Genomic DNA, 121,600 nt, shown 5'->3' with positions numbered 1-121,600 from the left:
ATTATATATCAACAGGTGCAAATCCTTTATTATGTTAATTGGGGGGAACGCGTAAGAAAAGGTTGGTAGCTTAATAAGAGTTTCACATATTTGCCAAAAAAGAAAAAAAATCTCCATTAAAATTTAATGGCTTTTGAAAGAAATGGAGTGAAGTTCCTTAACACTTTTTTTCAACACCTTTATTCCTTCTCTTTTCTTTCAGGTTCATTCAGTATTATATATTTGAAGTGCTTGTAAACAAATTGTTTCTCAGTTCTGCAACATACCTAGTCGTACCACAAATACTGTCCCAAAGTTTTAAGTACATTACAACAAAATGGTTAAAGGTATTTTAATATCTAATGACATGAGTTACATGAATGCATTATGAACCAAAATCACAAATAATTATTCAAAATGGCCATCATTAGCATGCACACAGTCCAGTAGTCGAAAAGCTTTAGGTCCGGACTTGAAGTGCAAATGAAGTCGGAACATTTGCCTCCAGCCACTGCTGGATTGTCCGTGCCTTGTGTGCTGGGGCTTCCTGCTGAAAGTTCCGGTTCTGTTTATGGAAGAGGACGTTGGTGAGATTCTTGACTAGTCTCATAGTATACTTTTACGTTGTGACCCTCCTATTCACAGAAATGGAGCTCGGTTATGCCCTTGTCGATCGCTCCCCTTCCCTCACACCATGACTGAAGCAGGATCAGACCCCTCTTCATTATTTTCACCAGTTTCTCTAGAGGATGTGGCATATATCTTGTCATTTTGGGTATTGAGAGTCTCCTCAACACTGAAGATCTTTCCATCAGTGAAAAGGATTCGACAGTGCCCATTTGCTGTGTAACGCTTAAGGAAGCGCTTTGCTTTTAGTAGTCTCTGGGGCCTCGGTTTGTTTGTCAGATTTCCTCTGCGTGGAATCTCAGGTCACTGCTTAACATGAGACATAGACATTTTTAAATATCTAGCTCATGTGCCAGAACTGACTGTTTCCTAACTGGATTTCGCCAGACACTCGCCGCTACTATTTTCACGAGTTCCCTTGTTCGTACTGTGCGTGGTCTTCCTTGCCGCGAGCGATCATTCAAAGTTCCAGTCGCAGCAGTACGGGATAGTGCACTAAACGATTTTTTACTAATTTGCAGCTCCTGGAATGTTTTTAGATCTTCCTGGTAATTTGCCTCCCTTGTGCAACGCTATTCCGGCCAGACGATTTTAATACTGGCCCCCATTTCATCTTAAACATTTGCAATTGACACGTTTACACTTCTTCAGCTCATCCGGCAATGAGTCATGCTTCACAATACTGCTCTTGTCACTCGCTTGTACGAGTAAAAGTACGGCCACTCTCCAAAGTTAGGACAGTATTTTTTTGGTAAGACTAGGTAGTTATGGTATGAAGAATTCTTCTCAAAATTTCGTCCTGAGAAAGAGAAAGCTCAGATAATTTAAGTTGTAACGATTTCGTTTATTTCCATTCAATTATAAACAATACTAGAGAGTTATTAGTAATTTTACAGGGTGGGTTACAGAAAAGTAAGCAAAGACTGAAACACACATGGTAACTTACTTGTCGTGAAGATTTTCCGAAAGTGGTCCCAGTTCAATTCAGTGCAGTTTTAAGTATGTTGTAGCATGCTGATTAATATTGTCTGTAGTCCTTCCACAGTGATGTGGAAAATTTTCATGTTAAGCCCGTTCAGGTTACGCTGTTTATTGACTTACTGGTTTACACTTTTCCCTTTAAATCTGCCTAAAGATAAAATAATAGATATCAGATGACCTTGCGCACTGATGCAAGGGCTCGAAAACAAGAATTTACGGCTTCTGTGTGTGGGATTTTTTTAACATTTAGATTTTTTCCATTATAACACGAAAAGACAGTTATTGATGTGAAGAAAGAAAATAGGTTACTCGATAGGAAAGAACGAAAGCAAGTCAGTGAACACAATTTTCTTAAAATGAATTCTTTGTAGATGTGTTAATGTACAACGACAGAAGTGTTTTAATACGCTTAGTAATAACTGATCAGAAAGTTTACAAACCCTACACTGAAAACGTGTATGTATTATTTCATGCAACTAATACAGCCAACAGGTAGTATATATACCTAGTTATATCATAAATACTGTCACAAAGTTTGGAATGGCGCTGTATTCATCCGGAGTGGCACAGTGCTGCCATCTGTGTATAAAACGGAAGATGCATATAGTGTGTGTTCGACTGTTCATGACGTTGTACTGAGTTCTGATGGAGTGTGGCGATTACGAAAATCGTGTAGCAGTAATTGCACAAGGTCAGGAAGACAGCAGGTGAGGTTTTCAACTTCCTGAAACCCTTACAAATCAGCAAGAAATTCGTGTACGTGTATCGCGCGATAGACCGAGATTGGAACGGCAGCTGACCGCGCAAGGAGTGACAGACCACGAATGGTACGAACCCCGCAGGTCCAGAGAACAATCGCAGCAAGAATTCGAAGAAATCCTGTTCGAACACAAAGTGTGATGGCTGCTGAGATGAACATCAGCAGAAATTCCATGTCTCGTTTGCTCAGGAGTGACCTACATCTACGGGCGTATAAGAGGCGGAGTAGTCACTTTCTGACCCAAACATTAATGTCGCAGAGGGTCCTTAAATCAAAGAGACTGTTGCGACGTTACCCCAACAATCTGCACAGAAAGATTCTGTTCACTGACGAAAAGATGTTCACAATTGAGCAGGCCAACAACGTCCAAAATGACCGTGCGTATGCCACGTCATCTACTGCAGCTGCTGAGGCAGCTCCAAGGATTCAGAGGGCACATCATTCTGACTCAGTGATGGTTTGGTGGGGAGTGAGCTACTCAGGCACAACCCAGCTGCATTTTTGCGAAAAAGGTGTTAAAACATCTGCCAAGGTGTACCAGGACACAGTGCTAACACCTATAGTGAAACCACTGTCTGCTACCATGTTCCCTGGAGAAAGGTGGACCTTCCAGCAGATTCCGCTCCAGGCCACAAAGCGAAAACAACCCAGGAGTGACTGGTACGGAAAGTCCCCGACTTCATTTGTACCGCCGATTGGCCTTCTAGCAGCCCGGGCCTTAACCCGTTGGACTACAAACTTTGGGCAGTCCTTCAGGCAAAGGTCTGCCATAAACGGCATCCATCTGTCGACAGTCTGTAACAATCCTTGATCCGAGCAGTGGACAATTTTCGCATGGACGTGGTGCGTAATGCCATTGACCAGTGGCCGGACAGACTTCGTGCCTGCATCAAGGCCAAGGGGGGACATTTCGAAAAATGATTCGTGCATCAGATGTACAACATATCAATGTAAAACGTGACCAAAATAAATTGCCTTGGTGTTTAATACTCTCTGTGTTATTCACATTCAAACTTGTGACAGTATTTATGATATAACTAGGTATTAAGTTATTTTTGGACATAGTTTCCATATCAGATGAGGTACTTATCGCATCGTGAAATGAGTTTAAATGTTCTCTCCTAGTAAAAATTCTGTCCTTGAGTGTTCAGCCACGTCGTCACGAAGTGTTTTACCATTTTGTATGAAGCGAAGCGACGGCCTCCTAGGTGCTCCTTCAGGTGAAAGTTGCTTGGAGCGAGGTCCGGGCTGTAGGAACGGTGGTCGATGATCTCCCAACTGTGTTTGAATCTGTTGATGCCGTGCTGGGTCAGGCCACTGTGCTCCTCACTGAGATTTCCTCTACCATCCACAAACTTTCGACACCATTCTGCGTGATGTTGACGAGACAATACAATCTCCGTGAGCCTTTACCAGCTGCCGATGAATTTCAGTCGAGGTTACATGTTTCGCTCACAGAAATCGAGTAACTGAACGGACTTCTTCGTGAGACCAGTTTACCAAATGAGTCGTCATTTGTGTTTACCTACAACTAGCACCGCAGGTGGCGAGTGGCTGAAACTGCGCAGTTGCTAACTTCATTATTAAAACTATAACAGACGAAACTCCAGAAATATTGGCCGTGTATCCTGTTTTGGATTCTTCCTCGTACAAATCCATGTACCTAGTTTATTGAGATGTTTAAAATTCGAGGGGGGAGAGGGAGTTGAAAAAGCAGTACCCAGGTTTCATTTTTCAAATATATGACCACGATAGAACATTAAACAAAGAAGTGGTTCTGTGAATAATGAAGTTTTACTACCATTAAACTAATAATCATACCCAAAACTGGCGTTAATATCTTTATTTTCTAAAATGAACGTGTTAGGTTCTGATAGAATCTGAAACTCGCAATAGTGAACGGAGAACAAAATGTAATCGAAATTTTGTTCCAAACAAATTTATTTTAATCTGTTTCTTAGTTCTTTGTCAGCTTAACTTTCGGCAATCCATAAAGCACACATCGACTTCAGGAATACAAAGGCGTTATTTGAATAAGGAAGTTACAAAAAGCGAAAATACTCATTCTCGAAAAGAAAGGCTTTTAAGGGGTCGGGAGGGAAACTTCATGCCAAAAGTGCATCTTCCCCCACATGTCCGTTTTGACCATAACCACTTCCTCATTCTTTTCGAAATTACGAGAAACCCGTGCCAGTAACTCGTATGGGATGTTGACCATCTTGTTGGAAAAAGCCGTTGTCGTAAACTGTTGCGCACATATGCTTGGATATTCACAGTAGATTCAAAGAAATTTGGACCCACTATTCGTGTTTTGTCACCGAACGTTAAATTTCTGGTTGTGTAATAGAGTCAGATGAGAATTTTCACATATAACGTATTCTGAGCATTCGGATAACCCGAGAGGAAGATCCAAGTTTCCATCGTCATAAGTGTATAGGAGTGAGGTTTAACAGTCTGATAACCATATCCAACAACAGATAATAGGATATTCATTTACCTTTGCCGACCTTTTTCAACTGCTGAATATACGTGATTTGATGCGAACTCAGTTGGAGATATTCCAATACTCTGCATGTCGTTCATGATATACCTATTTATTGTGATAAGTATTCGAGTTTATTTTCCTGTGGGTAGCTTCTATCTGCTTCTAAATGTTAGTTAACGCGTACGAACTGTTGAAAGTCTCAAAGTTGGTAACTATTAGTTTCATGTCATTTCCGCTCCGCCTCTGAATATAGCGCTAACTACGTTACGGTGGTTTGGCTGTACTTCCAGCGAATCCCGCTTTCGTTTTCTTAATCCATTTCTTGGTATACACCATTCGATGTAACATGAAGAACACTATCTGATGTGAAATGTTGCTTCTCAGCGTGTGAAACAGTTTATGGGAAAACCTTATGATAAGCAACCTATATAAAAATGGCAAAGCAATCTTATTCGTTGGCTACTCTGTAGTGAAAAGCGAAATATTTACTAAGCTTTTAAACTTTTGATCAATTTATGAAACGATTTTTAATTAGAGCTGGGGAACTGGTTCGTATGTAACTTTGAAATAAGTTCTTGCGAATATTAACTTGGCATAAACTGACCTGTATTGTACGAGTGTAAGTCCATAAGTATCTGCAATCAATTATTATTATTTGCCACAAGAGTACAATGTTTTCATTGATATCATTTTTCAACATAGTTACCCTGCTCTTTAATGCACCTGGACCACCGTTGCACAAGCTTTTCGATACCTTCTGCAAAAAAAAAAAAAAGTTTCTGCTTGCGCAGGAAGCCACGAAGTCACCGCTTCCTTAACCTCCTGATCAGAGCTGAATCGATGCCCTATGAGAACATCTTTAAGTGGACCAAACAGATGGTAGTCGACTGAGTGAGATCGGGACTATGCAAGATGCTCCCAACACCTCGAGTTTGAGCGGTGTGGACGCGCATTGTCATGCAACACAAGAACGCCTTCTAACAATCGACCTCTGCATTTATTACGCATTGAAGGGCTTCAGTTTGCTTACCAGCATATCACTGTACCTTTTACGCGTTCGACCGCCTTTGAACTGTTCAATCTCCTGGTAAACATTTCGCTATGCCAACACTTTGTCCCCGTATTGTGCTGAGGGTCTATGAGTTTCCACTCCGGGTGCACCTTCAGCATAAAAAAAAAAAAACGGATGACAGAACGCTGCTGCTGTTTTCTGCACACAGTGTGCAACCATCTTTACTTCGCAACAGTGTAAAGTGGACTGGTGTGATAACGCTGCAGCTCAGCACATGCGAAGCCAACAGTGACACCTAGCGTCTGGTGAACATAATGTCGTAGAGCCAAGCTGAAAAGAAGTAGAAAAATATTAGTTACTTATTGACCTACCCTCGTAATACCTGATCTGTGAAAGTTTGACAAATAATGAGACTGATTTATTGTAGAGAGGGAAAAAAAAAAGCAACAAGTGATTGTATCCCAACGGAAAATGTAATCGTCTATAAACTGGCAACATTGATCGTTGTACGCTAAGCATGACGAAATATAACGTCATTGAATCAGTGGTCAATCTTCAGCGGCGTGCGAACATTCAATTATGTTTGAAATTGGGCAGAAGTGCGGCTGACCGTGGAATTAGGATAGCAGTGACAGAGCACTGCCCCAACATATAGAAGTTTGGTGTATCTCAAAAGGCTCAGTTTCCAACTATCCAGATGAACTTTGCATTGGAAGCGCCCCATCCAGAAATTCATAAACCGCCAGAAACCTGAAACACCTTGCATGGGGCAAGTAGTAAGTGTGCACCCTCAATAGGAAATGACTTTACTTCGATAAGACCAACAACTCGATCCATTTTCTATCACAAACAGTCCACAAGAGCCATTCTGATTGCTGCAATGTAAGGACAAGTTTACCAATGGATTGTGATGCCGGCGCGATATTACAGTCGAGGAACGCTGCCACTCGTCGAAGTGCCGTCCAATACCAGTCAACAAATGTTACTTCCAGGCCATGGACCATCAGTATGACACACACACATCGCCACCTGTAGTTTCACGAGACCACAAATGTTTGAAATCACATAGACAATGCCTCCAACCATACCGCTGCAGGCGCTCTACACAAGAAAGCTAGAGCAGATGGGAATTCAAGTGATCACGTTTTCGTCCACTCCTGTGAAAATCCCCGTGTCCTTCATGGTCTACGGAAGATCGCCAAAGCGGTGTGGCGAGACATTCCCCATCCCATTCTACACAGAAGTTAGCTGCAGTATAAACTACGCTGTCAGATAATTTGGAATCGTGGCCATCAAATCGAACGCAGGGGCTCAGAGGTAGAGCGTTCATCTCCGGTGCTTGGAGTCCCTGGTTCGATCCCAGCTCGTGCCGTGTAGACTTTATGGTGGGCAAACACCGTGCTCGTGGGTTTTTCTCGTTTCCTACCACTTTCTTCATTTCACTCATCACCGTCTCCTTTAGCCTAACTGGATAACCGTGGAACGTAAAACTTAAAGATTTCAATCGAACGCAATCGGTATGAAGGAAACTAATATACTAGCCAGGTAAGTGGTTCAGGGTCATATGCGGAGTCGTTCTGGCGCGTGATTAGTACCATACTAAAGAGTTCGGCTAACATATTCTCTTCAATACTCATGCCTTTAGTGTGACGCTCACGACTGCATAAGGCGGTCAAAGACTACTATATTGTGGATAACTTTATGCATACAGATGGTATGGGTGATTTAAAAGTAGTTTGGAATCGGTCGGACAACCTTGGTTCTTCATTCCGTATTGGTGTTCGCACAGTTTGCGGATCGTAACGCAGAAAAGAAGTGAGCAAATATGTTTACATATTATCGGAAAGTAAAAATTAGATTTTTGCATTGCAAACTGCTACGGAGTGAGTCCCTTGGTTGTCCAATTTTATTGCATAAAAAAGATGCATCGAATAGATGAAAGAATGTGTTTTAGAAGATCGTTGTGTGATGTTTATCAGATGAGTTCCGTTTAAGCCAAGAAGGATTCACCACATAATATCGTGATCGTGTACAGTGTGCAAGGAACATCCTTGAAATTTCTCATAGGACTATAGACATTTCATGAATTCCGTTGTTGGGAAGAACGAAACTGTTTTCGCTATGTTCCAACAAGAAGCTACAAACTAGTAATTAGAAGTCATCAGCATCACTAAAAGGAAAGGAAAAGATCGTTTGTTAAAATCGAATGTGAAGACAAATGTTATTCTGTATTTACAATAGTAAATAGTAAACGATGAATTCTTCACCAGGAATTTCTTCCTAAGGAACAGATCTTCAGTGTAAAAATTTTGTGTTTTGGAATGTCTATGGGAAATGATCTGGCATCAGGAAGTTAGTTTGTACTTTATAAGAATGCGCCCGTTCACCAAACACCATTTGCACTATAATTTTTGACTCGGAAGTCTGTGCTCAAGCAATCTCCCAATTCTCCAGCCCTCCTTCTCAGTAATGGACATGTTACTACTAACATATTAGAAACCGCAATACTGGTCGATAATTATTTTGTACTATCGAATATTCACAACTACAGTTAACTCGTGAAAAGTATCAACTTTTAAAGTGAGTACAGGAAAAGAATTGCTATAATATATGCCTAAAGCAGTGTGGAAATTGAAGCACTTCGAGATAGGGGGAAGTTAGTGTGTACCTAAAATATACTAGTACTAAGAGAGTACACTTGCAGCAGTGGCGTATAGGCCTACTGGTTTGATGGCTTGGACTACCACTAATCTTTATAACACCTGTACCTGTTATTATTATTATTATTATTATTATTATTATTATTATTATTATTATTATTATTATTATTATTATTATTATTATTATTATTATTATTATTATTATTATTATTATTATTGGACTTCAGTTTCCACGTTATTATACAAACTTCAAAATAAGAAAAAAAAACTTACACCATCCTTTTATCAAGTAGACAAATATAATTTTCTCTTTACTAGCAAGACATATTATCTTATTAGTATTACGGAAAAACGACCTACATTTCTATCTTTATTTGTTGCATGAAGTATCACTACATTTCGCGTTGGGTAGGTGGTAACCCTGCTCACCAGAGCAAATGAAAGCTGCCCTAGTACTAATGGAAGCTGAAATATGCGATTAGAAAAGACGGAACCTCAGTCTGTAAGAGCTCCGCAAACTACTGTAAAACAAATTTTTAGTTGCGCTGACGCAAATCGATACAGAATGAGACTCATAATCTTCAAAACAATTCCCAGAGACCGTCATTACTCGTATAATTTCCATTTAAGGCGGATTTTCATGCCCGCGTTAGAACGGAAGCATCACATGTAGCGTATTCACCGTAAATTATTTTCGTTTTCATACATCCGTGCGTGTATTGCGCCAAATTACTACTCCCTAGCTAATGCGCATGCGTAAAATAGAAAGTTTGCGACTTCCGCCATGTTAGTCAGTGAATACAATAGTGTACGCGCGCTACTTCCGTCAGAATTGAACAAATTTCTACTCTGACGCGAGTGTAGCGCGCCATCTCCGATGCGTGATTTCATTGGCTGTTTAGCACAATCGCTCGCAACTCACGGAGGTAAAGGACACATGAAAATCCGCCTTTACTCTTCACTCACGCCCAAGAAACCGATTTCTCTAGAGGCAACTGCTTTTACCTGGCGGCCCGTTCATACGCTGTGGGCGGAGGTGGAGGGAAAGGGAATGCTCTGATACGATTCTTACTGTAGTAGCTTGAGAATGGTTTCTGCTGCGTTGTCATATTGAAGACCTCTTACCCAGACAGCATGTTTGCTTGCCGCAAGCTTGCCTGCCGCTTTTATTTGATTTTATTTCGCTTTGGCTTATACACAAAAGCTTATTTCTGCTTAGCGCAAGCCGTAGTGCGGGCAACCCACGCTTCGCTTGCGAGACGATTTTCTTTAGATTGAAGTAAAAAGCCAGCGCGCGTTCGATTTTCAGTTGTTCTCAAAATCCACGTGACGCTGACCTCCTTACTTTCGGCGATAAGGTAGTGTTTGCGTTGTTAGTGTCTTGTTAGCATTCAGCTTGAATAAAGGACAAACTTAATTATTTTTTTTAATTGTTCCGTCTAGTACTCTAGTACTCTAGTCCCACGTACCTATAATATGGCTCTTTATTTCCTCATATTTCGGTAACTATGAGGCATAACGAATTGTAGTATTTACGTATAAAGCATAAATGTGAACATAGATGGCAGCAGATTTGAGCCTACTTATTTCGCGAAAGACTACAGAACTGTTGCAGATATTTTAATATAAACTTCAAGTTTAACTTACAGTTTACTATAAACTTTATCTGAACGCTGTGTTTAAAGTATAAACATTTTTCTGCGTTTTTATATAAAAAGGTAGAAATTTCAAGTACTCGCCACTAATATAACAACATGTTAGATATTTGTAAGAAGCAACGGCGCGTTGCGTGTCTTTCTAAAACCTCGCAAAGATCCAACTGCTGTGTCATCTTACAGACCCATTAGCCTTACTAACGTGTTTAGCAAGACCCTAGAACGTCTTCTGGTAAAACGGCTACATCACTATCTACAAATCACGAACAAACTACCAACTATTCAAGCTGGTTTCCGTCCGCTCTATAGCACTGCTGATCAATTACTCAAACTTTCTACACTACTTGTAAACCACTTTAATAAGCGTTTACCATCTGTTTTGATCTCCTTTGATATTGAAAGAGCGTTTGATACTGTTTGGCATGAGGGGTTAATTTACAAACTCAAACGTCTGCTTCCTCACAGCTATGTCCGATTAATAGCCAATTTTCTACATCAGCGCCAGGCTTTCGTTCAGATCAACAGTGCAAAGTCACGCATCTTTCAACTCCGCGCCGGTGTGCCCCAAGGATCTGTTTTATCTCCTCTATTATATATTCTTTATGTAGCCGACATGCCTCAACCTCAGCCCCCACTATATGCCTTGCAATTTGCTGATGATACCGCTTATGTCGCATTGGGATCTTCAGTGGATCGCATTAATCAACTCCTACAACCAGCTTTGGACAAACTAGTTACATGGTGCCTGAAATGGAAGCTAAAGCTGAATTCCACTAAGACTCAAATGACTCTCTTTGGGCTCAAACGCAATAAATACTGTAACAGTCGCAATCCGGAACGTCTACATTTAACCCTTTTTGACTCTCCAATCCCACTTCAAAACAGTCTCAAATATCTGGGAGTAATATTTGACAAACATCTTACTTGGAAGCCTCATCTAAAACAATTGGAAGCTAATATCCGGCGCCGTTTGAACCTTTTACGAAACCTTAAAGGCACCACGTGGGGTCTTAATACAAAACTTCTACTGCTAACATATAAAGTCTTCGTACGCCCAGCTCTCACGTATGGACATCTTGCCTGGTTATCAGCAGCGCCAACTTACTATGAACGTCTGAAAGTTCTCGAAAGACATGCCTTACGTCTGGCCTACTCTCTCGCTTTCGATACTCCCACTGCTGAAATATATCGTCGTGCGCAATTTCCAACTATTTTGCCACACCTCTACCATCTACGCCAACGCTACATAGCGACACGAATCCAATTGGCACATCCCATTGTCCATGAGCTGTTAGACCAAGTTCCTGCTGTACCACGCTATGCCTACCCACCACTGGATCATCTGTTAGCAATATACGAATACACCGAAGCCATAGATCAGTATAATCCTGACCGCCGTATCTACCAACGAAATCCACATATATATTGCTCATAACCTCTGCACATGTACCCAAGAAACGTTTTTACACAATAGCCACCTCTTACAGATCCTCGTCAACTTGATTTGCTATTAGTTCCTTACTTCAATCCACATTATTCTATAGCCTGAAATCATTCTCCATGTCATCTACTTCAAAAAGTTCAAAATATCTCTGGCCACAGAGAAGGTGTTGCCTTCTACGGCCCGCCCATCCATTGGATGGGAATGAAACTCTTGTTAAAAAAAAAAAAAAAGCGTTGCATGTCACAACTAAACCGTAACAATTATGCTTATTTTGATGTTTTGCAGAAGCGGATGGAAGACTTGGGTGTTTTCATGGTTGTGTATATGCTCCAATAATTGGGGAGGTGAGGGGACAATACATTGTAGCATAGATTTAGTCAGACGGTTAAATTATACTGATTTCATACTGTTTTATCTAAATTCGCTTAGTGCAAGATTCCATATAACTTCTTTGGATTGTGTTTCGCTTGCCCCAAGCCTTGCCCAGATGTAACTAACTAGCTTGCCACAAGCTTAAAGCAAGCTAATTGGCTTGCATAGTATAGCTTGCGGCAAGCTAATTTACCTTGCAAAAGCAAGTTTGTGGCAACTTGCAGCAAGTTTAAATTGCTGTCTGGGTAAGTTCATGAGGCAGGTTGCGTGCGAAGAGCTATGCAAAATACTGTAAAACACAAAATTGTCGTTGTGTTAACGCAAATCGCTGCGGAACGAGAGACTGAAACACACCTCAATCTGTTCACTGTTCAGGAGATGTTGCTTTTCAGCGTTTCGCATAAACTCGCTTAAAACTTCTCGGAGTAAATTCTATTTCGACACAGATTCCTTACTAGTAAGTTGGAAAACTGATGTGTTTTATTTGTATATAAATTTAATTTTTGTAATAACACATGGGGGGCATTACTAAGTTCCCCCCTAGAAAGCACAAAGGGAACGAGACTCTGGGGAAGTATTCATAGGTGCCTGAGAATTCTCCTCTTTTCCCTCTTCAATTACCACACTGGTCTAAAGTATATTGTGTAAGATTTGTATTTGACACATAGGCTGCTGTGTATGGTTTCTGTTGGGATTTTCCAGTTTCCTTCCCATTTCTTCATTCCACGATTTTTCTTATCAGTGTAGCCACGAAGGAGCTAGAGCGGTTGGTGCACGCCCAGGCCCGTAGCCAGCCCATTAATGTAGGGGGGCCGGTAGAAGTTAGGAGGGCCGACCCAACCATATTATAGTTCATCACCATATTATAGTTCATTTGCCTAGGGATGCATTCGAGTCGAGATTTAAGCCTGTCTCGACTCGTCTCGAGAAAATGTTGTCTCGACTCGAAAATATGTTTCTGTCTCGACTCGACAGTCTCGGTCTCGACTCGACTCGAATTCGAGTCGAGACGTCTCGAAATTCGAGTCGAGACAAAATGTACGAGTTAAAATATACGCACACATCAGCCAGACCATCATGACTACCTACCTAATGGTCAGTATGTCGACTTTTGGCATGGATAAAAACGGCGACACGTCTTGGCATACACGCAATGATCCTTGATAGGTCGCTGGAGAGAGCTGGCACCACATGTGCTCACTCAGGTCACCTAATTCCCGTAAATTCCGGGAAGAGGGGCGATGTGTTCTGACGTCACGTTCAATCACATCCCACAAGGGACATCACTCAAATGTCCGGCTCCAATTTCAATGAAACTTTTTTTGCTGATAGAAGGCATGTATGCATCATTACTTGTGATGACAAATTTTTGCCATGGTGCATGTTTTCTATTTTTTTTAAATAACTTTTAAGAGTTGTGATGTGGTTATTAGAGATTACCACAGAAGTCCCTTACTACCCTTTGTAAACGGAGCGTTAATGAAGAAAAGTGAAGAAAAACCATGTGGATACATATAAGTCCTGGGGGGAAGTCGTATGGTAGATATGACCTTGATGGCAGCCATCTTGAAATCCGCCATTTTGAATTAAGGTCAAGTTTTCAAAATGGGAATAGGGTAATATGATACATAATTTTGGGCTAGAATTTAATTAGAAAAATAATGGTGAAATTAGTTTTAAGATACACCCATTTGGGGGAAAGTTACCGGCATATTAATTGTTTTTACTTACTGTGTGCGTAAGACCCTTCTTACTTTCGTCTCAAGACCTGTAAATCGATCGCAACGGCAGAACCCGGTTTCGCACTAGTGTTTAGAAATCTTTAAACTCACTTGAGGCAATATTTGTGGATTATTGTATTGTATTTTGCCTTTAATTAAATTTGAACCCACTTCATGATCTTGTGTAAAGTATCACTAAAAGAGAATTTCTGTTTTTATGGAGAACGTAAGCATAGCAATTATAAAAGGTGAGTAAGGTGCGTATGTATTTATAAGAAAGTTTATTTTACGAGTCTTTTGTGGTTCCGCCAACCTATTCTTTAGTTGTTTTTTTTTTTTTTCAAAATACTCATATCTCATAAATAAAAGAGCTATTATAAAATCTCTTACCACTATTCTTTAATACTTATAAAATTTTATTTATTGTAAAAGCACTGGCGAGATATTTCTTATCGCCCACTAAAATTATGGTGGAGCTCCTTCGTGGCTAACGGTTAGCATACTTGCCTTTGGCGTGGGAAACCTGGGCTTGATTCCCGGTGGGAGTTCATGAGGTTCGGATTCCACGTTAATCAGTAGGTCCACGTCTCACATAGCCTCGCTGCTGAACGGGACGTTAAAATCAGAATCAATTCAACTCAAAATTAGGGTTTTGACTTTATTATGATGTCATTAGTTTAAACGCCCAACTGCCCAGTAATTATAAACATTGACTACATTATAAAATTGTAATTTGTGACGACTAAAATATCAGAAATTAAAGATTATTCTTTCGGTTTTGGAACATTTTGAAAAACGTGAAAAACTGGTACTGCACCGATACAACACACCTTTTGGATTTGTCATTGTGTAAAGTGATACAAACTAAAGAAGAATTACAACTTTATGAAATTGTATTAGGACTTATTATTTAGAAATAAACACCAAATAAGTGTAATAGTTCATATCCGTATCAAATACCAAGTTTATGATGAATCAACTACACAAAGTAGGATCCAAAAACGCTCATTGCAATTTGTTCCATCCTTCAGTCGAACCAGGAACTGAAACATAAAGAGTGACATTTTCTTTTTAAAGATACTTTGTCCAGCTAAGTATTGTGAAGGTTTATGTCAGTAGAAGGAATTGCATTCCATTATACAAGCTTTATGTACACATTACTAAATATCGAACACCCTTGTCCATATGATTAGCGTACGCGTCTTTGGTGCGGGAGACCTAGGTTCGATTTCCGATGGGAACTCCTGTGGTTCTGAACCCACGTTAATTTGTAAGTTCACGTCTCATATAGCCTTGATGCTGAAAGGGACACTAAACTCTAATCTAATACTAAATACAAATATTTAAAGAAAAATGATGACGCACCAAGATGACGTGAATTTGGCTATCAAATCCATTTTGTGTTTTCAGTTATTTTCTAGTAGTATTTTTTCTAGGCATCCTTTCAAAAGACAGTGATGCAAATTTCGTAACTGCGAATTCCTGTTAGAAGCCATGAAATTATCCGATTAGATGCAAAATTTCCCGTCCACTAAAATAGATACCGTAAATTTACAATATCTAACAATAAATAATTTTGAAAGATATCGCTTTCGAGGGAAAAAATGAAGAGAAATCTTTGAGTTTTACGTCCCACGGTTATGCCGGTTAGGCTAAAGGAGAGAGGTGATGATGAGAAATTAGTGAAATCGTGGAATGAAGAAAGTGGGAGGAACGGAAGAACCCCGAGGAAACCCACGCACACGGTGTTTGTCCACCACAAAGTTCACTTGGTACGAGCTGGGATCGAACCAGGGTCCCCAAGCACCAGAGGTGAACGATCTACCACTGAGCCACCGCGGCCCCGCTTTAGAGGGGCCATGACGTATAGTTGAACTCATTCTCGTAGTATGAAAGGCATTATTTATAATTGTGCATGATAGGATCACAAACAAAATTTAAAAATATTATGTGCACTTTCTTTTAACAAACATTATATTGTCTTTTATGGTGTGGAAGGGAATGTTATGTTCGAAAAAAAAAGTCCTTAACACGATTCTTGTTGCTACACACTGCATGTTTCTAGCCACAGAAAAGATGCAGCGATAGGTAGGCTATTTTTCAATTGCTTTACATTAGCTTGATGTTTCAAGTCTTTTGTGTGTTTCTGAAGTTCACTTTTACCACAAAAGAGCTCAATATTAGCATGTCTTACATAGCTTTGGTTCGATTCTCAACACGGACTGCAACTACCCGTTAAATTGTGCATCCGAAAGGCACTCTTTGTTAAACCTCGCTTATCACCGCTCATCTTAATAATATATATAACTTCACCTCGAAGCAAATGTTGCATTTCTCTCTTTCATCCTAACACAAAACAAAACTAACCACAGCTGTGACACGAAGGAGCTATTTCAAAAAGAAACAAGCTGTGCTTCATAGAGATGTGTATCAAATGATAGAAGTATAAAGTATTGTTTTCTTTCCTGTTTATTGATATCAGTTGGTGTTCTTAATGAGTTTACTCATTAGTTTAGAAAGAGTATATATGGAATTTGGACATATGTTGTACGTATTCTCCTGAGAAATTGATGAGACCAGAAAAATTATAAGGACAGATGGAATAGGTTTAAGCGCATCTACGTGACTTTATCAAATATTTATTCTCCATAATGGTACCATGCGGAAAACTTGGCATAGGCCTACTTTTATCTTTGCCTCCCTCTGTTAGCCGGATGGTTTTGATATTTCTTCTGATCATTAAAACAACAATGGTACCTGTGTGCGTGCAGAAATGCAAAAGCACAAGGTAACTTCCTATTTGTTTTGGAAACAACAAACCCATTTCACGTGTGAGAGAGAAATTGAGCACAGCGAGATCGGGTGTTTACTCACGGTCAGTTCGCAGCAGGAGTCCATGGTAAAAATTTGGCTATCTCGAAAACACTCGCAAAACCTTACAAATACAAAAGACTGCGCTTCAAAGAAAGTTTAAACACAGATGTTTCAATTTTCTTTTAGCATCTTTCTTCAGCAAAAGAGTCGGTTCATTGTATTCGAAAAAGAGAAGGGAGAAAGGGTGAATTTATATTTTATGTGGGAGGTAACGTTGTAAGTAGTATAAACAATACATACCGCTTCCGACTCTGTACGCATACACTAGCCGCGGAGTTCACACACACACAGAGAATCAGAGTCCTCACACACCAAGGGTGAGAGCTGTGCCACTGAGTCACAGCGGCCACGGGGCTAGGTCGAGTCCACTTTACGTTCATAGTTTCTTAGTACATAAATGTTACGATTATGAAATAGATTTTCCTTAATGAGCTGCATAAAAACAAAAACTTTCGAAATGCATTAAACAATTAGCTCGATTTGAGTGTGAACTTAAAGTTATATCAGAGTGTAAATACGGATACGCACCAAAGCTCGAAAACTTAATACTCTATTTCTCCTATATAGTCAGCATGTATCAAGCAATCATTCAGCTTTCATTTGAGAGGATGGAAATCGAAGGCCCCTGAACAACTATGTTACTAATGTGCGGAATGTATTTATCTTACAGTGAACTGCTTTGATGCCAAGTGGCCTAACTCCAAAATTGAAATTTTCCAGGAGTGAAAGTTGAAGTTCAATATCTCATGAACAATCCATATTTCTTTTATGTTGGGAACCAAAACCATAACTACTGTATGTAGTTCATTGTTTTATAACTTAGTGTTTACAAAAATCCTTTTAAAAAATACCTATTTATAGAAGTGGATGGTACTTATCTGTACTAGTTCTTGGCATCCAAGCAGTCCATTTATTGTAATACTAGCTTAATATACCCATTCTTCGCATGGGGGCTGTATTTGGAAGTCAACACCTGTGGAAGTATCACCATTCATTTCAGTGACCGCGAAACCTAAGAATTTGACACTAGTATCAATCAATATGGGCTATTTATACATGTCTCGGTATTCCTCACCCGCTGACACCCGGCCCGCATACAGTAGTAGCTGAATTTGCAAGTCATCGCTGATGGAAGTGTCACCATTGATCTCAGCGACCGTGAAAACTATGGATTTGACACTAATGTCGATCAATTTGGATTACTTTTACTACATGTCTCGCTAAACGCCCCTCTGAGACCCCCTGGTTCCAATTTTGACAAAAACGCTTCGCCTTAGACTGGGACCTGGACCAAGGTATCCGTGACCAAAATTTGGTAACTCTCGGTCAACTTGTCTGGTCCCCAGGTCGGTCCCAGTAAACGTCCCCCCGAGACCCCCCCTGGTTCGAAATTTTTAAAAAAAACGCTTCGTCTTGATCTGGGGCCTGGACTAAGGTACCCGTGACCAAATTTTGGGAACTCTCAGTCCACTCGTCTGGTCCCCAGGTCGCACAGACAGACAGACAAACACGCAAACAAACTCTTTATTTTATTTATATTAGATAAGATATACTATGTAAAATAGTCTCGTATCATAATATGTGATGTACAACAAATGCTACATTATATATTATCCGTAGCTCGTGATATGCTGCAACATATTAAAGCCTGAGAATAGTTGGGCAAGCGAATAATCCAGGAGTTACGTAACCCTATTGCGTTCATGGGAACGAAAACACAATAATTATAACTATGCTAAATTACTATAGACTACCAACTGCTCATTCAGAGAATTTATGAAGTTCACTCTATCGCAATAGTTTTATACAAACTAGATTTAGGCTACGGATAATAGTTTTATACAAACTAGATAATCAATTATTATTATTATTATCATTATATTTACAGTACAACCAAATACAACGACATTAACTATTAGCTCTAATTAACTGAATTGAGCTGAAAATTAAATCTTGATCTTTAAAGATTAACTATTAATTTTATGCGTTCTGTACCTTTCTAAAGGAATAAAAGCTGGAATTGGTTTCAAGGCTGTTTCTGAGTGAATACTTTCTTCAAAATAATATTAAAAATTATAGAAAGATTCTCGAGACATTCGATTCGAGTCGAGATTTTTAAGAGCCGTCTCGACTCGAAAATTCGAGTCGAGAAATACGTTTGTCTCGACTCGTCTCGAATTTTACAAAGTGTGTGTCGACTCGAATTCGAGTCGAGTCGAGTCGAGATTCGAGACATGTCTCGACTCGAGCGCATCCCTACATTTGCCTACCATGAAAATTTAGGGGGGCCCGGCCCCTAGCTCCTCCGTGGATACTGGCCTGTGCACTGTTTTTTTTTTTTTTTTTTTTTTTACCCCCTCTAAAAGAGAACGTTGGAGATAATTCTCAAATTGACTGAAAATCAGAAACGAAATTCTTTCAACTTTCAAATTAATCAATTTAGTCCATTTTATTCACTTTTGCGTAAAATGATACGTTTTTGCTAGATGCACAAAATATCTCTGCGCAAAATCTTTACCCTAGTAGCAAAATCGGTTTTTCCAACTTTGGAAAAATGATGGCGATGCGACATACCAACGGTAGCCCAACCTCAGGTTTGACCGATTTGGCAACCATTTCCCACCCAAACCATTTCCAAACTTAGCAAATTTGAAGGCTTTGGGGCAAAAATCCATCAAGTCCAAAAGGTGAAAATGTAAAGGAGATAGCTTTACAAGGGTTTCCTGTCATCCAATTTTCTTCAAACTTGGCACATATATACTAGACCGAAAATAAATCGACATGTATTTTTTTTGTTGTTTGTTTGTTTGTTTCTTTCGGAAAACAGGTTAAGTGGGCAAAGAGCCCCTTTTCAGAAAAAGGACACCCTTGATTAAAAGGGTCACATTAAAGAAACGAAACTCTGCTGATGCAAAGATGACTTCAAAGTAGGAAGTACGTGTTTTGTTGTTTCTCCGAGAAAAGGGTTGCAGGGGGCAATGGCCACCTTTAAATTCATAAATTTGCCGAGATTAGTGCAGGCGTCCAGAAAGTGCAACCCCAGATCATTTTCTCGGAAACCGTTTGGTAGATGACAAATCGGCGACCACGGATCCCATTATGTTTGTGGGCACACGTTTTGAAATAATACTTTTGGCCCCAGGGTCCTAGATGGGATCCAACGCAAAATTTGCAGTGACAAGAGGGATAAAGTAGCCCAACATTTGAGAGTTGTTAAATAAGGAAAATAATGTACATGTGTTTGTATTTTGAGGGAAAAAAATGTTGGGCAGAAGTTCAAAAGTGACCCTTTGCCCTCCTAACCTATTTTCCGAAAGAAACAACAACAACAACAAAAAAATGCGTGTCGGATTATTTTAGTTCTAGATATGAGCCAAGTTTGAATAAAATCGGATGACGAGAAATTCTTCTGAAGTTATCTCCTTTACACTTTTACTTTTGGGGGTTTACGGGTTTTGCCTCAAAGTCTTCAACTCCCTGTCGTTCCACAACGTGTTTCCGTGGTGGGTGGGATAGGGTGATTATGCACTCGGTTGGGCACGTTTGACTTTTTATATAGTATTTCTTGGGCTATTCCGATTATTTTATAGAGTTAAGGGGCCTTATGCAGAGTCGTTTTGAAGTTTGATTAATGACCTACTACGAGTTTGACTAACGGATGGTTATCAAAAGTGTATTCAGAGTCTCTGATTAGGATGTAGTAGTTGACGAAGTTAATCACATGTGGTTAATTAATCTACAGCAGAGGGTACTCTTTTAGCCACAGTTTAGCCTGTGCAACACATTTCGGATTTCATGTATTTTCATGTTTACAGACTACGCATGCGCACACCTTCTTATCTGTAGTTGCCACATTTATTTTTCTCACCCGATGCATTGAGGATATATTAGTTAATCATACCCAAATCAACTTTTTAGTTGTATTCAAAGTAGACTGTGAATACCAAAAAGTACAAATTCCTTAGTATAGAGCTAGTATCCAACTAACTAGTCCGTGACTAACCCTTCATTAACGAATTCTCTCTGAATACCGTTTAAGGTCTTTAAACATTCGATTAATTTTCAGTTGTACTTCGAACTTGCAGGAAAAGAGAGGAAACAGCAGTATATGGGACACGAGTATTTTCTGACACGAACCCTTGCTCAGTTGGTGAGGTGGAATGCTTCCAACTTTTTTTTAACTACTTATTACTAGGTTTTTACTTAATTTTACTTGTTTTATCCGTTTTCCCAGTAACTTAGAACACGAGGACACGAACACAGAAATATCGAGGACAGTTAAAATTCCAAAGGATCTCCCACCGAGAATCGAAACCGGAACCCCTTACACCATAGGCGCACATACTAGGCACTAGAACAACGGGGAGGGCAACTTGGCCACAATTACACATTTTACAAGTGTTGGATATTTGACAGTTGTTGTGCATTGTAAATCTTCTTTTTTAAGAAAACTCACTGTGCACTATGTATAGGAAAATGATTCAACACACACAACACGATCACTTCTTTCGTTTTCGTAATTGGAACACAACAAGATGGCGGTGAAGAACTGTGCATGAGCAGTGATGCACTCTACCACCATCAACTATGATAGCGACCATTAGCCAACGATAAAACAAAGTGGCCGAGTGGTGGGAAAATTGCTTTTCGTAGAGCGGTTCCCTGACCTTTAGCCAATGCTAAGGTAATGTATTTCTTGGTTGGGAAAAGTCAATTCTAGTATCGTTGCGTGAAGGTAGGGAGAATAGTTGGTTGGCCAACCATATATTTAAACAACGTTGGATCAACGTAAGTTTTTCTGCTACAGGTTCCCAGCGACCACCACCCACCGTTTTGATCAAATCCCACTCAATTCATAACGGTAGACCAACCAATGTTACTACTAGGGTACGGTCATTCCACGATAGTGTTGCACGACCATTTCTGAAAATTGTGATAATTTACACACACATTCGTATATGTTTCGTAAACACAATGGGATGAGTAGGAGATTAGAAATATCGGATTCCATTCCGTATGCTTACGACGGTCATATTTCCGATATGGCTTGTGGCATACTATGAGAAAACCAGGATGCATACGAAATACAATATCTGAGAAATAAAAAGGCGTACAGATATGAGACAAACGCCAGTGCAAATGTTATAAAGTGACCTTTAATGCAGTGCTAACAACTTTTATCACTCTAAAATGTCTCAAATATTGCCACGAAATCATAAGTGATAGGGACTTTCTATTTGTCTCCACAAAAACGGATTGTTGCCAGTATTTTCACTCTCGTGTTGGGGAAGTGCGAAAATTCTGCAACTTATGCTAAATGACCTTCAGTTTAAAATGTACTTACGATAAGAAAAAAAACGGAGTTTTAAAGTTCGCAGCTATACAAACTGTATTATAACATTGAAAATTTATATACAAAATAATATCAAGATACAGGGCAATGGCATGTATTTCTTTCAGCTATAACGCACAATATGTGAAAGTGGAACTAAATATGACTAGAACAATAAAATATCATAGTACAGTTCGCGGAATAGAAAATGTTACAAAATGTTTATGTCCAACTTACTAACAAACTCTTGCGCCGTGTGCTTATGCATTCAGAAACACATGTCTTGATCGACTACTTGCTTCTGGTATTCAATCCAACTCACCCCATTCCTCCACCTCTCCTTGTCTAAACAGTGTGTGACATAATATACTCTTTGCATTCAGACGGAAAAAACAGGAACCAGGTTTATAAGGCTTATAGCTCTAAAACCATGTCTTTCATTCGTTTGTTCTGAAATGGTGTGTATTTGAGATTAAGATTTATTTGAAAACGCCATGACAAGGATTAACCCCTGTGTACTACCAAGAACTTTGTTACACAGGAATTACCATGGGTCTTCTAGAACCTCATCTAAATTTTGTTCTTTACGCAGAACCATCAAACAGACAATTGAAATTTTTGGTAGGCATCTTTAGCATACACTCGAGATAGAATGCAAGAAAAGACTGGATTATAATCTCACTTGTTTAAAAAATATATCATGATAAACACCTCTGGGGTCCCAAAGGACCCCATGGTAGTACACAAGGGCTATATATCAAGGAAAATACTCAGTCTTAAAGACAGTTGGAAGAGGAAACAAACAAACAAACAAACAGATAGATAGATAGATAGATAGATAGATAGATAGATAGATAGATAGATAGATAGATAGATAGATAGATAGATAGATAGATAGATAGATAGATAGATAGATAGATAGATGTAAGTTAAGATCAATCGAAGAGCTGATTATTCAATCACTAATGACGAATCTTGTCTTGAGGAAATACATGACAGTGACAATGTGGAGGCACGATGTGACAGTTTTGCATTGAATATCTGGAAATGAAAAAAATCTGAAATGAAATCTTTGAGTTTTACGTCCCACGGTTATGCCGGTTAGGCTAAAGGAGACGGTGATGATGAGTAATGAATGAAATGGTGGAATGAAGAAAGTGGGAGGAAACGGGAGAACCCCGAGAAAACCCACGCACACGGTGTTTGTCCACCACAAAGTTCACTTGGCGGGGGCTGGGATCGAACCCGGGACCCCAAGCACCAGAGGTGAACGCTCTACCACTGAGCCACCGCGGCCCCTGAATATCTGGAAATGAAAATAAAAAATTAGAAGAGAATATTCATTATCTTCATGGGAAAAAAATCTTTTGCAGCCTTATATTTCTCAACATGGCACTAGTATAACTTCTCAGCAGACTTGTATTTTATCATTCAACGAGTTCACATTTATTAATATCTTTCTTTTACGAAGCTCGTAATAGCTCTGGAATTTGAAAAAAAAAAAAAAAAGAGAGAGAGAATGAATTTTAGGAATGATCCAAAAATGCATAAAAAGATTGTGATCTTGGCTAATAATTAGTTTTTGGATCAGGGGCCACAAAATTTTTGAACGACCCCTAAATCGAGTTTTTTTTTTTTTTTTTTTTTTTTTTTAATTAACGGAATAAGCACATCATACTGAGTTAAGTGATAGTTTGGGTTTGGCTACACTCAAGGGTAAAAGTGGATCTGAAAAGTTAGGGGAACACATAACGTTAAGCCGTCTCCCGTGCCTATCTTTGCCCATTGTAATTTTTTGGAAGCGGAGGTACGCCACAGATATTTTCTGGAAGTGGTGGGACGATGTCCCCCCGTGTTTCGCCTCACTTTTACCCCTGGCTACACTATATGTATTTTCCAGATATAAGGCGTACAAAAACATTTTTATTGAAATATATTGGATCTTTTGATGCATTTTTGGATCAGGGGCCACACAAATTTTTGAACGGACCCTAAATCGAGTTTTTTTTTTTCTTTTTACGGAATAAGCACATCATACTGACTTAACCCTTAGCTGGGCAACCGGGGCCTCCTAGGCCCAGTAGCTTCATTTTTTTTTTCTTTTTTGAATTTATCAATACCATATATATTTCAATGAAATAAAATTGTGAATTCTTCTATCCTTAGTCGAAGTTAAAATCATGAACATATCGAATTGGTAAAGCTAATGGATTTTAAAAAAAAAAGTTGAAAATCTTTTCCTGGCGTAACCTGGTAACTGGGTCTAGGAGGCCCCGTATAACTTTAGTTCAATTCCTATGAAATATTAGATCAAATGGTCATATAATTATATATTGAACCATAGGCGGAGTTTGCCATAGCATATTGGGGGGGGGGGCATCCAAGGGGTCTAGGTAAAGGGTATTTAATGATTTCAACGGCTTTACTGTCATGCTAATAGTTGGTATGATATGTAAAAGGTGTAGTGGAAAAGGGTAAAATAAATAAAGAATTGCATTAATTTTAAATCTTTAATAGTTAAAAAAAAGTATTAAACGAGTATTAAGTTAAAAGCATTAAGTTAAGGATTCAACTTCTTTATTAGTTAAAACGTATTAAACGATAAACAAAAACATTAAGTCATGACATTGAAAATGATAGGTCTAACTATTGCATTGAGAACTTCGAGAAAAACACATTTTTAATTATTGAGTAAATGATCAATACTTTGAAAGTTTAGACCTATTTTTACATAAGGGTTATCTTTCTTTTTTCCTTTTTGAGCTGTAGATATCAACCAAACTCTATATATCCAAGTTTCTTACAACATCTGATTCTGAGTATAGGACCATTAAGTTGTTCATCCTTTCTTGGCCCATAGTGCACCGCAACCAGTTGTGAATCCGCCTCATTGCTGAAAAGGATCTCTCACAGGTGGCACTATTTGATGGCAAAACGAGAGCAATCTTCAAAAGAGTGCCAAAACTTGTGTATGTCTCTGAGCCGGTCGTTAATACAACTTCCATTAATTTTGCAACAATTTCTTTTAGCGGGTTTCTGTGCAGATCTATACCAGAACTTTCCATAACTCTTCTTAAAACTACCATTTCTGCCTTTAGTATATTTCTATCAACTTCAGGTATAGAAAACATTTTGATGAATGGTTCTGCTCCAGCTTCATCTACTCGGATAAACCGTTCGCTGGCATCAGCTATTTCCAAAGCTTCGCCGCTGAACCTTCTTTTAAACTCTTCTGTTAAAATGTCTAGCAAAGGGTAATAAAAGTCATTTTTGTACTTATTTTTGACAAATTCATCCCTTTTCTGCAAATTAGTGGTTTCAGGATACATATCATCTCTATCTCTCTGGCCTACTGAACTACAAATTACAAAATCATCTAGGGTTTTCGATATCACTCGAGGTCGTTTAGGCTTGGAGCTATTATCTGTAGCTAGATCACTCTCATCTTTGTTTTGAAAAATCCTTAGGTCAAACTCGTTATCAAAAGCCTTTATGTCTAGCCATTTCTTGTCCCATGAGACTTGGTTTCGATTGTTAGTTAGCTCTTCGATCACATCCCTAGCAACATTTGAATTTTGTGCCATTGATGAGTCAAGCTTTTTGTAGAGCTTGGCTCAGTACATTCATTAATGGCAAGCACTGAGAAAACACTGACAAACATACAATAAAATCCAGTGAGGTTACAGACGAAAGCAGACCCTTTGCTTCAGGGTTTTTGGGATTCCTTATGTCAGAAGCTGTAGCTGTGAGTGCAGCGATAACTGCGGAGTAGTTTCTTTTTACAGATAAAACTGAATTGGCTCTGCAAGGCCATCGAGTATCGCTTAGTTTGTGAATTTCATGAGGTCCCGGGCTGGTAATGTTTAGCTCTCTCTGAACTATATGAAACTCTGCGTGTGTGTCAGGATAGCTGAAGTATTGGTACAGACATTGCATAATGTTAAAGAAATTGCAGCTTAAATCGTTATCCTTGCAAGCTGCAACTAGAACTAGGTTTACTTTGTGGGCCAAGCAGTGGACATAGATTGCGTAGGGGTTTTGTTTTTTGACGATAGCTTGTAAACCATTGTTTATTCCAGACATTACACTCGCTCCATCATATGCCTGGCCAACCATCAACGCACTTAATTCAATATCTCCTAATTTTTTTTAAATATAACATCAGCTAATGAAATAGCAGACCTTGAAAGTGACACATCGTCAATAGCTATTACTCTTTCTTTGATCTCTTGTCCTACTAAATACCTGACGCAAATTCAAAGCTGCTGAGTTCTATGGGATTTTGCTTCATCTACCATTAGTGCAAAAAATCCAGAGCTATTTATTTCGTCTACAATCACTCTTAAAACTTCTGTTTTTATGGTGCACAACAACTCGTTTTGGATATCAGGGCTAGTCATGTTAAAATACTTATTGTATTTTTCTTTGAAATTTTCATCGTACTTAGAAAAAAAGTCACATAATTCCAAGAAATTTCCTTTGTTGCCTGACATATCAGACTCATCATGACCCCTTAGAGATAAACCCTGTTTTAACAGATATAGCAATATATCTATTAACTTTTTCATATAGTCTCTGTTTTCTAGTACTAGTTCTTTGTGGTTGTCGGACAATAATGTTTGCACGGACTGACATGGTTTTCTGTATTCAACCCATTTTGTCATAGAAAAAGAATGTGCTATACTAATGGCATGGTTATCTAATTTCTCACCAGCCTTTTTCCAATTTTTCATACCCTTTTCAACAAATAACTCTTCTCTGTTGCTTGAGGGAAATTGCCTACAGGCAAAGCAATAAACTGCATCGTTTTTAATGCTGTATTCTATCCATTCATGGTTTTTGTAGTACAAAACAGAAAAGTTGCGCTTTCTACTACCTGGAAAGTCTGTCAAAGGAAAATGCTGCAAGATTGGACGAGCTGGTCCGCTACAAAGATCACCTAGGTCATTTGCTGAAATTCCAAGCGAAGGCGCAAGTTCAGTCTTTCTTCCTTCATTACGAGATGGCAGCGTTTGCAGGTTAGGAGTCTGTTTACAAGCATCACTTTGCACTGCTGGAGTGTTATCCATAGTTGAAATACTATTATTTGCAATAGGTTTTTGTTCTCCTTGTTTAAAAAACGAACGAATGTCAGGCTTAGGTTTTTTGCTCATTCTTTATACACACATAACACACCACACTGTCTAAAACTCACGAGATCACGGCTTACACTGAACTATTGAACTGACAAAAATGGTGTGGGGTTGGCGGCGCGGGATATACTCAGTCTCTGTTTGACAGTCAGTGTTGCCAACGGTAATGTTGCATTTCCCTGCAGCGACCAAAAAAAAAAAATATATCCCTATACATTGGGTAGCCTCAAAGATGTGTTTAATCCATTTATGATAATGAACGAATTATATTTTTCAGTAATAATCGTGAAAAATGGTTAGGAAGCAATGCAAATAAAGAAGATGTTATTACTTTTTAACGTAACAGGTATAAATTGATCAGTTGATTAAATAATGATATTAAGCACCTAAAAAGGTTTAAATTGTTTTAGCTTAGATTTTTTTGGGGGGCCTGGCCCCTCCAGGCCCCCATAACTCCGCCCATGAACACGTGGCTATTGTAACTTTTAGTCGGAACAGTATGTGACAATAGACTTTGAATTTTACGTCTTCTGCAGTTAAAATATATACTGGGCCTGACAGGCCCCGGTTGCCCGTCTACGTTACAAAAATGTCTGGACCGGATTTGCTATTCTGCTTGGCTTACAAAAGGGTTACACAAAGTTTTGCTGCTTGACAAAAATATACTATAACTTATTCTAGATTAGTCGGAACAGCATGTGACTATAGACATTGAACTTTGAGTGTTCTGCACTTAATAAAATATGTACTGGGCCTGACAGGCCCCGGTTGCCCGTCTACGTTACAAAAATGTCTTGCCCGGAGAAAGGTTAAGTGATAGTTTGGGTTTGGCTACACTATATGTGGTTCCAGATGTAAGACCTACAAGAAGATTTTTGCCTGTATCGGATCTTTTGATCCAAAAACTACAAAGTCAATAATCGTGAAAGAAACTACAGATCAAAAAACCCCAAGATATCACAGAATACATTTAAAGAAACAATTGGATCTGTAAAAAGTTTTTTCACCAGAGTGGTTGATGGTTAACAGAATTCAAAGTTCAATCAAATACTATTTTAAAATTGCATTATGACTTTTTCTTTTTTGATACTGAACTATTTTGGAAATGGGAATAAAGATCGAAATATGAATATACTTAAATCAAATTATAAAGTTATTTTAATCATTGCATACATTGTTTTGGTACGGGTATAACATCAATGTTCAACATTGGTTGAAACACCTTTTACGCATTACAATATTTTTCAGAATTTATTTAAAAACAGGGAACTACAGTATATCCAAAATTTACTAATTAAATCAAATTATATTGAGAGGATAAAGTTATACCATAGGTAAAAAGCACTTTTCGAGATTTCATAAATTTCTCGAACAATATGTATGAAAATTACATTAACATCTTGTGGGCAAACAATTATTCTGCAATATATAAATGAACCCTTAACACTGGCAGTAGAAGAAAAAGAATCAATACATAACAAGTTCTGACTTTCTGAATTTACAATCTGTTTCATGCTTCAATTTTTAAATAATAAAACATTCCAGTCGTTTATTAACTGTTGAATTGCAACGTAAATATTTTATATTTTGTGTGGGTTGACATTGTTGTTGTTTTGTCTCCACGCAACATGTAACAATTGACTTCATTCCAATTTATTTTTAAAAAATGAAAAGGCATTTTGATAGTTGGTAAACAAATGATTACATTTCGACACAAATGCATACTATCTAGAAACAGAGTTGGATCAGTTGCTTTTCTTTTATACTTTTTACAGAAGATGAGTAATTATGGGACCAGTGAGTTGTGATACGAATATACCAGAAAGTGCTTTTTATAATGTAGCCTTTTACTCGGATCCTATTTGGATGTCTAATGGCGCTGACAATTTTCAGCAGGCGAATCAATGGTTATGGGTTAGACATAACCGTCTAAAGAAACTTTATAATGAAATCCCTATTTCTGATTCACTGGCTGCCTTCGCTAAGCAAGAAAAGAAAGGACCTCGAACTGTCCGTAGTGTGATACCGTTTAGTCATTTGGCCAAATACGATGACTATGAATATGACGAGGAACGAGAAAGCTTGTATACGCCTCTAGACGATGTCATACATAGCAATGGAGCTTCGTCTGGTTCAACAAGTCAAAATACCGAAACAGAGGATCTCACAGAAATTTGGATGTCTGCCGCTGTTGAACGAGAATTCAAACGTCTAACTTCTTGGGATTTTATTCCGTAAGTAACCTCCCTGCGCCCTTTATGTTCGACCACATTATTTGTAAATGCCACCTATTCTGTGTGAGAAATCCGAGCTGAATTCGCAATGGATGTTGCATGTGGTTTGGATTTACGTTAACCTGTAGATCAGTGGTTCTCAAACTTGTTGTTACCGCGACCCACATTAAATATTAAAAGTACTTTGTGGCCCACCTACTTTTATTCAAATACACATTGTCATTCTACGTAATGGTGGTATCTCAATTTTGTAAATCATACTTCTAATTTTTCCATATAAAGGTAACACAGAGCTCACACTATTCTCAACGCAATGCCCTACCCCGTGACAGATTTTGACTCACCCATTCTCTTTCCATCCTAACCCAGTATCTTTACTGACTGTACAACAGGGCAGGGCTCTGAATAACCACTTACTCTTCACCTCATTAACAAACGCTTTCAATTTTCACTTCCTGAATGGCATTTACTTTAGAACATAAGTTTCTGCATCAAAATAAAATTTTCACAATTAAAAGGAAAAACTTCTCGGGACCTACCAAAGAAATGGCCCGCGACCCACACTTTAAGAAACACTGCTGTAGATCATCTCACGTAACTGTTCGCTGCAGATAAATGCAAAATATTTACTTAAAAAAAAAGTAATTTTTAAAATTGTATGAATGTATTATCTTGAAGTAATATTTTTGATTAGTGGCGTAACTAGTGGACCCGCAATGCGGGTAGGCCCAGAGCAAAATGGGGTCCATTTAAGTTTCGAAGATAACTTTATGTTAAGATGTTAAAATTATATGATATTTAAAAATGTGAGGTTGCGGTTCTTTTGCCTGTGACGTCAGCAACGCCTGAGCGATTATTCAGTAAACTGAAACCGAATAAAACATAATCCTACACTGAGCAGCCAATACATTTTGATTACCCGCTACTTTTTGAACGAAATCACTGAGCTGACGTTAGAGCCATGGGCCACTGCCGAACTTTTAGCCAGTCGGGGATATAGTATACAACAGTTCCTCATCATTTCCTGAGAACTCACGAAGTTCAGTCATTTACGGATTATTCATTCAGGATCTAGGAACTTGAAAATGGGGTAACAAAGCGACTTTCATTTACTTATCGACTAATACCAGTTGGTGATAGACCCCACTCGACTAGTCAGTGCAATGCTTGTGCGTTGAAGGAAGAATGAGGAAAAGCATGGGCTGAGAATGGTATTTCGACAAAAAAAAAAAAAAAAAAAAAACGTGACTTATCAGTTGTTTGCGATCTCCTGTACTCAGTGCAGGGCCGTACTGGCCAGGCGGGAAACCGGGAAATTTCCCGGTGGGCCCTGGACGGTGAATTTTTTACTGGGCCCTCTGTCTCGTATTTTTAGTAGAAGTATATGTACAAAAAGGCAAACGTCACGCACTCCTCGCATACGGGAGTAACGGGACGGAGAATAACATGTCGAGTACCGGCAATATAGTAAGCTAATCCCAGCCCATGATGTTGGGAGTACAACCTTTCACATGTTTTGTAATTCAACCCTTGAAAGGTTCCTGATTTCCCACTCTGTTCTATAATTTTGCTAATATTCAAGTATTCAGGTAAATTGAAATCTCAAATGATCTCATAACTTGAAACGAAATAATATAATTTACATTTTACAGCACCGTTGTTTTCTATACAGGGTCGGATTAAGACCATTGGGGACCCTGGAGCGCACCGTTGTTTTCCGTATAAAAAATATACACGGCCGGATTAAGATCAATAGGGGCCCTGGAGCGGAACAATACAAAAGGGAACCCTATCAAAAACTTTTATAATGGGCTCCCTCTCAACGTTCAAAAGGGTCCATGAATTATATAGGAGTGACTCACGTCGTCGACAGCGTCACAAACTGTCGTATCTCAGTTTTCTAAACTTTTCAGGAGAGCGATTTTTAGGTTTTCACACAACTTTGAACAGCCATAACTCAAAATCTATTTTACCGAAAGGAGAGAAAATTTACCAAGTTATAACTTAAATTATAAGAATCAGTGTAGAAAGTTTTTATGGAATTTGCCTGTAAAAGCTTGTAGAAAATTTGGCGGGAAAAAGATACGACAGTTTGTGACTATGGTAATCCTCTCTTGTATGAAAGATACGACACATATTTTTTTATACTGACAGTGAGAACTACATTAATAGATGAACAATCGGAATATATTGCACTTTTATTGAAAAACTTCGTGTTTATTACAAAAAAATAAAAAAATAACAAATGCTTCCTGAGATTCTTGAGGGTAAAACGAAATTCCTGAGAACACACAATATTAAGAGCATACTAACCATAACATAAAATAATGCTATCAAGTTGTCATTGCCAGAATATAAAATCTTGCAAAGTAATTTGCAAATTGCATGCTTTGATATTGCACTGAGAAGGATGGCTAATGTAAGTTTCTGTAAAATTGAACATGTTCAGGGTTTCGAATGATTGGAGTTGGGCCCGGACACAATAATAACGAGTCCTCGTAGGCGTGGGAGACCCTGGTTCGATTCCCGGCGGGAGCTCATGTGGTTCGGATTCCACATTAGTGAGTAGGTCCATGTCTCATATAGCCTCGCTGCTGAAAGGGAGGATAAAAATAAATAAATCAATTAATCAAAACGAGTCCTCGTACTTCTCTGGAACGATAATTTTTGACAAGTCTGCAAAGTAGGAACTTCTATCTGGTGGATTCAATCTGCGTTCTTTTCAGGGAAATAGTTATGTAAGTGTCCTCAAAATGACTTGTCTTAAACTGAATGCAATTTGGATAGTCTTTGTTCACTTTCACTTCGCGCATTTCCGTCCAATTGATTGGATCTCCATTTTCGTCACGTCTAACTGACAGAATACAAAGACATTGAGACAGAGATCTAGTCTCGTACATCGCTTCTGTCAGCACAATGAATGGTATATGGGTTGTTTTTCCTTGCCAGTTTAACAATCGGTTCAAGTTGCGAGGGTACAAAATTACTGCCACAGTGCTTAATAGATGTGCTTATAGCACTGTGGACTGAATCTTCCTTATTTTGTCCATGCCTAGATTCAAAGAATCGGAGAGAAATTTCTCTGATGTTCTTACGTGTTTGCACCATCATAGCAACCAACCTGAACTCCTACTAGGTTCATCCTGTATTTCTCTTAACTCATTCGTTACGGATTTTAACGCGCCTCCCTATAAAGAATTCTAATATTCCATGTTCCAAATCTCATGTCCATTTTCTTTTGCTGATGTCGTGCCAAGTTATCAGTCTTGGTCCGAGGCTTCTGTGATTGTTTTTGAAAAAGTGTCTTTTTTTTCTATTACAGGATGAGTTTGTTAGGCTCACCCAAACCCCCAAGCTGGAGGGCCACTCCTTGTCTGCCCGCGACTGCTTATTCAGTATCTTCGCAGTTAACCTCTACATGTAAAGGCCTTCAACCTGGTGCCGCGGTGGCTCAGTGGTAGAGTGTTCACCTCTGGTTCATGGGGTCGCGAGTTCCAACCCTGTTCCCGCCAAGTGAACATTGTGGTGGACAAACAGCGTATGCGTGGGTTTCCTCGGGGTTCTCCCGTTTCCTCCCACTTTCTTCAGTCCATCATTTCATTTATTTCTCATAATCATCGTCTCCTTTAGCCTAACCGGCATAATCGTGGGACGTAAAACTCAAAAATGTCGTGTCATGTCGATCCGCAACCTGAGGACGCCCCATGTCGTGTAAATATAAATGTATACAGCCCCGCATTGATCAAGTATAACATTCTAGCTTATAAGTTTATTTGCTTCGGCTGTTCCGAGCTTAAGATAGAAGTATAAATACATTAGGAACAAATGATAAAGAAACTAAGTCTACCTGATGGATAACAATAAGAAATGATATAAAAAGCAATGAGTTTATCAGTACGGAACTGTATACCTACTTCTGGGCCACTTTGTAAATATAAACAAATTGCTTTGAATATAGGCGTATCTGTCCAGTTGCGAAAGATCTCAAGTAACTCAAGATACGACTGATTGTGAAAATGGTTTATACGCTTCATCTTAAGATACGACACAGTGACGTCATCACCACCGTCAAAACAACGCGCATTACAGATGTGTCGTTTTGGGAAATTGTAGAAGTCAGTGTATGCAACTACATAGTAAAATATCTCAATTTTCGATTTTTTTTTTTAGATACGACACTTTGTGACGCTGTCGACGACGTGTGTGTGTGTGTGTTTTTTTTTTAATTTTATGGTGAAAATGTTTTCAAATTTTCAGTAATTTTTAAAAATTTTGGGCCCCCTTGGTCACGGACTTCTGGAGCAAAAAACGAAAACTCAACTCGATTTTTCTTAAAAAAGAAAAAAAGAGGAAAATATTTACATCTTTAGAGGAAAATCACAGAAGCAATCACTATGCTGCAAGCAAGTAGTTCTTTAAACTATGTATTTTAAAACATGTGTTAAGGGCTTCATAAGGGGCCTTGTGTTGATGCAAATTTAAGCCAGCTCTCTTTCCGTTCCGCCTAAAATGCTTAAAGGAAGTAAATAAAATTCATTCTTCATATCTTATTGTAAAATGATCTACCTACGTATGGGTTTTCCTAAGAACTAGTGCGGTTCAGTGTAAAATAAGTCCTTTGTGGGTCCATGGCCTTGGGTTGTGCGAAATAAGTACAATATACTATACATTTGCTTTGAGTTATGCATACTGCCAGTATCAGAATTTTGTGGGTTCTTTTTTGTAACACTTTTATCCCATGAGTGAATTTTATAGACTGCTATTTGTTCCTCACATGTGATTCTATCTCCAACCAAAAGGGGATTTTAATGCGGATTTATAACCACACGGATCGAATAGTGTGACCAAGAAAACATCTAACATTAAGACTTTTGACAGTGATAAAAATGATTAAAAAGTAGTGTTTAATGTATTTCATTTAACGTTATGTGAATCAGGGGCGGATCCAGAAGAGGAAATTTTCTTATTTTTTATATATAAATAAAACCCATCCCAAAGTTTGGAGCCCTTATTAGTAGCAGTATGACAATCCACCGCCCCCCCCCCCCAGAAGTCGATCCTGGATTCGCCCCTGTGAATGTATGGTGTAAGTCAAATATTAGTGTAATATCTACACTGAAAACAAATGAGTTAGATTATAGATGTGTACAAACAGCTGGTTTAAAATAAATTACAGCTGCTGTAATAGGATCTATAAACATGTTTAAAAAATAGTTGAAAAATTACATTTTGATGTCACTGATGATATAGGATTTTGTTTTTGGGTAATCAGTTATTTTACTATTTTGAGTCATTGTAGACAGCAGTTTAATGGAGATATCTCTTGCAAGGTTTGTGTTCACAGCAATTCCAGCTTACTTATGTGAAAGTTGTGTGATAGCAGAGGGAAAGACATATCCTCTGCAAGGATTCATACTAAGTGCACGCTTTTAAGTTGTGTTGCTTCTGGGGACTATAGAAGAATATCAGAATCTCATTCGTTTCATCATCTTTACAAAGTCAGGAATCTACTGTTAATACAGGACAATGGGAAAGTGTAGTATTTTTATAAATGATAAATTACTTCTAAGGCTTCATATAAGTGTTTGTATATGCACCAGGGGCGCCTATGAGGGGTTTATGGTACAGGTTCGCCATTGTTATTTTAGGGGGAGGTGTGAAGTAATGAAGTTTGTCCAGATGATTGTACAGTTGCAAGAAAAGAGAGGAGCGTTGGGCATTACGTCAGACCAGTCAGTGTCAGTGGAGAAATTACTGCCTTAAAAAAAAAAAAAAAGTTTTAAATCTGCATTTTAAGACTTTTCAGCATACTTGGTTCGAGTGACGCTCCCGGACTCCCTTTTATTGTCGGGGAGTGGGGCAGCACGTACAGTGTGAGGAGTCCCTAGAAAGTACCTTCCTGGTGAGCCTGTCGGTTGCAATACAGCCCTGGCTCAGTGTCTTTCAAGGCTGGGAAAAGGATGGTGAAATCATCACAAAACCAAATCACAAAAATTTTGGGGAGGCCCACATCTAATTAACAATATCGGGCGTCGTAGACTTTCGAGGTTGGTACAGCAGGATAGGGCAAAATGTGTGGAACAATTAATAGCAGACTTTAACAGATTGTAGCAATAGACTAAGCATGAATGTGTCTGAGCATGTATTTTCCGTACGCTGTCAGATATGGGCTTCCGCACCTGTTATCCTATACGTATACTATATTAACCGTACAGCATAATCGATGACGACTGGAATGGGTACGTGCTAACCGTCATTGGATCGCAGATTGCATGGACCGATGAATCACGATACTGCCTTCATCACATCGATGGCTCGGTCCTAATCCGAGAATAGCTACTCGAGACATGTACAGCAGAGTGACGACAGGCTGGTGGTAGCTCACTTATGATTTGAGAAACCTTCATATGGTCACTAATGGACCCAGTAATGAGTGCGGAGGGCAGCATAACGGTTCCTAGCCATCGACAGGACACTGATGATCATGATCACGTACACTCAGTCATGTCGGCCATATTTCCAGCTGGGAATTAAATCTTTTCAGCAAGACAACGCCCCTTCTAAGAAGGTTGTGCAGTAGTTCGAGGATCATTGTGATGAATTTCAATTGCCTCATTGGCCCCCAAACTCAATTGAACACCCTTGACATGTTATTCAATGCAAGATACGAGCTCAACTACACCCCTCTGAGGAATTTTTCAGTAATTAAGTGATTTGTATATGCAATATAGGGGACCATGCCTCCAGCCACCTACCGAGGTCTCATTGTTTCCATGCCAAACTGCATTATTCGTGTCCTACAAGTCAAAGGTAGATAAACTAAATATTTAGTAGGTAGTCATAGTGCTCTGGCTGATCTGTGTACATTCCTAACATAATGCAGGGGTGCCCACAGGGGGGGGGCTATGACGCAAACTGCGTCATTGAAACATTTGGGGGGGTTAAAAATCTATATAAATATGCTTGAGGGTGTGTAAAAATTAATCGAAAAGATTTTTTTTCATGGAAGAACATCTACGGATAGACAATTGAGGGGGGGTGCGTCATGGACATGAGGGGGGTTGGGCACCACTGCATAATGTCACAAATAATTGAACTTTTTCTCAATCTTGAGCATTGAAAGCCAAGAAAATTGTCAAGTTGATATTGACAAAGTTGTCAACAAATTCCTGTTTCAAACGGTTTATCGGTTTGGAAAGTTGTTTAGCAGCATCGAGAAGTTCTGGTGAGTTTCCGTATATTAGTTGTTAACATTTTATGTGTTAATTTTTTTTAAGGAAGAAGATGTTTCTCTTAAGAAACATTTTTTTTTTTTTAGTTGCATGCAATTTCTTCAAATAACAATAGTAACAAAACCACACACACACACACACACACAAATAAAAGTTCTGTGCAGTGGACCCCAGAACATGAATTCGAAGTATTTTGGTACACTGAATCCAAATTTCGAAACCCCAGTACGATTTACAGTGTCAATTTTGTTTTATGCGCGAGTAACGTATGTGCTGTCTTACATACATTCCTGTCTCCAAAATTCGCATCAAAATACGCTGAAGTTTTTTTTCGCCCATAAAAGGAATTGACACGGTCAATCGTCTTGGGGTTTCGAAATTTGGATTCTGTATACCAAAACACATCAAATCAGGTCCACTGCATAGAACTTTTTGTGTATGGCTGTCTTATGTGTATTCTCCCTATGCAAAATCACTAAAGATTTTCGCCCATAAAAAAAACTGACTATCGATTTCGATATTTGGATTCTGTGTACCAAAATACTTCGAATCCATACCCTGGGGTTCAGTGCACATAATTTTTATTTATTTATTATTTATTTTATTTATTTATTTATTTATTTATTTTTGAGTGTGGCTGTGTAATTATCATTACATTATTTATAATTCTTTCCATGATATGATTAAGTGGGACTGACTAGACGAAACATTCAAGGTCAATAATATATTCTCCATAAATTATACGTGCTTTATGAACGAGGAAAGAGGATACTCTTTTGACATTTTTTGCGGTGAGGCCCATGCATTCTTAGTTATGCTGCTTTGATAAAATTGATTATTCATTAAAAGCTAAAAGATTAACAAATATATACTCCACATTTTTTCCATCAGTCATAAATAGGACCCGTCTTTGCTAACGGAATATCCGGGACCTTCCATTTCCTATTTGGGACTCCGTTGCACCGCCACTGAACGATTCGGAATAATGCATTTTTGGATAGAGCAGATTACAACACTAAGACAATAACATACCGCCTCAGCTCAATGGTTAATAGTTTTGGATATATTTCCCCGAAAAGTTCATTTTTCCACGTTTGTGGATAGTCCTAGCTCTGAAACTATCCACTTCTGACCACAGATCCATATGAACATTTTTTCCTCTTATTTTGATGTGAGGAATTACCTGTTTCAGTTTGTGGGTCTAGTTCATTAATACTCTGTATATAGACATGAGGAGACAAAACAGTCTTTGCCTCTGCATCAGAATTATTCGGGGCAACTGCGCCCAGTATTCCCCGCTTCTTACTTCCCTATACTATTAAGAGATCGAAAAGATTAAGAATATTGCATATAATTATATGTTGAAATCTTATGTAGGGTTAATATAGAGCATTTGGGAAGTATTGTTTTAACATAACTATACAATTTTTGATTATACAATGCTTTTATTACACTGCAGTTCAGAGCCGTACTGGCCAGGCGGGAAACCGGGAAATTTCCCGGTGGGCCCTGGACAGTGAGTTTTTTAGTGGGCCCTCCGGCTTGTATCGTAAGTAGCGGTATATGCAGTGTTGCCAATTTGAGGGAAAAGTCGCTAAATCTAGGGGATTCGACTTCCAGGATAGCGACAAAAAATAATGTTTCCGATTAGCGACTTTTTTGGTGATTTTTCAATGACAATTTGGCGACTTACTTACAAATCTAGAGACTTTTGTGCTGTAAATAATTTGTCTGATAACCAAGTACTATTAGTTCGAATCAGTTCAGATACATGTTTGTTTTCCTCTCGATTATTTGAATCAGCGCAAGTTTGACGAGCTAAAAAAGTACATAGCATTTATCTCCATATTCTCGCTTTGATTGCTGTTATATCCTGTGCTCCTACAGGGGCCAACTCCAACCTTTAATGTCCTTTAGTTTGCAGAGCTTCTATTTAGAGGCATAAATAATATATTACCAATAGCAAGCCGGTAGAAGTGAAGTACGATTCTTTGTAGACCTTTACTTTTATTCATTGTTGTAAACTCATTTTTGTTTTCTTTGAAGTGAATTGATCATGAAGTAGAAATATATATACACATGTATATATTTCTGAGATTCTTGGATTTACGTTTTTGTAGCGTAAATAGTACTATGGATTGAATTGATCACGTATCTTACACACACACACACACATACTTATTATATATATATATATATATATATATATATATATATATGGGGGTTGTGTGTGTGTGTGTGTGAGGGAGAGAGAGAGACGAAATTCCACGAATGATTTTTTTTAGCGACTTTTCACCCAAAATTGGAGTCATTTCATGTGCTATTTAGCGACTTTTTCTATCAACTTGTTGGCAACACTGGGTATATGAACAAAAAGGCACACGTCACGCACTCCTTGCATACGGGAGTGAGGGAACGAAGGACGATAACATGTCGAGTACCGGAAATACAGTCAGCTAATCCCAGACCAACGTAGCCAACCCATGATGTTGCGGAAACAACCTTTCACATTCTTCGTAATTCAACCCTTGAAAGGTTCCTGATTTCCCACTCTGCTTTATACTTTTGCTATTGAAATCTCAAATGATGCCATAACTTGAAATTAAATAACATTTTACAACACCGTTGTTTTCCGTATAGGAAATATACAGGGCCGGATTAAGACCATTGGGGTCCCTGAAGCGGGAAATACAAACAGGCTCCACCAAAATTTTATGATGGGCCCTCTCTCAACATGTTTAAAAGGGCCCATAAATTATATAGGAGTGACTCATGTCTTTTTTTTTTTTAACTTTTATAGTGAAAATGTTTCCAGTAATTTTTAAAATTTTGGGGGCCCCCTTAATCACTGTCAATCAGAGCCGTAGCTAGAGGTTTTGGCGCCCGGGACAAGGTAAAATTCGGCGCTCCCCTCCCCTACACTCACCTCACCAAGCTTCAAGCCACATAGTTTCCAAATGCATTGAAATTTCATTTCTTATCGATGAATCGTTGTAAATAGTTGTAGATTTCCAAAACTGTTCTTCAAGTTGATTTGTATACAACCAAAAGTAGTTTTGTAAAGTTTAACGAAACTAATATAAGCCTCTTTTTAAAAAAAAAAAAAAAAAAACAAAAAAAAAACTAATCGCTTTTGGCTGTTGCAATGGTCTGTCCAATTAGATTTTCTACATGCTATAATTTGTGTTCCGTGCCATTTAACAAAACTTCATTTTGTGCTTAGTTGGCAACACTGCATTACATATGATGTTATTGGGCATGTCTGTGGGTACAATGTTTGCTTACTATAAGTGTTGTGTAAATACCATTTTGATTACTTCAATTATTTTGAAGTTCTTTCTGTGTCAGTGTATCTTTTGCATTGCTATCTTCACATAATTCTAGATCCTTCTTTCCTCTGTATCTCCTATGTTTTTGGGTGTCGGCCCATAAAACTTTGGATTTCTCACTTTTCTTCACTCCTCTATCGATTGCACATTGTTTGATTGGGCAATGCTACTATCAATATAAGATGTTCCCTTGTCAGTTCGACAAAAGTGCTAAATATGTTCAGAAATGCATTTCATAGAGTGCAACCGTAATTCTGTGCAAAAAAAAAAAAAAAAATAAAAAATAAAAAATAAAAAAAAAATTCCTTCTTCCATTAAGACAGTCTTTTGTTTTTTAATCAAGATGAATTGATTAAAAAAAAACAAGTCAACCTAAATATTTATGATGTTCAAAACTAATTTGAAACATTACAAACGCTTATACACTTTGATCATTTTATGAATACAAAATGGGAAATTAAGATATTTTTGAAATTGCTCTTTAGAGGCAGAATTTTGGAAAACACTGAAGCACGTTGTCACTTCTTTAAATATGCAGTTAATATAGCGAGTATAAGATCCAGAGATATTTAAAATTTACAGATTAAAAATTTACAACAGTAGAAAACCTAATTTTTTAGTTAAGGAAACATTATTGTTGGAGTCTGCAATGTTTTACTATTATAGAAATTGCCTCTTCCTACCATTATGCGATGAATCTTCAAAAGCACTGAATAACATAATAAGTTATTTTTAATGGTATGTCTATTTGCCGAGTTTAATGTTTCTAACGTCGGGGATTCGTGAGATACACTATTTTTAGCTAACATAATTGAAATCCCCTAACTACCGCTTAGGAGAGTTGTTCTCAACCGATATGTCGCGACACACTGGTGTGTCACTCAGTTCCTTAAGGTGCGTTGCGAAATTTTAGAATTTAAAAAATCATGAAGAATTTGATAAGAATTAGTTAAAACCGAGACAGACTGTACCAGTCAACACCTCCAGCGGTAGCAATAATACTCAGTGCTATATGGAGTCAGCACCATCATAGGTATTCTGCCATAATTGGCAGGTCACTTGCTGCAACTGAGAAGCTTCAATGTTCCATGTTCTTTCGCTAACCTTTTTCTTTTCGTGTACGATTTCTCTATTTTGATATCGTCCATTAATTATAGTCTCCTTCGTCCCCCCCCTCTCTGTTTCTCCCATCATACCCTCTAAAACGTCCATCATGATATAGTTCCTTCTTATCCAATGTCTCAACCAGTTTCTCTTCCTCTTCTTAATAATATCTAAAATTGTTCTTTTTCCCGATCATTTCCAACACCCTCTCATTCGTTTTCTGCTCGACTCCAGAGCTCCTCCGTGGCTAAACGGTTAGCGTACGCGCCTTTGGCGTGGGAGACCCGGGTTCGATTCCCGGCGGGAGCTCATGTGGTTCGGAGTCCACGTTAATCAGTAGGTCCACGTCTCATATAGCCTCGCTGCTGAACGGGACGTTAAACTCAACTCAACTCAACTCTGCTCGACTCCAGCTAACTCTCTCCATTATTCTCCACACCCACATTTCGAAAACCTCCAATCTTTTTCATCATTTTTCCGCAATGTTCATGTTTCTGACCCATACAGTACAATACTCCACAAGAAGCATTTTATGAGTCTTTTTCTCAACTCTTTATTCAAGGTCTCACAAAATATTATTTTCTTTCTCCTAAAGATGGGATATAAATAACTACTCGCCCGGGGCGAGTGGTTCATTGGTGCGGGCGAATATGTAATATCATATCGAAGATAAGTAAATGATTTCTATTCTGGGATGTTGGCTAGTATCTTTTTCCTTGGGCTAGTAAAATTTTGTTGCTTACTTGCATCCCTGTCCTAACGGCTTCTTTCGCCATTCCTATCCTTGCTTTTATTTCATATTCACATTTTATATCATTACTAATAATACTACCCAGGTACATAGAGTCATTATAAAAACTAATTGGTTTCACTATTAATAATAATAATAATAATAATAATAATAATAATAATAATAATAATAATAATAATAATAATAATAATAATAATAATAATAATAATAATAATAATAATAATCCTGGACGTTTGAACGTTCAGTAAAGTGTGTCGCCAGTCAAAAAAGGTTGAGAACCACTGCCTTAGGATATTTACAGTAGATCATCGATAATCGGAGCAAATGTGAACCTAAGTGTCCTCGGGTAATCATAACTCGGATAATAGAGATTTTCTGCAAAATAAAGGGCAATACTGTACCACTATGTGAAAAAAAGAAACTGTAAATTATGTTTTATTAAAAATACCTCTATTTTCTGTATGTATTCAAAAAGTTTGAAAGTTTCAACAGAAGGAAAAGTTTTGTCACTTTTCTATTCAATATTTTTGTTGAATAATAGCGCAAAACAATTGAATTAGAAGTAAAAATAAAAACAACTTAAAGTAAGGGCTTTCTTCCACTGTCAATACTGTTACAAGGAAATGCGTACTCCTGAACGCTGTCCCTAGAAACTTCATTCTGAGGAGCAAACTTATCGTGAGTTTAGATCCACATATGAATCATTTTCTGTATTCTGTCATGAAATTATTATAAATTTAGCTGCAGCAGTCTAATTTGTATTTAAACATTGTTTTTACATATGTATGAAACAAAGATAACCAAGTAAAATTAGTCTTTAACTTTTAAAAAAAAGTTTCGAAGAAGCTGGATTTCTGTAGAGACCTTCATTTTAATGTCTTCAATATATTCTGAGAAGTGCCCTTAATGTCAGCCTTTGTTGTTTGTGGGGGAAGAATAAGGAATTCCTGGGTTTTTTCTTTTTCTTTCAATTATCTCGGAAGTTATCAATTTTTCGAAGAAAATTGTTGTGAAAAAATGTATCTTATAAAATTACACATAAAGGTCCTTATCAGTAACTACTGGCTGGATCTGAACCAAATTCGGTGGATACGCAGCCCATCTTCTAACGAATAAAGATCACTATATTTGGTGACCGGGCTCGGCCAGGAATATGTTCGGCTGCAGAAGCTGTGTCGCTGAGCTTTGCACACCGGAATCCTTCTGAATTTGGTTCCTCGATGTGTTCCTCTTGTTATGTATAGTTCATATGTATAGTAAGTTTTGACAGAGCCAAATACAATAAACTAGTTTTGGGCTCTATTTATGAATGAAATATGGATGGAATTCTGGAAACCATCTTGATTATTACAAAATCCAATAAAGCCCTCAATTCTAGATGGAATATTATAAAAGAATGTATTAAGCAAAACAAAATAAATAAATAAAAAATAAAGACAATGTTAAACTGATATAGTGACAGATAATTGTCTGTAAACCTTTGGTTTTTGTTGCAAGGAAAGTGAACACACCCTTGAAACTTTGATTAAGAAAGCTACTCAAACTCAGCTGAAAGAGTGCATTATTAGCAATTTGGAATTCGCTCTACTCGCTTTGCACTGGGATAATATCCTACAAAAAGTGGACAAAACGAACCAAATGCTCCAAAAGAAAGAATTAGACCTGCTCGGTGCGACAAAAGAAATCTAATCTTACAAAGAAAAGATAGAAATTTTTCAGAAATACGAACGCTCAGCCATGAAAACTCTGTGAACTTCAAATTGTCGACTATAATAGAAACAGAAAGCAAACAGTGTTTGCTGATTAGGAAAGAGGAGATGAATTAGAAATGAACCCGAGAACTAAATTTTGAACTGGAGGTTTTTCCTCTTAAGCTACTATCTATTATCTTGTAGTACAACTCAAGAAAGCAAGACATCTCTGTGCCTCCCTTAACAAGAAATTGGAGATATTTAGAAACATCCACAAAAAAAAAAAAAAAAAAAAAAAAAAAAAAAAAAAAAAAACTACCACAGTACATAAATTTAAACAAAAAACTTGCCAAGTTGTATCAAGAAGATGTTGATGAACAGACCCTGCTATATGAATATTTGCATTTCCAAAATTCATGAAACTGAAAAAAATAATAATAAATAAGTAGTTTTTGTGAGTTATATATGTATATTTCCATCTTGTACCTGAAGAAGCTAAATACCTCTAAAATAAATGAAATACTGAAGCTTCTTGAATGCTGTTTAACATACAACGTTTTCTCTTTTAGAAGAAATCATATATAACCAAATAGAAAACTTAGCCATGGGCAATCCTTTATATCCAAACTTGACCAACATGTTTCCTCATACTTTTAAAAGTGAGATTCTTAACGAACAAGAACTAGGTGCTGTGCAATACTATAAATATGTCGACGACGTACTTTCTCTGTACAAAACAAAACAAAACAAACAACCAAACAGCCAACCAAACAAAAAAGCAATAGGATTTTTTAATAGGCAAACTAAAATATATCCACCCTGTGTCTACGTGAACAACAAAATACACAAATTAAGCTTGCTGTTCTCACATTTATAGTGTGCTTCACCATTGTTTGACGTGTAACTGACAGCTAAGACAAAGTGTTCATCACACTGCTCTACTCTAGAGAGGCCTTCCTTTTAATTTTTCCGATGGTTTTTATTGTATTTCTTTCTGTTTATATCACCAGGAACAAGGCTTTAGGGGAGAGTCGAAAGCTAGAAAGTACAAAGTATTTACAGGAGTCAGAATTTCTTTTAAGTAAAATGATTGTTAAAATTTCTGAAAGGGTTGGCATATTGTCTGTTATTTACTTTAGTTTGAAAAATCTGATATCTATGAAATAAAATGCAGTTGCCGAGAGAGTTATATAGACAAAACGAAAAGAAATCTAGAAGTCTGAATAAAGGAGCATATTAGAGCTACAAAAGCGGAAAATCCGGGGTTAAGTTTATCGAAACATTAAAAAAAAAAAAAACGCAACACAGGTTAGAACAATAAAAAAATATTTGGAGCTAGAAATGAAGTAGAGAGACTGGTTTTTGAAAATTTATTTATTCATTTAAAAAGAACCGAAATTATTTAGACAAGAGATGATTGAGTGATGAATGGAAGGCGATATTTACATTTTTTTACAGCATTGGTATGACAATAAAAATAATAACGAATTGGCGACCTTCCAATAAGGATCAAGAAAGGCGCACAAATTGACTCCGTCATATTTTAGTTTGCATCCTCTTCATCCGTTGAACGCTGACGTACTTGACAGTGTATTTCCATACCGCACAGATCTTCCCGTTCCAATTTTATTCCTTGATGTTTCTATTCCTTTTTCTTCCTGTTTTTAACCTCCGTGACCAAGACTTCAGGGGAGAGTCGAAAGTTTGGAAGTTTAAATAAAATTCAGGAATTACAGTAATCTGTAAGTAGAAAGATACTTTAATTTGATTGCAATTACATCACACAGAGAGTGATAATCTATTCTAATAGGTTTTTTTTCCTGTAACTAATAATTTTTATTCTTAACAATTTTAGTCTTTATAATCTGAGTCTTTTACGAATCTCACATTGTCATGTGTTTCTCTTTATTCATCCTTTAAAACTGCACAACAAGGAATTAGTTTCAAAATTTTAAATAAATAAATAAATAAATAAAAATAAAATAAAAAAGTAGAGAAATGTTTTCTTCCGTTAAAATAAAATACAAAGAAAACACTTACAAGAAGTTGTAACCATAACCTGTATAAATATGTAAATGTTATGGACAATGGTCCGGTAAGGAAGATATCATTTTCTTTTATGGTCAGACCTGTACATTTATGTTGTTAGCCTTTGTGGCCAGGCAGATTTCTAGACAGTTAAGATATAATACACAAGAACGCCATTGTGAATGGATGTATGTTCAATTTGAAAGGAGGAAATATTGTAAAAAATATAAGGTAAATGTTGAAATGTCTTCGGAAAATATATAAGTTTAAATTTATTTTATTTTGTGTGTTACCATTGAACGTTCATAGAATGGATTACATCTTAAGTAGTTCAATAATCATATTCTGACGAACTTAGGGCAAATATGTAACTAACTGTCCAAACTTAGTTCAAGTTAAAACAAATGTTACAAAGTAGATATAATAAATGAAACATGTAAAAGATGTGTATGCAAGATTGTTGTATTAATATGAAACCTTTATTTACATTAAATTATTTTAAATTTTTGAAGCTTCCTACTTTACAATCTGATAAACGCTACGTAAGACATTATTTATTGGATTAAAAGTTAAAAATGATTGGTGAATCACTTTAAAGATGCCAATTTTATTGTATTATATAAATCATATTTTCATATATAGTTGAGAATTGATGTTCTAAATACCACAAAAGTGATATAATATAAGCATAGAATAATTAATTAGAAATACACACAATCACAGAATTGGACTGAAAAAAATGCGTGTGCAGTGCGATCAAATCGGTTGGTGTGGAAAGGAACTAAGTCCATAAAATACGTAAACGTTTCAGAAAAAACGTATGGGCCCCGATGTGAGTTATTCGAAAATTTGTTATTAATTTTAGAAAGTAGATCAATACACGAGCGAGAACAATAATAATACCGGTACTGCTTTAAAACGTCTTATTACTCCCTGAAAAACGTTTAAGTAACAATTTCAAATCAGTAAAAGTTAGAAATAATGTCATTATCAAATATATTCATTAAAAAATAAAATAACCCACCGTTTTTTTCTTATTTCACTTGTTAATAGTAGGGTGTTTTGACTCCTTTGCAAGATAAGTTTGATAGGAAATAAAAATATACCCCTCTGTTTGCTATAATCCCACCTACAGAATATATATAAAGTTCTGAAAGAAGAATAGATACTAAAATATTTTGAACACAACTGTATAGCCACTCATTTTATGATTCATCCTCAAGAGTTGGCCAGTTCACAAGTGTTTCTTTCTTTTTCTTTCTTTCGTTCTTTCTTTTCTTTTTCTTTTTCGTTCTTTCTTTCATTCTTTCGTTCTTTCTTTCATTCTTTCGTTCTTTCTGTTTTCGTTCTTTCTTTCTTTTTCTTTTTTTATTTACTTATTATTAAATGAGGCATTTGCTAATTTTACGTATTTTTTGTAATATTCCTCAAATACGTATAAATTTAGTTTCGACGGTGAATTCAAGGGTACGATGATACAATAACTCGAAGCCTCACAACAATGTTGATTCAATATATTTTTTTATTAAAAGAATAGAAAATTGGGGAGGAAATATGAGACAATGAATAGAATATCTATAGGAAAGAAAGACATAATTCAGTTTTCGACTGACTCACTTTGTAATACCAGTTTCTCCAGCAATTTCTCCATAATCCCTACACGTAAAGTATAACTACTCAGATTATAAGAAGGTGGAAACTAGTGAAGCGAAACATGAAACGTAGTTTTGTCAGAAATTGCTAGAGAATATAAACGGTGAATTGTTAAGCATTTTATCAACACTTGCCAATTAGAAGAAAGAAACGGAAAAATGATTTTTAAACGTTACTTTAAATTATTGGATCAGGACGGACGCAGTTGTCATTTTATATTTGTCGGTTTGGTCACATGTTCCGTTTATTTTCACTAAATTTATCTTATTTTTAGTACTCATTGTCGTGAACTAAAAAATATAATAAGTACAATAAAAATACAGCAGACACATTTATTATTATTATTATTATTATTATTATTATTATTATTATTATTATTATTATTATTATTATTATTATTATTATTATTATTATTATTATTATTATTATTATTATCGCAATACTATGTAAGGCAATACGAAATACAAGGTACTGTAATACAGAAAGTTGACACAATAAAGGATTTAGGTGTAACATTTGACAGGTCACTAAGCTTTGGTGCTCATATACAAAATGTATGTAATGAAGCAAGAAAAATAATTGGTTACCTGTTTAATCAATGGCCTGCTTTCTGTCAATCAAATACATATGTACTCTTATATAAATTACTGGTAAGGTCGAAACTAGAATATGCATCAGTGACTTGGAACAGCCTAACAAAAACTCTCGTAAACAAACTCGATATGGTGCAAAAGTGTTTTATTAGAATACTTTGTTTTAAGTTAGGACTTGACTATTATTCTAGCACGTATGAACATTGGATAACGTATTTTAATTTGGAATGACTGGCTGACAGAAGAAAATTGATTGAATCTGTATTTGTAGGAAAGTTACTTCACAACCAATATACCTCAGACTATATTTTTAAAAATGTTGATTTTAAAGTTCCAACATATGGTACAAGGGCAAAAATTTTATTGCAACCGCATAATAGAAAACATATTTTAATCTGTAGGATTTTAGAAAGCTATAATGAATGCATATCTTAAAATATGACTATTTTAGAATTTTAAATATAACTTAGTAGTTTTTATTTTTATTTTATTTTATTTTTTACTTTTAATTTTTGACACTTCTTTGTTTTTTTTTTTTAATTGACGTACACTACACTGTCAATGTTTTTATTATTAATAATTTATGTTATAGATGTAATCATAATTTTATCACTAGTACTTATATTCATTGCTAAAATAATGTAGAATAAGACAAAGTGCTGTATTTTTGCTGTATTTTAGCTGTTCTCAGCACGTAAAATAAAGTTTATTATTATTATTATTATTATTATTATTATTATTATTATTATTATTATTATTATTATTATTATTATTATTGAATTTTTGCAAATTTTGGTTCAATGTATGCTTCTGGTACAAGATTATACAAAAATTCAATTCTCGAACAGTAGCGAACACCTGTTTCATTTAGTTACTTATCACAATTTTGATATGAAAACTAGTCTTGTCTTTCTCATAAACAAGTTCCTTATCATTGAAGGTGGAAACCAAGTTTTCGTTTTAGGTTTTTAACAGGTGTAGAAACAAAATCAAGAAATAAAGGTAAAAGAGCTAGTTGCACTGGAATTGCAAACTGATATATTGAGATAGAAGCTCGATACTGAATTCTATAAAAAGGATTATCATCTTTCCTCAGCAGGGTGTTTGTTTTATCTTTCACTAACATAATAGATTATTATTTAAAGAAAAAGAACAGACACAGCGAGATTGTATTTGTACTGTTAAGGCCTTTTCTGAGTGCGAGTGCACTTTCCCTCCGCTTCGTTGTTCATGATGGGGTAGCATACTTAAAATCGCTTTTAAGACTTGTTCTTTCTGGAGAAAGGGGAGGGGGCTGCAAATTGCCTAGAGTCGGCCCTGGTATTACATCTAAGAGTAGTATGTCTTTGTACAATTGCAGTTAATAGGTTTTGATAATTTTATTTATTCCTTTGTCATTCGGTGCTCGTATTTTATTTCATTAATCATTTTATATTAAGCAACATCAATAATTTACTCAGTATGGTTTCCATGAATTAATTGTAATCAGAATTATTACATACTGTATATTAACGTAAAAGTTGTCTATTACAACATCTTGTAGTTCAAAAACAATAAATAATTAATTATTGTTCATTAGTAAGTGTTAATGCTCAGTCTGTTTTGTTTCTACAGGTCACGGGCTTCAACAAATGATGATCCTGCATCCTCACCACAGTCAGATAGTGGAGCTGTGGAAAACGAAGATCTCTCCGAGAACTTATGGAAGCCTGAAGGAAGCAGTTGGCCTTCTGAGATCCTATCTCGATATCCAGAGTTAGCCAAAACATTCAGTCGAAGTCCACGAGGCAGTGGAGGCTCTTCAGAAGTTGGTCAGTTCCGTAAGATTCTTGGTTCATCATTAATTACATTGCTTCACTTGGCTGTTCCCCCAGCAACTCCAAATCATCCAGTTCCCATAATTTATCTCCCTGATCATCCATTGATGACCATTTCATCATTCAACATCGACAAAAACTTCAGTGAACTTTAAATCTTGCATAATACTACATTCGCCTTTACAAGCAAACACATTCATTTAACCATCAGAAAAAAAAAAAGTCTTCCATTGTGCTTTTATTTCGATATTTTTTAATTTTCTTTCTTAGTATATTTTGAGGTTTTCAGAGTTTCTATTATCTAGTACCCTTAGGCTTATTCTGAAAAACTATTTTTTATTTTGATATTTTTTTTAAAAGTTTGTCTACCTCATGGGTTTTCTAAATGTTTTCTCTAAAAAAAAATATTAGATTGGAACTTTTAATGTATCATTAACCATAGAATATTTCGGAAATATAAGTGACTTAATTTAATTTGAAATCGCCACTTCCTTTCAATTCTTTCAGTTAGATGTTTAAGATTTAAGTCAATTTAGTTCACGAAGTAACTGAACAAAGAATGTCAATAAATTGACAAGGTTTTCTTCCATTAAAAATGAGTACCGAAAGTAGAACGTTTTGCTTATTTGTTTCATTTACTTTTATCTACTTATTGTCGACAAATAGAATAGGTTACCGCTCTATTATATATAGTTGTCAATAATCTGTATGGCCTGAATAAGGTTCAGTCCAAAACAAAAGCATTTTCGAGCATCTAGACTTTCTTATACAAACAACTTCGTAATACACTAACTAATTTCAATTTAGTTTTTGATAACGTTTGCAAAATTAAGTTCCTTCTATGCCTAGAACACTAGTTACTGGTAAACTAAAGTATTGTGGTAGAAGAGCATTTTTGTTTTCGACTGCACAATATTAACAATAATATATATATCGAAATGTTCTTTTGGTAGAGTCAATAATAGTCTGGGATTAACATTTCACCAATTTTATTATAAAAATAATTCTCTGTAGAACATTTTACAAAGTTTCTTTGTAAAATACAAAATAGTGTTTCCAAGTAAGTTCTTAGCACACACAAACTGGCTTCGGATGATAAAGGTTTAAGTTAGATATGTACGGAAAGCCTTTTGCTCAAAGTAACCTCCAGGATCGGTTATTAAAATAATCTTCTTAGTCCGTAGCGGCAATGAAAGTTTGTAAGGAACCTCCTCCGGCCAATGCGGTCCCGAATTGTAATTAGAGGTGGGTTGTAATTAGAAATTTCCTTCGCCAAATGAGGCTGTCAGAGATAAGTTAGGATCAAGGAACTCCTTTGTCCAATGCGACCTAAGGAGCAGATGTTGTAGGTTGGTTGTTCAATCGTAAACTGATAGTTTGATCCTCTCCTGGTCCTCTTTTATGGGTGACTTCTGGGCAATTCGTCCATCTTCGGTTTTCTTCGGGCCGGCTTCGTGTCTTCCTTCTATGCTATGCTTGTAATCGTGTTGATAAACAATAGCCCTATTTATAGTTATAATATGTGCTCGAAGAAGTAATATACACTGAAATGTGGGGATCCTTACCATATAAAATAGAAAGAAAGTAGAGGATTATATTATATCTGAACTATTACTATTACATAATTAATCCAACTATATTTTGAAATTACTAACGTACGAAGTATCCATTGATGATCCAAATTTGGGAAGCGCATGGTTTACTTTACTTGTTCCATGCTCCGTTCGCACTCTATATTTGTAGTCTTCATTGACTTTTTAAATTCGCCATTTGTATCTTCTTTCATTCAAATTTGCTTAGATTCTTCCTGCATGTGATCCCCTACCCTACGCTCTTGACAAAATAAAATGAGAACCTTAACATATTACGAAGCAATAGATTACTGTTTAAAAGATACAACATTCAAATCAAGGAATCTGAAGAAAACTTGAATATCCTATCCTAACTATATATAAAATTACATGAACTCACTCACTGACATAAAATAACGGGTACTTCCAGTTGATGTAGAAAGTTGAAATTTGGCGTGATTGTAGATTCTCGGGACTAACGCACAGGAAAATTGCCAAAAGTGAATATTTTTATTTTTTAGGGGGTCTGAAGGGGGTAATGAAGAAATTCTCTATGTTATTTAAAATAAACTTTTTTTTTTTTTTACCTATAGTCTGATGTTTTAGATACTTGGAATTGGAATAAGAACTTGAAATTCGATATGCGTGTACGTCTTCGTTGGCATTACCTAAGTAAATAAATAATAATAAGAAAAAACTTGAGTGGGGTTTTATGGGCAATTGAAAAATCTTCCCCATGTTTTTTATATATGACATCTTCTACATCCCAAAATTATTGGGCACTTTCCGCATAGCTACATGATTAAATTTGGCATAATTGTAGCTTTTTGGAACTAACCCACAGAAAAATTGCCAAAAGTGAATAATTTAATTTTTAGAGGATCCAAAAGGGGATGAAATAATTCCCCATGTTATTTAAATGTACCTTTTTGGACCTATAATCTCATATTTTAGATACTTGGAATTGGAATAGAAACTTGAAATTCAGTATTTGTACGTTTTGTTAACGTTACCTAAGTAAGTCATAAAAAAAAAAAAAAAAAAAAAAAATCCAACTTTAGACTGGTTTTACGGGGAACTGAAAAATCTTTTGCATGTTATTTATATGGGACATCTTTTACACTCCAAAATGTTTAGGCACTTCTGGCAGGATTAGAATGATGAAATTTGGCATGATTGTAGCCTTCCGGAACTAACTTACAGGAAAATTGCCAAAAGTGAATCTTTTTAGTTTTTAAGGGGTGTAAAGGGGGGGATGGAGAAATTCCCATGTTATTTAAATGGGCTTTTTCTTGGGATATAAAATCTTATCTTTTATATAGTTGAAATAGGAAAAGAAACTTAAAACTTGGTAAAATTGTGGATTGAAGAGGTGCGAGGCCGTAGGCCGAGCAAATACAGGGGTCTGGGGGCGGAGCCCCCAGCTAGCCAAATGCTAGGTAATCTTTAGAGCTGTGGATTTGAACCTGAAAAAATATGCTTTATAGTGTTTACTGATGCAATGAATATCATTTATTATGAAGCAGCAAGTATTTCATTAAAGAAATTATTGCTTCTGAACTTGAAAACGTATCTCGGTTGAAATTATTCATAAAGGAAACAGTGAAATGATTTAACATAAATGAAAAATTTTATTTGAAATAAATTTCAACAATACGCATTCAACAGATAACAATAAAATAGTCTTAGTAAAATAGTAAGTACGGACATAACAATACGTAGCTCTTGCATGGGAATAGAAGCTAAATAAAAAAAAAATGATTTACCTTCCACGATTTCATTGTATCTGCTATGTTAGAAAAAGCGAAAAAAAAAAGTGTTTAAATTAGAAAAATTCATGACTAATGCCTGCATACATACTTGATGAAGATGTTATACTTATTATTGGATAAATGATCTGTCAACTATCATACTTTAACCAACAACTATTGTGTATGGTGTTATATTGAAATTACAAAATAAGCCAACATTTCTTATCAGTAATAACATCGTTTAAAGGATATCAATGCGCATTCATAGATTGTTAAAGATTAGAATATTGCTATCGTTACAAAAAGTTGACAGTTATCATTGTTATCAGAGTCATAAGGAGAATGGATCTCCTCTTCCCGTCCATAATATTGCCCGCTAATTTTGACCTTCAAGAACAAAGCTTTGTGTGCGAAGTATACACGAGTAATTACTCATAGAATATAAAGAGCACGTTGTAATACGTGTAAAAATTATTAACCTTCTTAGTATTCCTGTGTAGACAGTGTCATTACAATATCGATATTTCGGGCACTTTAATGAAGTAACCGTCGTCAGGATGAAATAGTGGTTTAAATCATACTTTGCAATATGCTCTTCATATGCTTAGTTGCAACAGGGTGTATCAAAAACGACTTTACAACTTTGAAAATTCGTATTGATTTATTTACTTAGCTTATAGACGTGGTTTTGGTGTCATTTTGTAGCAAAATACATAAAGTTTTCTAGCTTATATCTAAAAAGGTTCAATATGGCTTCCATTGGTTATGCGAGACACATCCCATCTGAAGTCGATTTCTTGCCAAACCCTCTGTAGTATGTCAGGTGTGACTTCTTCAATTGTGAGGTAGATCCTAGCTCTGAGCTCTGGTAGAGAAGCCGGTAAGGGTGGAACAACAGGTATGACTTGTTCAATTGCGAGATAGATCCTAACTCTGAGCTCTGGTAGAGAAGTCGGTAAGGGTGGAACAACAGGTATGACTTGTTCAATTGCGAGATAGATCCTAACTCTGAGCTCTGGTAGAGAAGTCGGTAAGGGTGGAACAACAGGTATGACTTGTTCAATTGCGAGATAGATCCTAACTCTGAGCTCTGGTAGAGAAGTCGGTAAGGGTGGAACAACAGGTGTGACTTGTTCAATTGCGAGGTAGATCCTAACTCTGAGCTCCGGTTATTGAAGCCGATAAGGGTGGAACAACAGGTGTGACTTGTTCAATTGCGAGGTAGATCCTAACTCTGAGCTCCGGTTATTGAAGCCGATAAGGGTGGAACAACAGGTGTGACTTGTTCAATTGCGAGGTAGATCCTAACTCTGAGCTCTGGTTATTGAAGCCGATAAGGGTGGAACAACAGGTGTGACTTGTTCAATTGCGAGGTAGATCCTAACTCTGAGCTCCGGTTATTGAAGCCGATAAGGGTGGAACAACAGGTGTGACTTGTTCAATTGCGAGGTAGATCCTAACTCTGAGCTCCGGTTATTGAAGCCGATAAGGGTGGAACAATAGGTGTGACTTGTTCAATTGCGAGGTAGATCCTAACTCTGAGCTCCGGTTATTGAAGCCGATAAGGGTGGAACAATAGGTGTGGCTTGTTCAATTGCGAGGTAGATCCTAACTCTGAGCTCCGGTTATTGAAGCCGATAAGGGTGGAACAATAGGTGTGGCTTGTTCAATTGCGAGGTTGATCCTAACTCTGAGCTCCGGTTATTGAAGCCGATAAGGGTGGAACAATAGGTGTGGCTTGTTCAATTGCGAGGTTGATCCTAACTCTGAGCTCCGGTTATTGAAGCCGATAAGGGTGGAACAATAGGTGTGGCTTGTTCAATTGCGAGGTTGATCCTAACTCTGAGCTCTGGTAGAGAAGTCGGTAAGGGTGGAACAACAGGTGTGACTTGTTCAATTGTGAGGTAGATCCTAGCTCTGAGCTCTGGTAGAGAAGCCGGTAAGGGTGGAACAACAGGTGTGACTTGTTCAATTGTGAGGTAGATCCTAGCTCTGAGCTCTGGTAGAGAAGCCGGTAAGGGTGGAACAACAGGTGTGACTTGTTCAATTGTGAGGTAGATCCTAGCTCTGAGCTCTGGTAGAGAAGCCGGTAAGGGTGGAACAACAGGTGTGACTTGTTCAATTGTGAGGTAGATTCTAGCTCTGAGCTCTGGTAGAAAAGCCGATAAGGGTGGAACAAACACATTACTTTGAACGCAAATTACGTTGCACAGTTGTCGCAGAGTTGGATTCTTCAAACCAAAACACACAGCTAGGAGGCTCGGGACCAGTAAAGGCAGCCATTTTTGCTGTAACTGCCGCTAGCACTTGCAGTGGCTTGTTTCCGAACTAGAGTACTATGTGTGTCAAAACTTGATGTATTATGCTACAAAATGAAACCAAAACTATCTCTGTAAGATAAATGAATCAATCAATATGAGTTTTAAAAGTTGTAATGTCCTTTTTCATACACTCTATCAGCCTCAGACTGGGAGGTGTAGGGCCTCGGCAGGAGTCTCGCTTGGAGGGCTACATCTTCCCTTTCCATATAACATGTAAGTGCCTCACAAGCAGTGGCGTATTTAGGGGGAGGGGCTTCCGGGCTTAAGCTCCCCGAAATCTTACTGTAGTAAAGTATATGAAATATCTTGCAGAATTTTCACATTTTCAGGCTAAGCCCCCCCGAAACAAAATCGTAAATACGCCACTGCTCACAAGGTATGCTAAAAATCTTGTTTCATCTTCTTAATTTCTTTTATTATGCTTATTGTAATGACACTTTTTTTTAATGGGGTTTGATATAAGCTAACTGAAACATTATCAATATAACCTGAAATACTATTTAGAATACTCACAAATCGAGTATTATGAATAGTTATAACACAAAAATGAAGTGGTTGCTTTACGAATGTTGTTTCAGTGGACGCACAAAAGCCTTCAGTTGAAACATTTTAAGATTTTATCTTATATTTCCTATGTATGTGTGTACCAACTTTTATTTATAGTCTATATGTCTCTGGAAAACCAAAAGCTGTTATATACACACACATGTATATAGTTTATTAATAGTACTAAAGTATATAAGACATATTATTGAATCATATTATGGCACCGCTGGTAGATTCAAAGTTCAAGGAAACACAAGAAGCTAACTACTCTTTTAAGTTAAGAGCGCAATAACCTCTCCAGTTGTACGGAAGATTCATAGGGCTCTTCTAACTCCTTTTCAACATCGATAATACTGGAGACATCATATTCCATACTGATTAACATAAACGTTTCCAATATGTCCTGAGACAGGAGAAAGTGCAATTGCGTTTTAGTTAATTTCAGTTTTGAGAATACTCGTTCGCAATACACTAGTGTACATAGTATGTTAAGGCATATATATAGGCGACATAAAATGCATTTAATGAACTCGTCTGTTGTATAAAGTCAAAAAGAATAACTGCTGCACACGACAAGCATGTGACACAAGCTCTATCAGTTTTCATACTTTCTTGTCCTTCCTTTTCATCGGAGTCTTCATTATTGCATACCTGCAACCCTGTTTGGTGGTTTCTTATTTTGGACACCAACAGATAAAGCTTCGTACATGTTTATGAATTGTACATGCTCTTTTGATAGTTGAGCCTTATGGAGGTTTAACTTCGTTGCAAGTGCTGCAAATGCATTCTCAGTAAGCCGTTTTTCTTTTTTTATTTCGTTGAAACATTTAGGATCTAGCAACCGCAACTCTTTAAGCAATTCAGAAAGAGATTCAAACCTTTCTTTCATACTATTTCCTGCTAAATTCAAAATCTCATCATGATGTTCCATTTGTGATGGGCTTAAGACGTTGCCTCTGTCATCAGATGACTTTCCATCAGCCATTCTTTTCTTCTTCGATAGCTGACGAACAGAAAAATCTTCAATGTCAATGTCAGCATAATATTCCTTTAATTGCAGATTCGTTGCTTTGCAAGTTTTTCCCTTTGTTGTATACTTTTGCAAATTCTTAATCCTGATGTTGAAATTCATGTAATTTTGCTACTAAATTCCAAGCAGTAGTATAATTCAGAGCCTGCGACCGTAAATATTTTAAGACTGGGTTGTTAACGTGAATAGGCCATCGTACACAGCACACATCACAATGGTTTGGAATTCACACCATTTATGCAACAAGGTCTGGGCTTAAAACTTCGTTTTGCATTAAACTATCTAGTGGTTGTTCACAAAAAATAGGAAAGTCAGAAATCGATTGGTTTGGAAGCCTATTGCATCTTGGTCTTTCCCTTGATAAAAGTGAGTATCAATGATCACATTTAAAGCTCTGTGTTTACTCCACCAACGAGTAGTTCCAATTTTTTGAAGCATTCGAAGCTTGTCACTTCAAATATAATTCTGCTTTACTTGTTCCATCCACACATTCATACGCTTAGGTGATTCAGACAGAAACACTGCACTCGTCTGAATGAGACAAAATAGATTTACTGCCGCTTTGTGAAATCTACCATTACCAAATTAAGGACATGAGTCATACAATGTGTGTACAGCGGGCCATATAAATTCTTCAGGTACAAAATCCGTGAGATAGGCAACCCAACTAATGCCTGCTCCAAGATTAATTACGTCTGGTAGTAGCTAGCACAGCAGCGTGAAGTTGCCCCGCAACTGTTAAAAGCACAAATCATAAAGTGTGTTTTCGTGCAGAAGTGGAGCGAAACGCTGGCTGACGAAATGACAAAAGGGAGTCTTTGGGTACTTGTACTGACAGTATATCTTGTTTGTATGATACACACGTAAAACTATACACACCCACTTTAAAAAATATACGGATATCAGAGGCACTGATGAGAAGATAACGGTCGTGGGACTTACTTAATCTTATAATTAACTGAAATGAGGTTAGTTCAAATAACTATACATATCCGCATATCAAATAATATACGGATAGATTATGTGGTACATATGGTAGGTTATTTTTTTTAACTAACTCAAAGCTTTACGCTGAGTTTTGAAACTATTAACAATAGTCCTACCTGCAAATCAGTTAAAAGTGTGGATGGATCATTTGGGGGAAAGAACCCAACCCCGAATGAAAATTTTGGGGGTCTAACAGGGCGTGAGCTCCTAGGTTCCGGCGCTAATGATTCATACATAATACTACTTCGAAAGAAGAAATTGTTGATTTCATTATTCGTTAAATAATTTTTGAAAATGCTAACTATTGGTAATTTATTTGTAAATATTAAAAATGCAAAATTCGATAACACTCAAACGAGCTGGAAAACTTATCCGTATTAAAGTAGGCCTATTTCTCGTTAACTTGAAAATATAACCGAGGGTTTATGATTTATATAATATTTGTGAAATTTTACTCATTGATACAAAGAGAAAAGGAGAGAATATAGTGTCAATAAACAACAACTTAAAAATGCACCACATTAACGGATAATATCAAATGTAGAACCATTAACAGCATTAACTAAGTAACTCGTTTTCTCCACTCATTTTCCTTCCTTTATTTTCAGGATTGCATCATCACTGAATTTCTCCACTGGGGATTATCTTTCATTTAGCAGCATCCAACTGGAATTCAGTCTTGTAAATGAAACATTTTAAAAAGGGTAAATGGCGAAGGTGAGAATCGAACCCGGGCCCCCAACTTAGTAAACTACACCTCAAACCACTCATCTAAAGTGTTACTTCTTCCGGCTTGCATAAATAAAGAGTCTTTTCTGTTCGCTCAAAACAATAGCTTGTTAATAGTCAGATTGATTGGCAAAGCACAGGAATATGTAATTGACTCGGAGGGCATTACATCACTGTATTCACTAAATTATCAACATTACAGATCAACATTACAACTAGAAATGTAACATTTGGTAAGAATATTTCGGTTTTGTTTAGTGTTGCTCACGAGAAGAGGAATTTCTCATCTCGTTTCTGAAACAAAACAAACAAAAACTGAGACGACAGTTAACAGTTTACATTTAAGATGGGACAAGGCTAACTCAAATTATCGTCTTGCTTTGGAGATGAAAATCGAGACGAGACGAAAAGTATCGTAAACATTTCTCGTTTTATCTCGATTCTCAAAATAGTGTATATCCATTCTTTAAGTAACAATTGCTTTGTAGACTGAATCTTGTACGCTATTTTGTTACTTTGTATTTCGGAGCTCATTGAATTTATTATGGTCTTTGTAAATATTTTTGTAGCAAAGCTTTTATAATTACTTCTGCATATCCTAAAAGTTAGTTTATTATATGCCATACTGTTCAGTGATATTAAGTTAGTTTTATTACAGTTATTTTCCTCAAAACGTACAGTAGAATACTTTCTACATGAAACTTCAGTGGAACGCTTTGGTTTAAAATTTTGGTAGTTGCAGAGGTGTGTTCTGGATGTCCAGACAGCCTACCGAAATCCCGACTTCTCTGTCTAATTTTAGGCAACTTTAAACATTTTAATACCATTATTATTATTATTATTATTATTATTATTATTATTATTATTATTATTATTATTATTATTATTATTATTATTATTACTGAAAATTTAAGACCTCAATATTACGTCCTATTGCAATGTACACTGGTCAAGAAAATAGGGGGATCAAATGAAAGCTCATGTAAAACTTCTTACGAATTTAATGACAACACTGTATCTGTCCAGTTCGGATTAAAATTGACTAGCATGAAGGCACAACGTGCAAACAAACTGTTTGAAACACCTGTGCACGTGATCGGTGACATGGCGCTACCAGAGGTCATTTTGTTGTGTGCCTCTGCCACACATTCCAACTCCAGGATACCAGTGACAGGACCTTCTACGAGCAACCACAGGTAGAGACGATCATTATCTCTTGTTAACAGCCCGTCGAAACCAGCGTCAGAATGCAACTCTGCTCCAACGAGCCTTCCGAACAGCAACAGGATGCACAATATTCACTCAAACAGTCCGCAATCGCCTTCGAGAAGGTGGCCTCTACGCACATAGGGCTATGGTGTGTGTCCCATTAACTGCACAACACCGTGTTGATCGAGGAGTGTGGGCGGAGGAACATCGTGAATGGGGACGCAATGAATGGGGCAATATTTTGTTCTCTGACGAGTCTCGATTCAGTGTGGAGCCTGATAATCGACTTGTTTTCATCTGGAGAGAGTGTAGAACACGACACAATCCCATGTTTGTGCGAGAAAGATCCCATAATCATGGTGGTGGATTGATGGTGTGGATAGAACTGAGCATTGTTGGGCGTACTGAGCTCCACATCATCCGAAATGGCTCTTTGACGGCTCCCAGGTATAGGGATGAGATCCTGCAACCTCTTGCTCTTCCTTATGCTGGTGCCATTGATGATTCGTTCCTTTTCATGGATGACAATGCTCGTCCTCACAGAGCTCGGTTAGTGGATGAGATGCTGGAAGCAGATGGTATCGCTCGGATGAAGTGGCCAGCATGCTCTCCGGATCTCAATCCAATTGAGCATGTCTGGGGTATGCTTGGCAGACGAATTGCCACTAGGCCAGTACCTCCAACAACCATTCCAGACATGGAAGTCGCTCTTCTGTATGAGTGGTACAACATCCCCTAAGAACTCATCGATAATCTGATTGAATCCATTCCACGCAGGTGCGAGGCTGTGTTGGCTGTTTGAGTTGATCATACGCCATATTAAGGAACAATCAGTGTTGTTGCCTAGCCTGTTTGTGAGCAGTTTGAGAGGTGCACACATAACCGTCTTGTTTCATGAGCCATGTGAACAAGGTTTTCCGTGCCCCAACACCAGTATGTGCCCCATTTTTCTAGTGTATCTTCAAGCATTCCTTCTTGTATGATATGAGTCAAACACCAGCTAATTCATATACTATCTTAAGGTCTTGTGTGATATTTCAGCTGATCCTCTAATTTTTTTGAGCAATGTAAATAAGCGTACAGTTGATAGGAAAAGAAAAAGAAAGGATGAGAAATAGTGATAGAGAAAGGATAAGAGCGATTAGTGTCCGAAAGGAAACGTGGGGGAAGAAAGAAGGTGTCAGCTCCTGGACAATATTAATATCGAAACTTCGGATGCCTAAACAGAAAATAAGTAGGATTTGTCTTCACCATGATACATAGTAACACGCTTTCTTTGGCTAAGAGACTTTGGATTATGTATGAATTATATTGATATTTTAAGAAAATATACATACCAATATAAGATAGAATAGTTCCTATTTACAAATTTTGGTTGAACGGATATATGGAACGTGTTGGAAATGGCGAACGAAAATATTATTATTTCTAGCAGTAGGAGTAATAGTGAAAGACGTTCGGAATAATTGAAGACTATGAGATAAAAACAGGTTAAGTCCAAAAAATGAAATTGTAAAGGAGGTAGCTTCACAACGGTTTCCATTCATCCGATTTTCTTCAAATTTGGCACATATATAGTAAACCGAAAATAAATCGACAAGTATGTTTTATTTCTTTCGGAAAATAGGTTAAGAGGTCAAAGGCTCCCTTTTAAAAAATGGGCCCTCTTGATTAAAAGAGTCACATTAGAGAAACGAAACTGCCGATGCAAAGATGACTTCAAAGTAGGAAATACGGGTTTTGTCGTTTTTGCGAGAAAAGAGTTTAAGGGGGCAATGGCTCCCTTCGAAATGACAAAGGACCCGCACAATCTTTACGGGAATTAGATTTCAGTGGAATTGCTTAAAATAATGATATATTGTAGACATTGTGCACCTGAGAAAAGTCTCAATGGGCACAAGCAAAAATCACTGACCGTTTGGCCACTACAGGGCCACTTTTTTGAAAACAGTCGAGGATAACGATATTCTGGATTTCAGTAAACATGACTGAAACTGTGATATGTTGTAGATATTTTGATCCTGAAAAAAATTCTTAACGAACATAACCACCAATCACTGACCGTTTGTCCACTTTTTTTAAAGCAGCCAAAGATTGCAATATTCTGGATTTTGTGAAAATGACTGAAACTGTGATATGTTGTAGTTATTATGATCCTCAGAAAAAGTCTCAATAGGCATAGCCACCAATCATTGACCGTATGGCGACATTTTTGAAAATAGAGAAGGTAACGGTAATTTGAAACAGTGATGTGTTGTAGATATTGTGCTCCTGAGAAAAAGTCTCAATTTGTACAACCATCCATCACTGACCGTTTTTTCACTGCAGAGCTTTTAATTAAAAAGAAAAAAGAAAAAGAACAGAAGGTAACGGTATTCTGAATTTCGGTGAAATTGCTTGAAACTGCGATATGTTGTAGATATTGTGATCCTGAGAAAACGTCTTAATGGACAACACCACCAATTACTGACCGTTTGGCCAGTACGAGCCACTTTTTTGAAAGCAGCCGAGCCAAAGATAGTGATATGCTGGATTTCGGTCAAAATGTCCGAAACAGTGATATGTTGTAGATATTTACATTCTGAGAAAAAGTCTTAATGGACACAACCAGAAGTCACTAATCGTTTGGTCACCACAGGGTTACTTTCTTGAAAACAGCCAAGTATAACGATGTTCTGGATTTCTGTAAGAATGAGTAAATTTGTGATATGTTGTAGATCTTGTCATCGTGAGAAAAAGTCGTATTGGACACAACCATCAATTGTTGGCCGTATGGCCACTACAGGTCCAGATTTTTGAAAACAGCCGGGTATAACAATATTTTTGATTACGGTGAAAATGAATGAAACTGTGATACGTTGTAGATGTCATGATCCTGAGAAAAATTGATTAGTGCTTTCCAGGGTTTCACTTTGTCCCTCAAGATGAACATCGGAATGTTGTCTATGCTTAAATGGTGTTACACGCTACTCTCCCCATCCCTTTTCCGGGTTGTTGGATAGAACTTTTCGTGGCTTCATACAATTCCACCAAAATTACAGTACATCCTTACCTTCTGCTGTTTTAAGAAATGTGGTCCTGTAGTTGCCAAATGGTCAGTGATTTGTGGTTGTGTCCATTGAGATGTTTTCTCAGGATCACAATATCTACAAGATATCACGGTTTAAACCAATTTCACCGAAATCCAGACCTACCTTCGCTGTTGTCAAAAAACGTGGTCCTTAAGTGGTCAAACGGTCAGTGATGGGTGGTTGTGTCCATTGAAACTTTTCTCAGGATCCAATATTAACAACATATTATGGCTTGAAGCAATTCCACCGAAATTCAGAATACAGTTATCTTCTACTGTTTCCAATAAAGTGGCCTCGTAGTGGCCAAACGGTCGGCAACATATAACAGTTTTAAGCAATTACACCGAAATCCAGAATACCGTTACCTTCTGCTCATTTAACCTTTACAGGACGAACGACTCAAGAGTTGAGCCAGCAGTTTAAACCTCCATCACTTTGCTCCTAATTAACCTAAAGAGATGATTTAGGTGTCTATCTCTTTAGGAAGGATCAAACTTTCCAACGGTGTGCATTTCGTCTACATCGGGCGTTAGCAGCGGAAGGATAGGGGAAGAAGTTGGATGTACAAGTTTCCCCTTCCTTCAGCATTTAGGGGATGGAGACTCTCCCTCCAAAGGAGCTACAAGAATAAGGGGGTATCAATAAAGATAAATAAACATCCTAACTAATGATACCCTGTGTATGGCCATTCTTGCGAACGACAAAACAGTGTTGCCAACTCCGGGAAAATGTATTTTTTATTTCATTTTTTTAAAATTTCTTTTTCAACTTCTTTTACAGGTTGGGCACGAGGGACACAGAAGTTACCTCGTTGAAATCTGTGTCTCACAAGCTTTCAAATGAGGTATGGCTTATATCTCTGTGCCAATTAGGGACGTCAGGGTAGACAAAAATATTTCGAAAAATATGTACAGGGTGATTCTCGTAAAAAATATATTCGGAATTGTTTCTCACTTGGTACCGGTATTGAACTTTCACCCTTTACTTTTTGCATGATTGTATCCAATGACTGGCGTACACGTGAAAATATTTTTCCTGCGTCATTTTTACCGAAGACGGTTTCATCCAGAATACCGTTACCTTCTCTATTTTCAAAAATGTGGCTAAACGGTCAGTGATTAGTGGCTGTGCTTATTGAGACTTTTTCTCAGGATCATAATATCTACAACATATCACAGTTTCAGTCATTTTCAAAAAAAAAAAAAAACAATATCGTAATCTTCAGCTGCTTTAAAAAAGTGGCCCTGCACTGGCCAAATGGTCAGTGATTGATGGTTATGTCCGTTAAGAATTTTTTCAGGATCAAAATATCTACAATATATCACGGTTTCAGGCGTTTTTACTGAAATCCAGAATATCGTTATCCTCGGCTGTTTTCAAAAAAGTGGCTCTGTAGTGGACAAACGGTCAGTGATTTTTGGTTGTGCCCATTGAGACTTTTTCTCAAGTATACAATGTCTACAACATATCACGATTTTAAGCAATTCCACCGAAATCTAATTCCCGTAAAGATTGTGCGGGTCTTTTGTAATTTCGATGGGAGCCATTGCCCCCTTAAACTCTTTTATCGCAAAAACGACAAAACCCGTATTTCCTACTTTGAAGTCATCTTTGCATCGGCAGAGTTTCGCTTTTTTAATGTGGCCCTTTTAATCAAGACGACCTATTTTTGAAAAGGGGCCTTTGCCCTCTTAACCTATTTTCCGAAAGAAATAAAATATACGTGTCGATTTATTTCGGTTTACTGTATACGTGCCGAATTTGAAGAAAATCGGATGAGTGAAAACCGTTGTGAAGCTACCTCCTTTAGATTTTCATTTTTTGGACTTAACCTGCTTTGCCCCAAAGTCTTCAATTGCTGAGAAACAATATCGTTTCAGACACATTTAGGACTGATACTAGACCCTAAGCATGATCTTTAGGGGTCGTATTCATGAATTGTTTGCTAAACACGTTACGTTTTCCACCACAGTTCGAATCAAGGTTGTAGACAGATATGTCACGTCAGTTTGCTACTATGTCCCCTGTGAAGAAAGCCGTCTCCACTCTAACTTGTAAGACAGAAAGAAATTGAGCATTTTTCATTTTATTACACATAAGAAGCATGAATATTCTAGTTCATAAAAAACAACTTACCGCAGGGAGAATCGAACCCGGGACCACTGAATTACGAAGCAAATGCTCACGCCTCTACGCTAAGACTTCTCTGGTAAGTAAGGGTCAAAAAACACTTGTTTAGGAAGCAAATTGCACAGGTTTACGATAACGACAAAACAGACTGATTTCTGTCATGATAAAATACTATAGTCGAGAGACTTCAAATTTAAATTAAAAACCAAATTAGACATATAGTGCCTCAGACATATAGTGCCTTCTTTTCTGATTCACCGAAGGTATCTCCGTATTTTGCTATTATTGCAGTTACAAATATCAATATCCAAAAATGCATGAAGTTCATTTTTCACTTACAAGGAGAAAACAGACTTTGGTAAATTAACATCGAGGCCAGTTTTTGCAAGGTGATTGTGAACATTTAAAGTGTTCATATTACAAACTGGGAGAGCGCAATGGCCTAACATAGCATACAAAAAGCGTCTTAAAGTTTTCGACTCGGCGCATATGTGGTACGTTGCGCAAATTTGTTTCCTTTTTGCGTATTGTCCCTACACAAAGTTTCGTTGCAACTCTTCATGACCTTTAGGCACTTCTGACATACTGTTATTAGCAATTTTGATATTTCATGATCAAAGGCTTTCCGGAATCCATGTCCACCCAACCTGTTTTTCCAGAAAAATATGAAACACATATTCCCTCATTTCGGGTGTAAATATCTGTGTACAATTTCGTTCGCTTCGGTCCACGTTTTGGTTTTCGGGCGTCAAATTTCAAAATTTTGGGTGAGGGCTTTTGTCCAGTAAAACCATTTTTTCCACAGAAAATTAAAAAAAAAACACTTATTCGTTTATTTTTGCGTATTGTCCCTACACAAAGTCTCGTTCCAACTCATCGTGTCTTTTAGGCACTTCTGACATACTGTTATTAGCACTTTTGATATTTCGTGATCTTTGTGTTTAATGTCCTACAATTACGCCTGTTAGGTTAAGGGAAACCGTGATTAAAGAAAGTGAATTATGATGGGCAAATTATTTGAAGGAGAAAATGGGAGGAAATTGGAGTGTCCCGAGAAAACCCACGAGCAAGATGTCCACTTCAAGCTTACTTGCCTTGGGAACGAACCAAGTACCCCACCCTCAGATGAGAGTTGGAGTGGGTCGGTGGGTCAGTGAGTCGAGTTTTCTGAGTGGATCAGTGGGTCGAGGGTCAGCAGCATGTGACCCACTGCGACCCATCACCCATCATGACGCACTGCGACCCACCATGAGCCACTACGATCCACCGACCTACTCTTATCTACTAACCCACTCTACTTACTGCATTGTAGACAGTATCTTCTGAACAGTATATTTTTACTTCACCCTCGACCCTAGCCGTAGGAACTAAATACACATTTCTGATTGGTTGCAGTTTGCGATTGCCCAAACCTTCTAGTATATGTATTGTGTATTATAGTAATAGAAGAAAATTGTCACTTTGTTGGAATTAAAGAAGAAGAAATTGAAGAAGCGGCTGTGGTTAAATTAATATCATGGCAGTCAAGCTGGAACAAAACGAACCCTGCGAGGCTTCTGACCCGTTGTTACTACTACTACTATTACTACCTATACTATGGATTCGTGTAGCAAAACTGCACGCGTAACGTAAGTAAATCACTTTTTGAGTATTATTTATCATATTTTAATGGAAAAAGTGTTATGGAAACTTAATAAAAAAATAAAATATAAGAATTTAAAAAGTTTCTCTAAGATGGGTTTGAACCCACGCCAAAAGTAGTTATAACTACTAACCAGTTGTGCTAGCAGTCTCGGCCACGAAGACCGACAACAGTAAGTAGTTCATTTCTGCTACATTTATTGAAGGTGGCGAGAAACAGATAACTTCAACTAATCAAAACCGCGTATTTAGCTCCTATTGCTCGGGTCTAGCGTTCTTAAAAAATATGCTTCTGAACACTGGTGAATTTGTCTACGTTTTACTTTCAAGGCCTCCATTACCCTTCCTTTTTCATTTGTTTTTGTTTACTTACCTGAGATGAGTATCTCTAACAAGGAGAAGGCAGAGTTTGGTAAGTGAACTTCGGGGCCATTTTTTGCGAGGTGGTAGTGCACATTTAAAGAGTTAATATTACAAACTGGGACAGCGCAATGGCCAAAAATAACGGAGAAAAACCGTCTTAAAGTTTTCTACTTGCCTCATATAGCCCTATCGTACGACGCGCGAATTTACGAAGTGGCGGTGTGGCAGAGTGAGTAAAATCTTAACATATGTGTAAAGTGTCCCGGGTTCGATTACTGTTCGAGTCATACATCTTTTTTTCTTGCTTCAACCAATAAAGTAGGCATTTGTAACTATAAGTAAAATATTAATTCACCGTATGTTTATAATGAATAAACAATAGAAATTTTCAAATCACTTGTAAAATCTTTCAATGTTCCATATTAATAGGAAACAAAATTTAATCTATTCCGTAAATATATTGATATCACGAGTTATATTATGGGTACGAGTGGCGTATTTACGATTTTATTTCGGAGGCGCTTTGCCAACTTTAGTCCTAGAAATGTGAAAATTCTCAAGATATTTCATTTACTTTAATATAGTAAATAACATTTCGGGGGATTTAAGCCCGGAAGCGCCCCTCTTAAATACGCCACTGGTTACGACAGTCGTGTAATAAATGTTCTTGACGCTTCGTGTCTACATCTGTTGACGATTTGCGAATTACAAAGGAGTTCAGGGAGAAATCCCATTTGCTAACACTGGATGTTGCTATAACCAAAGATTACCTCCTCATTCCCCTTGTAATTCGCACATTGTCTACAGATGTAGACACGAAGCATCAAGAACATGTTTTTTTTTTTTACACAACGACTGCGGTAACAATAATATTTACGGAATAGATTAAATTTTGTTCCTAAAGTAGTTAACATGAAACATTGAAAGATTTTACAAGTGATTTGAAAATTTCTATTGTTTTATTCATTATAAACATATAGTGAATTAATATTTTACTTATAGCTACAAATGGTTGAAGCAACAAAAAAAGATGTATGACTCAAACAGTAATCAACCCTGAACCATTTACTAACGAGTCAAAGATTTTCCTCATTTTGCCACGCCGACACTTGGTAAATGTGTGCATCGTACAATATGTGCAGCGAGTAGAAAACTTTAACACGGTTTTTCTCCGTTATTTTTGGCCCTTGCGCTCTCTCAGTTTGCAATATTAATTCTTTAAATGTGCACTACCAACTCGCAAAAAGTGGTCCCGAATTTCACTTACCAAAGTCTGCCTTCTCCTTGTAAGTGAAAAAAGAACTTCAGGCATTTTTGGACATTGATATTTGTAATTGCAATAATAGCAATAGGACTTATACTACTACTTGGCTTTCAAGACACACAGCCTGTGAGTTTTTAGAGGAGCTAACTACTGCAAACAATACATTTTTGAATCACTATAATATATAAAAATGGATGTAACTATGTGTGCCTGATCATCACTGCCAAATTGCAAAGTTAAATGAAACGACTTTTGGTATATAGTCCAAACTGGGATGTTATATCACTTTCATTATAATAATATCTTAACGGGGTACTGGGTATCCGAATTTTTGCGGATAAAAATGAGTATCTCACAACCGTTAAAATTACGGAGCTGAAATTCAGTATATTAACTCTCTATTGAAAATTAACACAACATATAGCATTTTTTAAAATTCTTCTTTATGAGCGGGGGCGCATTTTCTTTATATACAAAATTGGTAGTGGATTGGCTTGTAAAAATAATTGAATATGATTGATATTAGATGAGAAACAAATTTACAAACAAATTGAGAAACAGAAACCATGCGCTTTCTACTATAATAATTGATGAAGCGCTTGGAGGTTAAAGGTGTTATGTTACATTTTTCGAAATGTTGCATTCTGGCTGTTCATGTACGTATTATATGCTACTCATGCTACCTAACACATTATCTGGTGACTTGTCCTAGTGCAGATATTTAGAAACGATGAAGGTGGTATGTTAACGGGCAAAGTTGTGAAAGTCAATTTTCCCATCATATTCAATTATATACCACCTTTATCCTCCAAGCACTTCAATTGCTGAAGCTTATGTTTATTATATGGAGCGCTTAAAGCACAGGGCAATCAATTAATAAAGTTGTGAGAAAAAATACAAAATTTGTAATGTACGCTTAATTACGCGGAAATTTTAAGTTTAGACTGTACGTTGGTATTTGGGACTTTCTGAAAAGTATCGATAATTTAACAAGGAAATAATTATACCATGATAATTTAATTGACATTCATCGAAATTTGGCCCATGACAAACACTACCATTTTATATCGTAAAGGTCAGATCCACTGTTATTGTAAGAGACCGGTGCTTGAGCAAGTGACCGTAAAAATTCAAACTCCGATTAGCTAGAATTTCACAACCTGGTTTTGTTATTACAAGTATGATCTCTTTAGTCAGTAGAGAAGAGGGTGTGTATCACGTGTCAGATTTGATAACGATGTGTTTTGATAGGTGGTGGGTCGGAGCGGGTCGATGGGTGGTGGGTCTGAGTGGGTCACGGTTGATCGAGGGTCATGGTGGGTCATTGTGAGTGGTGGGTCAAATTTTCATTGACCCACGCCATCACTGCCTGAGATAGTTCACTGCTCGCGGTCCCGTGTTCAATTCCCAGTGAGAGATCATTTGAAATTGTATATGTCCTCGATGCATCTGTGTTTATTTATTTATTTATTTATTTATTTATTTATTTATTTATTTCATTTTCCGCCGTAAGAACTTAGCGTTCATGGCTTCGTCAAGAGATACAGTTACTATTACAATTAATAATAATAATAATTACAAGAGAAACGCTACAATTAATAATACAATTATTTAAAAAATAATATATAATAATACAATATATATAATAATAGTACAAAATATATTCGTAACAATAAAACTAAAAGTGTATTTTTAGAGAAAATATAAATTGTACCTTGTTTTATATAATTCAAAATTCAAGTAAATCGTAATATTTACATTACAAAGAAAGATAACACTGAAGATATTCATCTAAACCATAGAAAAGATGTTTAAGTAGCAGTAACTTGAGGTGCCTTTTAAACTGCAAGCTTGGCATTCGTTTGACACGATCTGGTAATTTATTATAAAGTTTTATTCCAGTGTGGTGTAACGAATTTTGAGTTCTTGTTAGACGGGTCGTTCAAAGTTACTGGAAATAGCTTAAAACGAGTATTACTAAGTATAATAAAGACAAGTTACGGAGATACTTTCGGTAAATGAGAAAAGAAAGTGGTCTGAGACACTATATGTATATTCTTGTTTTTTAATTTAAATTTGAAGTCTCTCGACTATAGTATTTTATTATGACAGAAATCAGTGTGTTTCGTCATCATCGTAAACGTGTGCAATTTGCTCCATAATCGAGTGATTTTGACTTTCTTAACAGAGCAGTCTTAGCGCAGTAGCGTGAGCATTCGCTTCGTGATTCAGGGGTCCCGGGTTCGATTCTCGCTGCGGTAAGTTGTTTCTACGAACTCCAATATTCACACTTCTGATGTGTAATAAAATGAAAATACTCAATTTCTTTCGGTCTTACAAGTTATTGTGGAGACGGCTTTCTTCACAGGGGAAATAGTAGCAAACTAACGTGACATATCTGTCTACAACCTTGATTCGTACTGTGGTGGAAAACGTAACGTGTTTAGCAAACAATTCATGAACACGGCCCCTAAGGGTCATGCTTAGGGCCTAGTAAGAGTCATAAATGCGTCCGAAACGATATTGTTTCCGAGGAATTATTCCGCACGTCTTCCACTATTACTCCTACTCCTAGAAATAATAATATATTCGTTCGCCATTTCCAACATGTTCCATATATTCGTTCAACCGAAATTTGCAAATAGGAACTTTTCTTTCTTATATTGGTATGTATATTTTGTTAAAATATCAATATAACGCATGCATAACCCAAAGTCTTTTAGCCAAAGAAAGCGTGTTACTGTGTATCGTGGTGAAGACAAATCCTACTTAATTTCCGTTTAGGCATCCGAAGTTCTGATATTAATATTGTCCAGGAGCTGACACCTTCTTTCTCCCCTCTCATTTCCTTTCGGACACTAATCGCTCCTATCCTTTCTCTATCACTAGCTCTCATCCTTTCTTTTTCTTTTCCTATCGATTTCAGTACGCTTATTTACTTTGCAATAGGACGTAATATTGAGGTCTTAAATTTTCAGTAATAATAATAATAATAATAATAATAATAATAATAATAATAATAATAATAATAATAATAATAATAATAATAATAATAATGGTATTAAAATTTTTAAAGTTGCCTAAAATTAGACAAAACTACCAGATAAGTCGGGATTTTGGTAGGGTGTCAGGACCTCCAGGACACACCTCTGCAACTACCAAAATTTTAAACCAAAGCGTTCCACTGAAGTTTCATGTAGAAAGTATTCTACTGTACGTTTTGAGGAAAATAACTGTAATAAAACTAACTTAATATCACTGAACAGTATGGCATATAATAAACTAACTTTTAGGATATGCAGAAGTAATTATAAAAGCTTTGCTACAAAAATATTTACATAGACCATAATAAATTGAATGAGCTCCGAAATACAAAGTAACAAAATAGCGTACAAGATTCATTCTACAAACAATTGTTACTTAAAGAATGGGCATACACTATTTTGAGAATCGAGATAAAACGATAAATGTTTACGATACTTTTCGTCTCGTCTCGATTTCCATCTCCAAAGCGAGACGATAATTTGTTAGCTTTGTCTCGTCTTAAATGTAAACTGTTAACTCTCGTCTCAATTTTGTTTGTTTTGTTTCAGAAACGAGATGAGAAATTCCTCTTCTCGTGAGCAACACTAAACAAAACCGAAATATTCTTACCAAATGTTACATTTCTAGTTGTAATGTTGATCTGTAATGTTGATAATTTAGTGAATACAGTGATGTAATGCCCTCCGAGTCAATTACATATTCCTGTGCTTTGCCAATCAATCTGACTATTAACAAGCTACTGTTTTGAGCGAACAGAAAAGACTCTTTATTTAGGTAAGCCGGAAGAAGTAACGCTTTAGATGAGTGGTTTGAGTTGTAGTTTACTAATTTGGCGGCACGGGTTCGATTTCCATCTTCCCCGTTTACCCTTTTTAAAATGTTTCATTTACAAGACTGAATTCCAGTTGGATGCTGCTAAATGAAAGATAATCCCCAGTGGAGAAATTCAGTGATGATGTAATCCTGAAAATAAAGGAGGAAAATGAATAGAGAAAACGAGTTACATAGTTATTTCTGTTAATGGTTCTATATTTGATATTAAATGTTAATTTCGTGCAGTAAATTCGCACAAATATTAAACAAATCACGAACCCTCAGTTATATTTGCAACCTAAGGAGAAATACGCTTAGTACGGGTAAGTTCTCCAACTTGTTTAAGTGTTATCGAATTTTGCATTTTTAATATTTACAAATAAATTACTGCATAACAATATTTAGCATTTTCAAAAATTACACTAGGCAAAAAATTGAAATTTTTGTAACTGAAATGAAAGTATCTGTTCTTTACTAATTTGGGGTCGCTCAATTCAATCGTATATTTAGAAATTTTCTATCACATCACATTTCTGAGTTACAGAATATGGCCAGTTTCCATATCGCATATAGGCTCACTATATACAGCGCATCATATATTGGGATAGTAAAATAGTAAATCATACTTTTCTGCACCGAAACTGCGAAGACACACTGGAGAAATTAGTTTTACGAGGCACTTAATTGTTACTGCTGGAAATAAACCCCTGATGATTTTCTTCTGTGTGATTTAGTGTCGGACTCCCTGCACGAAAACCAATAGTAGTCGCTCATCATTGAAGCATTCCATCTGCGTTCCATTTGGGAAATTTCTTGGTAGAATCGCTCTCCGTGTTCACCACTCACGTCACACAAGTTTGGAGGGTAAACGTCCAAGTGAGAATCAAGGAAATGTAGCTTCAATGACATGCGACAGCCTAGAACTTGAAAGGTTGCTATCAAATCATCGACCAACTGTACATGAGGACTCCTGTATTTCCCTAGAAAACCGTCACATAACGCAGCAAATGCATTCCATGCAGCGACTTCAAAATGTTTCATTTTATTTTCAGAACCTGGGTCATGAAGTAATTTCCTTATCTGAGGGCCGGTAAAAATCCCTGCTGCAACCTTTGCTCCACTTAAGTTGGGAAATTTTTCCCTTAAGTACTTGAAAGTTACGCTCTCCTTGTCCAGAGCCTTTACAAATGTACTCATTAAACCAATTTTAATGTGCAGTGGCGGAAGTAAAATTTGGTTAGCATCAATCAGTGGAAGATGATGTATATTTTGCTCACCAACTGTGTATTGCTCACGCTTAGGCCAAACCCTTTGTACATAGTGGTTTGCAGTGTCTCGGCTGTTCCACAAACACAAAAAAACAACTATACTTTGTGTATCCTCCTTGCAAACCCTGGAGGATGGCTACAACTTTAAGATCGCAACACACTTTCCACTTAAAAGAGTTGTATTTTATGGCAGAGAGCACTTCATCCATAGTTTGATACGACTCTTTCATGCCTACTGCGTGGGCAATGGGTAAGGACGGCCAGTGATTGCCGTTATGCAGAAGCACTGCCTTTAAACTCAACTTAGAGGCATCAATAAACAGACGCCATTGTATTGGGTTATGTTCAATTCCAAGTGTATGGAACAGTCCATTCACATCGGTGCACACACACATTGAAAAATGAAATGAAATCTTTAAGTTTTACGTCCCACGGTTATGCCGGTTAGGCTAAAGGAGACGGTGATGATGAGTAATGAATGAAAATGGTGGAATGAAGAAAGTGGGAGGAAACGGGAGAACCCCGAGAAAACCCACGCACACGGTGTTTGTCCACCACAAAGTTCACTTGGCGGGGGCCACACACACATTGAATTCTCCATCCGATAGAACTATGCGAATTCCTTCTCTCGATCCCTGTACAGTGAAATAGACGTGCCTGGTGCTAAAAGAGCCACTGTTGTAGCCTAGACCCAAGTATTTGGGCCTCATTTTTTGTCAAAATCAGGTCTCGCACGAAGTCATTAAGTTCAGGTTGCTGAATGAGGTGAGGGAACTGGTCATTTTCAAATTCCCATTCTGATAAAGAATCACTTTCACTTTTGTTGCTGCAATCCTCACTTTCAGTCACTGTGCTTGATGGTCCCGAGGGGATTGGCAAATCCGGCCCGCGCGGTACCGGTTTCATTGCTGACATCACGTCGGCATACACAATAGAATGTTTATTTTTACTGGAATAACCTGAAACACTAGTCAGATAAAAGTAACAATCCGTTGTGTGGTCCTTCGGTTCGAACTCCAAATCATGGGCACTCCGAACTTCATTGCTCGCTTCTTTCCTTTCGTCCACTCAGTGTTACCACACATGATACACAACACACATGAGGTGCCTATGATTTATCTTGATCGCCTAGGGGACAATTAAAGTATGCTTTGTATGCTGTCCGTATCAGTTGCGAAATTTGTTTCCTCTGTGATTTTGGTGTAAACTTACCACACACGTAACAGAAGCAGTTTGGATTTGTAAAACAACCTAGTTTACGGTTCCGTGCTGTATCCATTGAGTTCCAACTTGACTATATTTTTATCCAAATCACAGAAACAAAATATTCTATTCACAACACGCTGTCCAATACAACTACGTAAAGCGGATGAACTGCAGCAACTATACTTCCATCACGATAAAAGACAAATAACACAACAATCACGAGAAACTCCCACCGGTTTATTTATCACGGGTAAAGATCTAGCCGACTGATATACGCCACGTTTTTTTCTTTTTCTTTAGTTCAGCAGTTGCCAGCAATATAAATAAAAAATTTTCGGCCGCAACGTAGCACCGGAAGTGGCATCACGCGTAACTCGAAAATGGTACGTGCTGGGAAATTTTGCATTACGAATTTGGATTCAGCGCATCGGAATTAGTAAAGAACACATATTGGCACCGCAGTTACAAAATAAATGGCTGTCACATAGTGTTATTTAACGAATAATGAAATCAGACAAGTTCTTCTTTCGAAGTAACATTACGCATCAATCAGTGGCGCCGGAACCTAGGAGCTCAGGCCCTATTAGATCCCCAAAATTTTCATTAGGGACTGGGTTCTTCCCCTGAATAATCCATTCATACTTCAATTTATTTGCAGGTAGGACTGTTGTTAATAGTTTCAAAACTGAGCGCAAGGCTTTGTGTTTAGTTAAAAGAATAACCTAATACATATACCGCATAATCTATCCGTATATTATTTGATACGCATATATGTATAGTCATTTGAAGTAAGTTAACTTGTTTATATAATCCCTCATTTCAGTTAATTATAAGATTATTTAAATTCCCCGACTGTTATCTTCTCATCGGCGCCTCTGGTTTCCGTATATTTTTTTCTGGTACTGTGCTGTGTACTGTGAGTGCAAGTATGCAAAGACTCCCTTTTGTCATTTCGTCAGCCAGCGTTTCTCCTCACTCCTGCACAAAAACACACTTTACGATTTGTTCTTTTAACAGGTGGGGCAACTTCATGATGCTGTTCTACCTACTCTAACAGGCGTAATTAATCTTGTAGCGGGCGTTAGTTGGGTTGCCTAACTCACGGACTTTGTACTTCAAGAATTTCTGTGTCCCGCTGTACAATTTTTAGGATTGTCCTGTTTCAAATAACTGCACGCCTTCGCAGCAACCCTTCATATTCGATGCCCCATCAAATGAATAGCCCACCACATCTGCCATAGACACGCCATGCTTATCGAACATGTCTTTCACCAGCTGATATATACTCAATCTGGTTGTATCATGAGCCAAAACAAGATTTAGAAGGCGCTCAAGTGCCTTTCCATTGATTACGTAGCGAACAACCATACTAAGCATTTCCATCGACGATACATCTTGAGTCGAGTCAATCATTACACTAAATATTTGAGTTTTTTTTATGTCAGATAGAATGTACTACTGAATGGTATGTCCTACCTGTATAATGCATATAAGTTTGTTTATGAATGTCTTCGATAAAAAAATGACTAACAAGTCACGTCCTTTTCCCTGCTCTCTCCCCTTTTTTCTTCTAATTCTTTGCTACGCTTGCTCAATTTTATGGATTCCTGCACATGTTCGTTCATAAGATTATCGTATTTGATGACGAGTAGAATAAGCTCAAGGAAGTTTCCATGATTATCCTTTTTGTTTTGAAGCGTCCATGCCTTTTCTTCATAAAGCTGTCTATTCTTGAGTCGTAATTTTCAGTATTTATTAATTTATTTATTTTATATTTACTTATTTATTTTTCATTATCATTGATTTGAGTTCATCACATGTACAGACATGTTCAAAAAAGTCCTCCTACCTTGTTTTAAAAGGCCACATTCTACCAACTACAAATGAAATTTTAAAACTTTGGCTCAAAATGAAGATCTCAATTGGTCAAAAATGTCTCCTAGCATATTTTAAAAGGCCATATTCTACCAACTACGAATGAAATTCTAAAAATTTGGCTCTAAATAAAGTTCTTAATTGGTCAAAGATGTCTCCTAGCATATTTTAAAAGACCATATTCTACCAACTACGAATGAAATTCTAAAACTTTGGCTCTAAATAAAGTTCTTAATTGGTCAAAGATGTCTCCTAGCATATTTTAAAAGACCATATTCTACCAACTACGAATGAAATTCTAAAAATTTGGCTCAAAATGAAGATCTCAATTGGTCAAAGATGTCTCCTACCTTGTTTTAAAAAGCCATATTCTACCAACTACGAATGAAATTCTAAAACTTTGGCTCAAAATACAGTTCTTAATTGGTCAAAGATGTCTTCCACCTTGTTTTAAAAAGCCATATTCTACCAACTACGAATGAAATTCTAAAACTTTGGCTCTAAATAAAGTTCTTAATTTGTCAAAGATGTCTCCTAGGATGTTTTAAAAGGCCACATTCTACCAACTACGAATGAAATTCTAAAACTTTGGCTCAAAATGAAGATCTCAATTGGTCAAAGATGTCTCCTAGCATATTTTAAAAGGCCATATTCTACTAACTACGAATGAAATTCTAAAACTTTGGCTCTAAATGAAGATCTCAATTGGTCAAAGATGTCTCCTACCTTGTTTTAAAAGGCCATATTCTACCAACTACGACTGAAATTCTAAAACTTTGGCTCAAAATGAAGATCTCAATTGGTCAAAGATGTCTCCTAGCATATTTTAAAAGGCCATATTCTACCAACTACGAATGAAATTCTAAAACTTTGGCTCTAAATGAAGATCTCAATTGGTCAAAGATGTCTCCTAGCATATTTTAAAAGATCATATTCTACCGACTACGAATGAAATTCTAAAAGTTTGGCTCTAAATAAAGTTCTTAATTGGTCAAAGATGTCTCCTACCTTGTTTTAAAAGGCCATATTCTACCAACTACGAATGAAATTCTAAAACTTTGGCTCTAAATAAAGTTCTTAATTTGTCAAAGATGTCCCCTACCTTGTTTTAAAAGGCCATATTCTACCAACTACGAATGAATTTCTAAAACTTTGGCTCTAAATAAAGTTCTTAATTGGTCAAAGATGTCTCCTACCTTGTTTTAAAAGGCAATATTCTACCAACTACGAATGAAATTCTAAAACTTTGGCTCAAAATGAAGATCTCAATTGGTCAAAGATGTCTCCTAGCATATTTTAAAAGGCCATATTCTACCAACTACGAATGAAATTCTAAAACTTTGGCTCTAAATGAAGATCTCAATTGGTCAAAGATGTCTCCTAGCATGTTTTAAAAGATCATATTCTACCGACTACGAATGAGATTCTAAAAGTTTGGCTCTAAATAAAGTTCTTAATTGGTCAAAGATGTCTCCTACCTTGTTTTAAAAGGCCATATTCTACCAACTACGAATGAAATTCTAAAACTTTGGCTCTAAATAAAGTTCTTAATTTGTCAAAGATGTCCCCTACCTTGTTTTAAAAGGCCATATTCTACCAACTTCGAATGAAATTCTAAAACTTTGGCTCTAAATAAAGTTCTTAATTGGTCAAAGATGTCTCCTACCTTGTTTTAAAAGGCAATATTCTACCAACTACGAATGAAATTCTAAAACTTTGGCTCAAAATGAAGATCTCAATTGGTCAAAGATGTCTCCTAGCATATTTTAAAAGGCCATATTCTACCAACTACGAATGAAATTCTAAAACTTTGGCTCTAAATGAAGATCTCAATTGGTCAAAGATGTCTCCTAGCATGTTTTAAAAGATCATATTCTACCGACTACGAATGAAATTCTAAAAGTTTGGCTCTAAATAAAGTTCTTAATTGGTCAAAGATGTCTCCTACCTTGTTTTAAAAGGCCATATTCTACCAACTACGAATGAAATTCTAAAACTTTGGCTCTAAATAAAGTTCTTAATTTGTCAAAGATGTCTCCTAGGATGTTTTAAAAGGCCACATTCTACCAACTACGAATGAAATTCTAAAAGTTTGGCTCTAAATAAAGTTCTTAATTGGTCAAAGATGTCTCCTAGCATATTTTAAAAGACCATATTCTACCAACTACGAATGAAATTCTAAAAATTTGGCTCTAAATGAAGATCTCAATTGGTCAAAGATGTCTCCTACCTTGTTTTAAAAAGCCATATTCTACCAACTACGAATGAAATTCTAAAATTTTGGCTCAAAATACAGTTCTTAATTGGTCAAAGATGTCTTCCACCTTGTTTTAGAAAGCCATATTCTACCAACTACGAATGAAATTCTAAAACTTTGGCTCTAAATAAAGTTCTTAATTTGTCAAAGATGTCTCCTAGGATGTTTTAAAAGGCCACATTCTACCAACTACGAATAAAATTCTAAAACTTTGGCTCAAAATGAAGATCTCAATTGGTCAAAGATGTCTCCTAGCATATTTTAAAAGGCCATATTCTACTAACTACGAATGAAATTCTAAAACTTTGGCTCTAAATGAAGATCTCAATTGGTCAAAGATGTCTCCTACCTTGTTTTAAAAGGCCATATTCTACCAACTACGACTGAAATTCTAAAACTTTGGCTCAAAATGAAGATCTCAATTGGTCAAAGATGTCTCCTAGCATATTTTAAAAGGCCATATTCTACCAACTACGAATGAAATTCTAAAAATTTGGCTCTAAATGAAGATCTCAATTGGTCAAAGATGTCTCCTAGCATATTTTAAAAGGCCATATTCTACCAACTACGAATGAAATTCTAAAACTGGCTCTAAATAAAGTTCTTAATTTGTCAAAGATGTCCCCTACCTTGTTTTAAAAGGCCATATTCTACCAACTACGAATGAAATTCTAAAACTTTGGCTCTAAATAAAGTTCTTAATTGGTCAAAGATGTCTCCTACCTTGTTTTAAAAGGCCATATTCTACCAACTACGAATGAAATTCTAAAACTTTGGCTCAAAATGAAGATCTCAATTGGTCAAAGATGTCTCCTAGCATATTTTAAAAGGCCATATTCTACCAACTACGAATGAAATTCTAAAACTTTGGCTCTAAATGAAGATCTCAATTGGTCAAAGATGTCTCCTACCTTGTTTTAAAAGGCCATATTCTACCAACTACGAATGAAATTCTAAAACTTTGGCTCTAAATAAAGTTCTTAATTTGTCAAAGATGTCTCCTAGGATGTTTTAAAAGGCCACATTCTACCAACTACGAATGAAATTCTAAAAGTTTGGCTCTAAATAAAGTTCTTAATTGGTCAAAGATGTCTCCTAGCATGTTTTAAAAGACCATATTCTATCAACTACGAATGAAATTCTAAAAATTTGGCTCTAAATAAAGTTTTTAATTGGTCAAAGATGTCTCCTACCTTGTTTTAAAAGGCCATATTCTACCAACTACGAATGAAATTCTAAAACTTTGGCTCTAAATAAAGTTCTTAATTTGTCAAAGATGTCCCCTACCTTGTTTTAAAAGGCCATATTCTACCAACTACGAATGAAATTCTAAAAGTTTGGCTCTAAATAAAGTTCTTAATTGGTCAAAGATGTCTCCTACCTTGTTTTGAAAGGCAATATTCTACCAACTACGAATGAAATTCTAAAACTTTGGCTCAAAATGAAGATCTCAATTGGTCAAAGATGTCTCCTAGCATATTTTAAAAGGCCATATTCTACCAACTACGAATGAAATTCTAAAACTTTGGCTCTAAATGAAGATCTCAATTGGTCAAAGATGTCTCCTAGCATGTTTTAAAAGATCATATTCTACCGACTACGAATGAAATTCTAAAAGTTTGGCTCTAAATAAAGTTCTTAATTGGTCAAAGATGTCTCCTACCTTGTTTTAAAAGGCCATATTCTACCAACTACGAATGAAATTCTAAAACTTTGGCTCTAAATAAAGTTCTTAATTTGTCAAAGATGTCTCCTAGGATGTTTTAAAAGGCCACATTCTACCAACTACGAATGAAATTCTAAAAGTTTGGCTCTAAATAAAGTTCTTAATTGGTCAAAGATGTCTCCTAGCATGTTTTAAAAGACCATATTCTATCAACTACGAATGAAATTCTAAAAATTTGGCTCTAAATAAAGTTTTTAATTGGTCAAAGATGTCTCCTACCTTGTTTTAAAAGGCCATATTCTACCGACTACGAATGAAATTCTAAAACTTTGGCTCAAAATGAAAATTTCAATTGGTCAAAGATGTCTCCTAGCATGTTTTAAAAATCCATATTCTACCGATTACAAAGGAAATTCTAAAACGTTGCCTCTGATATCAATTGGTTAAAGATAATCTACATTTCCTTGATTTAATTCCAACTGATAGAGCAGTCTTTTTCAAAGAGAGTTGGTTGGCAGTGTTTTTTGAACAAGACTATACATAATATTTATTATTTCATAATCTTCCTTATTCTTCATATATTTTAATATCACCATTTATACATTAATGTCGCAGTCATAACCATTTGCCATTCATAACCATATTCTTTTGTTCTCAATCTTCTTGAACACATGTACTTTCCCCAACTAAATAACAGATACGTGCAGCATAGTATTTTCGTCAATTACTTTACAAATATTTGCGTTGGTTAGACTTAAAAATCTACAGACTGACAAATGTAAGCATTTATAATCATTATCAATGAATTATCTAAAATACTGTGATTGTTTGAGGATTATTTCATGTAATTTTAGTATAAACTACAGATTTGTCATTATAAGTATTATTTTTACTATAATTTGGGAATTAAGGAAGGGTAGAATAATAGGAATCCAAAATAGAATATTTAGCACTTCAATGCAGCCATATTAGTCGTAATGACAAACAGAAATTATTCTGATCTTTAAAAGTACAACAGCTAATGTAATTTACACAACTTCTCAATTTGGCTCTGCGATTCAAATAAACAAATTTATTGTGTTAGATCTGGTAACTAAATTAAGATTTCACAAGTAACAAAACTTTCACTACATAATTTTTCAGAATATTATGTTCGAGTACATTTTTGTTTCTTTTAATTCCAGACAGTTAACACAGATCCGTAACATTTCGCGGCATTGTCATGATGCGAACTAATAACGTTTAGATCATTATAAATAGATACCTCTACAGAATATTAACATAACATCTTAAACTGATTATCTAACACATAATAATAATTAAGAGATACTAGTAACTAAAGTAAATAGGAACAATAACAGAAATAAAGAGAGGGTAAGAAACTCATTAATAAATAACATGAAAAAAGGTAACGCGCCTGTGGGTACCATTACAACTGCAGTGCACTATCTAAACTCATATTTAGCAAATTTCAGGACACATAAAGCTAACTTCTCATCAGTAGACGTCATGTGTATTATCTGACAGCAAAATTTACAATACGTTTACGCGCCTACAATTTGAAAAGATTTTCTTCCTGCTGATAGCTTCATTTCTATTGCATATATACGTATTTCACCGCTTTAAATTTAAGGTTATCCTGAAGGCATACATTGAGAAAGTGCTCCCTGTAAATCATATTTTGCTTAACGTACACTATTCATCACAGACTCAACAGATACCCTATTGAGAATACAAGAATAAAAAGAAGTTTCCATCCTTTCTGAAAACAGCAATGACGAAATGATTTTCTACAGTTTGCACAGAAATATCTATCGAATCAAAACAGAACTTGAGGACAGCTTAGTCAGTACAAATAAATGCAAATTTTGAGATTCGGGCGAGAAATAACAGTAAGGTCATAAATTACCAACAGTGAATGTGATTCACATGCTGCAGTAGTATCTTAGGATTTCGAAATTCCATTCATAAAATTTGCTTTTGGCACTTAATGAACATTTTCTTCTTCAGACAGATTCGTAAAGAACCCAATAGGGACAAAATTGTCACCATGATTTCCTTCTGAGTCCAAATGTTTAAATATTGTGTTAACTGAAAGAATATGACCCTTTTTTCTTTGCAGTACACACTCTAATGACAAGGTTGATTCTTCCACCTCTATTTATTTGACGTATAGGCGTCAAACAACCATCCCTTACGTATTTACATTCAGTATTAATGTGCATATAATAATAATTGGGGCCACAGTGACTCAATGGTACAGCGTCCACCTCTGGTGCATGGGGTGCTTGGTCCGATCCCAGCTCACGTCAAGTGGACAAACACCGTGTGTGTGGGTTTTCTCGTAGTTCTCGTTTTTCCCATTTTTTTTTTCATTCCACCGTTTCATTCATTCTCACCATCATTGTCTCCTTTAGCCCACCCAACATAACCATGGAACGTAAAACTGAATATTATTATTATTATTATTATTATTATTATTATTATTATTATTATTATTATTATTATTATTATTATTATATTTCAACGTGGACAAACACCATGTGCATGGGTTTTCTCGGAGTTCTCCATTTCTTTCTACCATTTCATTCATTTCTCATCATCACCGTCTCCTTTAGCCTGGCCGGCATAATCGTAAACATAAAACTTAAAGATTTTATCTTGTTGCAAAGAAAGCGTTGCGTGCAAATTTCTTACTTGAATTTATCTTCTTCACTATTATTTCACAACAAAGATTTTTATAATATTTGTAGACATATATTGTAACTATGATACCACGACATGTCATTTTATTGAATATATGTCATTTAGTTTAATTTATATTTTCCTTTGAAGCAAAAATGGTCGTTTTGAGAAGAATTTGAATCTTTGTTATATTACTGTACGTAAAAATGTTATCTGATAGTGTTGTTTACTTAAAGCAACTAAGTAATCAAAGAAGCGTGATAAATAGACACCGTACGAATTGAATAAAAATAAGATAAAAGTCTGTGTATATTTTTTGAGAACTACTTTTGCACGAGAAAAATATCTTTTCTCGATTTGAATGTTATTGCGATGTGGAATAGACCCTGTTATACGAAAAGATTACATTCTGTGAGAAGTTAGTGGTTTGGCAAAGGTGAAACCTTAAATTACTTCACAAATTGTAGATTAACAAGAAGCTATATTATGGTGACTGAAGGTTATGGACAGAATTATTTAATCAGTTTCTTGAATATTGTAGAAAAGTATTGTAACTACGTCCAACATTAGTAAATCAAGAGGATACAATTCTTTCTCACTAAACGCCCGCTGTAGAAGTAAACGCCTGACTTACTAAAGATAATACACAATTTGCCATTTTTCTTTTGCATGTTTATTCATCAGTGAAAGGGGATAATGAAATGCAACTTATCACAATCATAAATAATATTATTCTTTAACAGAAAATATGAACCTGAAGAATTTTCAGTGTTGCCATCCATAGAAATTATAGTGTTGCCAGAATAACAACGCTCCTAAAACCTAAGTTAAGACAGCGACCAGAGAAACGAACTCAACTGCATTTGATTACGTATCATATTGTTTCGGCATCCTGCGAACTACTCTTTAAATAACATTATTATGTAATTTTAATAACTGTATGTTAAAAGTATTTTGTTTATTATAAACTAAATACAACTATTATTTAAAAAAGTGGTTCACAGGATAGCAAAATCATATGATACGTAATCAAATGCAGTTGAGTTCGTTCCTCTGGTCGCTGCCTTAACTTAGATTTTGGGGGAGTTGTTATTCTGGCAACACTGTAATTTCTATGGATGGCAACACTAAAAATTCTTCAGATTTGTCATTTCTGTTCTAGAATAACATTATCTATGGTTGTGGTAAGTTGCATTTCATTATCTCCTTTCACTTACAAAAAACAAGCAAAAGAGAAAGGATAAATTTTGTATTATTTTTAGTAAGACGGACTGTTAAATAATTCAGTCTAGAATGCTCTGTTTCACCCAGCCTATCAATGGGGCATCTTGTCAGCTGACTAAGATTTGTTCAAATATACCCACAGTGAAAATCTTCAATAACTAACCAGCTGTTTAAACGTGTTTGAAATGTTAAACTGTTTCATGGTTTTTAATTTTTTTCGTTCTAGGCATAAATACTTATCTCCTTAACAAAAGTGCATAGAAAATAACAGTTTCTAAAGTTTATTGTAAGTCAAAATATATTTTCTACATGTCCAAAATAATTATTTTCGTAAATCTTATAAATACCATGATTTATTATGTTTAATATTAACCTTATTATGCTACTTTTATTGTGTATTGCATGAAAATATATAAAATGAAATGAAATCTTTGAGTTTTACGTCCCACGGTTATGTCGGTTAGGCTAAAGGAGACGGTGATGAAGAGTGATGAATGAAATGGTGGAATGAAGAAAGTGGGAGGAAACGGGAGAACCCCGAGAAAACCCCACGCACATGGTGTTTGTCCACCACAAAGTTCACTTGGCGGGGGCTGGGATCGAACCCGGGACCCCAAGCACCAGAGGTGAACGCTCTACCACTGAGCCACCGCGGCCCCTGCATGAAAATATAATTCCGTTGATAATTATATGGTTTGGTTGCGGAAAGCAAAATGAAGGTATAAACTCGAAAATTTGAAACCTATCATTAAATTTACAAAAGTAATTGTGTATATCAGTTAAGTAAAGCGTTTGTAGTTTAGTTTAACAAGACGGCATTTTTTTCCTTTGTGCGTCTAGAGATGATTTATGATAGCATTTCCAACAGAAATCTGGAATATTAACATAAAAAGGTGTCTTTAGTTGCGTTATAAAACTAACGATTAAACTTGTATTGCTTTTTATTATTATTATTATTATTATTATTATTATTATTGACATTTATGGGAACAAGTTACGAGATGGAATTTTGTCCGTATCGTAATACTTGCATGCTATGGATGCGTAAAAATATCAAATATGTACTTTCGACAAAGTGGATACTTCCAAATATCTAAGATTAATATTAACAGACCAATATCATATTCTCAAAGAAATTAAATGTCGACTAAAAGCAGGGAATTCGTGTTATTATTCAGTTCAAAATCTCTTGTCGTCGCGAATTCTGTCAAAGAATTTGAAGCTTAAAATATATAAAACGATAATCACGCCTGTTGTTTTGTATGATTGCGAAACATGGTCGGTTACTCGGAGGGAAGAATGTAGACTGAAAGTATTTGAAATTAAAATCTGAGACGAATATTCAGACGCAAGAGAAGCGGGAATGGGGAATGGCGGAAACTTCATAACGAGGAACTACATAATTTATATGGTTTACCCAACATTGTTAGGGTCGTCAAGTCTAGGAGGCTTAGGTGGGCGGGTCATGTAGCTAGAATGGAAGAAAGCAGAAACGCTTTCAAAGTCTTGACTGGAAGACCAATCGGAAAACGACCATTAGGAAGACTTAGGCACGGATGAAAGGACAATATTATGATGGATCTGTCAGAAATAGGAATACAAAGTAGAAACCGGATCCAATTGGCTAAGCATAGAAGTCAGTGGAGAGCTTTTGTGAACGCGGCATTGAACCTCATGGTTCCATAGATCATACAGTTAGTTAGTTAGTTACGAGATATTGTAATTGTGCGCCAGGAGCACAGCATAATGAAGAGATATATATTCATTTCTTTGTAATGAATTTCCAACCTAGTTTTCTAACGGTGGCAGCAACCAGGAGCAAAGTTAGTCTATAGCAAAAAAAAATATTTGATTCGATTATGGAAGTTATTAGCAAATGTACTTTTAGTCTAATTCATACTACTTTCAATTAATTTTTGAAAAAAAGAAGAAGAAAAAAACAATTAACTTAGTTTAAATTACTTCAGCACAAAAGATGGAGATGAAGAAGATTATGAGGTAGTCTGCGAATGTAAGAATAAACATACAAGTTGAAAACTAAAAACAATAAAAGTTAGGATTAGGGATATATTTAAGATAACAAAAGCAGTAAAAGTTCCGTTCCTGGTTCATCAAGGTATTTATTCGAAAAAAAAAAAAAAACCTGATCAAAACAGTTGAAGTTCTGCATAATTTCAAAATACATGAAAATAATAACTTACGTATTAACAAAGAAGTTAGCATTGAATTTTTATACAGGTAATCAAATAAGACTTGGAAAATTATGAAATTTTACAAAAAAATGTCAATATATTGCATTTACTTTCTTTCCCATCAAAATTTTGCAAGTTCATACTGACATCAATTAAGACGATGATAGTAGAAATCTTACAAATCTGAATTTTTCTTACTTTTTATTTTCTATTTTATTTTTATTTATTTATTTATTATTTTTATTTTTATTTTTATTTTTATTTTTATTTTTATTTTTATTTTTATTTTATTGAAAAAAAGAGTAAATTGGCTATCGTTTCCTATATACTTATAACTATTTCCTCACTTTATCTTTAAACTTAACTTTGTTGAAGATAGGAGCCAATAACTGAAGATTAGTTTCAAGTTTTATTAGAAGAAGAGTTTATAATGAGTATATTTCTTCATATCATGCCATATGTTATTTTATTTATTTAAGACAGAGGAAGAGAAGAATACAATATGATATATATCATGATGGTACATTTGATTTTCAAATGTAGAAGTACGTAGACCAAAAATTATTAAAAATGGAAGAAATAAAGTACAAGTACTATCTTGCAAAGTATTCTTTTCTTTGAGGGACAATGATCTCGGAACTCCAGATAATACATTGTCCCAGTCCAGGATGTCATTTGTGGTCGTCCACATATTACGTAACGCGGCAAAGATGTGGAGGGGTTTCGGCCTTGTGTCACGAAGTGTGACAAGGGGGAAGAAGGGGTCTACATCTTAATTACGTAACGAATGTTTTTTGCTGTAATTGTTTTTACTCTCAGATTTATACGTAATCTTTTAAACAAATAATTTTATTTAGTTCCGTTCTTTTTTTATAAATAAATAAATAAATAAATATCTCTATTGTTTTTTAAAGTTGCGAACTATAGATATATAAATTGAATCATACAGAAGAAATTCGAAGGCGCTACTAGATACCACCATTACTGGTGATGAGCCCTGCGTGTATTACAGTTCAATAAAACTCCATTTTGTGGGTATCGTGGCATTGCATTTACCGCACACGCTTTTCTGGAGTTAGTTGTTAAAGGTCGTAACCATCGCTTATAAACGCCCTCACGTTCCCACTCGTATCGCTATTTCTGAGAATATTATTTAAATCTTTTGATTGAAGTTCCCATCCACTCTATTCGTCTTCGTATGTGAAACAGAAGAAACTCTTTTTCGTGAAATAATATTTTTCGCGACGAAACGATCCACGATTTGCAGACCAAAATATGATATTAAAAACCTAATTCGTCGGATATTCAACTTGTTCTGAATTTTTGGATTTGAATATTTCTGGAGAAATTGAGTTTATTCGTGTTCTTGCACTGAGTAGGACAAGAAGAATTTGCAAAGGAATAAACCAAAGTCCAAAGAAGATGCTCTAAAGCTTCTAAACTAAAACTAAACTAAATATCCCTATTCCTTCGCTTATGCAGCCACTTCGAATCTGTGGTCGATGAGGAAGAGAATTTCTTTGCCGAACTTCAAATGCACCACGCATCCTGGATCCCTGAAAAAGAGGCTGATGTCAGTTCTTTAGTTCCTGTTTCACTTTCATCTTCCGACAGTATTTCCTCCTTGCCAATCATCGGTGACGTAAAAGGATGGATGCCATCTCTTGGAAAAACGACAGTATGCAGTTTCGAGGAATTAGAACTGGTTAATTAAACAACTTTATGGGGCTAACATATTACAGTTCTACCATTTTGTAATACTTTGATTTGTTGGCGAAAAAAAAACCTACAAATTTATGCAGAATACAAGCACTTTGTAACAAAAAGTTCTACCATTTAAAATAGTTTTTATTGTAATAACCCCAAAAATAAGCAAAATTGAAGATAAAACGAAAATCAAAAAGTATTACGTAACAATGAGGGGAGGGGTTCGGTCTTGCGTTACGAAGTGTGACAAGGGGGAGGAGGGGTAAAATTTAGTCAAAAATAGCGTTACGTAATATGTGGAAGCCCCCTTTCCTTCTGCTATATGTTTACTTCAAGGCATAAAAGTACATAGGAATATGTACCCAATATTTCTGATCTAAACATCTTGTTCTGCAGGCGAGTATTCTTAACGAGTCTTGGATGAGAGTTTCTCAATATTTGTCTCGTATTCTCTCTTCTTAAAATGAAAACTCTTGGCTTTTGTTTGAACTTCATACGTTTTGGTTGTTTCCACCACTATCTTCTATCTGTCTTCTGCATTCATCTCAGAAACTCATACTATTTATGCATTTAGTTATCTGTAACTGCATCTGCTCTAGCTCGTCTAGTTTATCTTATACATTTTCAACTGGTTGATTCAGGCTTACGATTTTCATTTTATGATTCCATCGCTATCTGACATTATCGTAACCTAAAGCTTAATTACGATTGTATTACTAAGTGTTTGATTCTTTCAATTCATTTCGTTACAATTCACAATTTTTGGGAACTTTGCGTACATTTCACTCGCATGCTTAACAAGTTTCTTCAAGTTTACTGGATTTAACAATACAACACTATTTCCTACCTTGCAAGGATCACACTTCCAGTCTTCTTTTCTAGTTCTCAATTTAAATATATTTTCAATTATTTTCAATATATTACATTGCCAAAAAGAAATGTTTATAGCCACTAATAGAATATGTCACTTTCTTTAGATTAATAACAGGTATTTTTTTTCACAAGCATCACAAAATCCAGACATGATTAATACCCATAAAAGGTGCTGTTCCTTTACCATCTCATTTTACAAGTATATGCACTTTATCCAGGCGCAGACATACACTCAGTTCGCCTATTATCTTCGATTTTGACGCGTGTGTTACTTCTATGACAGCTCATGACTGAATGTAATTATAGTATTATTTGCGAATAATATTTTAGAATCCAATTAAGAAACTAAAATGACACATGATTGTAAATATTAATTTGAACTAACCTTATTGTTTCTCTCTCTCCCTCTCAATCTCTCTCTCTCTCTCTCTATATATATATATATATATATATACTGTATAACATTTTTTAATTGGCAACATTTCCAATGGAAGCTCGTGTCTTCCTCAGTGGCGGTTTCTTAATACTTCGACTCAAATCTTATGGTATCAATGATTACGGTATAGCAAACGCTGCTGAGGAAGATGTTAATTCCCATTGAAAGTTTCAGCGATCATTAAATGATATAACATATGCCAAGCTTATTCTAAATTAATCATTATGGTATAGACTTAAAACATTCTTTAACTCACTCACTCACTCTATGGCCTATGGAATGCGAAAATTCAATGCCGCGTTCACAAAAGTTTCCCACTCACTTCTATCCTTAGCCAACTGGATCCAGTTTCTACTTTGTATTCCTATTTATGCCAGATCCATCTTGATATTGTCCTCCCATCTGCACTTAGATCTTCGTAATGGTCGTTTTCCAATTGGTCTTCCACTTAAGACTTTGAAAGTGACTTTCTTTAAATGTTTGAAAGAAATACCTAGATAAAATACGATACTTCAAGCATTTATGTAAGACGGAGATATCCTATTATCCTTAAATCTTTTTTTTTTTTTTTTTTTTTGAAAGTTTCCATATATACATAATATCTGTTTCCATATATACATAATATCTGTTTCCATATATACATAATATTTGTTAAGTTGTACAATTGTTTTGTACATTATTTTGTTGCCAAATTATTATGCTTCTTTCTTACTTGTAAAATTAAATCAATTTCTAGGGTGATATATATGAAAAAGTCGTTGCTGTAGTTTGTTGAAAAGGATTAATTTTTTTTCTTCCATCAAATAATAATAGTAATAATAGTTGAAAAAGTGAAATCTTTGTTTTACATCCCACAGTTATGCCGGCTAGGCTAAAGGAGGCGGTGATAATGGGAAATGAGCGCAATGGTGGAATGAATAAAGTGGGAGGAAAGGAGAGAACCCTGAAAAAACTCACACATACGGTGTTTGTCCACCACAGAGTCCACTCGGCGCGACCTAATAATAATTGTATAATTGAAAATGGGTTCGATACTCCTTGTTTATCTTTATTTCTTTGTTGCTTCAGTTCAAAAAACTGCAACACTCATTCAAGTACGTTTGAACATATTTATATAGGGTGGGCACAGTAACGAAAGACCAAACAGTATCTCTACATTTATATTAGTTTTTTGTTTATAATTTATTTGTCCTAACTCCTTAATATTGGACTAAGGAAGGAATTGGACTTCATGATTCAGAGACTTGGACATTACGGAAATTAGAGAAGAAATATTTACAGATCTTCAAAATGTGGTGTTGGAGGAAGGAGAAGAAGATAAAATGGACAGAGAGAGTAACAAACGAAGATATTTTAAAACAGATAGGAGAGAAGAGGACGCTTCTAGCCACCATTCTTCGTAGAAAGGCTATTGGATTGGACATATCTTGCAAAGAAATTGTCTTCTTCATACCGCCATAGAAGGAAATATGGAAGGAAAGTGAGGAATAGGAAGAAGAAGAGCATAAGTGATCGATGATTTGAAAAATAGAAGAAAATATTAAAAGTTAAAAGAGGAAGCTGAAGATTGGGAAACGTGGAAGAAACATTTGCAGGCCCAGACTGAAAATTAAGAAGAAAACAAAAATATCCTCATTAGTCCCAGGACCTGCCTAAAGGCAGAATACTTAATAATAATAGTCAATCATTATCTAGTGAAGACGCTTGGGGTTATTATTATTATTATTATTATTATTATTATTATTATTATTATTATTATTATTTCCTATCACTTGCTTGATAAATGATCAATAATTGACCCAGCAGGTAGAAATGTTAGTTTCATTAATACATTTTGTTTTAAAGTATGATATATATAGGGGATTAGAAAATAACAGCTAATATCAACAGAAACTATTATAAACACTTAGTTTTCCACACAGAATGACTCATCATCAGACTTCAGAGAGGCGTGTTGGCATGAAAAAAATAGTAGAATCACTCTTCAATCTTTTGTCAGTATGGTTGCTGTACTTGAGTGTGTGTTGCAGTTTTTCAACTAAAAGAACAAAGATGTAAACATAAAAGAGAAACTATAATTACATGGGCGCATGGGGGGGGGGATATTCAAAATTAACAAAAAATTGGCTACTTACCAATAAATCCTCCCTTGAAAAATTTAAAGATTTTGACGTTTCGGAACTCTCAGCTGGTTCCTTCCTCAGTGGCAAGATAAAAAGGATTAAAACGGAAATGAGATAAAAGGAGTGAAACCAGGAATAAATACCACCATATAAAGGTTCTTTTTTCACTCTGCTCTTTTCATCTCAAAATCTCTTTTTTGTACGTTACTTTTATATAGTGGTATGTATTCCTGGTTTTACTCCTTTTATCTCCTTTCCGTTTTAATCCTTTTTACCTTGCCACTGAGGAAGGAACCAGCTGAGAGTTCTGAAACGTCAAAATCTTTAAATTTTTCAAGGAAGGATTCATTGGTAAGTAGCCATTTTCTTTTTTGTTAATAAAAGAGAAACGTCTACTTCATCTTCCATTTATTACTGAAATTGTTCTGTGTACAAATAAATCACTGGAAGTAAAGAACTACAAGACACAGACATAGCTTAATTTGAAAAGGAATAAAATTGGGTCAAAGATAAATGTGAGAAACGCAAAAGTATTGTTTAACAACTTCACAAGGAAGAAAGTTGAAAATATAGAAGAAGTAAGGAAGTGATTATCTACGTCTACCTGGAACAAAAGATTTCTACATGTTATAGCATTAATACATGAATTACCAGATATATTAAGCTAGACCGGAGTGCACTTGGAAGGAAGAACTTCATAGTTAAAGATAAAATGAGAATGTGCTTAAATCACAAAAGTGTCAATGAATGTATTTTATGCTTCTTGATATATGGATTGTAAAGGAGAATTCTAAAACAAAATCAAGTTTACAAATTACAGAAAGAGACAACGGAGAACTGTGTGGTAGGAATAACTCGTAGAGATAGAGAAATAACTACAGGGAACAGGCAAATGACAAAAGTAACAGATATTATCGTGAAAATAGACACTAAAGTCGCAGCGGGTCGGACATAATCCAGGAAGATACAATGGGCAATCAATAAATTACTAGGATAAATACAAAGAGACAATAAGAAAACTACGGAGAGTTCTCAGGAAAGTAGTGTGACGAAAATTATTAAATCATTAAACCCCTAATGGCACATGACGAGGGTTTAACGTCGGGCCTTCATTATCTCTAATCTATTTACAAGAAGAAATTAAATATTCAGAATGTACTATGTATTGAAATGCCCATTAAATGCACAAAAGCAGGTTTATGCAGAGCCGGCTCTACCAAATGTGTAACACGTGCATTTGCACGGGGCGGTAAAATCTGTCATACCTATATTATTTAAAATAAATATTTCTTGTTGGAAGCATACTTCATGATGATGGTAGTTAAATTTACTAAGATGACCTTCTATTTGGATACTACGCTCATAAATCATGTGTAGGTCCCATTAGTTTAAGATCACATGGACAGTACTAAAGCAAATGGTAAAACAAGTACCAGCATGAATTGCTTGATTGTTGTCAAATACAAGAAATCAACTCTCGAACAGTAGCAAACCCCTATTCCATTTAGTTAGTTATCACACTTTTAATGTGAAAACTAGTCTTATCTTTGCCATAAACAAGTTCTTTATCATTGAAGGGGGAAACAATTTTTTATTTTATTTATTTATTTATTTATTTTAACAGATGTACAAGAAAAATCAAGAAATCAAGATAATAAAACTAGTTGCACTGGAATCGCAAACTGATATATTGAGATTAAAGTTTGATATTGAATTCTATATAAAGGATTACCATCTTTTCTCTGTAGGTGTGTTTGCTTTATCTTTTCATTAACATAATAAATTATTATTTAAAGAAAAAAAACAGACAAAACGAGATTGTATTTGTAATGTTTAGGCCTTTCTGAGTGTGAATTCTGTTTCCTTCCCCTTCGTTGTTCATGATCTGGTAGCATACTTAAAAGCGTGGCTTTTAAAATTTATTTCTGGAGAAAGGGGAGCTGCAAATGATGCCACTGCGCGGGGCGGTGAATTGGCTAGGGCCGGCGCTGGGTTAGTGGGTGAACATATATTTAACCATTTCTCCTTATGATGTTTATTTGAATCAAAATGGAACGAAAAGAAAAAAGAAACTCAGCTCGACGCAAGTACTCACAATCTTCAAAAATGCATTTCAGATCATGCAAATCGTTGTTCTTTGCGAAAAATTTGAACTTCCTCTCCCCCCCCCTTACGGTACGCATTTGAATCAAAGCAAATTGATGAAAATCATGTCGATCCAAGTGCTAATTATCTTCAGACATTCGTTTTAAATTGTTCAAACGTTCCTTTACTTCGTACATTTTATAAATACAAAATGGGGACTTAAAATATTTGAGAAGCGTGTAGATCTAAAGCTGAAGATCGAGAAACGTGGAAGAAACATTTCCAGGCCCAAACCTAAAGTTGAAAAAAAAAGAAAAAAAAGAAAAAGAAAAAGAAAAAGAAAAGAAAAGAAAAGAAAAGAAAAGAAAAGAAAAGAAAAGAAAGAAAACGTCATTAGTCCCAGGATCTGCCAAAAGGTAGAAAGCTTAATAATAATAATAATAATAATAATAATAATAATAATAATAATAATAATAATAATAATAATAATAATAATAATAATAATAATAATAATAATAATAAAACTGCTTGAAATCTAAGCTTGGGTAACTAGTGTTGTTCACAAGATTCGCATTTCTCTTCTCGTCTCGAAAACGAGACGAGAATTGTCATATTTCTAGGCTCATCTCGAATTTAAAAATGAACTTGTCGTGTCTCTCGTGTCGTAGCTCTCTCGTGTCGTTTTTGAGGCGAGGCGAAAATTTTCTCATTTCGTGGGGAACACTATCATACGATACTGTGGACTGCATTTCATTACGACGCCTAACTGGTCACTTCAGAGTTTCTCTCATTCCCAGTTATTTTTCGGATTGGAATTATAAAGGGACTTGGTCTCAACCCTATATATAAAATCTATTACCTTTTCTATGGGAAGAATTATACTATATTTACAGTTCTGTTTCATTATCGTAACACTAGGGTGAAGATCCTTGTCAGAATGTTTATAATATACAAATTTGATAGCCAAACTCCCACGCCCATGAAGTTTTATGCCCATCTATGTAATATATATCACTTTGTTGTTATGTTCATTAAATACACCAGAGATAAATTAAACGACAATATCAGATTTCCAGATAGTTCCTCGTCATAAAGTTAATACATTACTGTAACTCTTTTCTCTTCTTCTTTCCTCATAAGTTTAAGTTATAACATGTTGTAATTGTCTTTAGTATTTTACATTTAAAGTTCAATGGTACGTATTTTAAATGTAAAATAATGCATAGGTTAATTTAGCGTAATCATTAGTTTTCGTACTTCGAGCTACCGAGAATGAGAGCAATATTGACATTTGAAATGGCCAGTTCGCAGTGTACGGTTAGTCTGTGGACTGATCTGTAAGGAGAAATACATTGGCAGTGTAAGGTTAGTCGTAAGATTTAGTTGTAGGCATGTTTTTGACAGTAACAGTCATGTAGGAGACAGGTATTGCTAATATAGAAATAAGCAAATATATGTCTTTTCGCAGACATTTTCCGGGAATTCTAAATTGTCAAATATTCTGGACCTACTCTTCTCCAATTGTCATCAAGAAAAAAATATATGTGGTACTCACGCAACAATTTTATAGAGGCAGTTTGGCTATGGGCATATAATTTCGAATATTCACCAACTACCTCTATAAAAATTGTTACGGAAGTACAGGATTCTAAAACATGGATATTTGGATAGGGCACATACTAGTTCCTAAGTGAAGTCTTGACCCGACTGCGGTAGGTCTTATAGTGTTGAAGCTATAGACTTTTAAAGTTCATTTTTTTCATGTTTTCGGCAGCCTATACTCCGAAAGGAAGCATTTGTGCACCCAGTCTGGTCTATACTTTTCGTCTTATCTTGGCGTCAGGAACTACCTCCTAAACGTTGTCGGTGTTGTTTTGAAACACCTTCTATAACATTCGTCTTCTTCGTATTATACAAGTAAAAATGCAACCATTTTCTGATTCTAAATGGTTATCATTATCGTTTTTCATACTTGTTCGAGCGCAATTGGTTCGGATTTCATTTTGAACTTAAGATTCCATGTCTCAGAACCTTTGCATGAAAAAGCAATGCTAAGGTCAATATAAACAAAAGCGGTTTTCATTCATTTGCTTCACAGCCTTATAAGTAATAAATTATCTCCATAATTCGAGCCTTTACGTTTCAGAACATTATTTAAAATAAATTCTGTTCATCTAAATATAATTTTCCTGATGCATCCTATATGATTTCTGAATATAAAGATTTGCAAACGCACGCTATTCTTCCATAATTATTGCATTCAGGAAGCATATAACTTCCACATTTAATTTCGAAGTTCCACGTTCTTCAGCAAAAACGTATATATATATATAAGTACGCTTTTGCTGAATCGGATCCGTTATAAGCAAAATAACGAACCAAAGGGGAGGAGAGTATCTTTGTCATAAAATGTAAGAGTGTATGGATCAACACCTGTGTCGTAAATTGTAAAAGCTGCACTTAATAAGGAATATAATATTACGGAACTGCTCTGCTGGTTACACATCTTCATAATCCATACTCGAAGTAAAGTCATTGATGTATCCAGTCCTTACAAAGAGCCACCGTTAATTTCTTAGATGTTTGGAAAGAGGATGTTGTTTCGTTAGCTGTTCCATCGTATTTAGATCGGCATTCACCCCTAACTACTCCATTCGAGCAATATCGTTACTGGAAAGATATAATCGACGAGGGCATCTTAAAGTGGACGGGCATTATTGCACATCAAAAGGCATTCAAAATTAACTGCAACAAATATTGCTCTAGTATCTTATCTTTGTATCTCAAGCATTAGTCTTTGAACACCGATCAGGTGCTGCCCCATGCCAGCAAATCACCACTGCTATAGTGAACGCTTTCCACGTCCGACTGCAGTATCGTGTGTAGGTTCTCATCAGATGAATACGCGTCGAGAATCGGTCTGTATCCTGAACTTTGAGTCGTCTATAAAAAGACCATGCGACCACTGAACTTGAATCGAATCATGATAGGGACGACGTCTTCTTTAAACTGGAGTCAACAATAAACAGGCTGCAGAAGAATTCTCTCGTGGATCCTTCGATGTACTGTAATATTCACACAATCCATTCTGTGAACGCAGCGAGCCCTGAAGTCAGTTAGAGGTGCTAATAAGATGCGGGTGTGGCTTTACAATTATGGCTAGATAGTGGTAGTCTTGTGGATTTATGTTCCATGCTCAGCCTTGGCCATATATCACCTGTTCGTTGGAACTGATTCCATAAACGTGTCACAACGCTTTGAGATACTCATAGCTCTAGATATTTCTGCCTGTGTTTTAGCTTGCCCGCGTTTGACCATTTCAGAACGACTATATACTGTCTTTGAATCACGAAACTCATTATAAATACCTACCCACTTGAACTTGTGAGTTGCTTGTTGTGCTGATGAAGAGGCGTTTCGAATTCATTACGTCAACTGTAGCTTCGCCTACTGCTTGGCATCCATGTATCATCCTTTTTGTGTGCAGTGCAAAATACACAAAATAATTCGTCAACTTGAATTTACACGTGCATAAATATGTGTTGTATAGTTTATATCTACATTGAATAGCTATCATCAGGCCAGTCCCAGCAACTTGAACTATTGTATAAATGGAGTGTATAATTAAACCCTAGACCGTGAGTAAGATCAGATTTTTGTGAATTTTTTCTCTTAATGGAAGGTAGAGGGTTAAAATGTTTTTAACTGTTATTTCATGATTCTGTTAGAATTGCGAAACACAGAAGCACGAAATTCGGTAAGAGTAAAGTTACCGAATATGAATATGATTGTGTACAAGGATAAGGGAAGATCTTTTAACCGATAGATGATCGTCATGAAATTTGGTACTCGAAGGTTTATATATACATTGAATACAAATTTTGGAAATTTCAAAGAGAAGAAAGAGTCGAAATTGTACCATTGTGTTTCTTCTGATCCATTGGACATAAAAACAAGAAGTTTGGTTTACGAGAGCGCTTGCTTTAGAGAATACGAACTTGTCTTTCACTTACATGAATTCAATGTTACAGAGGCAAGAGCCAAATAAATAAATAAATAAATAACACTGTCCATGATGATTATTAAATTTGCTAGCATTATTAACAACTTAAGAGCTGTAGCTGAAAGGTTCAGGAACTATAATACAGTTTCAGGCATTGAGATAATATAAAGAACTAGAGATGCCGTTCCCTATGTCGCAGTGTTGATTCGAACGTGCTCTCGACTGTAGCGTTCGATTCGAAATATCCTCTCCCAAGATGGCGTATTCCGCAAGTTTCAGTCAGCTGTACCTTTTACAAAATACTACACTTACTAATGGTGCACATATGGCGGGCTATTTATCTACACTTCTGTCGCATATTGTGTTACTTGTCATGTTTTTCAGCGATCTGCTCTTGTGGTATTTAACTAAGCTTAATCCCTCCCATGGTGCAGTTGTAAGCAAAGTGGGAGTTACGAAAATCTGTGGAAGGCAAACTTGGAACAAGTGCCTAAAAATTACCGTAGATTTTGAACAATACCAAATGCTACAACTCTTTACGTTATCCGCTCTATGCTTTACAACACTAAATCGGAAATTATTATTTTTAAAGGTAAATCGTAGCGCCTGTGATTTTTAACTAACAAATTCCACCAAAACAAAAATAGTTACACTATATACGAAATATAAATTTTCAATTTGGTAGAACCGTCTGCTAAAGTGAACGTGAACCCATTTAAAAATATACGTTTTTGTACAGAATATCGATAATTAACGTGCGATTTGTATAAGAGATAGACCTATTATTCCTTTTAACAGTGAGTGAGAATTATTTTATGCATTAATTGCCATCATTAGCAATTTTTAACGTAGGCAAAGTAGGCCTACTCCCTCCACAACCAAACAGTTGTCTTGCCAAGGTGTCACAGAACACTTGTACGTTACATAACTTTGAAAAAAATTGCCAACACCTCATAAACATATAGTTCAATAAATAAGCAAACTTAATAATAGTTTGACAATTCTCTAGGTAGTAGTCTTTACGAGCGTTTTGACAGTGTAAATACAATGCATATACCCATTCACCCAATGTTATTACAAATACACAACCACATTATATCATTGACTGTTACATAGTGAAAGAAGAAAGAAATTGATTTACCTTTGACATATTATGAAATTCCAAAGAACGATGATTTTTTTGGTCGTCGTACAATTTTTCAAAGGAGCACAGACAATCAACAATAAAACAGACATACATTACTACACAGCCTTACGTGAAAAACAGCTCTTTATCCTCTTCCAATAGGGTGAATCGATTCGATATATATGCGAGTTCGATACTATCGAAGATCACGTGTCAGGGCATCTCTTGTTCTTTATATTATCTCAATAGTTTCAGGTTCTGTAGTTCATTCAATAGTAGTATGATTGCAGAGAACCCATGTTAGTTTTACACTACAGGGACTATTTTTCTGGTTATTTGAGTTAAAATAACTTTAGTTCTATAGCTTCTTTTTCTTAGTTTAAGTGTGGAAGTCAAAGATGGTGCTAAAATAAGGTCTCCTTCTTCGTTGGTTGTTTTTAAAGAAAATATACTTACGTCAAAACTTTCTCTTTAAATTCAAATGTACCTTTGCATTGCTTATATGTGAACATGACGAATTGTTACTTTCAAAAGTAGTATCCTTTCCTGCCCATGGAATCAAAACATTTTTCTTTGAACATATATGCTGTTCAATTTTATACAATTCAATTTTAAGGTCTACAGATATATTGTTAATATTATTTTCTTGTTTATAAACAGGAGGAGAGCAGATGCCCTCGTCTGAATTGGAAGCGTATCCATGCCCTCATTATTCAGTGGAGACAGTAGATGAGTTGAAACTCCAGTTGAAAATCACTTCAGAGGAAGTCAAACGTTTGTGGCAACAGGAGAGTGATGGTGGTGATTCATCCTGTGAATCTCAGATGTGTACTGATATTGACAGTTCTACCAATCCACCAAAAGAACAACATAATGTTCACGGTAGCGACCAATCTGATCAAGATGGTGTTGATCTTAATAAGACGCAAGGCAAAAAGAAGAAAAAGAAACGACATGAACTGTGGAAACGTGTGAATGATGTAGAGAAATTTTTCGTTTCTGAAAGTGAAGTGACCCCTCGATCTACTACAACAGACGTGAACCCACGAAGTCCAAAATGTCCTCACAGTTCAACTGATAGATTTTCTGTTACAAGACCAGAAACACTCCAATTCTCTCAACAGCTTCAAGGCACTCTGAATGTTGACGTTCCAGAATTCTTTCCCAAGAGTACAAAGCCACCTCGTGTGCCTGAAAAATACTTTCCTTCTTCTAATGAACGAGGACTGGAAAGCGAAATGTTCCCTTATGGCAGCCAAGAACAAAAGCAAGAAGAGGAAACTCTTAATCAATCTGCACCCACTCTTCCTGCATTCCAAATGCCATATTGCTCTAGTCCCACAAGACCAACGCAGTCTCAGGCTCCATATCAGCAACATCTACCACATCAGCAGCAACAACCATCTTTATATCAACAACATTTGCAGCAACCACCGCTCCGATTCAGTGTTGTCAGCAACCCTCGAGCGGATACCAGCTTTCAGTTTGGATCTCCGGGAGCAAATATACGGCAGTTCCCATGCTTGATTCCTCCTTCAGCTTTCACCATTAGCATTTCCACTCAGCCAGTCACTGGGCCTACTCTCCCGGCCATTTCTATGTTGAGTCAACCGCAACCAAGTGGTTTACAAAGATTAGTTCAAGAAGCTCATTTCACGGCTACTCCTCCGCCTCCTGCACCACAACCCCCACCTGTAGCTGTAACGTTTCAACAGAGTCAACAGCCAATAATTGATCCATCTTGGTTTAGTCATCAAGGACAACAAAGATTAACAATAAACTCTCAAAGTATTAGTATTATTCCACCAAGATCAACTTGTGTTGTGCACATTAATGGTCATAATCAACCTATTTCGTCAAACCAAGGAATGTTGTCCCATTTTCCACCATTAACAGCTACTGGTCCCTCCAAGAAAACCCGGAATATTGATGCTAGTCCACGAATATCTGGAGCTTCTTCACCCGCTGGTAGTATGACTTCGGAAGTTGAAATACGTAACGATGCGAAACTTTCTGCAGGTGCATCGCCCAGACAAGAAGTATCTCTAAAATATCCACCTTCTATGTCGTTTGATATTCAATCACAGCAAACTTTTCAAACTATTCCTGTTTACCAGCATCCCCAAGAATTTTACCACGAAAACGCTAGGAAACGAAATGGCGGAGTTGATTACGCAAATCTTATTTTACTTACAAAAGGAAGTACAAGGAATCGCCATAACAAAGGAAAGAAGACAACTACTGACCTCTCCACAGACGCTAAAAGAGAAATTGCAGAAGGCAGAACGGAAGACAAACAGGCAATAGAGGCTAATCATAATGATATTGAAGAAAATGGAACAGCTCAATCTTATTTCACTCTAATGTCTTCATCTGCAGCCACTTCTCCACGAAGCGTTCAAAGTGTTCTTCCGAATGATATCACGTGTGACTTGCCATCTTCTCCAAATCGATACAGTCGAAATCAAAGCAATGAGTCTCAAATTGTAGAGTTTTTGAGAGAAAATTCGAAGGTAGGAAAAACTCCTAAGGAGAATGATGGTACTTTCGTTCACCCTTCAGAGAAGAAACTACCAGATGTTCCATTATCTCCTCGATCTCCATCTTCGTCATCTACACCCGCTGGAGCCGGGGATTACGACAATGAAGGTTATCCTCCTCTGGAGAAAAAACACGACGTCCTCCAATGGCAGGAAGTTGTGTGTCCAGTTCGATCTGATGGATTTAAAAAAGTGGAAGAACTTTTGGAGGAGCTTTACACTCTTGAAGGCGAACTTGAAGAGAGTGTATGTATTCCTAGTAACAGAGAGAATGCACCTGATAAGCGGAAGGGGAGTGGAACGAACCTATTCTCTGATGACATTGATTCTTCAAGTTTTCCCGCCATAGGTATATGTTCATCTGGTGACATTTCTCAGCCGAAACGAAGACTATATCGTGATGTCTTGACTAATAAATATTTTTCAATTGAAGATTCCAGAGATGTTCCTAACAAGCCGTGTACAATAGGTGGTACTTATCACGAAGATGGTTCAGAAGCACGAGCTGTTGATTTCGAGAGGAGCAAGTCGCCTGTTTCGTTTGAGAATGACGTTTACTCAAGTACTGATAGCTTAGACAAAAAGTACGCTGAACTAGAAAGGCAGGCAATGGAGCAATATAAGTCATCAGATGAAAATCTCTCAGATAAATTTGAAGAACTGGAGCAAGAAGCCTTGGAGCAATATTTACCTTCTTCACAAAGTAGTAGCAATGAAAGTTTAACCAGGATTCCACCTGCTCAAAATCCAAGTGCTTCTATTTCACAAAATTGCCACAATACTCAGAATAGCTTCCACAAAAGAAGTTACGTTGCTAATGAAAAGAATAATGAATATATGATAACAAATATGTCTGTTAAATCCAACAATGCGCATAAAGAAAATCAACAAAACAATCAGGGAGTAAAATTTACGGTTAATTGGGCTCAAGTGGTGAAGCAACAGCCAGGTTCAGGAAAGGGAAAGGTTGATAGCTGTGTTTCTCTTTCCTCTAGTCAGTCACATCAAGAAATCAGTGCTGCAACGAAAGGCGATGGAAAAACAGTTGCAGCGACCAAAAGTCTATGCACTGTGTCTTTATCCTCACCGACACCGTCGGTCGTTACTTCAACAAAACTGACTGCTGGAGGTAGTGGAGACGAGAAGTTATCAGCTCAAATATCGTCCGCTCCAGTCATGAATCCAAGAGTGTGTAAGAGACAGCTTGTGCTTGTATCACCAATAAAACGCCATCCAGAAACAGTAAGTATTGAGAATAACTCCGATAGTGAAGATGGTCCTCAGTTAGTGGTAATTGTTTCTTCGGGGAGACGCGAAGGAGGTCCTCTAGTTTCAGCAATCTATAACGAAACTGAACGATATCCACTTGTGAATTTATCCAATGAAATTGACAGTATTTGTAGTAAAAAAGATGACAAAGATATAGACAGCTCAGAAGATATTACAGCACCAAGTACTTCAGGCACGGAATCTGAAAAAAGGCGAGAAAAAAATCCAGTTGATAGTCAGAGCAACACAGCAGATACTACACCAAGTTCTTGCGGAGGAGGCGATCTTCAGCTCACTGCCCCAAACGAGCAGCGGACCCAGGTCTCCTACTTTCAGCTTCCTCACTATCAATCCGCAGACATCAAGACGGATCTGCCGGAGGTGGAGGACACCGGCAAAGATCCGGAGGCCTGGGTAACAGAAGAAAACCAAAGAGCAAATTCTCTGGTTAGAGAGAATTCTCCTCAAACTGAAGAACACAACGACACAAGAAATATGGAAGATAAGCCAGAGGACGAAATTAACAAAGATATAGTTGCTGATGATGAATGTAAATATGAGGAGGGTACAAGAGACTGTGGCCCAACAAGTAAATTGCCTCCGTGGATGAAACAGAAGAAAAGGAAGATTAAAAAGAAGAAGAAGGGGAAGAAGATTAAGAAAAGAAGTCCAAGAAAGCAAGAGTCTAAAAATTTCGATTTATCAGGAAAAGACAAAGAAAGAACCGTAGATGATGATGATGACGATGAAGACGATGATGATATTAACCTATGCATGAGTCAATTAGATGATTTGATAGAGGAAGCCAGTAATTCTGGTTGTATTGGCAAGGTTATTGTTGAAAGTGAAGATGATGATGTGCGTGATCTTTCAGCTAAAATTCAACCACCTTCTGATCTAAAAGTGCAAACAGCAACTAAAGTGACTCAAACAACATTTAACATATTGAATAATATTGATGAATCTGAGATACGTAACATTAAAAATGCATCAAAAATCAAGTGTTGCATAAAAGCCGCTTTCAGTCAAGGAAAAGGACGAAAAGTTAGTTATATAGAGAAAATTCCTCAATCAGCAAAGGCTGACGTCCTAGCATTGCTGAATCGAATTGAAAATTCATTGATTGCAAGCACTGGCACTTCACTATCGTCAGCTACGATACAGTCTGGTGCTATTCCACTTCCAGATAAAATTGGTTCCAACAACATGGCCTCTAGTAGTGAAAGTGGTAAAACAATACCTGAATCTTGTCCCACATTCACTTTTCCGACTTTTGAAGATGAAGCGCGAGGTTTTGAAGGAAACCTTTACTCAACAACCAAAATTACCAGAAGAATTGGCTCAGTGAGTAAGTCTCATACAGTGACAAAAATCAGCTCCACTGCTGCAGCGATCACGCTTAACAAATACATTAATAAACTCTCCACCACTGATAGTAAAACTTCTCCTAGAGATAAAGTGACCGTAAGTCCACGTGTTTCACCCCGATGCGATGTGTTGAAGGAGCAGTCATCTCCTGCTACTTCCAACAATTCGCCTATTATTTGTCCTGAGAATATAAGTGTCTTACATGAACAGTCAAGCAATAGGTCAGAGACTGGAAGCAATCAACTTCAGGAGTCAAATGATGATATTGAAGAAAGTGAACAAAATTGTAAACAAATCAGTGTGGAACCAATTACTGAAACGGTTGAAAATGAGCCTACAATAGAGAAACCTACTCCAAACCTTACTACAAATGACACTTTACCAACTGTTACCGAAAACCACAAGCAAGATGAGCTTATTGAAATTGCAGAAATGACAAGTGAAGAGCAAGAAAAAGTAATTTCCACCCCTCGTGTTGTAGAGAATGAAGAACAAATTCAATCTGAAGGTTTAGAATTCGAAAAGAAATTTGAATCCAAAAGTGCTCCAGAATTACTGCTTATTAAAGACTCACCCAAAGAAAATCCAGAGACCAATAATAGCAGGACGGAAGAAACTATTTCAAATAATACACTATCTTCCTTAGACTCTCCCAGGTCGAAATATGAACTGTCTACATTATCAGGTATCAGAAAGCCTAATAATAGCGATGGTGAGACATCATCCGGACACTCTATCACAAAAACTAAAGGGAAACTGTTAGATGTGACTTCAAGATTCAAACGAGGAACCGATTCGTCAGAAACTGTGAAGAACTTCAAGTGTTTCAGAAATAAAGCAGCAAGTTTCAGAACAGGATTTTCACGCAAATTTTGTGATTCTGAAAGTCATTCAACCGCGAATAAAATGTCATCAAAGATGAAAGTTGCTGCTGCTTCTGCTTCAAGAGCTACTAATTCAAATCTAGTGTCATCGATGAAGCTTTCTGGATGCCTCTCTGACTCTTCTCTTTCGACTTCCAATCTTCAAGCTTCAAAGACTCACGAAAACCTGGAGAGAAACGATGACAAAAGAAAATCTGGTACAATGAGTTATTCCGATGAGTCGCTACTTTCGTTGCCGTCAATTAATCTGGAAGTTCAAGAAAATGTCACTGAAAGAGAGAATATCGTCACCACCCATCACAAACAGAAGAAATCATCCACTCTGGGATCGTTAACATCGCGTCATAAGAATAAAGTGTCCCACAGTGATGGACCGCAAGAATACTCGAAATTTTCCGATAAGAGATCCGAGAAGAAATCGAAGAGTAAAAGTTCCAAAGAGAAATACTTTGATAACAATGAAGATGACGTTGCAGCCAGGAAGACAGAAATGCCTTGCTCAATTCAATGAACAGATATTACTATTAGTATTGGTTATGTAGAGTAGATGAAAGACTGCTTTTTTATATGTGATGTCTTTAGAGAAGTTTAGTAGTAGATAAGAATGAAAGAAGTCCACGTGACTATTATACAAATTCTAACCTTTTTTGAATTATATTTTCACATACTTACTGAGCACTGTATTCAGAAATACACTTTTCGCTATTATGAGATTGCAGTGTGTAGGTAGTTGATGCTTATATGAAAGTGATATTAAATATTAAATGAGTAATGAGAGCTCATATCAAGAATTTTGCAACAATGAGGCAAAAAGTAGTATGGAGGATTTTCTTTTCCAGGTAGATGACAGTTTCGTAATTGTAGACATAATCAAAATTATTATTTAGCAGTGCTTTGTGTCAACACAAGTAATTTATATCCCTATTGATATGTAATGCTTCGTAGTCTTCAAGAAAAGTCAGTAATAAAAAGTATTATCGTAGTTAGATAAATATGAATTCGAAATTTTGTACGTGCTCTAAAAACAAAACTAACTTGATGTGATATTAAGATTGTTTATCAAAATTATTGTTGTATGCAAAACTAGATTATCTTTTGCTAAAGAAACAAAATCAATTTTTATATTTTCTCATTTGTAGCTGAAGCATTTTCCATGACAAATTAGTAAAGATCATTCTTTTAATAATCGCAGTTTGATTGAAGTAGTTTTTAAGTTGGTTTCAAATTGACATTGGACACTTTTCGTATTCAGTAAAATACGTCTAAGAAGTGTTAAGGAACCAATGCACGCAGACACATAAATGAAGAAACCTTCCAGCATATACGAAAAATGATAAAACCACAGGCAAGTTGCTCGTGTATGGCCTCGTTCATGCATGTTGAAAGTTAACAAAATCTTCTGTAAACATGCATAATGGTTTTGCCGTTCTTCATGCATGTTTACCGTGTATGTACTCGTTCATGTAAGTTGGTTGTTTTATATTTAGGTCCACGACAGCGGAAGAAATCACGTGACTCTTTCCTCCGGTTCATTCTTCTAGTAAGTTGGACAGCAAGTTGATATGTATGTGGGCAAAAAATTCTTCCAACATGCATGGTGAAACAAATCTTTCATGCATGTTGGTCATGCAAGTGTGTGCGTCTATGGCTGCCTTACCGTTGGTAATGAAAAAATCGCAAATCTAGAGTTAATTATCAGAGCCGTTGCCCCGGGTGCTGATAGCAAAAGGGCATCGAACGAACAAGAAGAAAGAAAAATGTTGGAAAAAAGTAAACGATCGGCTCCCTATTAAATCAATATTGTTGTCGGTTTGCAAAGAAATAGATTTGGTAAAAAAAATTCTTGCTCGCTCCGCTCGCAACACAATTGTTTCGATAACAGCCACAAGTAGTTTTTATTATTTAAAAAAACTATTATATATGATTTGTTAATGACAATGTGATATACAAGGCACCGAGTAAAGATTTATAGACGTAGGAGCGTCCTATTAACCCTTTCGAGACGGTCATTTTGGGCGTTTGCGCAGACTTTTAGTTAATGAATTATAACTCAAAGACTATTTACTCGATTGATATGGTTGATACCTTGTTTTTTAGAAGAAAGATGTGGCAATTGAATGACGTAAGTTTGATTACAATGTTGCCAAAGGTAGGGAAATGTAGGGATAAAAATTCACAAAAAATTCCCTAACTGAATTTTAAGATTTTTTGGAGCTGGCACCACTCTTGCTACATGGGTCCAAGTCACCTCAAAAAATTCTTTGGTGTGTCGACAACGCACAGTGAAAACCTAAAGTCGTTGACTGCCATACAAAGACAGAAAGAAAAAATTCTCTCTCATCATACACACGAAATTTTGACACTTTTTCCGCCTCAGAAGCAAAAATCAACAGCTGTGGAGGGTCGACAGCTTCCCTAATTATTCTGTTAACACTTTTTATGGTGCGCTGTATAGATCAAAGATAAGATTTTCAGATACTGTTACGTTTGTTCCAATGTAGGCAACAAGAGGGAAATTATAGGGGCAAAAGTGGGATATTTTCCGAATTTTTCACCTAAACTTGAGAACTATAATTTTCTATGGCTGGAAACACTGCAATCAGACAGGAACAAACTATCTTTAAATATACTTTGGTATCCCTCTAATATATTCTACAAATATCGTGACGATATCTAATAAAGTAAGCAAGTCATTTTTTAAAAAAAACTCATTCTACTTTTTTTTTAAAAAATCACAATTATCTTTCCACTTAGAAAACAAGGTATATTTTAAACCTCAACTGTATTTCCTCTAATTATCCTATTGAAACTTTCCATTGTGCATTGTTTAGGCCAAACACGAGGCTTTCAGATACTGGTACATTTGTTCCAATGTAGCTAACAAGAGGGAAAAAGAGATATTTCTGAATTTTCCCCCTAAAATAGAGAATTACATTTTTCTGCGGATGGAAACACTGCTACTAGACAGATGCAAACTATCTTAAAATAAACTTTCGTACACCACTAATATGTCACACAAGTATTATGTCGATATCTAAGAAATGAAACTTGTAACTTTTAAAAAAATAGATTATGGAAATAGAAAAGTTAAAAAACCAAGGTTTGGAAACTAAATTCGAAATTTTTGTGCGCCCCCTAATTACCCAATTGTAACAATCTATACTTGCTTCTGTTCAGTAAGGACTAATGTTTCACTGGCGTAAGTTAATTTACGTTCGTGCGTATAGGTACGGATTTATAAACATGAATTTCGAAAATTTCTAATTTTTCTACCCAAAAATAGGGGAATTTTAATTTCCGTAGTTGGCAACACTGGGGATGGTCAAATTGGTATGAATAATTAGGTATCCATACAAGGTATGTATCTGACAAGTCCTAAGTAGATTTCTCTAAAACGAAGGAAGCTATAGGGAAGAAAGGAAAACAGGAAAGTGGAAATTTGAAAATTCTCGATTTTTTAAAATTTAGGCTCAAATTTGAGAGGGAAGTTCGACACTCAGGGAAAAAGTTACAATCAGGATAAACTGTGGTCCAACCATATTTGGCATGGAAAGAATCATCCCGATATCTTAATTAGTGTTTACGCAGCAGAGGATTAAATAAGTGACTAGCCCGTATGCGTCGTTTTCAAGGTCGGTCTCGTAAAGGTAAAACCATTATTAAATCATTTTTAATCATTTTCAAAAATCATAAACGATCAAAGTCTGAAATATATGTTCGGCGTTTTGATGCTGATGAGTTTGGTTAGTTAATCACGCTTTTCTACCCAAACGGATTAATCACGACGGTGTGAATAAAGGTATGAACATAAAGAGGTGAAAAGACATACGCAAGCTGCTGTTTATGTGAGAATATTAAAAATGAAGATAAACTTGGGGAATAATAACATTTTCGAACTTGAAGCAGTTTTAGAATAGGGGTTTAAGGGCTCAGAATATAACCCAACGAATTTCGTCTTTTTGAAAGACTGGCCCTTACCAGTGTTCTTTTTTTTTATTTATTTATTTATTTTATTTCATTGACATATGAAATGCTTCCAATCTGAAGGAATTTATTGGGATAATTTTTCCATCAAGTACTTGTACCGCCACGATTTTTTGGAGTGTATATTCATATCTGGCTGTGTGATATTTTTATCTGTCTAAATACAAACATATACACCCATTATGTGTATTTGTGTTAGTGAATTTTTAAATATGTTAATCAATAATAAGTAGCCTTAAATTCAGAACTTCCATTCATTAAGAAATTAAGTAATTACTATAATTTCAAACATATGTAATAATCAAAGTATATTTTGAATTTTAAATACAAACATTAAACACCTATCAATATTGAGAAATTCATAAAGAAGGCTCTTTCTGAATTTCCGTTACATTTCACAAAATATTTTTTATCGTGAAGGAATTATCGGATTTATATTTTTTATCGTGTTATATTTTTTATCGTGCTATTTGTGTGGTCATCTACAGAATAAAATTTCGAAAGTTTACAATTATTATAGATAGTTAATGCTGTTACTCATTTCGAACATTTTAAAAACACGTAGTTTGTAATGTATTAAAATTTCATTTCTTATCGATAATATGAAACGTAAATAATTGTAAATTTCCATAACTGTTCTCCAAATGGATCTGTATACTAACTAAAGGTAAGTTTTGTCAAGTGTAACCAAAAGTCCGAAATAAGCCTGTTGAAAACAGCTCTTATTTGTAAATGGAACACATGATGATCGCTTTTGGCTGTTGCAATGGTCTGACCAAGCTGTTTCATAAAAATTCAGCGTATCATAACAAAATTTGCTTTAAAAAAAAAAAGAGCTTGGTGAGATGAGTGTAGGGGACGCCAAATTATACGTCTCTCAGGGCGCCGAAATCTCTAGCTACAGCTCTGTTAATTATGTACGATACCCAAAATTATAGATAGATGCAAAATAATAATAATAATAATAATAATAATAATAATAATAATAATAATAATAATAATAATAATAATAATAATAATAATAATAATAATAATAATAATAATAATAGTAAATTATAGTAATAATCTACAATATGTTATAGTATAGTTTCCTACTACCGCTGAGAGTTGTATTCATATATTCCAACAGTTCTTCCACCGCTGGAAGAGTTTCTGGATACAAATTTCCGAAATGCTATTGAACAATATCTGCGAACGTGGTTAGATCTTGACGATATGGGAACATCGTCCTTCCAATCTGATTTAAAGTTTTAAGAAAATTGAAAAATGTATTAATATTTAGAGGTGTCTCCTCATGTCCTAACTTCCTATATACAATTCGAGGTAAATTACAAAATTTCATCCACTATATACTGGTAAACATAAGAACTCGTAACACCCGCAAATATTTTTCAATCGGTTTCTTTTTTCAGTTGATCAATATTTTTTTTATATAGGTAAATAGTCAATAGCTCAACAGCTATACTTAAATATCATGACCAGAAACAATATGAGATTGATATGCTTTGTTTCAAACTGAACTTTTATAACTTAATAATGATTCACCTTTATTTTTATTATTTTACTTATTTGCTTATTTTTGTATTTAATTTGTTTACTTTGTAAAAGTTTGAGACGATCCTTTGTTTTTACCTTTTAACTTTCGCTTTGGAACACCAATTTATTTCAAATTATAACTAACTAAACTAACTCTGTACCCTATGGGACCCGGAGGTTCATAGCAGCGTTCACAAAAGCTCTCCACTGACTTCTATCCTTAGCCAACTGGATCGTTTCTACCTTGTAATTCCTATTTCTCCGAGATCCATCTTAATATTGTCCTCCCACCTGCGCCTAGGTCTTCCTAATGGTCGTTTTCCGGTTGGTCTACCGGTTAAGATTTTGAAACCGTTCCTATTTTCTTCCATTCTGGCTACATAACCTGCCCACCTAAGCCTCCTAGATTTGATGACCCAAACAATCTTTGGTAAACGGTATAAATTATGTAGTTCCTCGTTACAAAGTTTTCGCCATTCCCCATTCAGAGGCGGATAGGCCCACCGGGCTATCGGGCGGCGCCCGGTGCGCCCCCTCAACGAATCGCCCCCGAGATACAACACATAAAAGAATATTTTGAACTGAATGGACCAAGCTTTAAATCGTAAAAATCGATGCGGCGTCGTGGAAAGAAGGCGAAGTTATTACATGCAGATGCTGATGCCTGCAAAATGATTATATACCTATCTATAGTGCCTCCAAACCTGCAGGACTATCAACTTCTGACTGCCAACAGACTGAATGTAGTATTGAAGTTAGCGATCCTACCTCACCTGCTAGGAATGCCACTGTCAGAGTGGAAAATGAGCAAGAAGATTCCACTTCCATGAGTCTTGAAATTAGTGTGCTTCCAACATCAGCTACGATTGTTACTATCAAAGAAGAAAATGAACAGAAAAGCTCTAGTTCTAGCGATGCCAATTTCGAAGTCAGTAAAAACATTGAAAAGCGTGATGCAGCAGGGAAGAGAGTCACGAACTCTTTCATACGTCCACAAATGAATGATATCCTCAAGTTTTTGAGTTCCATCTTCGTCAACCAAAATAGAACATACCCTTTAATCCTGAGTTAACTTATAGGCCTAAACGAGCAGGTGGCACCAACAGGGCTTGGCTGTCATATTTTCCTACTCAAAATGTGTGTTTTATGGCGTGTGCACAGCTTATTCTGCAGATTGAACAAACGTGTTCCTGAGAGATTCTGTACGTCAGCAAGTAAGAGAACATGAGTCTTCCAAAATACATCAGATCAGCGTGGATGCTTACGTATCTAACAAAAGGGAACATAGTTTTAAGAAACTACTTCCTCATGGGTAGACAAAACAGCGGCAGTATCAGGTTGAGAAGAACAGGCAGGTAATGCATCGAGTTGTCGAAGTGCTGAAACTTATCGGTAAAAGGGGGCTTAATTACAGAGGAAAAGCAATTGAAGCAGCCTATAGACTGGAGGATACAGCTACAGATAATGGAAACTTTTTGGATATTATTATTTTGCTGAGCAAATTTGATCTTCCGCTTAACGGGATGATCTCCCTTTTCTCGGCACAAAAATTTTTATATTGGACATTATGGGGAGAACATGGCTACCGAATTTCCTTAGTTTCTAAGGAACTAGGTATCTCTAATGGGAAAGAAAAATTTTGCAGCATTCTACAGAAGTTTATTAACGGCTTGAAATACTTAAATTGTATATTTGTCTACTAGTTTAGCAGAAATGAATTATTTAAAAAAAATAAATAATTTAGTTTCTTTTTATACAAATTATATGTCTAACTTTGGAACCAATTATGGTAGAAAGATCAACTTTTTTTTTTTTTTTTGTTTTATTCCTTGAGAAGAAACGACTCTAATAGTTTTAATCACAACCTGTTCCATTACTGTTGCATGATATATTTGATTGGCAACTGCGGATGTGGCTTCTCTATTAAATACAAAATTTAAAATGGCCATGTAAATGAAATAAGGTTTTTAATCATAAAGGAAAAAAAATACAAAACGAAACATGTGAATCCGCATACGAACGTAAATGTGGCTAATATAAGTATTTATACAAATATTTCTCGTTAATTTGGTAATTTCTTCAAATGCCACTAATCAAACAAATACCTATAATTTCTCCACTGTATAGTCATATAAAAATCAAATCACCACTTCACAACACTTTAGCACTTGTCGTTTCAAATCGTTTTCCAAAAGGTTCATAGTTAATTTCAATCACTTTTTACGAAGAAATATTTGTTTGAGTTTATATCCGACTAATAGATCCATTATTATATAATTTTGCACATAATCCCAAACACTGATCACATAAGTTCAATTTAACATAGTCCACATTAACTTTGTAAATTTCAAATTTCAAGAAGGTTAACCAATTAGATCAAGTCGGTTCCATGTTCCTCCGTAGTATGAAGTTTTCGTTACCTACTACCCCCAGATTTTACATTATAGATGTCAGCACCTATTGAACTACCACTACCACTCACCTGACCGCCTGGAGGCCAAGGTCAAGGCTGGTTACTATGGAAACAAAAGCTAACTAAACATTTCTTTTCAACTCTTTTTTTTTTCATAAAATTAAATAAAATCGCGCAACAAACCATATCTGATACGCCAACTAAAAAATACTATTTTAATATAAGTATTAAAGTCCACCTGTCAAGAAGTTTGACGAGGATAAGGCATCCGCGCCCACCCTTTTCTTCTGTTTTCGTCCCGAGAGATATGAAGGGAAGGGTCTTCACAAATCTCTTTCAGCTATGTACACAAACCGTTTTCACATCAGGTGTCAATGCGAATGTAAACATCCTGTCCTCACGTTCAATAGCCCAAGTTCGGCCACTTTCTCTCTCTTCCGAGAAGGTGTTTCTACCCTGTAAGAAAATTATAGATATGTAGAGAAAATGGTGATCAATTATTTCTGATAGCCAGATGATAGACAAGCATTCTAAAATGCCTTCGAATTCCAAAAATGTATCGACCATAACTTTACCATCTGGTTCTTTTCAGGAGGCAAAAGTTATATTATTATTATTATTATTATTATTATTATTATTATTATTTGGAGTTAGAGTGCAAAGCCACGAAGATCCAAATGGCTCCATTGGCTAAACATACACATAGCTGCCCCCATTCAGAACATCCCTTTGTGCGTTAGAAAACATGCTATAACAATGCGCCCCTCTCAAAAATCTAATTCAACTCTTATTGACCTCAGTAGCGCTTACTAATAGCGTAAATGCTATAAATCAGGCATTTGCAAGTAGGAACAGGGATTGGCCGAATCACAGAAATCGTCACGGGCTGTAAAAGGTAATATATGACATTTTCACAAGAAATAATTATCGGATAATTTAATAACGGACAATTTCGCGGGCTGTATAAAAGAACTCGGCGTGTCAGATCCGGCCCGCGAACCGACGTTTGGGTATGCCTGCATAAACATTCAACAAAAATATTTCCCCCGTAGGACGCTTCTTTGTATTGAAGAGAAGGCTAGTTCCGAGAAATGCCCAAACAATAGTAAGGAATTTGAATGTCAAGTTCTGACCACCAGAAATTCCCGCGAAGTGATAATCTTATACATCCCAGCTAATCATTCCAGTTAGTGAGCAAGTACAGGTCAGATCTGTGTGGGAAGCGAAACCGAACTGTGACAATTTGCGTGGTATAACACATTATGGAAAACGGACCATCAATGAAACGAAAGAAGAAGGGTCATTTTCCATCAAAAACACCAAAACGTAATAAACAATCGAAGGCAAATAAGAAATCGTGGATTTAGAAAGGCTATTCCAGTACCAGGATCGGAGAATACAGTCAGTGATGAAGGAAGGTCAGTAAGCTATTTTTATATTTACACTCGAACCTCGTTAACCCGGACCCCGCTATCTCGGAACTCCGGATAACCCGGATCGATTTTTGTAGAACAAAAAATTAAAATTAAGCCGTAAAAACTGTAATTACTGTCGGCGCAGTCGTGTAGGCGGGCGGGACGGGTTGGCGGACGTGGTAAATATCATCTGCAGTGGCGGCTGATGTTATTGTTGCAGCGTTGCGCAACGACCAAAGTATTTCAAGAAAAAAATATTATTATCAATAGTAATAAAGAACATAAAAATACTTTTCAATACTCGCATATTACACTTTAAATAACATATTTTTTTACTTCCGTAACTGTCCGTTCCGTTAATCTGTTTTAAAAAGCGAAAAATAATCCGTCACGGAGTCTCTAATTTATATTGTGTTGCAGCGAGCATACAACGGCCAGATTCCTTCAGCGCGGCAATTGGAGTGAATGTTAAGTCTCCTTTCCCCTATCTCAGAAGTTAAAGGGACTGGTCGTTGCAGTGCTTCTGCAACACAGCACGGTTTCCAGTGAACGAGAAGGTTTTTCGCGCTAAATAAGATTTCTGAATTTTTATTTCACTAGTAATTAACAAATTGAATTTGTTTTTATGTATTCATATTTTTAAATTACAGGACCATACTGAAGCAAATCAATATAATGACAATTTAAAAAAATAATTGCAGAATTACAAAATAAGAAAGAAAATATCTAGTAGAGCAAAAAACAAATGAAAGTAGACCCGCATTTACAAGTTAATTCTTAGCTTATATTGATAATGAAGGCTTCTTCCACAGTAATTTGTAATTCAAATATTAATAAGTCAGTATGTAGAATCGCCCCCTTCCTCCGTGGATAGCCTAGTATTTTAGTATATACATATTTCTTTTATAAAATAAGTATATTTTATACTCTTGATAATTTCCACATAAAACTGTATGATGAGGAACGCCACATTGAATTTGGGACTAGTTAGCAATGCTCAGGGGCGTAGTCACGATGGGGCCCCACCGGATCTGGACCTCCCAAAAATTTCGAAACTTGACTAACATTTGTAGACTTTCCTAACGAACTATACTTGTTTAATAGAGAAACGATTGATGTAGGCTAAATATTTTATTTTACGCCTCATCATGTACTCTCTCTTTTCTTAAAAACAATTGTTCTATCATTTTTTTTTCTAAGAATATAGGTGACAGTTATTACTTATCGTCTTTTCGGATGCAGAATAAGGAAGGTATATATTGCATAGACGTATCGAACCCCTCCCAACACACATTTCTGGGTGTAGAACTGGCAGTGCTGTTTGTTTTGATGTTCTTCGACTTTTACCTTCTGATAGGTATACATGCTGATCCTACATCTGGCGGGTTTCGAGGTTTCCTTTCCAGAACATATGACATTGATAAGCATTGTTTCGCTTCATGTGGAAGTATATTGTGTTCATCGTGCATTGCGTAACAACCAAGACGGATGATTTGGAATGTAGTTTTTTCTTTTACGCACATGTGTCTGTGTTGATGTATGAATATGTAACATTCGGAATTCATATACCAGTACCTCTTTTATATCACTGTTTTGGTTTTTATTTATTAGATTTAATTTTATTGTGTGTACTTTAATTCTGTAAATAACCTACAAAGTCTGAATGAATTGTATACCATGACTTCTGTAAATAACTTACAAAAAAAAAAAAAAAAAAAAACTGACCAGCTTTCAACTGAGGAAAAATTTGCAATTAAGGCTTAGACAAAACAAGCAAAGGACAATTCAGGAGACTGTTCGAAAAAAAATCCAGTTTAAATTTACAGGATGTTTTATGGCAGTAATGTTGTTTCCACTAGGTACATTTCCTCAATTTAGTATAAATTTTCCTGGATAAACTGTGAATAAAGTGTGTTCAATGGACATTTTTTATAACACTAATCTCTGTTACGAACTCTCTTCAGTCAACGCTGAAGAGGAATCCGGATCACTGTCAGGGACTGAGTTTGCTAGAATGAATCGTTCGCAATAATCTAGAAAAAATATTTACTGGATCTTCAAAGCTTCTGAAATTAATATTAACTGTACCTATGGTGTCAGCAAAAGACGAAAAGCATTTTTCTACATGAAAAAGAATTGACACTTTCAAGGAATTGAATGTCCCAAGAAAGGTTATCACCATTGGTTATGCTTTCCATCGAAAAAGAACTGACAATAAGAATACCAGAGTTAAACCAGCATGTATTAGGCAGATTTGCTCCAATCAAAGAGAGGAGAATGAACTTACTAATTAATTAAGGTGATTAATCGGATAAAATGTTCTGCATTTTTTTTAAAGAATTGTATTTAATTTCACATGTCACATAGCATTTGCATCTAAAGTTATGCTGATTAGTCAATGAGTCCACTTTATATCTTCTGTCTTTTATCGTTCGCACTGCAACACCCGAAACCATAATCCACCGACCGCCACTGATCATCTGGCTGCCATATTGGATTTAGACAAATGTTCTCTCATGTTACCATGTAAAATATGTCTTGTCGTGATGAAAGCTACCAGAAAAAGTAGGTTTCGTTTAGTCCTGAGGAAGTACGCTACATCCTAGAGCAGCGTTTCCCAACCGGTGTGCCGCGGCACACTGGTGTGCCGTGAATGGGCCGCTGATGTGCCGCGAGAAATCGAAACAAAATTATTAATTTTATAGCAATCAAATTGCAAAACGTAGAGAAAAATGTATATTTGTATTTCACATTACTATGAACCTCTACTATGAATCTACAATTTTAAGTTTCATATACTGAGAAAAATCCGTTCTCCAGACAGCGATATATTGTACAAATATACGGAAACCTCTTGCTTACTACAGGAATCAGTACGAGGCATACGCTATCCTTATGCTATATATGCACTGCCTAGATGCATCCTAGATGCTATATATGCCTTAGATGTTACATCATGCCGTTGCAGACTATTTCGTAACTTGAAAATTTAAAATATCATTCAATCCTTTCAAAAAAATTACTTACATTTGTGTTTTAAAAATAAGAGATATTTGTTTGTTTGTTCGTTATTTAGTGACCTTCCTTCTTAGTAAAAAGGTTGGATACAGTTTTTAAAAAGAAAGCGTATTTCTAAAAACCTGAGTCCAATTTTTCATTGCATTTGTTTTCTATTTTTAAATTTGAATGAAAAATAAGCATAATTATTTACCACGGGGGAAAACCAGTGATCGAGCTTTCTTCTCTGTGAGGAGATCAACAATAACAGAAAAAATACCACTGTGTTTTATATTTACAAATAATAATATCTATAAGTGTGCCGCGAGAATCCAAGTAACACCCGTAGTGTGCCGCAAGTTGAAAAAGGTTGGGAAACGCTGTCCTAGAGTAATGCGTGCATATGCGCATTTGTAACTTTGTACAGTTAATCGTTAGACAACAGTGTTGCCAGGTTGTAAGGTTTCTAAGTGGCAATAAACAATGGCATATTTAAATTCATCGGCCTCAGAAACCTATAGTTTGACACCAAAATTATCTTTCTAAGTGCCTTGGTTCACGATCTCTCTCTTTATATATATATATATATATATATATATATATATATATATATATATATATATATATATATATATATATATATATATATAAGGTAACAGCACCAATAGCTGACACTTTAAAGATGCCTTTCTAAATCTAATGCTTTGGTTTGTAAATAAAATAACATAGAATGATTATGGCTTTAATAACTGAAAGTTTTAAGTTTAAGGAAAGGTTTTCAATTGATATAAGAACTTCAGATAAACATATATGAGTTACCGAAATTTATATGGAACATAACCCTCTTGCACCAGTTGCTGACACATAGAAAATACCAATGATCCAATACCTGACATGGTAATGTACCAAAAGCTGACAGTAAAATGAAATAATTTATTAGTAAGAATAACATCAAATATTCTTTCAAAGTATAGGTTAAACAGAAGTAACAGTACTTATAATAGGTAGAATCTGCTCTTTGGGTACTTATTCAAATGTATCCATTTTAAATTCCAAGACATTTCTTACCTTTCGTTAACATGGTATTTCTCAATTACTTCTATCAGATATGCACCCATCTGGGAATCATATTTAGGTATTGATTTTTTTCAAAAATGTCTTCATATGCATACCATAGCTTGTCCTCAAATTTCGGCCAATACCAGCCATATCCAGTCTTCAGCATGACTTTGACAAAAGCTTCGTTTTGCTCGGTCTTCAAAGCCTTTCCTGGAAAATATTCACTTTCGTACTGAACAATTGCATAATCATTGACGTGAAAATTGCCCTCGGACTCACTTCCACTAGTTGACAACCTTCCCCAATACCAATCGTCACTGTTTCCGTCAGATTCAAGTTAAAGCTCAATAGAAGAGTCGGTCGATTCCTCGAAGAAAATGCCACATTTTCTCCTTCCGTCGAACTTAGTTTCTTCTCTTCCTTGACCTTCTTCGCTAATTCTTGTTACTTTCTTTATCTCCCTTTTCTCCCTGGATACGTTCCTTTTCCTTTCGCTTATTTTCATGGTATTTCTTCCACTCTGCCAAAATAAAGCTCTTTTAAATGGTGAGGGAATTAGAGTATTTTCCTTTGCTTCCTGTTCTTTGGTAGAAACGTCAGTTTCTGTAGTGTTCGAAGACCTCACTTCTTTTTTGATGAGTAGAAATTTTAATTACTTCTGTAATTTGTTCCTGCGTAGGAACGTCAGTTCCTGTAAGGTCTGAAATGGTTGGAATTGATGTTAGTAGTTTCATCTGTATTTTGATGAGTAGATATTTCTTCGTGGGATATATTACTTATACTTATTCGTTGTCTATTCTGGGTGGAGGATCACATCCGTTACACACTTCTCTGCATGCAGCTTTATAAATTTTCACAGAAGGAATTTTTTTTATATTGTATGTTGCCTAACCACGTGACATCACCATCGGGGATTTTTTTTTTTTTAACTTTCTCAGTACCAATTCATTGTTCTTGGAAACATAAGAATTCAATTATTTGGCCGTGATTAGTTTCCTTGTACAGATTCTAGAGTTGTTTCTCCTTTCATGAAATTTTGATAGTCTATATTATCAGCGTTGAATGGGTTAAGACCGCATGCTCTGAATAAATTCTGTATTGTAGTTGGTGTAATTGACATTTTCATTGTTTTTCTTACAAAAGAGATGCAAGGTCTTCATTTCTCAGCTTTCTGCCGTCATGTTCGATGCTCCACTGATGCACACCACATTTCAAGGCGCTCTTGACTGGATGGCAAACTGAAACATCCATTGGTTGAAGAACATGAGTGGAATTCAGATACAAAGCTACAAGTTACCATTGTTACTACAAAAAATGCTTAGAGGCTCACTGAGATGCGATGCATGACCATCAAGGAAAACCAACGGGAACAGGTCAAAACATCCACAGCCAAAACTCCCACACTCAAGAAATGTCAAAACGCCCACACAATCGGTCATAACTCCAACACAAACGGACAAATCTCCCAAATGCACGAACGGTCATAACTCCCACAGCCAAAACCCCCACACTGGTAATCGGTCATAACGTCCAACGGTCATAACTCCCACACAAATGAACAAAACTCCCACACATAGCAACGGTCACAATCCCCACATAAATGGACAAAACCCCCACACAAAAGGACAAAACTCCCACATGCAGAAATTGTCACAACTGCCACACAAATGGACAAAATCCCCACACAATCGGACAAATCTTTCATGTCTTGCCCTTGTACTTTTTAATAATATTTTTTATTCCACTTAAACTGATGTTGCAACTATTCTTCTTGCACTGTTTTCCAATGACAGAAACACTAAAGTGAGCGTCATAAAGAGCCGCAACGAAGACGTGCAATCACGATCATTTCAGAGTGTGGGGGATTTGTCCGATTGTGTGGGGTTTTTGTCCATTTGTGTGGCAGTTGTGACAATTTCTGCATGTGGGAATTTTGACCATTTGTGTGGGAGCTTTGTCCATTTATGTGGGGATTATGACCGTTGCTGTGTGTGGCTGTTTTGTCCATTTGTGTGGGCGTTTTGTCATTTCTTGAGTGTGGGAGTTTTGACCGTTCGTGCGTTTGGGAGATTTGTCCATTTGTGTGGGCGTTTTGTCATTTCTTGAGTGTGGGAGTTTTGACCGTTCGTGCGTTTGGGAGATTTGTCCATTTGTGTGGGAGTTATGACCGATCGTGTGGGCGTTTTGACATTTCTTGAGTGTGGGGATTTTGGCTGTGGGGATTTTGACCTAGACCCAAACCAACACAGGACTTTTGATATTTTTCAAGCCATGGTTGAAACACATTAGTCATATATTCAAAAAATCTCTCTCCTGTCATCCAACCTGACTCAGATCTACCAATATCCAATTCTTAGGCACTATATTAACTACATAAGCTGGTATTCGTTTGTAACTGTGTACAACCATCGGGGGGAGCCAAAATATCCGAAGCACTAGCTATAACCAGCGTTATCATACATTTTTTTCCATCATTGCTTGCATGTGTATACATTTTCTTCTTCCTTACGAATTAACACTATCTCCTTTTGGACATAGAATGCAGTCTCGTCTGTGTTAAGAATTCTGGATGGATCTTAAGGTGCCTGGATAAAATACTGTTGGCTGTTCCAACAAGCTCACACACCTCGGGTCATCCAATTTTCCAACAAGAGGAGGAAGTGACACTATCTATCTCTGTTCTAATCAATGAAAAGTTAAGAAAAGCATGTCATGAATTTTTGCCTTAAATTTGTTTAGAGTAACCACAAAACACTTTTTTTCCTGTAAAATAACGATGTTTGCGCCGTTGCATTGCTCAAATTCAATGAAATTTTTTTCATGTCAGGTCTTGGTACAAAACAACATTTTGTTGCTCCAGTACGTGACAGACCCTGTCAGCTTTTGGACCGAGACATCCAAATTTAGTGAAATTGATAACAGAAGACAAGTGTTACTTTCTCGTGTAAATTATGTATGAAATTCATAAATTAATGTCGTTATGCTGTTTACCAATGCCTGACATGCAGTGTCAGCTACTGGAATAACCATACTCAAAAGGACACCAATACCTGACACCCCCCTCCTGAAATTTTAGAATTTGAAATTGAACAAAATTTTCCTCCCGTAATTCACTACACTGTTTCACCAACAGAATACATGTTCAACATGCTACTGAACTAGAAAAAAATCATAAATTAACATAAGAGTAACAAGGGAAGTAGGCTTACCGTATTTCTTAAGAATTCTTCTCACTTCTGCATATTTCCTGATAACACGTAATTCAACTTCGGCATACTTCTATCAGTTGAGGCGCAAATTAACCACGATTAAGCAAAATGCTGCCAAATCACCAAAAAAGGTTTGTGCGTTCATAAATCTGTTAATGATCACAAATAATCTTATTATGTACAATTTACGATAAAAGTGTCAGCTTTTGTGGCAGTGTCAGCTACTGGTGCACTTACCTTATATATATATATATATATATATA

General features: G+C 36.2%; 3 protein-coding genes and 1 long non-coding RNA gene across 4 annotated transcripts in view; 1 reads left to right on the top strand and 3 right to left on the bottom strand.

Moving 5' to 3' along the window:
- Positions 1–24,685: 24,685 nt before the first annotated feature.
- LOC145678951 (uncharacterized) lies at positions 24,686–25,486 on the bottom strand. The gene has a single exon (XM_081749557.1). It carries the CDS (start codon positions 25,484–25,486, stop codon positions 24,686–24,688), a length of 801 nt encoding a protein of 266 aa, XP_081605683.1.
- A 672-nt stretch (positions 25,487–26,158) lies between these two features.
- On the bottom strand, positions 26,159–26,971 carry LOC145678950 (zinc finger MYM-type protein 1-like). The gene has a single exon (XM_081749556.1). The coding sequence runs from the start codon at positions 26,969–26,971 to the stop codon at positions 26,159–26,161; it is 813 nt and encodes a 270-aa protein (XP_081605682.1).
- Positions 26,972–28,513: 1,542 nt separating this feature from the next.
- On the top strand, positions 28,514–105,888 carry LOC145670264 (uncharacterized). Its single transcript, XM_081738690.1, has 3 exons — positions 28,514–29,268; positions 49,264–49,460; positions 99,324–105,888. The coding sequence occupies exons 1-3, from the start codon at positions 28,823–28,825 to the stop codon at positions 105,233–105,235; spliced, it is 6,555 nt and encodes a 2,184-aa protein (XP_081594816.1). The 5' UTR covers positions 28,514–28,822; the 3' UTR covers positions 105,236–105,888.
- Positions 105,889–112,165: 6,277 nt separating this feature from the next.
- LOC145670410 (uncharacterized) overlaps positions 112,166–121,600 on the bottom strand; it is a 76,252-nt gene continuing 66,817 nt past the window's right edge. Inside the window, exon 3 of the long non-coding RNA XR_014128315.1 lies at positions 112,166–113,113. This is a non-coding gene — a long non-coding RNA (uncharacterized LOC145670410). The remainder of the gene's footprint in view (positions 113,114–121,600) is intronic.

This window comes from Thermobia domestica, chromosome 2 (genome assembly GCF_964235325.1).
Source record: "Thermobia domestica chromosome 2, izTheDome1.hap1.1, whole genome shotgun sequence".
NCBI classification, from domain to species: Eukaryota; Metazoa; Arthropoda; class Insecta; order Zygentoma; family Lepismatidae; genus Thermobia; species Thermobia domestica.
The sequence above is the reverse complement of the archived record's forward strand: the minus strand, read 5'-3'. Positions and strand labels throughout refer to the sequence as shown.

Coding starts and splice junctions, on each gene's coding strand:
- LOC145678951 (XM_081749557.1), bottom strand. CDS start 25,486: ATGGCACAAAATTCAAATGTTGCTAGGGATGTGATCGAAGAGCTAACT.
- LOC145678950 (XM_081749556.1), bottom strand. CDS start 26,971: ATGGATAACACTCCAGCAGTGCAAAGTGATGCTTGTAAACAGACTCCT.
- LOC145670264 (XM_081738690.1), top strand. CDS start 28,823: ATGGGACCAGTGAGTTGTGATACGAATATACCAGAAAGTGCTTTTTAT. Junction 29,269..49,263: donor ACTTCTTGGGATTTTATTCC/GTAAGTAACCTC, acceptor TTGTTTCTACAG/GTCACGGGCTTCAACAAATG. Junction 49,461..99,323: donor TGGAGGCTCTTCAGAAGTTG/GTCAGTTCCGTA, acceptor GTTTATAAACAG/GAGGAGAGCAGATGCCCTCG.